The sequence below is a fragment of the Chenopodium quinoa genome, unplaced genomic scaffold (assembly GCF_001683475.1).
Source record: "Chenopodium quinoa cultivar QQ74 unplaced genomic scaffold, ASM168347v1, whole genome shotgun sequence".
NCBI classification, from domain to species: domain Eukaryota; kingdom Viridiplantae; phylum Streptophyta; class Magnoliopsida; order Caryophyllales; family Amaranthaceae; genus Chenopodium; species Chenopodium quinoa.
Window position 1 is genome coordinate 10,611,357 of NW_018743252.1, and position 144,179 is coordinate 10,755,535.

A 144,179-nucleotide genomic window follows, 5' to 3' on the forward strand; every position below is an offset into this window, starting at 1 on the left:
TAATTCTTTTATTTACAAAACTCATTATAATGTCTTTTTATTATTCAGGTCATTATAAATGAATAATATTACTGATTTCACATTTCGTCTTTTATGTCGCTTTTCGGTACTTATGAACTTTATATATATATATATATTTTGTATTGTGATTTAAGTTATTATTTTCATTATTATTATTGATATTATTATTGTGATATCGATGATATAATCTTTATTATCGTTTTCAAACGCGTTTCAAATCGCCTCATGTTACATTCGTTCCCTAGTCTAGTATTGGGCCAACTAGGATTAGCTCGGAATAGAATTTGGACTAGTAATGAACCGTTCAATAGGGCTTGTATAGTTTTATACCCTTCTTTATTTTCCCTTCTTAAGCCCATGTTACTCCTTAGTTAACCCTCTTAAACTAATCCAATTAACATTCTTAATATAGGGATTTGCTTTATAATCACATGTGTTGCTTGAGCCCAACTTCTCCTATTTCTCACGGCTATACAAGGGCCTGTTACTGTCCATTTTTCCACCATAGTAACCCCCCATTTACACCCACAATCAATCCCATTCAACCACCAATTAAATGCTGTCCAAAACCACTTGATATTCCCTACCATTCATATACAAAAACAACGCTTCTTGTGCGTGAGGTTGCTGCACCATCACAACACTTTTCTCCTCTCAATTTTCCTCAAATCTTCTGGTAATTATCAAGGGATAGTCGTGGGTCATTGATGCTGTATTTTACCCTCTTATTCAAGCACTCAAACACCATAGAACCTCATCGATCAAGGCTAGCAAGAGGCGTAACTTTGGAGGGGCTCGGGAGGATTCAAATTACGATCTTTTCCTCTATTCTAATCTGATTTTTCATGCTCTCCATTCAAGGTAACTAGCACTATTCCAAGATTTAGAAATCATGGCTAGGATAGGTTAAGGCTAGGTGCAAATTAGAGTTGGTTAGATTAGAAATTCGTTGTAATTCAAGGTGTTAGAGTTTTATGTTTGTTTGCTGTTTTGTGCGTGAGAAATGATGGTATCTCATTCATGTTTTATTGCTGGTTTTTATGCTATATAATCATCCCTAGATGTAGTATATATATTAAGGATTGGTTCCATAAATTGTTGTTATGTTTTGGTGGTTTTTAAACATGATATGTACACTATGGCTCACAATATTGCTGCTGTAATTACTGACCTTGTGCAGTACGTTTTCAGCCTTATTTCTCTTTGATTTAGTTTGTTTTTGTTCCTAATATGGTATAGCATCATGTTAGGTATATCCCTAAGTTAAATTATCATGTTTTGGGGTGAGTTTTGATGTGATTATAAGCCTAAAACAAAGCAAGGTGCTGCTGCCAGGTTAGTTTGTTAGGTGCGTGAATTGGGTGGTTTAAAGTGATGTATTGCAGAATATTTATGCTTAGTCTTATGAATATCCTGACCTATGTTGTTTTTAGAGTGTGTATGATAATGGGCTAAGGTTAATTGGGAGTTTAAGGTTGGTTTTGGGTGAAATTGTTGTGCATTGTACTGCTGTAATTCTAATTAGGGGCTGCTGCATTGTCATGTAATTTTTAGTATGTTAAAAGCATGAATTTAATCCTATCTTGTGTGTATATATATTGCCTAATATGTGGATTAATATGTCCTAGTTTTATTTTATCATTCTAGCATGATTTGGGTGTGTTCATGAAGCATTTAAGATGTCGTATATTGGCTGCCATTTTTGGGTGTTATGTGAGTTGTCGACGTCGTTGTGCTTTAAAGTAGAATAACACTGTTTTTAGCACCGCTTCGCCAAGGGTTGTGTACGGAGTGTATTGTGATATTTTGTTATAATTAGCTTCGTACCCAAATCCAGACAATAAGAGTGATACCTTGTTATGATTTATAAATGATTTTGTATATTTTGAAGAATTTTGAAGTTAAACTCTTTTGAAGGATTGATATTGAATTTTGGTCTTAGAAGTAAAGACTTGCAGTATTTTCAAATTAGGGTTGATGATCCCTAAAATGTGTTTTGATGATTTTGAAGAATTATTTTTACCGTTTTATATGTTTCGTGAGTGTAAGACAACCATTGGGCTGCGGAATTCAACGGTTGGAACATGCAAACATCTTGGGCTGCGGAATTCGAGATGTAATTTTCTAGGTTAATTGTTGTCGTCCGGAACTACTCGGGCTGCGGAATTCGAGTAGGAAAACTGGGAGTTTGGCCATTCTCAGACGCAGACGGCTGCGGAATCGTCTGTAGGTTCGCCCTGACAAACCTTTGATGGTGGGCTGCGGAATTCATCGGCGTTCATATTTTATATGCTTGCCTCACAATGGATCAGTTTTCAAAAAGTTAAAATTTTCTATTTTAATATTATTACGCTTTTGTGAGGGTTTTCTTAAGTCAAGTCAAGCATTTTCTAAATCTCTTTAAAGAACCTTTATAAGTGTTAATTATTGTTTTTATCAGTTTATTGCTTATGCTTTGGGTGCTATTTATTCTTACTTTATAATCATGTGGTAATATATTCACTTTTTTTAATATACATGTTTGTTTTGTATTGTATTGTAATCATGTTGCATGTTTTGACTTGTATTCCTATCTATGTATCTTATCATGTTTATCTTGTGTATATTGTGAAGTAGTTGTTTATCTTGTCTACTTGTTGTATTATTTTTATGTATGCTTCTATGCTTAGCTTTGTGTTTCTACAAGTTTTGGGAGAACTGCTAGTTACTCCCCACTGATTGTGGAACGTAAATGTTATTTGCAGGTGAAGGGTAGCGTTTGTTGAGTTTGGGCTGAGAGCAGAGTGTTTAGGTTGTCCCCAAGTACTGTTATCGTTTATTCTTTGATGTCTTTACCTCTCTTTATGAGATAGTCAAAATTGAGGTTGTTCTGCTTCGTTAAAAGTTTTCTTTGATCATTTGAGATTTCTTTCTCTTCATGATTTTTGTTTCTGTTATTTATTTATTTTGTTTAGTTTTTAGTAACCCTTAGAGTGACATTCCGTCTTGACGTTATTTCCGCTAATGTCTCGCCTTCTTTTTTTAGACGGGGTGTTACAGTATATGTAATACCCCTCATGATTGCTTTAAAACGATTTGATATACTACTCATATCAACAAGGTGCATCTTCCTTTTAGGGAGCTCATTTGCTAAGATACTGACAAGCTCACATTAGGGTGCGCTTTAAGGCATATAAATGGGTGATTTTGGATGTATTTAGGCCCGTTTTGGTCGTTTATTGCCTTGTTACACTCGTTTCCTTCATATTACGTGCTTCACGGGTTTCGGTCTGTTTTTGGTGTGTTAACAGGTATAGTTGACCAAGTTATGTCGAGTCCCGAACCATTGGTGCGTAATCAGTCTATTATCGATCCTAGTCCACCAAGCTAAGGCTTTGCTGCGGTTCTCAAGGCCTTGAAAGGCAAGTTAAGTAGCAGGCAAGACAGAACAGTTCACAAATATGACACCTGTTCACTATTTTGCTCACAACTTTTGGTATACAAATGATAATGGAGTTATTCTAATTGCATTGGAAAGTAGACTTGAAGAGCTTTCCAACGATATATTGCACGCCTCAAACGGAGCTCTGGATAAGAAGTTGTGACTGTTTTAAGAAGACCAAAGTGCCTGCAACCTTCCTGCCTATGCTGCACGGCCGTGCCACTTTTAGCACGGCCGTGCCACTTTTAGCACGGCCGTGCCAGGCATTAGCACGGCCGTGCCAAGCCAATTTCCATGCCCGTGCCAGTGCCAGATTCAGCACGGCCGTGCCAGGCATTAGCACGGTCGTGCCAGGCATTTGCACGGCCGTGCCAAATTCAGCACGGCCGTGCCATAATTGAAGATATTGCGGATCAGCTACTGCCATGCTTGCACGGCCGTGCCACTTCCAGCACGGCCGTGCCGATTCACGAAGGGCAGCCTGCAATTTACTTTCCGATTTAAAACATATATATATAGCCCGATTGTAAGGGTTAACAGACAGTCTTTTAGAGATAGTTTTTGAGAGCCTTTGTAGAGAGTTATTGGAGAACGTTCTTAGTTTTAGATATTCATTATTTTTCTTAGAGATTATTCTAGCGATTTTAGTTTTCTTGGATTGATTTGAAGCAAGATTTGTGAAGATTCTTTGTATTATTCATTGACGACGGATATCAAAGTTCTGAACTTTTCCATTGATTCGCATCAATACAATTGGTATTATTCATTCTTGTTAATTAATCAAGCTTTATTATTCCTTAATCAGAATTCATGTTTATATCTATTATGCTTTTGGAATTCATTATTGCTTTGATTATGAATATGTGTGAGTAGTCTCCTAGATAGGGTTTCGGGATGAAACCCGGCCTAGGTAATCTATGTAATTGAGGATTGATTTTGATAAACGGATTGTGATTAAATTGATTATATGCGATTGCATGTTAATTCATTATAATAGGAGTAGCTAACCTAGAATCTTGAATTTGATTGCATGATATCCTTGATTTGAACAAGAGATTGTGAATTGAGTATTTCATTATTGAATATGGTTTGATTATGTATCGAGTAATGTTAAGTGCATGAGAAATCCAAGCTTAGTATTGCTCGTTGTCTTCCTATCACATGATATTGATCAGACATATAGTCTTTGCATATCCCGTTTGTCTCTGTGATTCCTTGTTGCGTAGTTACCGATGGTTTGGTGAATTCCCGTTCTCCCTAGTGTCTTAGTTTATTGATTTATTCCATCTTATTAGTAGTATTTTAGAACACCATTTTCCATTGATTTCGAACTAGCTTAGGTTTAAGATTGATTTGCAATTACTCTCGTTCCTCGTGGACCGAACCTTTATTTGCCATTGTACTTGGTTATAGGGTGTTCGTATAAGTATTGTTTGATTGAGAGTTAGATTGTAGCGACCGATTTAACCCTCGTCAGATACTCCACAGTTAAGCGTGCTTGGTTGGGAGTAGTCTTGGGATAGGTGACCTCCTGGGAAGTTTTCTCGGGGTGCGCATGAGTGAGGGCAAAATGCGCCGAAAGGACTTGTGTTGGTTTGTGGGGACAATTGTTGGCCCTTGATGCGCATTTCGTGACAATAGGCCCCTCCCTAATTTGTTTGGGGTCGGGGTGTTACAAATGGTATCAGAGCAACCCTGGCGTTGTCGTTCTCAAGTGGGAGTGTATGTAATACCCCTCATGATTGCTTTAAAAGGATTTGATATACTACTCATATCAACAAGGTGCATCTTCCTTTTAGGGAGTTCATTTGCTAAGATACTCCACAGTTAAGCGTGCTTGGTTGGGAGTAGTCTTGGGATAGGTGACCACCTGGGAAGTTTTCTCGGGGTGCGCATGAATGAGGACAAAATGCGCCGAAAGGACTTGTGTTGGTTTGTGGGGACAGTTGTTGGTCCTCGATGCGCATTTCGTGATAATAGGCCCCTCCCTAATTTGTTTGGGGTCGGGGTGTTACACCGGGTCCTGACGGTATGCACGCAATATTTTATCAAAAATATTGGCATATTGTTGGTGACGATGTGTTTGGTTTTTGTGAGTAGTATTTTGCATGGCTTTTGCTCCCCTAGTTCTGTGAATCATACTAACATAGCTCTGATCCCGAAAGTGAATGATCCTACTCTTATGTTTGAATTTCGCCCTATTAGTCTATGCAATGTGTTGTATAAGCTAGTACCAAAGGCAATTGTGATACGGCTGAAGCAAATCCTCCCTGAAGTTGTTTCTGAGAATCAGAGTGCATTCGTTCCGGGAAGGCTAATTACAGATAATGCTCTCATAGCTCTGGAAAATTTTCATACTATGAAGCAGAGGAGTCGGAGTAGACGGGGCACCATTGCCTTAAAACTTGATATGAGTAAGGCATATGATCGAGTGGAGTGGGGTTTTCTGCGAAAGCTTCTTCTTACTATGGGTTTTGGCGGTAGATGGGTGAATTTGGTCATGAACTGTGTGACGACTGTCTCCTACTCTTTTATTGTTAACGGTAGTGTGTGTGGGTCGATTGTTCCGAGCCGGGGTTTGAGACAGGGGGATCCCCTTTCCCCGTATCTTTTTATTCTGGTTGCGGATGCTTTCTCTTATATGCTTAACAATACAGTACAGAGAAAGGAGATTCATGGTGCACGAGCTAGTAGGAGTGGGCCTGTTATTTCCCACCTTTTGTTCACTAATGAAAGTTTAGTTTTTGCTAGAGCCAACCGACGTGAGTGCAAAGTTATAGTTGATATTCTCAACAGATATGAAGTAGCATCAGGGCAAAAAATTAACTATGAAAAATCGGAGGTCTCTTTTAGCAAAGGTGTTAGCGTCGAGCAAAAGGGTTTTTTAATGAGTACTCTGAATATGAGACAGGTGGATAGGCATGAGAAGTACTTGGGGATTCCAACGGTTGCAGGAAGATCAAAAAAGGCCATTTTTGCAGCACTTTCTGATAGAATCTGGAAGAAATTGCAGGGGTGGAAGGAAAAACTGCTTTCTCGAGCTGGAAAAGAAGTTCTCCTAAAAGCGGTTATCCAAGCAATCCCGACTTATCTGATGGGGTGTATAAATTTCCTAGCTCTGTAATACAAAACATCCGATCGGTTATGGCTCGGTTTTATTGGGGACAAAAAGGAGCTCAACGAAAGGTGCATTGGAAATCTTGGGACTCAATGTGCACTCCTAAATGTTTAGGAGGAATGGGGTTTAAGGACCTCGAAATCTTTAATGATGCACTTCTCGGAAAGCAAGCATGGAGATTAGTTCACAGGGAGGATTCTCTTTTGAGCAAAGTTATGAAAGCCAAATACTATCCAAAAACGTCCTTTTTAGAAGCTTCTTTGGGTTTTGGTGGGAGTTTTTCCTGGAGGAGTGTGTGGATTAGCAAGGCTTTAGTTAACGAAGGAGTAATCTGGCGCGTGGGAAATGGTACGAATATCAATATATGGAAGGACCCATGGCTAGCGGATGAAGAAGGGCGCTTTATAACTAGTACTCCGGTGGAAGGGATTTCTCAAGTTAGTGAACTGATTGATATGCAGCGTATGGAATGGAGAATGGAGGTTCTTGCTGCTAATTTCAATGATCGTGACCAAAACTGCATTTTGTCAATTCCGCTAAGTGTAAGAGCACCTCGAGACGTTCTCACTTGGGCTTTCTCTAAAGATGTTTTGTATTCGACGAAGACAGCCTACATGTTGGGGAAGGGATGCAACTTTGACAATTTCCACCAAGCATGGGTGGAGATTTGGAGGATGGAGGCTTTCCTGAAGGTGACACATTTTTTCTGGAGGTTATGTAATCAAACTCTGCTAACTAAGGCTTTACTGAAGCAACGTCATTTGCTTGATGTGGCTGACTGTCCTTGGTGTGGGCAAGAGGACGAGACAAGTGCTCACGCGATCTTTGACTGCATTAGAGTACAGGAACTGTGGGAGGACAGTGGATGTGGAGCTCTTCTGCTTGACAGAAGTGGCACCTTTTGTGACCTGTTGGAACGGTGGAAGAGTAAAGAGGTTCGGTTAGTTCAGATAGCAGCATATTTGGCATGGATCATATGGTTAGAGAGAAACCGAAAGGTTTTTGATGGCCAGATTACACCAAACAGCATCCTACTTGATAGGATGAGAAGATTAGCAGACGAGTATGGTACTTACAGCAAAAAGATTTTTGGGACAGCAAGCCGTAAGGGTTGTCGCGGCCCAAACAGATGGTCAGCGCCAGCAGCTGGTGTAACAAAGCTTAATGCAGATGCTAGCTTAACAGAGGAAGGATGGGTAGGCCTAGGTGTGGTGGCTAGAGATAGCAAAGGTGACGTTTTGCTGTCTCCAGTGCGAAGGGTTCGTGCGAGGTAGCCCCCTGAGATCGCTGAAGCAAAGGCTTTAGCCATGGCAGTGAAACTGGCTAGAGCTTACGGGTATGCTGATGTGGTGCTAGAGTCGGATTGTCAAGTTCTTATAAATCGATTATCGAAGGCTGCAATCTACTATTCTGATCTTGATGGTGTGATCAAAGATATCCTATCTTTGAGTTGTGCTTTTAATTCTTTTACATGGTCACATGTCAAGCGCTCTGGTAATATTGTTGCTCATGAATTAGCTAAGCTTTTGCCCTTCGGGATGGAACAAGTTTGGATTAACCACTGTCCAAAAGAGGTCGCCCTTTATGTACTCTCGGACATGTTGTCCCTTGATTAATAAAATTGCTCGATGCATTTCCCTCAAAAAAATAAAAAATAAAAAATTGAAGGGTCCTATTATGTTGGAATCTCAGCCTTCACGTACGGGTGAACTCAATCTTAATTAAGAAGCTAGCTATATTACTGTGAGGTGAGGGAAGGGTTAGTAGCCTCCCTCTATCCCCTAGTTTGCATATTTTTTGTAAGGAATGAAATCATCATACATCTTGAAGGTTCAATGGGCACTCAAGAGGGGGGGTGAATTGAGTGTTAAGTAATCGTTGGCTAATTTTGCTTCTTTTCGGATTATGTGTGAGGAACCAGTTGTGCTGGTTCCCGTACGCAGCGGAATATAAATAAGCAATAAAGAAGACAACAAATTTAACGAGGTTCAGCCAACTCAGGCCTACGTCCTCCTATCCTAAGTTCTTTATTAATCTACTCCGAAAAACAAAGACAAAGAACACTCTGCTGTTTCCCTACTCCGGGAACCAGCAAACCCCACACTCTACTCCGAGTGTGCTCTCGACTTACACTCGTAAGCCCAATGTGTTTGAACTCACAAACACTCACCCAGCCTTTAACCCCTTTGTTAAAGACTCAATACAAGAATCAAGAACTCTCCTTTGATCTCACTTCTACGAAGCTAATTAAGAGAAAATATTTAAGTACTAGAATGCTCTTGTATATGACTTGATGAATGGGATTAGTGCTTAAGTATATGCTCTCAAATAATTGCTCTTTTAATTTCTGGAGAGGCACACGAAATATGTGAAATAAGATGAGTTTATATAAGCTTAGATTCCTAAAACCTAGTTTCCTTAAATCACACAATCTTAGAGAATAAGATATATTGTAATTTTAGGAAAGTATTTATCTTATTTGATTTAATCACAAAGATAGAATCAATTCAGATAAATACTCCTAGTTTTTAGGTAACCAAGAATATTTCATCTTATTTCCAGCTGCACAAAATATTTTCAAAATAATCTTTTCGAAAAAATCTTTTTGTAAAATCTTTTTCCAAAACGGCAGCTCGAATATTTCGTACAGTGAACCTGGTTCCCCGACCTGGTTCCCTGAATTGAAACATGTTATGAAACCTGTTCCAACTTTGTACCAGATTTCATATCATACTTCAATTTACTTTTAAGCACTTATATAACCCAAACATGCAAGCATACTACGGAGCATATTACATGAAAACCTAGATAACATATTAAAGCATAAATCGTCTTTTCTTCATGTAATCTTCAAGACTTGAATCTTCCTTGAATACTTCTATTATGAGCAAACAATCTTTCTTCGAAATATCTTCGAAAGGCTTCTATGCTCCAAGTCTTGGAATCAACTCAACTACTGCACATGTAACATGGTTAATGCACAATAAAGAGTATGTGACTGCTTTTCCGCATAGCAGTCAAGGAACCGGTTCATACTGGTTCCCCACCAGTACATAGCACATTTATCATCTAACTGTTTCCTGTATATAGATAAGTTAGTTCAATAGATAACTCATATCATCAATAACTTATCTAGGAAAACAGTGTTCTATTATAGCTGGTTCCAACCAACTGTTTTCAACACTTATTAAAACCTGTTTCCCATAGCTGTTTGTCATCATTCAAAACCATCATTCAAAACCTAAGGGACTCAACAAATTCCCCCTTTTTGATGATGACAAACTTTTGAAGTTCCTGAACCTGTGGACATGCTCAAAAAGAAAACCGTCAAAAACTTCAAGGACTCAAAACTCTTTGGAACAAGTCAGTTAGGCTAACTGGTTCCCTAAACAGAAAATAGAAAATACGAAATAAAAAGAAAAGACTCAAACTGACTCAATCTAAACTAGCTAAACCTTAGGCTTCAACTTCAGACTACTTCCCCCTTTTGGCATCATTAAAAAGTATCCACAAGTAAAAGCAATGTGCACAAGTTAATGTGCTTATCCATACAATGGCATCAACCACCATTCAAGCATTATGCTGCAAAAAGAGATTAGTCAAACAGTTCATACCATAGCAGAGTTAGTAGTTCATACAAGCCAACAAAGTTCAACCAAAGAAGCCCAAATCCATCCAAAAAGAAAGTTCATGGAATGGAGAGAAGTAGACAGACCAACAAAATCAGTTATTTTAGAATAAACATGAGGGTGAGGAAACAAGAACAGAAACAGCATCACTCCTCATCATCATTCTCGTTCCCTTCCTCCTCCTCGAACTTTGCAACATCTTCTGTATTATCATCTGATTCCTCTTCATCCTTGTCACCATGCTCTGCTTAAACCAAAATCATTATATTACTAAGCATATTCTTGTGATTCCCCAATCTGTTTCAAAACCACTTCCTGACCTGCTGGTTCCTCTATTTTTTTTTTTTTTTTTTTTTTTTTTTATAAATCATGAGAGATCCGCACTTATTCATAAAGTTCTCCTTGTTGCATAACGAGTACAAGACTAGCATCACATCAATCAAGCAAAGACCTCCACCCTTTTGTGGTGTGAAAGGTTCTTGCTGGTACCCTTTTTCTCTTGGTTTCCGGAAGAGAATTAATGGACTGTTCCTCCTACACCTTCTCAGTGAACTTCTTTAATGAAGATTGAGTTACTCTACTTCGTACCATGGTCTTAACAATGAGTGTCTCCTCATTGTAACCAACAATCTCTATTTCATCCTCTTCACTCTGACTTTTCCGAATTTCCTCCAACTTCGGGCTTAAGGACATTTGAGCTTCCTTCTGATGTTCCCCCTGAGACTGAGCTGGTTCCTTGAGTGAACAGTAACCAAATGAACAATGATGAATTTAAAGCATACGAGAGAGAGAAAGAGAATTTCGAGTGATGATGATTGATGATCTGCACAAAGGGTTAGTGTATATTTTTAACAATGAAGCACAAAGAGAGAAGAAGGAAAGAAAAGAGTTAGTTGAGCCAATAAAAAGCAACTGTAAAGGATATTTTTTTTATTATTTTTTTTTTAAATTGAAATCAAAAATTTGGTAATTATCTTTTACCATAATTATCTCAACCAACTATAAATAAGGCATATGATATGTTTGCCTTTTATATGGGATTAAATAACTGAAATAAGATAAATTCCTTCCAAAAAGAAATATCTTATAGTAATCTTCCGAAAATAAAAGATATTATCGGATGACATATCAGAGCTGGTCTGCTGTTTCCCTTTGCTGGTACCTGTATAGAACCATGTCACGCTGTTTCTGGCAATTCAGCCTGATTTCACCTGTTTCTTACAACAATGATTCTTAATCCTTTTGAGATTTTGAACCATCTACACAACACTTGAAAGATATCAACATAAGTATGTACACACACTATACAAGAGAATACCATTCTAACCAATCATTGAAGGAAGTAATTGAAGCCAATACCTAAAATCTAACTAGACCTAAAAGGACTCTTAACCTACAAAAAGACTCTCTACACAAAGGCTTTGTGAAGATATCAGCAATTTGATCTTCACTTTTACAAAACAACATCTCCACCAATCCTTTTTCCACATTGTCTCTTAAAAAATGGTGTCTTATTTCAATGTGTTTTGTCTTGGAGTGTTGCACAGGATTCTTTGAAATATTGATTGCACTAGTGTTATCACAAAAAATAGGAACACTTTTATAAATAACACCAAAATCTTTCAGCTGGTTCCTTATCCACAGTAGCTGGGAACAGCATGAAGCTGCAGCTATATATTCAGACTCTGCTGTGGATAGGGCCACTGAATTTTGCTTTTTAGAACCCCATGAAATTAGACAAGAGCCAAGAAAGTGTGCCATACCTGATGTGCTCTTTCTATCAACTAAGAAACCAGCATAATCTGCATCTGTGTATCCAATAAGATCAATGGTACTGCCTTTGGGGTACCACAATCCCAGATTTGTTGTTCCTACAAGATACCTAAGTATCCTTCTAACAGCCTTCAAGTGAGATTCCTTTGGATTGCTTTGAAACCTAGCACACAAACCAACAGAAAACACAATGTCAGGTCTACTAGCTGTTAGGTAAAGTAGAGAACCTATCATTCCTCTATAAAGCGTAGCTTCAACATTTTTTCCCTTAAGATCAGCATCCAACTTTGTGGATGTGGGAACAGGTGTATCATAAGCTTTGCTGTTCTCCATGCCAAACTTTTTCAGCAGCTCTTTTAAGTACTTTTGTTGATGAATCATTATGCCATCATTTGTTTGCTTAATCTACAGCCCTAGGAAGAATCCTAGTTCTCCCATCATGCTCATTTCAAATTCACTCTGCATAAGATTAGCAAATTCATCACATAAAACCTGATTAGTAGCACCAAATAAAATATCATCAACATAAATTTGTACTACAATCAAGTGTTTCCCCCTGGTTCTTATGAACAAGGTCTTGTCTACTGTTCCCCTCTTGTAATCATTTGCCATCAAGAAATTGGACAATCTTTCATACCAAGCCCTCGGAGCTTGTTTCAACCCATATAATGCTTTGTCCAACTTGTACACATGTTGGGGGAACAGTGCATCTTCAAAACCAGGTGGCTGCTCCACATATACTTCTTCCTTTAAATATCCATTGAGGAAGGCAGTCTTTACATCCATCTGAAACAGCTTAAAATTCATGTGAGCAGCATAAGCAATTAAAATCCTAATAGCCTCTAGCCTAGCTACTGGTGCAAACGTCTCATCATAGTCAATTCCTTCTTGTTGATTGTACCCTTGCACCACTAGCCTTGCTTTGTTTCTGACTATAGTACCAAGGTCATCTAACTTGTTTCTAAAGACCCATCTAGTGCCAATGACTGATCTTTCCTTGGGACGGGGAACCAGGTGCCAAACCTGGTTCCTCTGAAACTGATTTAACTCATCTTGCATAGCTAGTACCCAATCAGGATCAGTCAATGCCATTTTATAGTCAGTAGGCTCTACATTAGACAGGAAAGAATAGAAAGCACAAAAGTTTTGAAAAACATTTGTTCTCGCTTGAATCCCCTTATTTATATCACTAATTATTTGATCAGTGGGATGAGAAGATTGATATCTATAACTTTTAAAATTAAGACTGTTTTGTGCTTTCTCATTAAGTTGGGAACCAGCATGTTCATGGATCTCTCCTTCTTCTGAGGAGCCAGGAGGATTCACATTCATGTTGTTTCCTCTATCATTACTTACCTCAGGTTCAGGGGTGGTACCTTCTTCTGTTCCCCCTGAACTCATTACCTGTCTATTATTTGAGGAACCATCAGGACTTGGTTCCCCTTCAGAGTCCTCATTATCTTCATTTTCTTCTCTAGGCACTTCATCATTATCATCTGGTGGAGTATTTGGTAGGCCTAGATCTGCTTGCACTTCATCCGTGGGACCAGTATACTGGTTCCCCGTGAAATCCATCAATCCAATCACTTCATCAGGTTGTACATGCGCAATCTCAGAAGACATGTTAAATTCATCATAAATGACATGGACACTCTCCTCAACACAAAGAGTCCTTTTATTGAAGACTCTATATGCTTTGCTGTGAGAAGAGTATCCAAGAAAGATTCCCTCATCACTTCTAGGATCAAACTTATCAAGTTGATTCTTCCCATTATTATGCACATAACATTTACATCCAAAGACACGAAAGTATGTGATGTTGGGCTTTCGACCTTTAAGAAGTTCATAGGGAGTCTTATTTAACTTTGGTCTAATGAGACCTCTATTCAATATATAGCAAGCAGTGTCAACAGCTTCTCCCCAAAAACTCTTTGGGAGACCACTCTCAATGAGCATCGTCCTCGCCATCTCCTCAAGAGTTCTATTCTTCCTTTCTACAACACCATTTTGTTGAGGTGTTCTAGGGGCTGAGAAGTTGTGATTAACTCCATGTTCCCTACAATAATTAATAAAGTTAGCATTATCAAATTCAGTACCATGGTCTGATCTTACCGAGACCAGCTTGTGGGTGAGCTGGTTCTCCACTTGTTTCACCAATGTTACCCATTCTTCAAACGTTTCATCCTTTGTGTGTAACATCATTACCCAAGTGTACCTAGAATAATCATCAACCATAACACAGACATATCTATGACCTCTTCGACTTTGTACTCTCATGGGACCACACAAATCAATGTGTACAAGTTCGAAGGGTCTGCTGGTACTCAAAACAGTTTTAGACTTAAAAGAAATTTTGACATGTTTCCCCCTTACACATTCAGAACAAACTTTATCAGCTTCATACTTAATGTTAGGAAGGCCTACAACTAAGTCACGTGTTTTAAGTTTGTTTAGAAGTGTTAGGCTAGCATGTCCAAACCTCTTATGCCAAATCCATTGATTATTGTCAGAAACAGCTCTCAAACAGATGGACTTGTCTTGAGGGATTTTATCTAAGAAGGTGATGTAAACATCATGCTTCCTGGTTCCCTCACATACAAGTTCTCCTGTTTGTGAGTTAACTATGTGACATAGGTTGGCTTGAAACTCAACTATATTACCTTTGTCACATAATTGAGAAATACTCAAGAGATTATGTTGCAAGCCTTCAACATAATAAACATCATCTATTGCGTTAGAAAGTGTCTTACCAACCTTACCTAAACCAGTGATGGTTCCCTTGCTGTTATCCCCAAAGGTGACACTTCCTCCATCAAAGGCCACTAGTGAAAGGAATTGATCTTTATCCCCGGACATGTGTCTTGAGCAACCACTTTCCAAATACCAATAGGTGTCTCCCTTCACTCTAGCCTGCAAGAGCAAATCAAACATTAGTTTTAGGAACCCAAACATACTTGGGTCCCTTTTCAACAACATTAACATCTTGTTGATCCTTTCTTCTCCACACATATTTTACACCCTTGCTGTTCTTATTAGCACTAATTTTCTTAGCTGGACATTCATGTATCTTATGTCCATTTTTACCACAATGAAAACACACATGCATCTCTTTAGTCATGACATACTTGCCTCGTTGATATTCTTTGATCCAGGTGGTTTCTCTGGGAGACCAGTTAGTCCTGGTTCTCTGTCTAGTATAACCAAGACCAACTTTTCCTCTGTTTCCTCTTGATGAAGTCAGGTAATTTAAGGATTCTTGAGCATTCAATAATTTGTCCACATGTCTATGACTATCATTAAGTTCTTTTTCTCTGGTTTCAAGTGTTTTAGTTAACAATTCGTTTTTCTCTTTAAGAAAATCAAAGTTACTTTTTAAAGCTTCGAATTGTAGATTAAGCTTTGAAACCATAGAGTCAATAGACATGTCAACAACCACTGGTTGCTTGTCCTTTTTCAGTTGATTGATTTCCGCATGCAAATCACAAATATTACTTTCATACTTATCAATCGTATTACTGACATCTACACTGGTACCTGTAGGGAAAACAGTGAACTGTGCAGCTTTAAGTGAAGCAATTTCCTTGTGAGAGTTTTCCAGGTTGTAAGCCAATGTTTCAAAGGCCTTCAACAAGGAAGTTCTAGTACACGAATTTGCTTTACTTATAGCTACTGAAAAATCAAGAGTATCACTAGTGGTTGATAAGTCTCTAGGGAACCAGGAGGTCAGATCCTCTTCACCATCAATTGGTTCAAACGATCTTTCCTTTTCTAGTTCCACTTTACACTTGTCCAATTCAACCTCTAGTTCTGCTACTTGATTTTTTAGTTCATAACAGACTCCTTCTAGATGATCACAACTAGCAATAGCAATATTACATTCACCACGTTTTTCTTTTAATTCTCTTTTGCAAGTTATGTAAGTTTCACTTAGTTTATAGCATTCATCTAGTAAGGAATCAATACAAGCAAGCATATTTTCTCTATCATATTCATGCATATCTTCTCTAATTTGCTCTAAGCTTACCTTGCGTTCATGTAGTACATCCTTCTTTGCCATAAAGCATTTGTTGAATGTACTGGTTCCCCCTCTGGTTCCTGGACCAGTGCTGTTTTCCTTGATGTTTGTAAAGGCAGTTAGGCAAACATCTGAGTTGGGTGATCCTTCTTCTTCATCTGACCCTGAGTCAGAGTCTCCCCACATGGAAGCTATCATGGCATTCTTGTATGCTTGTTTATCTCCGGATTTAGACTGTTTGTCATTCCACTTAGGACAATCTCGAATAAGATGTCCTTTTTCTCCACACTTGAAACATCCTGTAGAAGAAGAATTAGAGTTAGATTTTTTATAGTTTTTAAAATGCTTACCTTTGAAATTCTTTCTTTGATCTCGAAGAGATCTCTCAAATCTTTTTGCAATCATGCTAATTTCATCTTCATCATCTTCTACTGTTCCCTTAAGCGCCATGCCTCTTGCTGGTTCCTTCTCAGACTTAGAGTCAATCAGCATCTCATGAGTCATAAGGGAACCAATCAGCTGTTCCAGAGACAAGGTAGACAGATCCTTTGCTTCATATACTGCTGTTACCTTGGCTGTCCATGCATCTGTTAAACTACGCAATAATTTTCTCACAAGATCCTCGTCAGATAAATTTTTACCAAGAGATCTAAGATCATTTACAATAGTCATAAACCTACGAAAGCAATCATTGATTTTTTCATTTTTATTCATGGCAAACAATTCATATTTAGACATGATTAAATCAATTTTAGACCGTTTTACCTCACTGGTTCCCTCAAACGCAAGTTCAAGGGTGTCCCATATCTCCTTAGCACTACTGCAGCCAGATATACGATTTGTTTCGGTCTCACCTATTGCTTGTTGTAGTATTGACATTGCCTTAGCATTCTTCTCCAGCAACTTGTAATCAGCAGTGACCAATTCGCTATCTTTCTTGGGAACCTGGTTCCCCTCAACATCTGTCTTGAGAATGATATTAGGACCATTTTTAACTACGAGCCAGCATTCATAATCAATACCCATGATAACATTCTGGATCCTGTTCTTCCACCAAGCATAATTATTTCCATTAAACTTGGGTGACTTGTTGTCATAACCGATTGCACTTAATTCTTGAGTACTCATTCTTAACTCCTCTAGATGTTACTCTTTCGAGAAGCTTAGGCTCTGATACCAATTGAAGGTTCAATGGGCACTCAAGAGGGGGGGGTGAATTGAGTGTTAAGTAATCGTTGGCTAATTTTGCTTCTTTTCGGATTATGTGTGAGGAACCAGTTGTGCTGGTTCCCGTACGCAGCGGAATATAAATAAGCAATAAAGAAGACAACAAATTTAACGAGGTTCAGCCAACTCAGGCCTACGTCCTCCTATCCTAAGTTCTTTATTAATCTACTCCGAAAAACAAAGACAAAGAACACTCTGCTGTTTCCCTACTCCGGGAACCAGCAAACCCCACACTCTACTCCGAGTGTGCTCTCGACTTACACTCGTAAGCCCAATGTGTTTGAACTCACAAACACTCACCCAGCCTTTAACCCCTTTGTTAAAGACTCAATAAAAGAATCAAGAACTCTCCTTTGATCTCACTTCTACGAAGCTAATTAAGAGAAAATATTTAAGTACTAGAATGCTCTTGTATATGACTTGATGAATGGGATTAGTGCTTAAGTATATGCTCTCAAATAATTGCTCTTTTAATTTCTGGAGAGGCACACGAAATATGTGAAATAAGATGAGTTTATATAAGCTTAGATTCCTAAAACCTAGTTTCCTTAAATCACACAATCTTAGAGAATAAGATATATTGTAATTTTAGGAAAGTATTTATCTTATTTGATTTAATCACAAAGATAGAATCAATTCAGATAAATACTCCTAGTTTTTAGGTAACCAAGAATATTTCATCTTATTTCCAGCTGCACAAAATATTTTCAAAATAATCTTTTCGAAAAAATCTTTTTGTAAAATCTTTTTCCAAAACGGCAGCTCGAATATTTCGTACAGTGAACCTGGTTCCCCGACCTGGTTCCCTGAATTGAAACATGTTATGAAACCTGTTCCAACTTTGTACCAGATTTCATATCATACTTCAATATACTTTTAAGCACTTATATAACCCAAACATGCAAGCATACTACGGAGCATATTACATGAAAACCTAGATAACATATTAAAGCATAAATCGTCTTTTCTTCATGTAATCTTCAAGACTTGAATCTTCCTTGAATACTTCTATTATGAGCAAACAATCTTTCTTCGAAATATCTTCGAAAGGCTTCTATGCTCCAAGTCTTGGAATCAACTCAACTACTGCACATGTAACATGGTTAATGCACAATAAAGAGTATGTGACTGCTTTTCCGCATAGCAGTCAAGGAACCGGTTCATACTGGTTCCCCACCAGTACATAGCACATTTATCATCTAACTGTTTCCTGTATATAGATAAGTTAGTTCAATAGATAACTCATATCATCAATAACTTATCTAGGAAAACAGTGTTCTATTATAGCTGGTTCCAACCAACTGTTTTCAACACTTATTAAAACCTGTTTCCCATAGCTGTTTGTCATCATTCAAAACCATCATTCAAAACCTAAGGGACTCAACACATCTAATATTAAATTAGTGTGTAGCTCGGACATTACTGCAAATTGCTAATAGCTAACCACTAGGCCTGTTCACGGATCGGATATCAAAAATTGATATCCAAATCTGATTTGAAAAATTCGGATATCCGATATTCGGATATCCAAAATTTTCGGATCGGATGCGTCGGATATCCATTATCCAATATAAAGTAAAATTGTTATGATTACTTTCTAAATTTCACTAATTTTACCGTTTTTTTATCGCTAAGTTGTACAAAATATTTTAACAAAAATAGTAGTCCTTTTGCAATTAATATTATCATCAAATATATTAAGAATATTACAATAAGTTAATAATACAGGATTAGTTTTATATGAACAATTTTAAAATTATATTATTTTAGGCTTTATATTTCGGATATCGGATATCCGAAATTCTGAAAATTAATATCCAAATCCGCATCTGATATCCGCTTTTTTGGATCGGATATCCAATCCGAAATGAAAACTTGAATCGAATATTCAAAAATTCGGATCGGTTGCAGATCGAATTATCGGATTTTCGGATTCTCAGATAGTTTTTTACCAGCCTACTAACCACACTTACACATACACACCCCTTTATCAACATTTTAAAATTTCTATAGCACATGCTAATATCTTGGTCATTGTAATGAAGCCACATGTAACGCACTTACCTTTTGATAATAATAACTCGTGATAGATTTCCGTGAGGAAGCACCAACGATACTTCGTTAGTTATTGCTTTATATTCGTTTTTCACACGTCGTTTGCATAAAGACAAATACTTAACACTAGTCAATTTAAGTCAATTATAAAAATATTAGTTTAACTATTTTTAATTTTTTTTGGACGTTTCGTTGTTGCTTCTTTACATGCCTGATTATGCCTTAAGCCCCAAGCTTTATAGTACAAATCCAAACATCCACTAAGGGTGACTTTATTGGTGAGTTTTGAGTGGAGTCTTAACTCAAGACTCACATACAAGACTATATAATTTTTGTAATAAAGTAGTGCAAGATTATGGGGAGTCTTGAGACGAGTTTTGGATTTTAAAACTCATCTTAAGACTCTATAAATTTACAAAAAGCAATCTGTTTTTTTTTGTTGGCCAATAAAGAGCTGCCAACTCATCAGCTCAAAAAAGTTGTTGATTTTTATAAAAGAAATAGATATATAAATAGTGAATCTGTAGTGAATCTTGGGATAATGTGTTAAAAGTGGAGAAAGTCTGATATGAGTCTTATAATTAAAAAACAATTTAACCTTAGTGGAAAACTGACATGGTAGAGTCTGAATTAAGAATCTCGGTCTGGGGATAAACTTACCCTAAGGGTCTGTTCATATTTATTGAACTGAGTTGAACTAAACTGAGTTGAGTTGAACTGATCTGAACTGAACTGAACTGAAATGAATATTATGAGAGAGGGAAATTAGGAGATGAACTGGACTGATTGGAGCTGAACTGAATTGAAATTAAGCTGAAATGAACAACCCCTAATTGGTGTCATAGATAGACTATATTCACACAACAACAGATTTTCGTGATTAAAAAAAAAAAAAAAATCTTTCAAAACAAAAATGTAAATATCCATCGGGGGATGCCCAGTTAATCTCTTTGATTGCTTTAGTGTGTCAATCTATTTTGCCAACTCAGCTTTTGGAGTTAGATTGTGATGACTCTGTGGCGCATATAGACACGTAGGCAAGCGATTTGTAAACGCCGCATATTTCCTCCATTGAAGCTACCACCGACACTTATTTCCTCCATTGAAGCTACCACCCGACACTTATTTCCTACATTGAAGCTACCGCCGACACTACTATCTTCCGCCGTTATACCATCCACCAACACCACCACAAGCCGCCGAATTAAACAAAAACCCTAGGAATAAAAGGTGAAATTAAGGGCATGGTTAACCCCAAATGGTACGGGTGACCAAAAATATGGTGTGGGTGAGTAGTGGGTGGAGAATGGTCGAGAGAGAAAGGTGGAGGTGGTGTTTCTAAGCAGATGCCATTGTTGAATGAAGGTAGCAAGCTTTGAGGAGAGGTAAAGTCGTTAACTTCGTGCCTTACGTGTTCAGCCAAGTCACCGTCAACTTGGGCGTATGAACATGTCACATAGGTAAATTTACCAACGAATTCCCAATTTTAATGATGGAAATACCTAGGTTATCCCTAGATTGACATTTTAAAGCCATCACAGAGATAAACAGGAAATTGTTGATATCCATCCAACCGTCATTGTTATATATATTTTTTTTATTTATTTATTTTTATTTTTTTTAATACTCATTGTTATATTTTCGTTTATCTTACTATATTCAAATAAATAAATTATCAAAATTATACTCATATTGTGTAATTTTGAATCATTGTACAATTGTACAAATATATAAATAACATCTTAGGGTCTGTTCTCATTGACTGAACTGAACTGAAGTGAAGTGAAATGAAATGAATATTTTATAAGATAAGGAAATTAGGAGTTGAACTGAACTAAAATGAATATTTTATATGAGAAGGAAATTAGGAGCTGAACTGAACTGAACTGAACTGAACTGAGTTGAATTAAACTAAACTAAACTAAACTGAACTGAACTGAATTTCAACGTATGAGTTAAGCCCTTAGTAACAAAATATATGATCGTGTAATACTGATTTGCCTTTTACTCATATCATTATGTGTAAATTAATGAGATTTATAATTAGAGGTTCTTAATTTTTTGTAGCTAAGTTTAACTTTTTGATTTAGGGCCTGTTCACATACGTTGAAATTCAGTTCAGTTCAGTTCAGCTCAGCTCAGTTCAGTTCAGTTCAGTTCAGCTCCTAATTTCTTTCTCTTATAAAATATTCATTTCAGTTTAGTTCAGTCAGTTCAGTTCAGTTCAACTGAATTCAGTCAATGAGAACAAGCCCTTAGTCACTGTAGTTGGTTAGAAATTCACCTTGTAACCTAGATGTCTCAAGGTCAAATCCTTCCAACTGTGATACTTTAAAGTAATAACAAATTATTAATCTTATCCTTCAATTTCAGGTATGTGATCCGTAAATACTAGACCAAAAAACTACGAAAATAAGTCTAATGAGGGTTAATGTATAATGATATAAAAGGGATAAACCCCTTAAAAAGTCCGCCCCACACGGTCTTTTTCTAAACATTCTCCTTCCAAATTAGAAAAATATGAACTTGACCCTTCCACATTCATACTCAACATATATATTTAGCTCCATCACACTAACGCCTCTATAAAAATCATTTTAGAATAGTGAGAACGTCTCATACAAGACTTACTCTCGACTCATAATCAAAGATGGAAATGTTTTCATCACAGTTTGGCTCCAACATAGCTGGTCTAATGTTCATTTGGACAATCTACCGGCACTACCTGGCTCCCAAAATACATGAAGCAATTGAGTATATCACTTCTCGTTATACTCAAAAATTGGCTAGTTTCTTCTCCCCTTACCTCGATATCACCTTCGATGAGTACTCGAATCGATTCAATCGAAACGAGGCCTACGACGCGATCCAAAGCTACCTCGGTGAGAAATCTTCAACAGAAGCTAAAAGCATGAACGCTAATTATGATGAAGGTGCCAAGAGTTTGTTGATAAAATTGGGAGATAATGAGTTGATCATGGATGAGTATGATGGTGTTCAAGTTTGGTGGTCTTTTGTTAAAAAACATGTTGAATAACCAGTCATCTCTTACTACCGAAACTCCAATCACTTCTTTCATTTCATTTTAAGTTCTAATTTAATTATTAGTCAAAATTTTATGATATACTGAGTATAAATTCTTAAGAATATACTCTTCTTATGCAATATTGCTCTGTTTCATTTTACTTTCTTTCTTTTTACTCTGTAACAAAAAAAGTTCTGACAAAAATTGGTTAAATCTGGTGTAAAATGAAACAGATCGAGTTGTGGTTTATTTTGTGGATTGCTATTGCAACTGATAATTTATACTGTTCTTTAGCATCCTGTTCTATCAATGGTTGACGAAAGTATAAAAAATTTATTGGTGTGTCAATTTGGCCAAAATTAGCAGGATAAATACTATAGAAAACAGGATAAGAATAAGGTTTTTTTTTTTTTTTTCCCACTTATCACAGTGATAAGAACTCTCATAATTATAGTATATCATTTTAGTGATTAAAACTTTCAAACAAAGTTTATGACTTGATAGATTGTTTTACTAACAATGTTGTGTTACTTGTTCATTCAAACAGACACTACACATTGGTGTTTCATGCCAAACACAGAAAATTTATTCTAGACAAGTATTTACCATATGTTTTCGATGAGGGTGAAGCAATTACAAATCGAAACAAGAAACGAAAACTATACACAAATGGAGATGATGGAGAAATGTGGGATAATTGAATTGATTTCAAACACCCTGCAAGATTTGGGATGTTGGCAATGGAGGAGGCTAAGAAACAGTTGATCCTTGAGGACTTACAATGGTTTAAGGGCGCGAAAGACTACTACGCACAAATTGGAAAGCCATGGAAACGGGGTTACCTTCTATATGGTCCCCCTGGGACAGGAAAATCAACCTTAGTGGCAGCCATGGCTAATCTCCTAGACTACGACATCTACGATCTTGAATTGACAACGGTTAAAAATAACAAGCAACTAAGAAGGCTACTAATCGAAACGACTTGTAAGTCCATCATTTTGATTGAAGACATAGATTGCTCATTGGACTTGACAGGACAAAGAACAGAGAAAAAAGAAGGGGATGATGAAAAGGCCGGCGAAAAAGACCCTTTGAAGGATAAAACTGTAGGAGAAAAAGAAGCAAAAGACAAAAAGAAGAAAGGAAGTGATGTAACTTTGTCCGGTTTATTGAACTTTATTGGTGGAATTTGGTCAGCTTGTGGGGAAGAGAGGATCATTGTGTTTACGACTAATCATGTGGACAAACTCGATCCTGCTCTAATTCGGCCAGGAAGAAGGGACTTGCATATCGAGTTGTCTTACTGTCGATATGAAGCATTCAAGATGTTGGCTAAGAACTATCTACGGCTTGAATCACATCCTTTGTTCGAAACCATTGGGACGTTGCTGGAGGAAATAGATGTTACACCAGCTGATGTAGCCGAAAATATTATGCCTAGATCAGTCAAAGCTACTACTGCCGAGGATTGTTTGAAGAAATTAGTTGTTTACCTTAAGAAGTCAAAGAAAGAAAAGAAGTTGAAAGCTGAGCAAGAACTTTTGTTAGAAGGTGGAGAGAAGTTAGCATTGGGGGAAATATCTGGTGGACCGGTGAAAAGAACATCTTAGAAATAAACAACCAATGAAACTCGTCATTTTCTAAATATTGTTAAGAATTTTAGTTACTTTTAAGAGAAGAAAGAGGAATATTTTTATGATATAATACACCGTAATGAGAAGCCATTAGCTACTTGTAAACACTAGTCAATTTAGTCAATTATAGAAATATTAGTTTATCTATTTTATTTTAATGTTTTATGGACACTGTTCATTATATTGTTGCTTCTTTACTTGTTTATGCTTTTAGCCTTTTAGGCTTCTTTAAGCCCAAGCTTCATAACTTTCCTGTTTATGCCTTAAGCCTCGTAACTTTCCAGTTTATTCCATAAGTCTCGTAACTTACATGTACCTGTTTATGCCTTAATCCCCAAGTTTCATAACTTAGTTGTAACATGCCTTATTGCCTTAAGCCCCAAGCTCAATAGTACAAATCCGAAAACCGACTAGTTAGTCATTCATTTATACTGATTTACAATATGTATGTGTCAAAATGGTTGAATATCCTATCGTCATAGTTAAATAATATGAAGTAATTTTTTTTCTTCTTCAAATAAAACAAACTACAATATTATTGTGTCAATATACTTCGTACAAAAAACACTATACAACAGTTACAAAAATTTAAATTTATGGTTTGTTTTGTACGGTCTTAATTGTTAGGGGTGTAAATGACCCAAGCCGATCAATAAACTACTCGTGTTTAGGCTCGGTTGAAGCTCATTTATGTACGTTTGTTTAATAAATGAGCCGAGCTATAACAAAATTTGAAGCTCGTTTAATAAATGAGCTTGACCACAAACATAGATATGCTCGTTCTGATAGATTCATGAACAACTCGTTTATTTATGTTCATGAACTACTCATTTATTTATGTTCATGAATTATTGATTTACTTACAATTGTTAATTTAGTTATTAAATTTATAATTAAGATTCAATTATTATGCTTATTTTGAAATTTTCAAATATCAAAAGTACAAAGCTCATTTATTAGAGAAGCTCGATTATTATTAACTTCGTTCATGAAAGACTCGTTAAATAAACGAGTAGTTCACGAACCCTTCGTGAACATATATTGTACTAAATGAGCCGAGCTTGAACAGAAATTTAAGCTCGCTTGAAAGCTCGGGATCGTGCTCGAACTCGCCTAAGTTGAATGAACTTAAACATGGTAATACTTGGCTCGGCTCGGCTCATTTACACCCCTATTAATTGTGTTAGGATTTAGAAACCTCAAGATATGATAAGATTTAACAAAATATATCCTAAGCATGAACAAAGAACTTTCTATGTTCGTTCTCTATCATTCAAATTAGGAAATAAGTTGTTTCTTTCAAAAACAAAGAAACAAAAGTTGCCCCTTCACAATCCTACTGCAATATAGAAACTCTGTATATGTTTAGCTCATCGCGCTAAAACCTCTATACATATGACTTAAGAATTCTGAGAACATCTCATACAAGACTTGCTTGACTCGTAATTAGAGATGGAGATGTTTTCATCACTGTTTGGCTCCGGCCTCGCAGGTTTAATGTTTTTATGGAAAATCTACCGGCATTACCTCCCTCCTAAGTTACATGAAGCCATTGAGTATTTCACTTCTCGTTACACTAATAAATTGGCTAATTATTTCTCCCCTTACATCGATATCACCTTCGATGAGTACTCGAATCAATACACTCGAAACGAGGCCTATGACGCTATCCAAAGCTACCTTGGCGATAAATCTTCAACAAAAGCTTTAAGCATGAACGCTAATTATGATGAAGCTTCCAAGAATTTGTTGATAAAATTGGGAGATAATGAAGAAATCATGGATGAATACAAAGGTGTTCAAGTCTGGTGGTTTTTCATCAAAACACGCCTTGAACAATCTTTTTACCGAAACTACAATGTATATATTAAGGTTCACATCCTTCCTTTCTTTTAGGTTCTAATTTAGTTAGTCAAACAATTTATGGTTTACTCCGTATTTATTAATTATTTCTGTTGTCCCTTATGAGGTTTTGATGATATGTTAAGAGTTGAGCAAACTTCCATCTAATAAGGATTTTCTAGTGTTGTGATGTTTGCAGGTTCAGTAAGCAGTGGCTGAAGTAGGAACTGAGACAAAGGAACTTTAGAAGATCCATGAGGACAAGTAAAGACAGATGAAGAGTTCCAGCAATGGAACTTCCCGAAGTTTCTTAACAGGAACTTCAAAACGGGTTGTAACGACCTGGTTCCGGCGTAATGCTGGGGCAAGCCTCAACAACCAAGGATCAGTGCAAAGAACGAGATATCAACCGAAAAAGATGAACTTCATAACTTATAGTTGTATAAAAGATAAGTTTGTTTTGTAGGTAGATGTAAACATGTTAATGGTTGTTATGCATGGAACTTATTAGAAATCAGATAAGGCTTGGCAAACTAATCGATTCGTAAAAGATAATTATAAGTTTTATAAAAAAGTATTTATTTGATTTTATCTTTTAAAATCTGTTTCAACTCGGTTTTATCTTTTTCATAAAATTCTATCTTTTAACAAAAACGAATTTGATAAAATCTGGTTTTCATAAAGAACGAAATTAAATTTGTTTGGTTTCGGTTTGAACAAGATAAGATTAGATTTCAGTTTAACTTATCTTATTTACGAAAACCTTACTTTGTGAGCTGAGGAACCTCTATAAATATAGAAGTAATTCAGCATAGCAAAGAGAGAGTTTTAAGCGTGAAAATCACTTACTGCTTAAGAGTAAGTTTGCCAAAGGTTAAAGCTTTATCATTTTGATTTCGGGTTTCATGTGTAGCTTTCCATTTATGTGTTAGAGTGTGTCTTTGTGTTGTAATTGGTTTTGGGGTGAGATTGTGAATTCTCTTAAATTCACGCTTGTGTATGAGTTTAAATTCTCTAAAATTCGAGTGGTAGCTGTGAGTGCACAGTGAGTGAAAGGAACCTGAGAGGTGTCTTGGGTCACCTAGGAAGTGTCCTGGGTAAAGGGAGAAAAGGGTCCTAGGAGGTGTCTTAGATCTAGTAGGAGGTGTCCTATCATATAGTCAAGTGTCCGTGGTGGAACATGCAAAGCAAAGGTCAGTGTAATAGGTTGTACTAGGAGAGTTGTCTATTATAGTGGAATTTGTTTATAAGTCCCAATAGGGCCGAGGTTTTACTTCCAGTTAGGCACTAGATGGTTTCCTCGTAAAACTTGTTGTGTGCTTTAAGTTCCTTTCCGTTTTAAAAGTTGGATGGAGTTTGAAAAGACCTTTCCAACGATATATTATAAGCCCAAGGAAATTTTTTGAAAAACTACCTATTATAATCATGAATTTGCGAGAAACTACCTATTAAAAAAAATGTTGTAATTGACTACCTAATTTTTAAAAATGTTGTAATTTACTACCTTTACGCCGAATTATGAAGGAGTTTGACCAAAATTTTCCGGCGTTGACTTGGTCACGTGACACTTAGTGAAAGAAAAGGGTATTTAAGTGTCACGTGATGGTCACGTGACCAAGTTAACACCGGAGAGCTTTGATCAAACTCCTTCATAATCCGGCTTAAGGTAGTAAATTACAACATTTTTCGAAAATTAGGTAGTCAATTACAACATTTTTTTTAATAGGTAGTTTCTCGCAAATTCCGGACTCTAATAGGTAGTTTTTCACAAAATTTCCTAAGCCCAATTCCGATGAATATCGAGGAAGTTATGGCCAAAATAATAAACTGGGACCGATTTGGTTTTTATATGCGGCTCAATGATCTAGAGGAGGGCCTATTATTAATTATCATTCCTAAAGCTATTAGGATTGATTATAGTCTTTTAGAATACTCTAGAAGGTTCTTTTAAATCCTAATGTAGTTAGGATTGATAATTATATTTTAAAGAGTTTGAAATTGAATAAAACTACTCCTTTTAAGAATCCTTGTTTTGTACGAAGTGGAATATATTCAGATTTTATTTTCGTGCCTCATAATATTTATCCAAATTTTATATGGTTGGATAGATCTTGAAATTATATTTCCAATGATATATTATAATATTAAATCCGAGTTATAACGAAAAAGATATGAATGAGACATGAAACTTTATCCAAAACTGACACCCTTCCACTATTTTGGCCATATCTTTTTATCTACAAAATATTTTAATCTGATTTTAATTGGGTTGGAAAGTAGACTTTAAGAGCTTTCCAACGATATATTATATTCCTTATTTGGACTTGCGGATCAAAATATATGATAAAAAAAACATGTGAATTTCTGAAATCAGCGCCTGAAACCAGGCTTGGCGCCTGGCGCCAATTAGCTGGTTCTGGCGCCAGCTCTGTTTTACGTGCGCCAATCTTGTTTTGCGTGCGCCAAGTGCTCTGTTTTGATATTGTATCTTTTTGGCTGATTTTCTCTATAAATAACGTATTAAAAACGTCGTTTTCATTCACCTACAATCAGTTTTCATTCGCAATCATTAATTCTCTAATTCTCTCTTAATCATTCACCAACTCTCATCAAGATTTTCTTGATTATTCTCTCTCTCTCTTTTTCTAAACTAGCCTTTTCTCAAATATAAAATTCCGCATTCGCAAGACTTAGATACACCTAGCCATATTCGAAGTTGTCTTTCGCCCTAGACGTGAAAGGTTTTAATTTCTGAGGGTTTGGTCCCAAATCTCTATTTCAATTATTTAATTTAATTGTTTTTATTATTATTTTCCTTGAAGTTACTAACGTGTGTATTTTGTTATTAGAAAGAGGTACGAGGCATCAAAGTAAGTGCTTTGATGGTTTTAATTGATATTATGATGTAGGAATCATGTTTATATTGTTATTATGATACTCCTAGTATCATGTTTAGGGAAAAGGTTATAATATCAAATATATTAAATATGATTGTTACGATGCTTCCTATTAATTCCTAATATTTATTTATGTTAGTATCATGTTAGGGTTAAAGATTTGATTTTTATTGTTTAGTGACATGCTAGGGTTTGTTATTAATCTTGTTAGTATCATGCCTAGGATCTTGCTATTTTTATTATGCTTTAATATTAACATGAACATGATTATGATTATAATTATAATTATTATGATTTATGATGATTATGAATATTATTATTTTGAGGATGGTTATTTTATTTATGATGATATTATTATTGTGATTATTATAATTATTATTATCGTTATTATTATTATTATGTTGCTTGATACATTATTTATTTTTTATTGCTTGATCACGCCTTGTATGCATGTTTAAAGGGAATTTGTACTTGTAATCACGCTTTATAAGATACTTAATAATCTTGTTTAGGGTTAATATGATTATAAATTCAAGTCATCGCCAATAATAGATTTGTTTGTGCATTAAATTCAACCAACATAGATTAAACAGGTTTAGGGTTAATCCTAATGATTGCATGTTAATTAAAAAGCGCACATGAATACGATCAGAATAAAGTAGAGGCCTATTATTAGGGAAGGTTTGAGCGCGTGGAAATTATGTCGTTGACTAACCTCCTCACGGCCAAACAAAATTTATTATAATCCTAAACTAACCCCTAAACAAGTCTAGTGGTAAGTTCGGAGTCGAACCACAAGGAACGGTAATGTTGGATTGTTCTCGATCTAATGCTTAAGCTACGCCGAAGTCGGTTTATGGATAGTGGACACTACAACTACACTAACACACATATAAAGATCAAGATATTACAAAGTCTACTAGGGGAAAAGATCCACTTTGAACAATTAACAAGTTAATGGGAATCGATTTGATAATCAATCATGCAAAGAAAGAATTAAAATGGGAATTAATTACCATCAAGAGAAATCTCTCAAATTCCTAGCCTAGATCCCTCATTGACTAGGTGCATAGAAGAAATTTATCCAAAATGCAATCAAATATATAAATTCTAATTCACAATCCCTTGTCAAACTAGAACTAACATGCAATTAAGTTTGCTATCTTGGGATATCAATCCAATCTAAAACAAACAACATGCCATCATCAATTCAATCAATTTAATCACACAATTATCATCAAATTTATCTCAAATAACTCAATTAACCATAACAAAGCTTCACTCAACACCTAGTAGAAGGAAATCTACTCAAACATGATTAACAAAGCAATTAATAAAGCATAAAGAGAGAAGAGAGTAAGAAATGCTCATTGATATAAAATGAAGATCTTCAAATCATCAAATTCCTCCTTTGTTTATCCAAAATCCATGAAAACCATTGTTTCTCTCACTTTCTCTCTCCAAAATTTGAGAGTTTCTCTCTCTAAAAACCTAAAACTAACCTAAAACTACTGAAAATATGAATTCCCCCCCTAAAATGAGCAAAAAAAAAATCTATTTATAGCCCTTACTAAATTTCCTAGGAAGCTCCGCAAAAAGTCGAGCAGCGCGTAGAGGAGCGGGCGTGCAGGAGCTGGAGCGCCCGCTCCAGGTCCAGGAGCGGGCGTGCAGAAGATCGGAGCGCCCGCTCCAAATCTGGAGGAAATAATCTGTTTTTTTTATTTGGATTTCCTGTGAGGAGCGGGCGTGCAGATTTTGGAGCGCCCGCTCCTGGTGGTGGAGCGCCAGCTCCAAGAACCGGGGCGCCCGCTCCTCTCGGACTGGGCAAACTACTCAGCTTCAAATGAGCATATCTCCCACGTTTTACATCGGAATTGAGCATATGACCTGTCGTTGGAAAGATCTCGAGATAAGCTTTCATATCCAATTGGAATCGCCCCAAAATGTTTTGTAGATCAAAAGATATAGGCGTTTGAAGTATGATCTTTGCAAATCAAGTGCACATTTCTTCATTACTTGTTCTTTTATGTTTTATATTTCTTCAATCTTGAGCAATGAACTTATCCAAGTGTTCCTAAACATAAGAGTAAACCAATAAAGTTTAATCTAATGTCATAAGCCACCAAAATATGCAAGAATACCAAAATTGAGCAATAATGACATTTCACACACAAACATGACAAATGTAGTAAAACGCTATTAAAACCAAGTAAAAAGATAGAAAAACTATGAAAAACTAACTACAAAACTCCTAAAAATAGCGACATAAATGACACTTATCAAGGTTCAATCTCTTTTAGGTTGGATTTGTACCTTCATCCCCGAACCCTTATTTGGTTCTAGACCTTATGGAGTTGACGATCTCTTGGATCGTTAAGGGGTGTAACCTTCATCCTATGAACGGTTTACAAGTTCCTAAAACTTGTTGGCGACTCTTTTGTTCTATCTTCTTCCCTTTTGGACGCCACCGTACTTTAGTGTATGATCACAGTGGGGTTCAAGCTAGAGGTTAAACGCTTGAAATTTATTCACCACAGGAACCTACTACTATTCACCCCCCTCCCCTCTTGTAGTAGTTCATCTAAACTAACAATTGGTATCAGAGCAGGTTCTCACGAATTTACAAGCAACCTTGTAGAGAAAAGTTCCTGAAGAGATGAATGCACACAAGAAACTTGAAGAAGGGTATTCTACCAAAACACCACCAATGTTCAATGGCAAGTTTTATTCATACTGGAAAAATAGAATGGAGATATTCATCAAAGCTGAAAATTATCAAGTATGGGGAGTCATTGAAAGTGGTGACTTCGAGGTAACAAAAACTAATGCAAACAAAGAGGTAATCCCCAAACCACTGAATGAATTTGATAAAGAAGATTATGAAAAATATGAGTTAAATGCTCAAGCAGTGAAAATCTTGCATTGTGGACTAGGACCTCATAAGCACAATAGAATCATGGGTTGTAAGTCTGCAAAGCAAATTTGGGATTTATTACAAGTAACACATGAAGGAACAAATGAAGTTAAACTTTCCAAAATTGATTTTCTAATGTCAAAATATGAAATATTCGAAATGCTACACAAAGAATCCATTCAGGATAGGTTCACTAGATTTACTAACATTGTCAATGAGTTAGAATCTTTAGGCAGGTCCATATCCATTGATGAACATGTAAGAAAAGTTCTTAGAAGTCTTCCTCAAGGTGAGAGGTGGAGATCCAAGGTTACTGCCCTACAGGAATCCAAAGATTTCACCAAGTTCAACCTCGAACAGCTCAATGGATCCCTGCTCACTCATGAACTTCATCTTGGAGCTAACACTGAAAGTTCCAAGAACAAGAGCCTTGCTCTAAAGGCTTATGAATCAAGTGACTCTGAAGATGATGACATGGAGACAGCCATGCTGGTAAGAAGATTCAGGAGGATGCTGGGAAAGAGAGGAGAAAAGAACAAAAGAGGACAACCAAGTTCCAGGGAAATCAAGTGCCTCGGTTGTGGTTCCAAGGACCATCTCATCAGAGATTGTCCTCAACTTAAGGAGGATGAGAAACCAAAGTATAAAGGGAAGGAGCCAAACAAATATAACAAATCATCTTTCTCCAAAGAGGACGTCAAGAAATCCATGATGGCTGCATGGGGAAACTCTGACTCAAAAGATGAAGGAGAAGGAGAATCCTTGGAAGAAACAGCCAACCTATGCTTAATGGCTAAAAATGATGATGAAGCACGGCTGAAGGAACTTGAATCTGAGGTATGGTATGACTATCGACAACTCAAACATTTAAACAAAGAAAATCTTATGGACATCATTCTGGAACTTCAGGATGACTGTAAATAACTAAACAGGTCGAAGTTCCAAACTGATCAAGCTTTAAAAATCCACAAAGAACATAGTGAATGGGTAGATAATATGAAAACTGATATACAAACTAGATTCTTTGACTTATATGATAAAAGTGTCCTTCTAAAAGAACAAGTTGAAAAACTGAAACATGATAATATATTGTTAAATGTAGAGCTAGCTCAACTGAAACTTGGAATAAACTTTCCTGACTCTGAAGTTCCTATTACCAGTCAACTTCCAAATTTTGAAAAATTGAAATCAGATTTGGAAGAAGTTAAAACAAAAAATCAAACCTTGGAGGAGGAACTTGCTAGAGCTAGGAAAAGCAAAGAAGTGATTAATAATGGAATTCCATCTTGGATAACTAACTCTCAAAACAAGGATAAAGAAGGACTATGATATAAGAAAAAGTCTAGGATAAATAAGAAGTATGTGGATCTACCCAATCAAAAACTATGTTACTATTGTGGTAGTACAGGAAATCTTCAAGCTGCATGTCTTAAAAGAAGTAAAGATATTCTTAAGAATACTGAGCATATTGAACAGATCTTGATGAAGAAATCTGACTCTTCTTCCGAAATAGTGGAACCCAAGGAAACCTGGGTTCCAGAAACTAACGCTTAGTTTTCATGCAGGTTCCAGTGAGGGGGAACAACACATGGTACCTCGACAGTGGTAATTTTAAGCATATGACTGGAGATAAATCTAAATTTCTCTCACTGAATGCCTACTATGGAGGAACTGTGACCTTTGGTGATAATAAGAAAGGTGAAATTATTGATATTGGTAAAGTAGGAAGGTCAAGTTCTCATGCTATAGAAAATGTCTTCTCAGTCGAGGGTCTTAAACACAACTTGTTAAGTATTTCTCAATTTTGTGATAAAGGTAACTCGGTTAGCTTTACTTTTAATCTTTGTAGAATCATTAACAATGACACTAATAATATTATTCTTGAAGGAACCAGAAAAGGGAACACATATATTGTGGATCTCAATGAAGTTCCAAGTAGTAGTTTGACATGTCTTAGTGTCATTGAGAATGATCCCCTATTATGGCACAAACGATTTGGCCATGCTAGTTTTTCTTTGCTTAATAAACTTATGTCAAAAGAACTTGTGGAAGGACTTCCATCCATCAAGTTCCTAAAAGATAAAGTCTGCAGTGCATGTGTTAATGGTAAGCAGATGCGAATATCTTTCAAATCTAAGAATATGGTAAGCAACACAAAACCATTGGAACTTATCCATATGGATTTGTGTGGTCCCATGAGGATACAAAGCAGAAGTGGCAAAAGGTATGTGATGGCTATTGTAGATATTTTTCCAGATATACCTAGGTTTTTTTCTTGTAAGCAAGGATGATACATTTGATCAGTTTGTTGCTTTTGTGAAGAAAGAACAGAGGAGAACAGGTCATCAGCTAGTCCACCTAAGGTCAGACCATGGAACTGAGTTTGAAAACTCAAAATTTGATGAGTTCTGTGATGAACATGGAATGGACCATAACTTCTCAGCCCCCAGAACTCCACAACAAAATGGTGTTGTTGAACGGAAAAATAGAAGCTTGGAAGACATGGCAAGAACAATGTTGATTTCCAGTGGACTACCTAGGAACTTCTGGGAAGAAGCAGTAAACACAGCTTGTTACATATTGAATAGAGTCTCTATTCAAGAAATAACCAACAAAACACCTTATGAGCTAATGAAAGGAAGAAAACCAAATATCTCTTACTTTAGATCTTTTGGTTGCAGGTGCTTTGTACACAATAATGGAAAGAGAAACTTGTGAAAATTTGATGAAAGGAGTGATGAGGTTGTATTCTTAGGATATGCCTCAAATAGTAAAGCTTATAGAGTTTACAATAAAAGAACAATGTGTGTTGAAGAGTCTGTACATATAATTTTTTGTGAAACTGACTATGTGATTGATGTACAGGATGATGATGATGATTTCGAAATAGGGTTGGTAAGAATACATGACCCTGATGAGGAATCAACTGTATCCATGAAGCAGTAAGACAAGAATCCTGTAGCTAAAAATCAAACAGCAATAGAAACAGAAGTTCCTCAAGAGGAACACCTAGAGCTTGAGAATCCAGAACCTGAGAATCCATAACTACTGAATCAAGAGACAGAAGACAATGGTACTAAACCAGAAAGATTATATCCAATCAAAGATTTTACCCCTAAACGTTGGAAACATCAAAAGTCTCACCCAGTGGACATGATTATGAGTGACATAACCAAAGGAACTCAGACTCGGTCCCAACTGAGGAACTTCTGTGCATTTTACTCATTCCTATCTACCATGGAGCCAAAGAACTTTGATGAAGCCTTACAAGATGCAGAATGGATAATAGCAATGCAAGCTGAATTAAGTGAGTTTGAAAGAAACAAAGTCTGGCACTTAGTTCCTAGACCGGAACACCAGAAAGTCATTGGACTAAAGTGGGTGTACAGAAACAAGCTTGATGAACATGGAATCATTGTGAGAAATAAGGCTAGGATGGTTGTCAAGAGGTACAATCAACAGGAAGGCATAGACTTTGATGAGACATTTGCACCAGTTGCCAGGTTAGAAGCTATACGCATTCTTATTGCTTTTGCAGTTTTTATGGATATTAAGTTGTTCCAGATGGATGTCAAATGTGCCTTCCTAAATGGCTTATTAAAAGAGGACGTCTATGTGGAACAACCCCCTGGATTTGAAGATCCAGAATTCTCAAATCATGTCTATAAACTTGATAAAGCTCTCTATAGGCTGAAACAAGCACCTAGAGCATGGTATGAGAGGTTGTCTAAGTTCCTATTAGATAATGATTTTAAAAGAGGAAAAATAGACAAAACATTGTTTCTGAAATCTAAAGGAACTGACATTTTAGTTGTACAAATATATGTAGATGATATTATTTTTGGTGCAACTAACGAATCTTTGGTGAAGTATTTTGCTGACCTTATGAGTAGTGAGTTCGAAATGAGCATGATGGGTGAGCTAAACTTCTTCCTTGGATTGCAAATTAAGCAAACTGAGAAAGGAATAATGATTCACCAGCAAAAGTATGTGAAGGAACTCATACAGAAATATAAGATGGAAAGTTCCAAAACTATAAGAACACCTATGGGAACTAACATCAGACTGTATGAAGCCACAGCTGGAACTTGTATAGATCAGAAGATGTATAGAGGTATGATAGGTTCCTTATTATATTTAACTGCTAGTAGACCTGACATATCGTTCAGTGTAGGCTTATGTGCGAGGTTCCAAGACAATCCAAAGGAATCTCATCTTAAGGCAGTCAAGAGGATACCTAGGTACCTCAAAGGAACTAATGATTTATGTCTCTACTATCCAAGAAATGAATCAATCGATTTAGTTGGATACACAGATGCTGACTATGCAGGTGATCTGGTGAATAGAAAAAGCACATCAAGTATGACTCAATTTCTTGGACCATGCTTAGTTTCTTGGGGTTCCAAGAAACAGACGACAGTTGCTTTGTCCACAGCGGAAGCTGAATATGTAGCTGCTGCAGCTTGTTGTTCACAAATGTTGTGGATAAAACAACAAGTATATGATTTTGGTTTAAAATTTGAATGTGTTCCAATTTATTGTGATAATACTAGTGCTATCTGTATATCAAAAGATCCAGTTCAACATTCCAAGGTTAAGCATATCCACATTAGACACCACTTTCTAAAAGATAATGTGGAAAAAGGCTATATTAAGTTAGAATTTTGTCCTACTAATAATCAAGTTGCTGACATTCTAACAAAGCCTTTGAGCAGAGAACGCTTTGAGAACATGAGACTGGAACTTGGGATGATCAAGCTGAATTGATTGCAACTGAAGTTCCTAAATATGACATTGTCAATTACAAGACCAATTAGAAGAAGAAAACATCTATCACTGATGGGCGTTAGAATGGTCGTACATTCCACACTCAATCAAACACATTTATTAACAAACACCTTACAAACCAAGCATAATGACAAGTAAGAGTTCGGTCCACAAGGAACGGGATATGATTGCCAAAGATCTTTACACTTAAGCTAACTCGAAGTCAATTGGTGAATTGGGGTTCGTCAAGAAGACAAACAAACTATGGTTCTAAATCAATGAATTAAAGATACTAGGGAATGAGATCCACTCAACCAAGGCAAATAGGCAAACGGGGAGTAAAATAGACAAGATATAGCAAGGACTATATGTAAAATCAACCTCATGCAATTAGAAAACAACTCACACTACTAAACTTAGATTCCTCATTAGTTTAGCAATAGATGATACATAATCAAATTACAATAAGTAATGACGTACTCAATTTACACTTCCATGTCAAATTAGGCATATCATACTATCAAGCTCCTTAGTCAAGGGTAGCTAAACCTATCATGAGGAACTAACAAGAAATCTCATATAATCAATTTAATTGCAATACAAACATCAATGCTTCTCCCACATTTGCATAGTTAACCCAAAAGGTCGAGCTTCACCCAACCCCTAGCAAGAAGACTACTCACAACTCATGTTTATCAACATGCAATCAAGAATTAGGGTTCTAAATACTTCAATAATTGGGGAAAAGTGGTTAACAATTGAAATAACTATCATCCAATAACAAATTACCAAGAACTAAGAAGATTTAAATAACATGCAAATACCAAATAAAATCTGAAATTAAAAGGAAGAAGGTTGGAGAAATTACTAATTGAAGCTTCAAATGTTGAATACAAATTTCCAAACTTCGAGAATAATTCTTGAATTTCACTAATACAATGATTTGATTTGATGAAAACTAAGCTAAATTAATCCTAAGGAATGTTTCAAACTAAGAGAGGTTTCTGAAAACTAGGCTACTGTACCCCTTTTCTAAATGAGCTAAAGGGGAAGTATTTATACTCCCCGAAACACATAGGGAAATCCGTCAAAAGAAAACGGATTCCCAGCGAGGAGCGCCCGCTCCACAATGAGGAGCGCCCGCTCCTTTCGGCTGCACGCCCTCTCCAGAATGCTTCAATGAAGGATCAGATTTGAAAGTGTCAGGGAGGAGCGCCCGCTCCTCACATGATGCACGCCCGCTCCCCTGTTCCAACAGCATGGGCAGATTCAATCTTCAAAGGGAGTAGCGCCCGCTCCTGGTGAGGAGCACGCCCGCTCCTAACAGCACCTGAACTTGGGCAGAATGTGGCTAGAGTCGAGGAGCGCCCGCTCCATGAGAGGTGCACGCCCGCTCCTAACAGCACCTGAACTTGGGCAGAATGTGGCTAGAGTCGAGGAGCGCCCGCTCCATGAGAGGTGCACGCCCGCTCCCCTGGAGCGCCCTCTCCAATCTTCAATCCTCTTGTCTTAAACACGATTCATGCACCAAAAGCCTGCCTAATTGAGTCCATAGACCTGCAAAACATGGACAAACACAAACCAAGAGGGGGGGAAAGCCGAGACAAAACATTTTCATTCAAAATTGGGTTAGAAAGAGGGGAAATGATCGCAAAATCGGGTTTAAATTTACACAATAAGTGGTCAAATAAACCACTTATCAATCACAAACTTGGTGTGATAAACATAACGGGAATGTCACCGTTGGTAAACTCTTGGAGGTTAGTGTAAGTAACACTTATTAGACTGTAAAAAAATTTCAAGTGTATGTAGACTTATATGTGACAAGTTCCTGAATAATTTTAAAATTATTTTTACGATTTTCAAAAATTTATCTTTGAAAAATGATAAGTTTTTTTAATTTATGAGAAAGATAAACTTTGAACATAAAAATCCATCCAGTTGGTTTTAATTGGATAAATGCAATGTTCCTAGAAGCGTATCTTTTCATCTCCCATACACCGCTTCACCAAATTACCCCCTATAAATACTTCAACCACCTAAGTTGCTCTCAGTCAAATCAACTAATTACTCAAACCCTCTCAACCACAAAAATTCTACAGCTTAACCAAGACGCACCCATGAAAGACGAAAACCAAAACCCTAACCCAAAGAAAATCAAAATTCACCCATCAAAGAGCTTGATCCAACCTTGATACCTCCAATTAACATTGAATTTCCAACATCCGTCACCTCATAGGCTAAAAGCACTAAAACGAAACCTTGAGAAGAAACCGCAACCTCCTCAACTGCAAGTCTTCTAATTGCACCATCTGTTATTGACAAAATAACAGCATGGAAGAAGAGAAAGGCTGAGAAAATAGAGAAGAATCTTGAAGAAGAGATGGAGGAAGCTGATGGACCTTCTAAGGGGGAAGACATTGTCAACAAAGGTGACTCCGAAGGGGAAGAAGATCAAAAGATGTTGGCAAAACAAGCTGAGAGGTATGTGGTAGGATATAGAATTGATTATGATTGGTGTAAGAAGGTGGAATTTTCTGAATTTCTGGAATTGATTGCTTTTCAAGGTTGGGATGTTTTATTTTCGACTAAGGCTAAGAATTACTTGTACCTTGTGGCCATGGATGAGTTTATAAAAGAATGTGAATTTGAAAATGGAGTATGCTTTAGTAGAATTAATGAAATTGAAGTAGAATTTGATGCTGCTAGATTAGGAACTCTGCTAAAAGTTCCATGTGAGGGATTTGAAACCTATATGAAAGGAGATGTGAATGTGAAGGTGGAAGGTCACACAAAAACTGAAATAGTAACCTTCTTAGGAGGAAAAAGAGGTGTAAGTGTTATGAACCATAATGACTTGTCTCCCCTGCATAAACTTTTATTTAATCTTGTCAAAAAATCCTTGTTCCCAAGAACTCAAAAGAAAAACGAACTCTGCTACCTAGACATGGCTTTGATCTTTTGCATTTCTAAGAAAATCAAAATCAACTTTCCTTCTTTAATGATGCAACACCTAGAACACTGTATTGAGAAAGAGATAAAAGTTGGATATGGAGCCATCTTGTCTACGGTGTTTGAGGAAAAAAGAGTGAAGTTAGTGGATTTCTATGGTAGGATGAGGGAGAAAGGAGAGAATGTAATCAATGGGGATACCTTGAGGGGACTGAGTCTTGAAGTTGTGAAGGGAAGGTGTGAAAAATATAATGCTAAGAAGTCTAAGGCAAATAAAGAAAGTCCTCAACCAACATAATCTTTTAGGAAGAGCAGAAGACTCACTGCAGGAACTCAGGCTAAGACTAGTTTAAGTGAACCGCTGGTACTCAGTGACAAGGAGGAGGGCACTGATGAATTGGTTTCTGAGTTGTCTAACAGGGTTATGCAGGTTGAAGGACAGCTGATGGAGATGACAGGAAAGGCGAGGTCCCTGGAGAGAGCTCTTCAAAATCAGGAGAAGGAGTTCCAGAAGAAGCTCTCCACCATGGAAGCAAAGCTGTTGAAGATGGAAGATGACAACAAGTCAACTCTTGAGCAGATTCTCAAGACCTTTGATGACTGATCAGCTTATGCTCTCTTCCCAACCTATCCCTATGCCTATTTTGCATCCCCTGCTTCTGTTTAAGGAACTTTGTTATGTTTTTTTAAGACAATTTATTTTTCAGTGTTTTGAACTTAGTTTTAAAGTGTTTTAAACTGGGTTTGTAATATTTTGAATAGCTCTGGATGGTTGGTTTTTTTTATGTTAAAACTGGAACTTTGTCTATATATATGCATGCATTGCTTGTTAAGAAAATACAGGTTAATTTGTGTGAAAGTACTAGCTTAACATAGCTAGCCAGCGCTGCTTCCAGCTTCCCACATTCGATGAATTGCCTGTGGGGCTGTGAGTAGATGAATAAAACTTTGAAAAGTCAGGTTTTTGATAATGCCAAAAGGGGGAAAAGCAGGAGCAAACTTGGAAGCTGAAGTTGTTCTAGTTCCAGTTAAGTAAGTAACAAAGGTTGTTCTCTTCTCATCTTTTAATGCTTTCTGTTTTGTTTTTCATTCTTTAAGTTCTGGTTTTATTATGTCATTTCTTCCTGTTTTTTTTTTTTTTTGCTTATATATACAATAAAAAAAATTTGAAAAATGAAAAATCAACCTTCTGTTTCTTTACTTGTTATCCTCAGGGGTTTGCTCAGTTTGTCATCATTAAAAAGGGGGAAATTGTTAACCCTTATGAGGTTTTGATGATGATGTTAAGAGTTGAGCAAACTTCCTTCTAATAAGGATTTTCTAGTGTTGTGATGTTTGCAGGTTCAGTAAGCAGTGGCTGAAGTAGGAACTGAGACAAAGGAACTTTAGAAGATTCATGAGGACAAGTAAAGACAGATGAAGAGTTCCAGCAATGGAACTTCCCGAAGTTTCTTAACAGGAACTTCAAAACGGGTTGTAACGACCTGGTTCCGGCGTAATGCTGGGGCAAGCCTCAACAACCAAGGATCAGTGCAAAGAACGAGATATCAACCGAAAAAGATGAACTTCATAACTTATAGTTGTATAAAAGATAAGTTTGTTTTGTAGGTAGATGTAAACATGTTAATGGTTGTTATGCATGGAACTTATTAGAAATCAGATAAGGCTTGGCAAACTAATCGATTCGTAAAAGATAATTATAAGTTTTATAAAAAAGTATTTATTTGATTTTATCTTTTAAAATCTGTTTCAACTCGGTTTTATCTTTTTCATAAAATTCTATCTTTTAACAAAAACGAATTTGATAAAATCTGGTTTTCATAAAGAACGAAATTAAATCTGTTTGGTTTCGGTTTGAACAAGATAAGATTAGATTTCAGTTTAACTTATCTTATTTACAAAAACCTTACTTTGTGAGCTGAGGAACCTCTATAAATATAGAAGTAATTCAGCATAGCAAAGAGAGAGTTTTAAGCGTGAAAACCACTTAGTGCTTAAGAATAAGTTTGCCAAAGGTTAAAGCTTTATCATTTTGATTTCGAGTTTCATGTGTAGCTTTCCATTTATGTGTTAGAGTGTGTCTTTGTGTTGTAATTGGTTTTAGGGTGAGATTGTGAATTCTCTTAAATTCACGCTTGTGTATGAGTTTGAATTCTCTAAAATTCGAGTGGTAGCTGTGAGTGCACAATGAGTGAAAGGAACCTGAGAGGTGTCTTGGGTCACCTAGGAAGTGTCCTGGGTAAAGGGAGAAAAGGGTCCTAGGAGGTGTCTTAGGTCTGGTAGGAGGTGTCCTATCATATAGTCAAGTGTCCGTGGTGGAACTTGCAAAGCAAAGGTTTGTGTAATAGGTTGTACTAGGAGAGTTGCCTATTATAGTGGAATTTGTTTATAAGTCCCAATAGGGCCAAGGTTTTACTTCGAGTTAGGCACTAGATGGTTTCCTCGTAAAACTTGTTGTGTGCTTTAAGTTCCTTTACGTTTTAATTGTTTGTTTATTTCCGCTTAAGTTCCGCGATTGGAACCTACTAATATTCACCCCCCCCCCCCTCTTGTAGTAGTTCATCTAAACTAACAATTTCACATTTCTTTTTTTGATCTTTAAGAATATGCAATAATCCTCTGTTTTTAGTCTAAGTTCTTATTAACCAAAAAGCTCTCACTGTTAAACGGATGAAGTTGTAATTAAATTTCCATTTTTTTTTAATTGCAAGCGATAGTTGTATATAAATATGAACATTAGATACATTAATATAGATCCGCCTTTTATTGTTCACACTAATATAAATGACTCAATTATTTTACTAACAATTTTGTGTCATTAAACATAAGCTATAGATTGGCATTTCATGCTAAACACAGAAAGTTTATAATGGAAGAATATTTACCCTATGTTTTCGAGGAAGGTGAAGCAATTACAAATCGAAACAAGAAGCGACAATTGTTCATGAATGGAGATGAAGGAGATATATGGCAACACTGCATCGATTTCAAACACCCTGCAAGATTCGAGATGTTGGCGATGGAGGTAGCAAAGAAACAGATGATCCTCGAGGACTTACAATGGTTTAAGAGCGCGAAAGACTATTACGCGCAAATTGGAAAGCCATGGAAGCGGGGTTACCTTCTTTATGGTCCCCCAGGAACAGGAAAATCAACACTAGTAGCGGCCATGGCTAATATCCTAGACTACGACATCTACTGATCTTGAATTGACAGCGGTTAGGAATAACAAGCAATTGAGAAGGCTACTAATCGATACGACATGTAAGTCCATCATTCTGATTGAAGATATAGATTGTTCATTGGAGTTATCAGTACAAAGAACAGAGAAAAAAGCAGATAAAGAAAAGAGCCAAAAGACCAACGAAAAAGACCCTTTGAAGAATAAACCTGCAGGAGAAAAGGAAGCGAAAGACAAAAAGAAGAGAGGAAGTGATGTAACTTTTTCCGGTTTATTGAACTTTATTGATGGAATTTGGTCAGCTTGTGGAGAAGAGAGGATCATCGTGTTTACGACTAATCATGTGGACAAACTCGATCCTGCTCTAATTCGACCTGGTAGAATGGACTTGCATATCGAGTTGTCTTACTGTCGATATGAAGCATTTAAGTATTGGCCAAGAATTATTTACAGCTTGAATCACATCCTTTGTTCGAAACCATTGGAAGGTTGCTGGAGGAAATAGATGTTACACCAGCTGATGTAGCCGAAAACATTATGGCTAGATCACTTAGGACTAGGGGTGTTCAGATCCGGGTACCTGGGTTTTCGGGTACCCGAAAAAGCGGGTACCCGGATCTTTGGGTAGTATAAAGCTCGGCCCATGTCCCGACCCGGGAAAACCGGGTACTCGGACATAGGGTACCCGAATTTCCCGGGTCGGGACAGAGGGTACCCGGTTATTTTTTTATTTTTTTTCTTTTTTTTTGGGTAAATCAAGCATAAATAAAATACTCATAAAGCAATTCAGTAGCTCCAATGCATACAAAACAATCCAAATTTCTAAGTTAAAGTTTTGTATAATTCAAATCCCATAGCAAGGTCACAAAAAAGACCTCAATAATTCATTTTACGAATTAAAACATAAAATCAGAAATCAATTATGAAAGTAAAATAAACTCCACTAGATGAAATAGCTACTTTCATTCCTCATTAAGCCACCACAAAATCAACCTCCAACTCAATCGAACACACTTCGATCCGTGAGAAGAAATTGCAATTAATGAATGGTGAGGTGCCGATTGTTGCGTTGTTGTCGTCGCTTGTTACTTGCATGCATTGGAGTAAAGATGTAGAGAAATTCATAGATCTAACTATGAGAAGAGAGTGGAGTGGTGGTATGGTGGATGGGTGAACTGAAATTCAGAAGAAGAAGGAGTATTGAAATTTAAGAAGAAGAAGAATTGAAATTCAGAAGAAGAAGGAGAATTGACATATAGTACTTGAAATAACAAAAGGGAGAGAGAAAGAGATGAGGATTTGACAATTGAGGATGAATGTCTTGTCGGCTACCATAGAGGAGAAAGAATATGGCGGGTGGGTGGTTGGTAATAAACCCTTAACTGTAACACCCCCAAATCTCCCCCTACGTAAATACTATATTTATACGTATAGAAATACCGTAGAGATAGACTTGGGTGTATTACCGCCACGTGAAAACGTAAGGCTTAATTAATTACTCAAATTGCAGCGGAAAAATAACTAACTTTTATTAATAATATGAATAACCATAATAACTGTTTCAAAATAAACCAATAAAAACTTGTCCATACATAAATAAAATTAATTCCTAACTATGTGATCCCAATCCCGACTCTAGTATGCGCACGAACAACTTCACACTTGAAATCAAGACTGCTTACCAAAATGGTAAACAGAGCGAACCAAAACAAAAAGGAAAACAGATTAGCAAAAACGCTAAGTACGTATAAGTGCAAGGCATGTAAATACTTTTATTAGGCAAACATGCTTTCAAAATAACCATTTAAATTTAAACCTGACACGAGTCATTTTCCAAATTTAAACTTTCCAAAAATAATTAAACCTTCTAAGGGTAGTAATATCCATCAATAAAAGCTTTCCAAACCAATTGATTTCCAATTTATAAACTTCTCAATTTTTGATATATTTCTAAACCAATTTTCCTCACCTAAGTGTGCACACCCCCCAAGCAAGCTATACTATACTCGAGGAAAGACCAGATCATACAAAGCTCATGGTCTTACTTAACCAGTCCCGGGTAGAGGGACAATTAAAATATCAAATACTCAGGCTCATAATGAGCTACAAATTAATTAAACCAAGTGATTTATAAATTAAACATCTTTTATTAAATCAAGCAACACCTTTTCAAGATCAAACCTTTAATCGTAAAATTATATATTTTAACTCATCTTGAAAATCGTTAACTTAAATATTCATACATTTATTCAAACAATCATTAAAACAAACATTATACCAAAACACGCATTCAAAAAAAATTATGTAAAGGACCTAGCCACCTATACGTACCTTGATCACGAGAACAAAAAGGTACGACTACTAAACTTGACCATGATCGAGAGACTCCTCCTACACAAATAAAATAACCTTAATTAATATAAGGTTAACAAAATAACACAAAACCAAAAACACCATTCTATTGTGCATGAACTACCTAAATATTAACCTTTATCAAAATAGTGCTATTAGTATAGTTGGGTGGTCGTTGGTGGCGGAAGAGGTAGTTGTTCGGTGGCAACAACTTGGTTATGGGTTGCAGAGTTTATTTAAGCTAGATAAAGTAAGAAGAAGGGGTGATGAGATAGAGAGTAGAGAAGAGAATTTCTGATTTGGTGTGAATAAGTGGGAAGAATTAAGGGTCTATTTATAGTGTTTAAGGGGTAGTAAGATAGAGTTAAAGGAGGATTGATATTAACGTGGGAACATGATAAATGTAAGTTTGTTAAATGAATATGAGTGAAATTTAGTCTAGGTTAATTCATGTAAAAAAAATCCAATGGAAAAGATTAGAGATGGAATTAAGATAGATGCTAATTTGGTTAAGGAAGGTAGAAGGTAAAGTAAGATAAATTAAAAGATTAAATGCTTAAAGTTAAATAGGATAAAGCTAAGCCATGATAAAAATAACTACGCCTCAACAACTCACGACCATTTTGTGTTTTTTTTTTTTAATAACTCGAATTAATACTCCAAGTTATCTTAAATTGGTTGAAATTTAGTAAGTTCATGCACAACCTTAAGACTCGACTCAAAAGACTCATATAAAGATATAAAAAGAAAAGTGCGAAACTCTATTGCATTTTACCCCCCTTAAAAGAGATTTACGTCCCCGTAACTTAACCACTCACCATGAAAAGGTTAGGGTAGTTTTTACGCATTTCTGCCTTAGCCTCCCAAGTTGCTTTCTCAACCTTATGGTTCGACCATGGAACCTTGACAATCTTCACATCCTTGTTTCTGGTGCTTCTAACTTTACTATCTAAAATTCTCACCGGTCTTTCTTCATAGGTCAAACTCTTATCTAGCTCAATTGTCTCTGGCTCTAGCACATGTGCAACATCAGGAATGTACTTGCGAATCTGACTTACATGAAAATCATTGTGCACCCTTTCCAACTCACGGCCATAGCTAGAGTTGCGGTTTGGGCTAACATAGGGGCTAGGGTTACGGTTTGTACTGTGTTTTGGACTAGATACTCGACCCCTTGGGACAAGGGGTTCAGGAGTAAGAAGTGGGGATTCAAAGTCATTTGGGTGAGGGATTTCTAAGTCGTCGGATAATGTATAGTCAAGATGCAAACGTGGAGGTGGTAAGGGTGGCATATCATAGTTTAGATTATTTAACTTTTGGACTTCTTGAGGTGTAAGCCCAAGAGGAATTTCAGCAACTATTGGTCTTGGGATTCGGCTCCAGTCAACTTCGGCGAAATGTAGGTCTGCTTTAAAATTGGTTAAGGTTCCTAGCCATTTTCCTTCATGCATATAGGCTTCAATATTCCACAACCCATTAGGTTTAATTACATTTCTATACTTTCGGATTAATGTATTATATTTAGGCGTGTTGGGTAAGTGAACTAAGGCCAGTAGGATGATCCATGGTTCCTCGATCATAAATTTCATATTCCTATGTATTTTTATATCAGTAGCATGCCAAACAATGTCTGTTATAAAGTCACGCACGGATATAGCATCCGATTTTACTAGCCTTTGATCAAAGAAATGTCTTCTAACAGTTTCCATCATCTGTGATAACACAAACTATTTAAATAAGCAATTCAAATTTCCTCAAGGATAAATACCAATGGAACCAAATTAAAATTCCATAACGACCCTAATTATACTTAGACTAATGCACATTAGGTGTTTACAAAATCAAATAGTTTCAATTCATTTTGTTTTCGAAAATAATAATGTACTCGATTCTTGATACCCAACGAGTTGGAAAGGGTGCACAATGTTTTTCATGTAAGTCAGATTCGCAAGTACATTCCTGATGTTGCACATGTGCTAGAACCAGAGACAATTGAGCTAGATGAGAGTTTAACCTATGAAGAAAGACCGGTGAGAATTTTAGATAGTAAAGTTAGAAGCACCAGAAACAAGGATGTGAAGATTGTCAAGGTTCTATAGTCGAACCATAAGGTTGAGGAAGCAACTTGGGAGGCTGAGGCAGAAATGCGTAAAAAGTACCCTAACCTTTTCATGGTGAGTGGTTAAGTTACGGGGACGTAACTCTCTTTTAAGGGGGGTAGAATGCAATAGAGTTTCGCACTTTTCTTTTTATATCTTTTTATGAGTCTTTTGAGTCGAGTCTTTAGGTTGTGCATGAACTTACTAAATTTTAACCAATTTAAGATAATTTGGAGTATTAATTCGAGTTATTGAATAATTTTAAGTTTTGGGATGAAACTTCTTTTAAGGGGGGGTAGACTGTAATACCCCTAAATTTTTCGAATGATTTTCTTAACTATTTTAGTAATTTCTCTAATTATTTGGAATAATTAAATAAATTATGATCTTGGTCGGTCCATAATTTGTTAGTTAACGTTGTACGCTATTTATTTTTTATTTTTTTAAAAATAAAATAATTATTTTTCCAGATTTTACCTTAACAATACTTAACAACCTTATATTAATTATTATCTCGTGAATTATAACTAATCTTAGTTTTGATATTATCTATATTTTATATAATAACTTGATTTAATCATCAAATTCAATTATTATTTATGATTTTCGTTTTTTTTTATTAAAAAAAACCACAAAATGGCCGTGAGTTGTTAAGGCCTAGTTATTTTTATCATGGCTTAGCTTTATCCTATTTAACTTTAAGCATTTAATCTTTTAATTTATCTTACTTTACCTTCTACCTTCCTTAACCAAATTAGCATCTATCTTAATTCCATCTCTAATCTTTTTCATTGGATTTTTTTTTACATGAATTAACCTAGACTAAATTTCACTCACATTCATTTAACAAACTTACATTTATCATGTTCCCATGTTAATCTCAATCCTCCTTTAACTCTATCTTACTACCCCTTAAACACTATAAATAGACCCTTAATTCTTCCCACTTATTCACACCAAATCAGAAATTCTCTTCTCTACTCTCTATCTCATCACCCCTTCTTCTTACTCTAACTTAAATAAACTCTGCAACCCATAACCAAGTTGTTGCCACCAAACAACTACCTCTTCCGCCACCAACGACCACCCAACTATACTAATAGCACTATTTTGATAAAGGTTAATATTTAGGTAGTTCATGCACAATAGAATGGCGTTTTTGGTTTTGTGCTATTTTGTTAACCTTATATTAATTAAGGTTATTTTATTTGTGTAGGAGGAGTCTCTCGATCGTGGTCAAGTTTAGTAGTCGTACCTTTTTGTTCTCGTGATCAAGGTACGTATAGGTAGCTAGGTCCTTTACATAATTATTTTTTAATGGGTGTTTTGGTATAATGTTTGTTTTAATGATTGTTTAAATAATTGTATTCAACCAATTGTTAAAACAAACATCATACAAAACACGCATTAAAAAATTGTATCAAGGACCTAGCCACCTATACGTACCTTGATCACGAGAACAAAAAGGTACGACTACTAAACTTGACCACGATCGAGAGACTCCTCCTACACAAATAAAATAACCTTAATTAATATAAGGTTAACAAAATAACACAAAACCAAAAACGCCATTCTATTGTGCATGAACTACCTAAATATCAACCTTTATCAAAATAATGCTATTAGTATAGTTGGGTGGTCGTTGGAGGCGGAAGAGGCAGTTGTTCGGTGGCAACAACTTGGTTATGGGTTAAAGAGTTTATTTAAGCTAGATAGAGTAAGAAGAAGGGGTGATGAGATAGAGAGTATAGAAGAGAATTTCTTATTTGGTGTGAATAAGTGGGAAGAATTAAGGGTCTATTTATAATGTTTAAGGGGTAGTAAGATAGAGTTAAAGGAGGATTGAGATTAACATGGGAACATGATAAATGTAAGTTTGTTAAATGAATATGAGTGAAATTTAGTCTAGGTTAATTCATGTAAAAAAATCCAATGCAAAAGATTAGAGATGGAATTAAGATAGATGCTAATTTGGTTAAGGAAGGTAGAAGGTAAAGTAAGATAAATTAAAAGATTAAATGCTTAAAGTTAAATAGGATGAAGCTAAGCCATGATAAAAACAACTAGGCCTCAACAAACTCACGGCCATTTTTTTTTTGTGTGTGTGTGTGTTTTTTTTTTTTTTTTTAATAAAAAAAAAACGAAAATCATAAATAATAAATATAATAATTGAATTTGATGATTCAGTCAAGTTATTATATAAAATATAGATAATATCAAAACTAAGATTAGTTATAATTCATGAGAAAACAATTAAGATAAAGTTGTTAATGTAAAATCCGGAAAAATAATTAATTTTTTTATTTATTTATTTTTTCAAACAAAATATTGACTCACGGGTCAACGGGTACCCACCACCCTCACAGGTCAGCCCATGACCCGACCCGAAAACATGCTATTTTATCGGGTCGGGTACTCGACCCGCGAATTTCAAGAAAAATATAAAAAATACCCGGATAAATCAGTCGGGTCATCGGGTCAACAGGTCAGGTCAATCGGGTCGGGTACTTAGTTGTTTACCTTGAGAAGAAAAAGCAAGAAAACAAGTTGAAATCCGAACAAGAGCTTGTGTTGGATGGTGTTGAGGAGTCATCATCTGAGGAATCAACATCAAGTGATGATGATTAAATCAATCGATTTTGGCTTATTTAAGTTACTTTTAACTAGTAGTTAACAACAAAGTCATGTAATCAATGTCAATTAGTAAATCTTTTATTATTGTATTAACAGTATTGTTTTCTCCAAATTCTTCAGGTTCATATAAAATCTAGGCTTCATTAATCCTACTTTTTACGAGTACTTTTTAATATCGTGCTGAAAGGTCTCTAAATTGTTCAGGTTCATGTAAAATCTAGTTTGAATCGCAAATAGAAATCAGAAAATTGGCTTGAATTCTTCTCTTCCCACAAGAGAATTAAAATAGAGCACAGTACACTTATTTCAACAAGAATCATCTGGGGAAAAAATCTTTACTTCCGTTCTCTATTGGGAGTACTCTGTAAGTCCAAGTCCATAGTACTTCCTCCGCTAACTATTGTTTGCAACAAAGTAAATGTTTGCGAACTAAAGCTTTTTTTTAGCTCTTAGAAACGGAGTACTCTGTAATAAATTGAGTGCGATCAGAATTGGTTAATTGGTATCAGTCACGGTAAATTCAGAAACACGGACCAATTAGTATTCATCATTTCTCACTAATCCCATACTAAAAATTTTGAATCAATCAGTAAAAAAAAACTAGACGTTTTCAAATTGATTAATGGAAGAAGGATCAGAAAATTGGCTTGAATTCTCAATAAAGAGAATAAAAATAGCTCAGTAATTTCAACTTCGATCATCTGGGGAAATAATCATCACTTCCAACTCCAATTTTTCAATTTACAATTAAAACCTAATCTAATTAACAATTAGCTCGGGTTCGGATAGAATCAGGTTTCGAGTAACAAAAAGAGACGGATCAGAAATCTGGCTTGAATTCTCAATAAAGAGAATTAAAATAGCTCAGTTATTTCAACGTCGATCATCTGGGGAAATAATCATCACTTCCAATCTCCTTGTAAATGAATTAATTTGAGTAAATTATAATTAATTATAGGAACGTCTGAATGCATAAACCATTATTATCAATGGAAAATGCCAGAATCTTTCATTCCCAAATTATTATTGGCAACGTACAGCGCTAAAAGCGCTATTGTAACTAAGCGCATCAGAGACTCTAATTTATTGCCGCATTTTTGTTTTATTTTCAATTCTTAATTAAAAAAGAATTAAGAAAATATATTTGATTAAAAGGCTTCAGCGTAATTAGTGATGTCATCAAATTAAGCTTTAAGCTTTCAGAGTTTGATGGTATTACATAAACATCACAGCCAATTATTTTAAAATAAATAAAAACAAAAATACATTTGATTTTTTGATTGGCCTCAGAAAATTTGTTAAAAATATCATCAATTTCAGATGGTACGGACAATTTGATAAATCCTTGGCCAAAAACTGGAAAAAATAAAATGAAATTTGAAAAATTTAATGAAGGAATTTAATTTACTCAGAATTAAGGATTTTTATCTCATAGGTTGCAAGCAACCTCCGAAGTCTGACATGTGAATAATTCCATAAATCATCATCGCAAAAAAGAAATTCAATTAATGAAATTACTAATTAAAAAAATTAATTTAATGTACAGCAACTCTCATAAAAGATTTATGAATGACAACATAAATGATTCAGAATAGCGTATATTGCCTAAAAGGCTGAAAAATCATTGAGCCGCAATAAAATTAAGAAAATTTATTTTTAAAAAAAAACAAATTGAGATCAGAGTTGGTTAATTGGTATCGGTCACGGTAAATTCAGAAACACGGACCAAAAGTTATTCATCATTTCTCATACATCTAAAAAAAACTTTGAAAAAATTAGGAATTTTAAAGATGAAAATGCAATTTATTTTGAGAAAAGAGCAATCATCAGAGACTTAAATACAAAAATCATGAAGATTGAAAATCAATGTCATATTGTTGCAGTATTTTTCTCATCAGATGATTGCAAAGAACTTGGAGATTCAACAACTATTAACAAGAATGAAGGAGAAATTGAGAGAAGAATTGTTTACCAGGAGACGGTGAAATGGGCGGCGATAGCAGCGATTGATGATGGAGAATGAGGGTTTGAGGAGTGTAGTTATATGAGTTTGGGGTGAGTGTAGAGCTGCTAAACCCTAGATCGAACGGCCGTTATGTGTGAAAATGGGGTTTAACGGCTATTAATTTTGGGGAAAGTTGGTGAATGAGTGGTGAGATGTGTGGGTTGGGTAAGGCCCATTTTGTTATGGTCCGGTTTTAATCATGGGTTAGCTTAGGCCTAGATTAACTTTGTCTTCCAAAAAAAATTAAAAAAAATTAACTTTGCAATGTTTTTATTTGATGAGGAAAATTCAATAGAGCTTGATAGAATTAGAGAAATTTTGACAAATGATTGTAATTGATTACACTAGAGTATGCACGGGATATATATCAGATAGTAAGATATTCAAATAAATACAATGTAGAGTTTTTTTTTTAAAAAAAGGAAAATAGTGGAACTTATGCTACGAGTAGCATGTTTTCTGTGCATTGCAACACCGTATGGTCACTGGTAGAAAAATGGAGTAACATGTATTATATTGAAACGGTAAACCCCTTATTATACTTTTTGTGTAACCCTGAAATAAGGACATGTTCACATTTACTAAATTGAGCTGAGCTGAACTAAACTGATTATAGTTGAACTGAACTGAAATGAACTGAGCTGAAATGAATATTTTATGAGAGAGGAAAATTAAGAGATGAACTGAACTGAAATTAAGTAAATGTGAACAGTCCCTAACAAAGTAACCCCTAAAACACTGAAGCATAACTCCTATATTATTGATTAAGTAAGCTCTATATCCGTAACAGAGTAACCCTTATAACACTAACCGAGTAATTTCATAAAGTGTCCAGCTATAAGTTAGTGAACTTATGGGGGGCTATATTATTTTCAAAAATAAATAAATAAATAAATAAAATGCCTATACTTTTAAGATTGAAGTTTTCAAGAGTTGGGATGATACAAAATTAAAAAAATGGAACGTGCAATTATAATATAAATTCCTTCCAATATTATGTTATAAAAAATTAGTGTGTATATTTGTAATATTAAGTAAAGAGGTAGTTCCCTCAAAAATTAAAAAGTAAAGTGGGTAGTTTATATATTAACTTTTTTATTATAAGATGAAAAAACATAATAAATATGCTTGTAGTTGAATGTTGTTATAAAATGTGCAATTATATATGGAGATATATATTGTATTGTAAAATAGTAAAAGTGAAAGGGATTTATTTATTTATTTTATCTAAAATTTAGAAAAGTGGAAGTTATTGACGACAAAAAAAAAAAAAAAAAAAAAAGATTGCACCAAATTGTAGGGTGGGATTTTGGAGTGACGTGGTGAAAAGTTAGGAAAACATCCTTTAAATCTATATCTATAACCCTTATAAACATGCAAAAGAAATTACTGTAGCTGGTGAATAGTACCTTATGGTGCTATTAGACCATTCTCAGCAGTGAGGAAAAAAAAAAACCTCTCAATCTCTCTCTACCCACTTTCTCACTCCTCCCATACAATTTCTCTCATCAAATGTTTTTTTCACCACAGCAATGAGGAGAAAAAAAACCTCTCATCACTTTCTCCTCCACTATTTTTTAATTTATTTTTTAATTACGTTTAAAAATAATTCAATAAAAATTTATAATTACGTTTAAAAATATTAATAATACTAACTAGAATTTTTTTTTATAAGAAATAATTATAATAATAATAATAACAAGAAGAAATTGGGAAAATATGTTAATTTCTCTAATTTATGGGTTTTTTTGAAAGTATATCAAAATGCATGTCTATTTATAGAGAAAAAAATTTTATGGTCGTTGGTGAATTTTTTTTTTTTTTTAAAAAATAATTACAACGATTATATTTCAAATACAAAATATAACCGTTGTAAAAAAACAACAAAAGCAGTGGGGGCCACATGTTACTGTTCATCACCAAAAGCCCTCAACTCTTGAGGGTTTTTATTTTCACTCATCAGTGAGTGTTTTTTCACTCATTGATGTAGTGTTCGGATTTTTTTTTTACACCCTTATTTTTACTCGTGAGGGCTTTTCTCCTCACTGCTGGGAGTGCTCTTCAGCCTTGCCTCCAACATTAATGCATTGCCCATTTTGCCCCTAATTCCTATTGTTTGTTGCATGCTGCTCTCCAACCGACTTACTCTCTCACCCTTACTTGGCCTTTACTCTGCTGCTGTTCCCATTTTCCCCCTCTGTATTTTCATCTTAGAAGGAAAAAGGGGAAGGAGAAAGAAACCTAGAGAGAGAAACCTCTGTATTATCATCCCTTTCGACGATTTTTCGAGTCTGAGGTTGTGGAAGATTTTCCGATCGTCACATTCATCAAGTTTGATCTCGTTTCTCTTTCTCGATTTCGTTTCAAATTTTTAGGCTTTACTTGTTTGATTGTCGTGGATTTTTTGCATATATGTTCTATGTTTTCGAATTTTTTGGGTTGAATCTTTGTGGGTGAATTTGTGCGAAATTGTTTCGTATTTAATGGGGTTTATTTGATCGATTTGTTTTCGATTTATTGGGTTTATTTGTTCGATTGTTTTTCGATTTTTTAAGGGTTTATTTGTTCTATTTATTTTCGTTTTTTGGGTTGAATTTTAGTGCCTTCTTTGATTGTGTGGTGGTTTTTTTGGGTTGAATTTGAGTGATTTATCGTTTGTTTTAGGTTGAATTTTTTTTTTAATATTATTGTTAGTAGTATTATTGTCTGATTTGTAACAGAATTGTTGATCTCCAGGTACAATTCTATCTCTCCTTTCTCTTTCTTGTTCAAATTGGTTCAATTTTCATCTAATCTTTAATATGAATGTTGACTGTTTTTTTTTTTTTTGGTTATTTCTCCTCTTTTTTCCTTTCTTTTCTATGTTTTTTTTGGTAATTCTTCTTAATTATAATCTATGTTTCTTTTCTATTTACCATCATGCATGCAAATATTTGATATGTATGTGTTTGGGTGTTTCAATTTATGCAGAATGGTGTTAGGGAAACTGGAGTCTCATTAGCTTTCACTGTTAGAGCACTGGATGCTGGACCTATCATTGCATCTCAAAAAGTTGGCGTGGATGAGGATATTAAGGTACTTATACTTATCATGAAATTCAATTATTGATTTGGAGTTGTATGTAGAATCTGAGTCTATATATAGATTATTAAGAAGGTGAAATTACTTAGGAATGGAGTATATTAATTTTTTATTTGCATCAAGAATTATATTGTAGCTCTGAAGTCTTATAAGACACAATGGTTTGTTGTAGATACCACAATGTTTTTCTGTTTGCTCTTACTTCAGTAATTATCTATGTGATGGTTAGGTATAGATACGTTCTATGGAACATGGTGTATCTAATTTTCAATATATGAGCACAATCGTCTAATATACTTTCACCAATTTGCATGCAGGCACCAGATTTACTGGATTTTCTCTTTGATCTTGGTGTGTCAGCTGTCAACTTCTTTATATATCAAATACTTGCTGCAAAATTTCTAAATTCTTGCTTAAATAGTCAATATGTTAGCCTTGACGTGAGCTGTTATTGATCTCAGCTGCCTCTGCTTTGCAACTTCTATATATTGTACATGTTATTATGCATAATGTGAAGTTTTATTGTGAAATAGGTGCTTCATTTCTGCACAAGTAACTTATATGGAAGTATGGAATTATAACCTGTATTCGAATTAATGGTGACTGGGATATTGTTGTTCCCAAATCCTCTTTCAAATTTAACTTTTCATCATCTAGCATACGATATAATTACATTGCTAAACCAATATTAATTTGATGCTTTTGACAGAGTGGATGGTATCTTAAATTATTGTACTCATGTAAATTTTATATGCTGCCTCTATCCTTTTCATACAAGACTGAGTAAACAAATCTTCCTCAACCCAATAGCAAGTACATTTCTGATGATGTTGTGTTATGCTTCATAGGCTCAAAACTTTTGTTGCACGAGCTTCCTTCAATAATTGATGGTACAACAACAACTAAAGCACAACCTGAAGATGATTCTAAAGCTACCTTAGCTCCAAAGGTATCTATACGGTTACTTTATGTTATGCCATGTTGGGATCTTTTCTCCATGCAAGCTAAGTTAAGAGGTGATAACTTTGTGCAGATTACTCTCGAAGAATCATGGCTATCGTTTGATCAAGACACTACTGTCCTGCATAATAAGGTAGTACTAATTTGTGCTTTTTTGTATGATTTGAGTCAATCATGACGTCATTTTTAGGTACGGGCATTTGCAGGTTGGCCTGGAACTCGAGCTAGACATGCAAAAGAAAATGGAGTCTTGAAAGCAGTCACTCTGTTAGTTGCGTAACTTTTATCTTCCCGACCCGATTTCATAATAGTGTAGCATGGTATCGATACTGCACGTTTATGTATGTTAAAGACTTCGTAGTTTTATTTGCAGTCTTTTACTTATGTAGTAAGTCCAAGCTCTAAAGTTATGAAAAAAAAGAGTATATGTTGAATATTAATGCGAATTTGGAGTACTATAAAGTAAGTATCTTCTTTTCTTTCTTTTGCAGTTTTATCATCAGTTTCAGGGCTTCAAGTTGCGAAAACGAAACTACATGAGGGTTAGTCGCTGTACTGACCTCTATTCTTTGTAAATGCTGAAATTTTTAGTTATGCAGCTCATGTTGGAGCATCCAAAAAAAACTATGCTTGATCTTTTTGTCTTATTTACAATTTTGTGGAGTATATTTCTCCCTAATCTCTTAACAGCTAGCATTAAGTTTGTAGATACGTGAATGTTGATGTCAATGCATCATTCTCCCAGAAGTAGGAATTTTTCCGCATTCTCTCTTAGAGAAGTTGGTTAATTTCTCGAACTTCGATGGAATTTTTGGTTGTTCTTCTTGGAAGTATACAGATACTATTTCATATACTTCCTCTGTTTTCTTTTATGTGCAACACAACCTTTGGACATGCTTTTTTAGGAGTTAATTATAGTAGGTAAACGAGCAAATTTATCAAAATTATTCCAACACCCAGAATAGAGAAGAGTTAACTACTACATTTATAGATTATTTTGCTTGATTTGTCCGTTATATCACCTAATTTTTCCCTCAAAGTGCGTGCCATGAAGGTGTGTTGCTAATAAAAGAAAATGGAGGAAGTATATGCTTGATCAATCTTAGAGACATTGAATTTTTTCCTTTGTGACAAGGTTATTGATATTTAGGAGTGATAACATTAGCCAAAAGAGATGTAGATTTTGGGGAGATTTTTGAGCTTTACATGTGTAAAATTTTTCCTTGCATTTCTCTAAAATAAACAAGGGTCTGAAAACCATTAATACTACTCCAAGGGGTAATAGCTTCCTATAGGACTATAGCTACACAATTAAATGGCCTTTCGTGGACAGAAGTACTATTGCCATATTTTGTTGGTGCTTTTTATGTACTTCAAATTTTGTTACGTTCTGTATTTTTGTTAGTTTGTAATTTTTTTTTCTTTTCCATGTATGAATTTAGGCTAATTTTCCTTCAATAAGAACCTGGAAACAAGTGGAAAATGGAGAAAAGAAAGGGACCCTAATGCAATTTGCTGTTTGTGTTTGATCTTTTGGGGTCCATTTTTTATGACAGCTATGCTATGGGTTGTTGCAGGTACAGAAGCTATGTTTGCAGATATTGGTCACTTTACAGCCTTCTCCGTTAAGGTATGTTATTGTAGGTCATGTAGTCTAGAAGTTGCATCTATAAGACTGTCCTTTTCGGTTTAAGCCTAGGTTTCAAGACCCAACATAATCGCCGAATCTAGATACCTAGGAACCAAAGCACGGTTGACACTTGACAGAAGAAGCGAATAAAATGGATGGAATTCTGTTAGCAAGGTGCTATAGAGCCAGTAAGAATTTAGTCAAAGCTCGTCTCTTGACTCAACTGAAATTAGCTGATCAAGCAGAGTTTGAAATGTGAAATGGTAGCATGCATTGTGCTGGTTCAAATGTCTTTATCAAATGAAAATTAAAAAGTGATTTGTGAGTAATGATGCGAAGTATATATTAAAGGTCAGATATATGATTACCACAGGTGTAATATTTCTAAGTTGTATGTTTGAATTGATTATAGGTCAGATGTATGAATATCATCGGTAGAAAATCTTTTGAGTTTGAAGTTTCTGAACTAAAAATGAATTTGACTTGATTTGAGTCGAGCAAGCTACCCTAAACTTTAGTTCAGTTTAAATCAGTATATCTCTTATGCAGGAATTGAACCGTGCAGTTTTGAGATGAAATCACATATTAGTATTTCTTGTTGTATTTAGTTGCATGTATTGCCAATAGTTATGACCTGGATACGGTATAAATTTGATGGGTGCAGAGGACAAGTTGTTGAAATATGTACGTGTTAAAGCCATTCTTGTGAATAGTTAAAGTTTTCTAATTTATATTGTGGCTACTAAAAGGTTATGCATATACATATAAAAGGTTGGGGGGACACTCTGCTTGATGAAGCTTAAATACATATACATATAATATTGTAAGGTATTTTCTCTCCTTCAATTTGATGTGGTTGAATAGAAAGATGTAATTACTCATTTCTGGAAATTTAGGCTTTAATTTTTTTTTTCCCCTGGGTTTTTGCTCAAATTCTTTAATTTAGATGTTTGTTTTTTAATAATCGAAAATCATTTCTCGATCTAGCATTTCATTGTTAATCTAATTAGAGTCTTATTGTACTTGGATTTGAAAATAATTATCAAGTTTGTTTGGAATTTTGAACAAAATTAGGGTGTATTCTTATTTCTTCTTGACTTTATACAACCCTCAAACCAAATTCAAGCTTCCCCCAGAAGTATCTTTATAGTTTTGTGATATTTGATGTTGAATATATTGTCATTGGTTAGGTTCTATTCAAGGTTTTGTTTATATTACAAATTATCTTCTGCTCTCAAATTATAAACCTATTCCTGCAGTTTGATATTAATGTGTTGTGGATACCATATCTGTCTCCTTTCTCTTTCCTGTTATAATTGGTTAAATTTTCATCTTTTCTATTTTTAACCTTTTATAGTTTTGTATGAATGTTGACTGTTTTTTTTTTAATACCAACGGTTGAAGAAGTGAGTTTGATGGTGGTCGTTCTTCTACTCAGAGTTTTACTGGTGGTGAGGATCGGATACCGAGGAAAGTGTTAGTGTTAGTCTCCCTTGATTATAGTTCTGTTGGTTGTTTTTTGGGACATATATAGAGTGTTTTTATCTTTGATTTGCATGATTTGGTGTTCTGATTTTGTGACTTTTATGATGTTTGTGTCATATGTTAAATGCTTGATTAAGATATGAGCTATTTTGGGTAGCCTGGTTTTGAGAAATGGGAGCTTTCGAGATGATTATCCACCTTTTGGGGCAAATTGAAGAGCAACTGAGCGATTTGCTTATCCTGAATTGACTATTAAATCGTTGGGTTGTGGGGTATTTCTGGTGCTGATCACATTGGACAAATGTTCTCATGCATCCTTTGTCTTCTTCTCGCTCATACCTTGCCAAAGTTGGGGCTTTCTGAATTATTGTATGCTTTTCCTTTTCCCCCCTTTTTTTGGGTAGGGTGTTTATGCTTTGGTACATGTATTAAAGTACTACCTCCGTTACACATTATTTGCAACGATTTGATATAAAGTAGAGAGGGAAAATGTCTAATCGTTGCAAATAATATGTAACGGAGGTAGTATTTTATTACATCATTTTTATGTTGGTTTGTATGTATTTGGGAGGGATGTCTATGTGTGTAGATTTTTCTATGTCCCAAGTATTAGCTTTTTAACTACGATGCATAATATTATTATTGGTCCAGAGCAAGTGTTAATTGTCTACAAGTTCTTGTTATTTTCTGAATTTTTAGTTATATGCTATTAAGAGTCACAACTTGCATTTAGATACTCTTGTACAGGCGACCTTGAGAGGGTAATTGTGCACCTGATCTGGAAAACCAGTATTAGGCTATCAAATACTGCATAGTTTGTTCACTTGTACTGGTTTTATTTCATATGATTGATTTGTCTCAGAAAGAACTATGTTTGTACTCAGCAGCTTCATTAGAATTTTAACTTTCATTCCAACAATTTTTAGGTATTATATATGCTCAAGCTTTATTATGGCATGCATTGCCATTTCTTCTAGAATTTGTCTATTTGCCAAACCAGTTAGGTAACTAATGAGGATAGAAATAGTTGCCTTAGTGACAATTATTACAACTTATTCTTTTATTAAATGTCGGGCAGCAGAATATAGAGGTAATAATAAAATACATCTTATTGGTAGATGGTGCCCTGATTAGCCGATTATTGAGTAATGACTGAAATGTATGGCATGTTTGTTTTATTTTTTTTTATTACCAAAATGCAATTTTTGGTGAAGTGTATGGTATGCTACATATTTACAGGTCAGGAAACATTGTTGCAGAGATGTCAAGAGCTGGAAAACATCCAAGATACAAGCAATAGATAGTGCTAATCTAGATCAGATTTGTAAGATGTGTTCTATTTAAGCTCCCTTGCCAGATTATCAAGAATATTGAGTCATTAAAGAACTCATAATTGTACCTCAAAATTTTTTGTTGATCTTAAATTAGTGTCACAGTTTCTAAATTTAAATGTTTTGCTAACTACTTGGGGGTGTTAAATATTGAGTAATCTAACCATGGAATACATCTCTATTTTAAATAAATAATGACCATGAGGGTTTTTAAAATTATTGTTTTTTTCTTTAACAAAAATGGATGATTTTTTTTAAAACTTATGAGAAATAATTAGGGGTTTTTAAAGATTTGGATCTAATGTGATGGTGTGTTCTATGTATTTCTCGATTTTAATTCTCTCTCAATTTATGTGTCCGAAAATCATTTTGATTACATGTCGAATAAGTTATTCGATAAAGATTTTGGAAATCATATTCGCCGTCAAGAGTTAACGTTTTAGTCAAAATCGACAAAAAATTAACAAAAAAAAACTTTAATTTGCGTGTAAAAGAATTTGCTCATACCATAAATTGTTCTATACATTAAAAGTTAGAGGGAAGGTAAGGGTGATAAATTCATAAATATTAGTTTAAAATTGGCTTTATAAAGTAGGAAATTTTTCTAAAAATGAGAAAAATATTAATTAGAGAAATCATAAAACTGAATAGAAGTAGGAATCCTAATGAGAGAAATCATAAAGCTGAAAGGAAGCAGAAACAAAGTAAGCAAGAAGCGGGAAGAAGATTTCAACAATTAGATCTCAACAAACTCCTTTCATAAAAAAATGTTGTGATTAATCCTACATGGATTTGTGACAATTATGAGGAACTCAACTAATCAAAAACACCTTTTATAATGAAAATTTCAACGTTATGGTAGAATCGTGCTAGATTAAAATATAAGTAAGTGTTTTTAATTATGTTTATACAACCATAATACTCCGTAATAAATACCTTTAGAAAAAGAGATGGTGGAATTGAAGCATGGGGGAGAGAGAGAGAGAGATAGAGAGAGAGAGAGAGAGAGCGAAGGGGATGAGAATAAGAATGATGCGTTGAGAGAGGGAGGGAAGGAGGGAGAGAGAAGTAGAGAGAGAATGAGGGGGAATGTGTGAAAGGAAGATGCTTTGAGAGTTGGAAGGTCAAGAGAGAGGGAAGAGAGAGCATGAGAGAAAAAAGGTCAGGGAGAGAGGAGCCGAGAGAAGAGAGAGAGAGAGAGAGAACGAAGAGCTGGAAAAGAACTTAAGAGATAGAGAAGGAGAGTGAGAGAAGGAGGGTCAGGAAAGAGAAATAAACGAGGATTAGAAGAGAGACAAATATATCGATAAAAATAGTAAGAGATAAAGAGAAACTGATAAAGAGCGAGTGGGGGGGCTGAAAGAATGAGCGGGATAAAGAGAAGTCGGATGAGATAGAAGGGCCAGGGGGAGAGTAAGGCTAGGGGAGAGGGAGCAAATACAACCTATTAATTTTCACAACCTTTTAGAGGATAGAACAAGGACAAGAAAGATTAGGAAACAAGAGTGAGAGAAAGAGTTTAGGTCAATAAAAGAAGGAATGAGTGAGAGAGGAGCAAGTCGACCAATAACTTTCAAATCCATAGAAAAAGAATAATTAAGACAAGGCAAGGGGAAAAGAAAAGGAAAAAGAGAGAATGACAATATAGGGCAACAAAGAAATGAAATGGTTGGACTTGTTCCTCTATCACTTGCTTCTTACCACCCTTTTCAAATTATCCTCTTTTTCCACTCATTTCCAATTTACTCTACTGTTCGAAACTAATAAGACACTTTGTAGAAAACGAGTGAGTAGTTATACTCTACTTAATACTTTCGAGATACATATTTAATTAACTACTAAATTCTAGATAACTTCACTTATTAAAATTGTTTTTCCATAGATATGTCTCCATAGCAACTTTATCACTACTCCTTGTTACTACTTGTATCCTTGCTATTACAAAACTCGAATATAGCCACGAATATCACAAAAACCAAACACAACTTAACCACGAATTTTATTTATCTTGCCGTCGGGGAGGGGGGGTGCGCGAGAGAGAGAGAGAGAGAGAGAGAGAGAGAGAGAGAGAGAGAGAGAGATGGTCACTCAATAAGTGCAAATTTGGCTAAAAGAGGAGAGCGCATCCTAGGAGAGGAGAGACTTTGCTAGGAGTGGAGAGAACGGCTGGAAGAGAGAGAGAGAGAGAGAGAGATGGTCACTCAATAAGTGCAAATTTGTGCTAAAAGAGGAGAGCGCATCCTAGGAGAGGAGAGACTTTTCTAGGAGTGGAGAGAACGGCTGGAAGAGAGAGAGAGAGAGAGAGAGAGAGAGAGAGAGAGGGGGTAGGTTAAGAGAGAAGAGAGCATGCTAGGAGAGGAAAGAGACATGGAAGAGAGAGAGAGACATTCAATAAGTGCAATTAAGTGCTAAGAGAGGAGAGAGCATCATAGGAGAGGAGAGACCTTGGTAGGAGTGGAGAGAACGACTGGAAGAGAGAGAGAGGGGGCAGACTTAGAGAGAAGAGCTAGAGCATGATAAGAGAGGAAAGGTTTCGGGAAAGAGAATAAAAGGAGAGGAAAAAGGGTCAGGAGAAGTGAGAGAGAACAAGGGGCAGGAAGAGAAAGAAAGAGAGAAAGACAAGGCTCGAAAGAGAAACAAGGGTCGGAAGAGAAAGAGAGAGAAATAGATAGAGTGATAGAAATAGAGAGAGGGAAAGAAAGAGAGAAGACAAGAAAGATAAAAGGGTCGGGGGATCGATTATAAACTTTTGTACTAGCTACAGTTTTCAATAGAAAAACAACATTATACACAAAGTCACTCGAAATTTTTTTTATCTTAAATAGTCTCACGAACAACAATACAATTCTTTCATATCTTTTACGTTTAATCCATTTTACACAACCTTAACCTTTAATATTGCATTTTTTTATTACTACTCATTATTATTGCAATCATTTTAATACAAAGCTATTCGAAAATTATCTAAGTAATAAGAAATTGTATTGCGTTTTAAAATATATAATGGCGTTCTAGATTACCTCACTTTTAATAATTTTTTATTCATAGATATATGTCCATAGCAACTTTTTCATTACTTATTACTACTTACAAATTCATGTATCCTTGCTATTACAAAACCCGAACACAACCGCAAATATCACAAAAAAAGAATACAACCACGAATTGTACTTATCTTGCCGTCGGGGGGGGGGGGGGGGGGGGCACGCGCAACGCGCGTGCTCCAACGACTAGTTATATAAAAGATGATTAACAAAATTAGGTAAAGCAATTTTTTTTAAAGAAAAATAAATAAAAATAGAACAGTGTCAAACCCTGAATGTCTTGGAAGATGGTCAAACCAAAGGATTTATATATATGTTAATATATACCTTATTAACTTTTTTTTATGGCGGATTTATTACAACTTATTAAACACTCTTTTAATTAATTATCTAATTATGTCCCTTTTTCTGTATCTAATTGTTCAGTATGACAATTCATGATGGCTTATCCAAATCATTTTGAGAGTAAGGCTTTATTATTGGTATTAATGTTGTGTTTGTATAAATTATGTACAACAATAATTTTTGGAGTAAATTTCATTTTGTGACCAGGTTTAAAAAAAGCCATTTAATTCAAATATTAGTGTTTGGTTATTGGCTATTAGTCAAATAGTCATGTTTGGCAATTAGCCATTGGCGTTCAGTTCTTAGTTGTTTCACTTGGCTGGTTTGATATACTTTTTTTATTAGATTTCAAGCAGTTAAATATTCTACCAAATGAAATGTATTTTGTAAAATCAACCGGCAGTTTATAACTATGCATAATTACACATAATAATTGCACAAAAAAATATTCACAATGATATTTTTTTTAAACCGGTTAGAGCAATTTATTTAAATAGTAAGAGTATCAACAAGTACATACGGGGAAATATCACTAGGGACATGATTTTCCCAACTTTACTCTACACCAACCTGCACTAATCTTGCAAGATGGTGAGCTACACAATTACCATCTCGCTTAACATGAGACCAAATAATAGACGAGAAACTAGAGCTAGAAGCAATGATGTCTTCTAGAATGCTGTCCACTGGAGACATATTGAAGGTGTTCTTTCCAAGCTTCTACACCATAAGTTGTGAATCTGATTCAAAAATCAAATCAATGAAGCCATGTTCTCTTGCCTTCCTTAGCCAAAAGACAGCAGCTTTACACTCAGCTACAAATGGATCCCATCTGGCTTTGATTTTTCTGACAGCAGCAAACAAGACCTGCCCTGAGTTGTTTCGTGCCACTACCCCCAAGCTAATCCACCCATCATCCTTAGTTAAGGCATCAACATTGATTTTAATCACCCCCAAGGGAGGAGGAATCTAAATAGCTCTGCTGGGAGTACGAACCTAGTTTAAGCCGCCATAAATCTTCTCATTATAAAGATTAAAATCATCAACCAGTCTGCAATGACGGTGAAGGATAACCTCCTTAGGTTCACAGGTGCTCTTAAATAACCATTTATTGCGCCTATGCCAAAGCTGCCAGACCAATAACAATTAACAAAGCTTTCTGGAAAGTGTCTTCGTCTAACTTGTCCTGCCATAACAAAATAATTTCACCAGATGTAGTAACCTCCCCAATGTTTAGCGCAACACTACACTCAGATTTTTCCTACAAAGCACGAATAGAGGGGCAGGAGATAAGGGCATGGGCAGCAGACTCGCAGCTCAATCCACAGCAAGGACATCTTGGGTCATCAATGAGATGTCTGTAGTTCAGCAAAGCACGAGTGGGGAGAGTATTAGTACAACACCTCCAGAGAAAATGCCTCACCTTGGGCGTGACTTTGGCCTTCCAAATTTCAACCCAAAACTTCTTGAAGTTATCAAGCAAGCATGACTTGCCTAAAAGATAGGCTGTCTTCACCTCATAATCACCATGCTTGGACCATGCCCAGGTGGGAATGTCTGCAGGCAACCTGTCACTGATGGGGATGGCATAAATCAGTTGCTTATCTCGTTCATTGAAAGTTCTCTCCACCTTCTCATAATCCCACCCACTCTCATGAGCAGAAAATAAATCTGCTACCATAACACACTCGGGGTCTTGAAATTCAGACATAGCAAATCGCCCCTCATCATCAATGAGCCAAGGGTATTCCCAAATTTTTATCTTCTATCCATTACCAACTCTCCAAAGAAGACCTTCAAGAACCAGAGACTTCGAGCCCCATATACTGCGCCATGAGAAACTTGAGCAAGAGCCCAAAGCCGCTTCAAAGACAGAGGAGTGAGGATAGTACTTAGCCTTGAAAACACGGCTAATAAGAGAGTTTTCATTGCACGCAAGTCGCCAAATATGCTTCCCCAGAAGAGCATCATTAAAAACCCCCAAGTCACGGTAGCCTAAACCCCCAAGCCACTTAGGTTGACATAAAAAATCCCAACTCTTCCAATGCATCTTTCTCTCCTTGTAATTCAATCCCCACCAAAACCGAGCCATCATTGAGTGAATTTCAGAAATCAGAGAAGAAGGAAACTTATAGACCCCCATGAGGTAAGTTGGAATCGCTTGGATAACCGATTTTAGAAGAACTTCTTTACCGGCTCTAGAAAGTAATCTCTCCTTCCAACCTTGTATCTTTTTCCAAATTCGATCTTTCACAAAAGAGAACACGACTTACATTTCTGCTATTTCTGCTAGCCCGAACACCATGGATAAGCTTTCTTTTCAAAGCCAACTGCAACATTCTAGACAAAACATCGGTAACCAAAATAAAAAGATAAGGCAAGATAGGGTCGCCTTGCCGAAGTCCCCTCGACGGAGTTAAGGGTCTCGAAGGAACTCCATTTATTATGAAAGAGTACTCTATTGTAGATACAAAAATCATGATGGTTTCCACCCAAGCTCCAGCAAAACCAAGTTTTGTGAGAAGTCTCCGTAAGAACTCCCATTCCACTCGGTCATAAGCTTTACTCATATCAAGCTTCATAACCGCATAACCTTTCTTCCCCTTTTCCCTATATTTCATAGTATGAAATAATTCTAGAGCAATTAAAGCATTATCAGTATTCAACCTTTTTGGGACAAAGGCACTCTGGTTCTCAGTAACAATATTTTGGAGAAGGGGTTTGAGTCTATTTGCCACAGATTTCGAAGCCAATTTATATAATACATTACAAAGAACAATAGGCCGAAATTGAGCAATGGTGGACGGGTCCTTCACTTTCGGAATAAGAGCCACATTAGTCATATTAATCTCTCTAGCAGAGATTCCACTAGAAATAATATTGTTCACAAAAATAGTAACATCATCACCAACAATATGCCAAAATTTCTGGTAAAAAATAGCATGTAAACCATCGGGGCCCGGGGCTTTACAAGGTGCCATTTGGGAGAGAGCAATAAAAATCTCATCTTTTGAAAAAGTACGACACAAAGAGAAATTCATACCTTCCGTGACCATGTGAGGCACACTTTGAAGGACTTCATCCAAAAGTTGAGAGTCAACTTCCCCTGCCGAAAACAAGGAGCCATAAAATCCCATGATAATCTTTTCAATCTCACTTTCCCCGGTCTGCCACACTCCATTGTCATCAGTCCCTTGATATAATTTTTACTCTTCCGTTGCGACGCTTTATGGTGGAAGTACTTGGTATTCTTGTCCCCATCTTTGATTTCGGAAACCCGAGAGCGAAGATACCAATAAGCCTCATTCTTTTCGAGCAAATCATCAAGTAACTTTACAAGCCGAGAACACTAAGCGAATTTAGGATAGAAGCCTCGATTATTTTGTGCAGTTTTAAGAGCTTCCTTCGCTTCAGCTATTTTGACCCCCAAATTATCGAACGCATCACCACTCCATTTTGTCAGATTCTTTGAAACTGATTCAAGTCTATGCGCCATATGAAGGTGGTCAGAGGACCCCCAAGCGTGCTTATTAACATCTTCAATCCCATATTTAAGTAACCAGCAAGTTTCAAATTTAAAGCGCCTTTCCCTCGGTTTTTTTTGGAGTCTTCCTTCTAGCCTCAGTGTCAAGCAAAATCGCCACATGATCCGATTTGTATTTTGTCATATGTTGCACATGAGCCTCTTTAAACCATGAACACCAGCCCGTACAATTTATGAACCAGTCAAGATGTTCTCGAACCAACTTTTCAGGAGTATTCCCTCTCTCCCAAGTAACCCACGAACCTTCATAGCCAAGGTCCACTAGTAGAAAAAATGCTATTTGTAATGCCCTATTAGTAACTGGCGTATATTATGCTAGTTACAGAAGCATCAGTAGTAACCGACTAAGATAATGCCAGTTACAAATTCCATGACATTAGTAACCAACGTAGTAAATGTCAGTTACTAATATGTGGTGTATCTTTATTTGAAGTTTTATTAGTAACTGACTAAATAAATGTCAGTTACAAATGTTCAGTCACAAAAAAATTAACTAAAAAACTTGTAACTAGCTTACAAACGCCAGTTACAAATACTTAGTCAAAGAAAGTTTGACCAAAGCGTTTGTAATTGTAACTAGCTTATAAACGCCAGCTACAAATATTAAGTCAAAAAAGTTGACCAAAACATTTTTAACTAGCTTAGAAACGCCAGTTACAAATAACAAGTCAAAGAAAAGTTGACCAAAACATTTGTAACTAGCTTACAAACGCCAGTTACAAATAATAAGTCAAGGTAAAAATTTTGTAACTAGCTTACAAACGCTGGTTATAAATAATAAGTCTAACAATAATTTTTGTTTTTTTTAAACCAACAAATATTAAGTTTCTAGTTTATTTTTTTTTTTTTTTTTTTGAAGGAAAGTTTCTAGTTTTATACTTTCTCTTAATTTTATTTATTTTTCATTAAATTTTTTTTTTTGAAAAGTAATTTTCATTTAAATTTTGATTAAAGGTAAAAAAAAAATAAAAAAATAAAGGTAGCTATTACATACTCAGAATTCGCAAAAATAAAAAAAACTAACACTACTGTAGTTTCGCTCCCCCTTCACGTACTGCTCCTCCTTCACCCCTTCACTGCTCCTCATTCTCCTTCACCTCTCTTCCTTCTCTGTCGCTGCATCTCACTCCATTAATTGTTGTTTTGGTTTGTTCGAATTTGGGATCAGCTTTAGGGGATTTTTATCAAAGTTTTGAGGTATGTGTTCCTTTTGAATTAGGGTTATTTTACTTTCGAATTAGTGTTTTTACATGTAAATTCGAATTGATTGTTGTTGTTTTCAATTACTTGATTAATTTTTAATGGAATTAGATTATTAAAAAACGAAGGAAATTAGGTTTTGATGAATAATTCCGAACAAAAAAAATTAAGAAACGATTATTGTTTGTGAACTGCTTTGTGTAATTGGGGTACATGCATGTCTAATTGGGGTACACTAGCCGAGTATGTCAGGCTGCTGTTTAATAGATAAAGGTTCTCATTGGTGTACACTAGCCGAGTATGTCAGGCTTCTGTTTTTCTCTTTGAAGCGTGTGTAAATTTGTGTGTGCAAGTTAATTGAGATTACCGTTACATTGAGAATGCTGTTGTTTTTATTATTATTGCATCTATGTTGAACGCTGCTGTGGTTGTTGTTGTGTTGAACGCTATTATTGTCAAGAAATAAAGGATTAGGATGGGAAATTTGATTCTTATTTGAAGTCATATATGCATGTGGTGGTACACTTAAATTAAGTTTTAAGCGATTTTAGTTATAGAACTCTTAAGAAGTTTATATGGATTCCATGAAAATTATGCATTATGCTTCGTTTAGATTATGATCTTAGGCTTTTTGGTTGGTTTGTTTGATTTAATTGTTTGTATGAATCTTACAATCAGGTTGAGCCGTTGAGTTATGTGAGAATCCTCAGTTTTATCAATGAGCTGAAGAGTAGTAGGGGTAAGTATGATTTTACAATGGTTAAAATCACAACGGTATAGCAAAATTGAGGTATCAAGTTTACATGTAGAAGTTCTAGAGGGGTTGAGTTTTAGTTCATTCATATCAAACAAAAAGGCTAGTATCATAGTCTAAATCGTTTAGTAATGGTCTATTAAAAATTGTCTTTTGAAAGCACATTTTTATACTAGCATGGTATTTAGTTGCTGCCAAGCTTTAAAATTGGCTGCTGCCAGTAGCCCAGTATAAACTATTCTACTACAACAAGTAACAACAACTTTACCCCTTTTCTATGTCGGTTATAAGTAATAGAGAAAGAGGCCAGCCTAATATGAATTATATTTCAAGTCCCTTTAAGCCGATTAGTTTAAGATGCATAGACCAGTTTAAGATGCATAGGTTGTTGTGGTTGTTGGTGTGTTGTAATTGTAGTTTCTTGTTACTTATCTTGGTCTAATAGTCATGCTAATGTGTGTATCAAGTGGATGAATTTCATCCTTTTGCTTTGTTGTTCGTTCTTGACAGAATATAAAGGCCAAGATTGTGGAGATTCTTTCTTATGTTTGTTGGTCTAATAGATGTGGAGATTCTTTTTTATGTTTGTTGATGCTGCCCCATCTATTTTAGATGGGTAATATATTTTGATTTCCAATTTTATGAAGTCCAGATACAATAAATTTCTTGCTGCTTGTCTGCCTCTGGCTAGACTACTTCACAGTTTATGGAAAGTTTCAAAGTGAACTTTTAAGTTAGCTGAGCTTTGCAAGGGAGGATAGGCCTTGATGATGCAATTTTAGTTATCGATTCCTGGCTTTGTAATTGGGCATATACCCTGATGCCTGCCCTTGTATATTGCCTTAAGATATCAAAGTTGATATGGTTTAATGAGACGTTCACTATTTGGAAATTAAAAGATGAGATAGAAATGTTTTAGATATCATTTTGTGTTATTGCAATCTATAGTTGCTCTAGGGAAATGTGGAGGGTTGCTCAGGAACCATGTAGAAGGGTTGCTCTCAAATATGTAGTTGTTTGTTTGGACTTTGGAGTTCATATAATGCTTTGCTGATTACCATTCTTGCCATTTTTTTTAAAATACCGCCTCTGACAAATTATTCCTGAAAAAGTTGTGCTAGGGGTGGGGATGTGCTTATTGCTCATTACAGACCATAATCAGAACTGAAAATCAGAACTGAATTCAAAACTGAAAAATCAGAATTGAATTCAGAACTGACTTTCCGAACTGAATTCAGAGCTAAAAATCAGAGCTGGCTTTCAGAACTGACTTTCAAAACTGAATTTGCAACCACTGGTTGGTCGCACCTGCATTCATGACTTAGGAACCCAAGAGAAACCAAAGCTCTATGCTGTAGACTCGAAGCTCAAGATACTCAATGTAATAGTAACTCACAAAGTAGAGAGAAAAGCTTGGACTTTCTTTTGATTAATATTGTAATGGAGGCTACAAGTTAAGCTAGATAAAGATTGCTAATTTAAAGATTGAATCTTGCACTACTCTACTACTACAACTACTACTTAATACTCTATGATAACATCAAAATCGGCATAACATTCTCATACCCTACTCTCTCCTTTTATACCAAGCATTCCTCTTACCAAATACCCTAATACAATCACTAGTTTTGTCATCTACTGCCTATGTAGCTTCACTGAATTTCAGACTTCCTCCCACAATTCTTAGTGGTCATTTTTTGTCTTGTTGCTGCTGTCATGTGGCTGTTCTGCTTGTGCTCTGTTTGTGCCCTGTACTACTGATTGTTCCAGAATTTGTTCATGACCATGTGATGTTAAGACTGCTAATATATGCTGATTTTGGTGTAATTTGTTATGCTTGACTATAAAAGCCTACAACCCTATAGACTTAGGAAGAATTCAGCGCTTTCATTATGTAAGAAAATAGTGTGAATTCTCAATTTTTGATATGTTTTAAGATTATTTTGACCTAATTGAAGAATTAGGCTGCTCATTTGATTGATGTTAGGGTTGTAATTTGATCAATTTCTGGTGTTTTCAGACTGGATTGATGACATCTTTTTCATCGTTATTACGAATTAATGATCATTTCGAACTTTTGATGATTGATCATCATCTGATTTAATCTTACTACTTGAACTTACTGACCTGATTCATTGGTTTGTAATCTATTTATTAAACAGTAGCCAATCAATTTGAAAATGTGTTAATTAAGTTGTTAGAGTACGTCCATTGTCCTTCAATTTAATTAAACGTCCATAGGTTTGGATTTGGCATTTCTGAGTGAAATTTCTGTAGGGTTTAGATCGAAATTTGTTGTTTGTCGTGTTGGATGTTATATCCTTATGGTTGTACTCCTGCACTTTAGTGCCTAATAATGATTCTGAGAAGAAATATATGCTCTTAACTTGTGTGTGTTTATTAATGTCTGTTTTTCCTGTCTAAAACCATAAGGAGAGGGAGCAAGGTTGGAGATTTCCGGCTTGACAGGTCAACATTGTAGAATTAGGTTGATAATATTAAGATTTCGTTGAGGCTAAAACCATGATGATTTGTAATTAAGAAACAACTTATAATTACCAAGCTTCATAATCAAAGTACATAGGATCTAGGACACAACTGAGACTATTTCATGGGTTTTCTTGGATGACTTTGCATCAGTTTTTGTCAGTTGTGCTGTACTTATGCATTAGACTAAGTTGCTACTAGATGCCTGCACTACCTGAAATGTAAACGAATTACGTGTGCCTTTATTGTGGTGAATGGATATTTGGACATATTATGGAATATACCCTGCCGGCATGCACTGTTTTCCATTCTTAGCATCTGTTATATACCTCATTCATCTTAAGGAATTGAAATTCAGAACTGATATCAGAGCTGAAATTCAGAACTGATTTCAGAGTTGAAATTCAGAACTGGTTTCAGAGCTGAAATTCTGAACTGATTTCAGAGCTAAAATTCTGAACTGAGAATCAGAACTAAAATGATCAGAGTTGAAATTCAGAGCTGAAAATGAGTAAACACACCAATTTTATTCGGTTATTCCAATTGGTTGTATTTATTTAACCGAACTATAATTCTAGAGAGAAAATGAATTAGTGGTAGCCTGGTAGGCATATATGAAGTGTGCTTGCATTTTGTTCATACTTGTGAGTTTGACTATTTTTTGAGGTATTTTATCTTGTGGGAGTTGATTGATAATCTCTGGTTGTTGTTCTATTGTAATTGTCTTTGTTTGTTTCTAATGTACTTGTTCTAATAGTTATATGCTTTCTTTTTCTATAATTTGTAGTAAGAAATGAATCGTGATTGGATGTATGTTGAAAATCGAACTCAACCCGAGTTCTTGAACGGGATTGAGGAATTTTGTAGAACTGCTATTGAACACCAGAGGACTACTAAAGGGGAAACAATCTTTTGCCCTTATCGTGATTGCAACAATGTGAAGAAGTGGAAGGAAATTAGTGTGGTTGAAAACCATTTATTTCGCCGTGGGTTCATGGCAAATTATACCATTTGGTATTGGCACGGTGAGAAAATAATTCCTACAACTAGTAGGTCATCAATCAATGATGCTGATATGGAGAATAGAGAACAACATGATGATAATGAAAAGGATACCGATGAAAATTTTGAGGAGGATCGCATTCCTGAGATAATGGATGGTTTTGGTGATCATGTGAACGAAAAATCTCGTATGTTTGAAAATGTGTCAAAGGCCGCCGAGACACCTTTATATCCTGGATGTGCAAAGTACTCTAAGCTTTCAGGGGTTTTAACATTATTTAACTTGAAAGCAAAGAACGGTTGGACTGATAAAAGTTTCAATTCGTTGTTAGAAGCTTTATCAGACATGCTTCCTGAAGGGAATGACATTCCTAAGTCTACCTACTATGCAAAGAAGCTATTGTGTCCCTTAGGTCTCGAGTACACGAAGATCGATGCATTTCCTAATGATTGTGTACTTTTCAAAATGAGTATGAAAACCTTGATGCTTGTCCAAAGTGCGGTATTGATCGCTACAAGCGCAAGGGTTCAAACCCCAATCGCAAGAAGTGGCCACCAGCTAAGGTGTTATGGTATCTGCCTATAATACCGAGGTTTAAACGACTTTTTTCTATCAAGAAGGATGCAAAAAACTTGGTGTGGCATGCACAAGAGAGGAAGAAAGATGGGTACATTAGGCATCCCGCTGATTCGAAGCAATGGAAACATATTGATGATACATTTCCAGAGTTTGGTAAAGAGGTTAGGAACCTGAGATTTGCATTAAGTACCGACGGGATGAATCCTTACGGTACCCTTATGGCCGGTGCTTTTGTCGATTTATAACTTGCCTCCTTGGCTATGCATGAAACGTAAGTACATCATGTTGTCGCTTCTAATATCGGGTCCCAAACAACCCGGTAATGACATAGATGTCTACTTGGAGCCTCTCTTGGAGGATTTGAGACTATTATGGGATAAAGGTGTTCCAATGTTTGATGCCCATACAAGTACAAATTTTACTTTACGGGCCATGATTTTTTGCACTGTAAGTGATTTCTCGGCTTATGAGAACTTGAGGGAAAAAACCATGCCCCATTTGTGAGGGCAAAATGGAACCAACACGCCTCAAGAATTTTGGAAAGGATGTTTATATGCGTACTAGACGACTGCTTCGTTGAGATCACCCTTATCGTAAGAAAAAAGCTGAATTCAATGGGTTCCCAGAGAAACAGTGGTTGCGTGAGCCACTTAGTGATATAGAGTTGTGGGAGAGAATCAAAGATGTTGAGACAATTTTCGGGAAAGTTAGGTAAACCTACCTCTATTACGGGTCTTTGGAAAAAGGTATCTACATTTTGGACTCTTCCTTATTGGAAACACTTGTCTGTTAGACATTGTCTTGATGTTATGCATATTGAAAAAAATGTATGCGATTCAATCATCGGGACATTATTAAATATACCTAACAAGACAAAGGATACTAAAGATGTCCGGAAAGACATGAAGCTTGCAAATATTCGACCAAAGTTATGTCCCGTGGAAAATGACGAAACAAAAAAGACATTTTTGCCTCGAGCTTGCTGCACATTGTCTAGAGAGGAGAAAACAAATATTTTGTGAGTGTTTGTACGGCATCAAAGTACCTACAGGGTATTCGTCAAACATTAAGCGTCTAGTTTCAATGGCCGATAAGAGATTAATTGGTATGAAATCCCATGATTGCCATGTCATGATGCAAGTGATGTTGCCTATTGCACTTCGAGGTCTTTTGCCAAAACATCTTAGGAACACTATTATTAAAATTTGCCTATTTTTTAATGCCATATGTAACAAGGTGATTGACCCAGATAAACTTGATGAAATGCAAACTGATGTTATAGAAACATTATGCAAATTTGAGATGTATTTTCCTCCTTCATTTTTTGACATAATGGTTCATTTGGTTGTCCATCTAGTACGAGAAATCAAGGAATGTGGCCCGGTTTTTTTGAGATGGATGTACCCTTATGAGAGACACATGGGAACTTTGAAAGAAAAGGCGACCAACAAAGCACATCCAGAAGGTATTATTGTTGGAGGTATTATTGCAGAGGAGGCTAGTAAATTTTGTTCTGTGTTCTTAACTAAGGCTAAAGAAATTGGAGTTCCAACATCTCGACACGAAGGCATACTTCAAGGGCAAGGGATGATCGATCGTCAGTTTGTGAAGCCTCCATCAGATAGAATCCAGAAAGCTCATCGTTATGTTCTTCAAAACCTTTTAGAAGTCCATCCTTATATAGAAACTCATCTCAATTATTTAAAAAGAATGAATCCAAGAATAAGTAAATATGCTTTGATGCAAAAACATAATCATTCTTTTGTTGAATGGTTTCAAAACCAAGTGAAGTGTGAGTTAGGGCAACCGAATAATAATGTATCTGATACGATCAGATGGCTTGATTTCACGGGGTCCTCAATTGTTTGTGAACACTTATGAAGGCTATGACATCAATGGGTATTGTTTCTACACTAGTCGCCAAGATGATAAGAGTGTACATCAAAATAGTGGTGTCATGGTTGTCGCATCTTCTACGGAATACTCAAGCTCTAAGGATGCTAGGCCTATTAATGCAACACAGTCATATTATGGGGTCATTCAAGAGATATGGGAGCTGAATTATGTTTATTTTATAGTTCCAGTTTCCCGATGCAGGTGGGCTGACAACCGGCGAGGCAAAAAGATAGATGAACTATTTGGTTTTACTTTAGTGGATTCAAGTCGATTTGTTGATGGGGAGGAGCCCTTTGTTTTAGCTTCACAAGCAAAACAAATTTTCTATATAAGGGATAACATTGATCATAACTGGCAGGTTATTGTTCAAGGCAAGAGAAGAATTGTTGGTGTCGAAAATGTTGTCGATGAGGAAGAGTATGACCTATTTGATGATACATCGCCTCTATCTATTGGGGTTCAACCCCTAAGAGAGGGGGAAGACATTGTCGCTGATGAAGAGTATGCCCATGAGGAGGGAGAATATGTTGATACCTAGGCTTCATTTTTTATCAATCTGTAGTTCTTTTTAATTCTTCGATTAATTTGTAACTATAATGCTAGACAATAATGTTAGATGACTATAAAACCTCCAGTTTCACTTGGATTTTAGTCTTTTGAGCTTTGACAGATTAAATGGAATTTTACATAGTTCTTATATATGCGGCACAAGCTTGACTGTTTTTATTGGTATTATAACTTCAGGAATTGAAAAATAATGTCTCTGCAGGTTGCTTTTATTATTTATATTTGCTTGCTTTGTTACTTACTTGTAGATAGAAACCTTTTATAATCTGTAAAAATATAGCTCTGTTCATGTGATATTTAATTCTATCAGTTTCTGTCTTTTGTTTTATGCAGGCACTTCTAGATCAAGGAGCATATATGGCCATTCAACAAAGTCAAGAGCAAACTTCCTCAAGCCAAGATGTTGCTTTGCAAGCCACATCATCTAAGAAGAGGAGTAGGGGGCCATCAAAGGCAATACAATCAAGTAAGCCTATGGTGCTTGAATTTAATGATTTTGACTTGCCTACTGGTGAATGGGAACCCGCTTATGGAAAACAAATTGGTGCATGTGCTAAGAGATTAGACATCACTGTGAATGAGTATGCAAAAATAGATAAAGTGGATCGGGAAAATATATGGGAGGAGACAAAGGTATAAACTATTCACTTACTAGTTAGTCATGTTGCTATTCAAAATATTAGTTAACTTTTTTTTTTAATCCACAGCGAATGTTCCACATTGAGGATCCAAGTGGAGAAAGGAAAAAAAGGTTTCATAGTGTTGTGGCTTCGCGATTCAGCTGTCACAAGTCGAATTTAAGGGCACGATTCATCACTTTTAAAAACCCATACCCGGCCACTTCTCCTAAAGCAAATATGAAGCCATGGGAAGTGTATGAAGGTTACTTTACAGAGGAGAAATGGAAGAGATTCGAAATATATAGTAAATCAGCAGAATTCAAGGTAAATACATATTCACATGCACTGTTAATTAATCAAACAAAAACTGATTGTGAAGAATATGATAATGTTTAACTCTCTTTTCTTTTCTTTTTAAAAAAAAAAAAAAAAAAAAAAAAAAAAAAAAAAAAAACAGGAAAAGAGTGAAAAGGGGAAAGAAAATGCAAAGCTAAACAAATGTCGCCATCACTTGGGTTGAAACAGTTTTCAAAGAGCTCGGATAATTTGGAATAAGAAAAAGAGACTTGAAAATAGATTTCCTGCTCTGGCAGAATCTTCAACTACTGGCAACACTTCCCAGAGCAGTACATCAACTGGTTCTATTTTTTATCGTCGAGCTCTTGAGTGGGTTTTAGCTCATGAAAAGCGGTTGCCAGATGGAACATGGGGCATCGACCCAAAAGATACGGAGACTATTCGAACAGCCATTATAGTTGTATGTCATAGTTTATCAAAACAAAGAAATCTACTAATGTAGACACCTAAAAATATCTCCCCAAAACCAAACCCGATGATGAACAACCTTTCACCGCCATTATTGGTCGGGTTGAGTATTTAATTTTTGGAGTGCTTAAATCTATGTTTCCATTTCATAAACCAACCCAATTCCTAGCCCATTTCCCCAAACCATAACTTATTTTCCTCTTTTCGTGCCTTTAAACCCAAAATAATTCATTTCGTGTCCTTTTTATAAAAACGTTTGATCCAGTTTATTTTGGTCCATAATATGGGTCCAATGATTAAATATTTGGATGGGGCTTTAAAAGAGCTTTCCAAAGATATATTATAAGCCCAAATCCGAGTTATAACGAATAAGTTATGGCCAAAATATTAAACTGAGCCCAAACCGAACCTAAGCCCACCTTACCTACGACCCAATGATCATGTGGAGGGTCCAAATGATTTAAAACCATTCCTAAACCAATTACGATTAATTGGAAGCTTATAAAAGTTTCTAAAAGATCTTAATCATCCTTTTTGAAAAGATAAGATTAAAGAGTTTGAAATTGAATAAAACTCCTTTTTTTGAAAATCCTAATTTTATTCGAATTGAAAGATGTTCAAAGATAGACAGATATTATTTTCGTGCTTCATAATTTTTATCCAATTTTTATATGGTTGTATAGCCCTTGAAATTATCTTTCCAATGATATATTATAATATCAATTCCGAGCTATAACGGAAAAGATATGAATAAAATGTCAAACTCTATACAAAACTGACACCGTCTCACTATTTCGGCCATATATTTTATTTTATAAAATATTTTAATCTGATTCAAATTGTGTTAGAAATTAGAATTTAAGAGCTTTCCAACGATATCTTATTCATCTTATTCCGATTTCTGGATCAAAAGATATGATAAAAACAAAAACCGCAAAAACTGTTGTCTATTGCAAGGATTTTATCCGATTCGAATTCTTATCTTTTCTTGATTCGACCCCTCTTTTTTCCCTATAAATAGAGGTCATATCTCCCTTTTTTCAATCATCAACAAGCTTCATGATCAAATCATTATCTTCCTCTCTTTTACACCAAAAATTATTCTACTCTTTCTCCTATATTCTAAGCCTTAAACCTATATTCCTAATTACATCATTCTTCCCTTAAGCACTCCAAGGAGTTCATAATTAACCCAAAGTTCTATACTTAAACCAAGGCGTGAAAGGTAGAATTAACTGAGGGTTTGGACCAAATCAACTCTACTTTTTATTTAATTTAATTGTTTCCATTTACTTTATATTTTTATTGAAGTTACTAACAATTTATTCATGATGTAGCAATTTAAAGGAACGCGTGGAATGTGAGTAATTATTAATTAATTTAATTACTCTTATTTTATTTTCTTATTGCTAGTATCATGATTAGGTTATTTTATATTTGATTTGACTAACGCTATAATGGTTAAATTGCTTCCAATGTTAATTCTATTATTTTTATGATCACTATATTGCATGTTTAAAGGGAATATGTAATTGAAAATCACGCCTAATAAGATAATTTGGACAACCGGTTTAGGTTCCTTTTTAATCTTGTTATTTAATTCAAGTGATCACAAATATTTTAGAATTATATGTTGCATTAATATTAAACCAATTTAGCATAATAATAGTTTGGAGCAAATTGAATCTTTGTTTGCATGCCTTTGAGATCGCAGGAATCACTTTTCACTATAAGAATCGAGTAGAGGCCAATATGGGCGAATGTGACTCCATGACTCACTTCGTACCATCATCCCCGATCCTCCTTTCGTGGTTCCGAACTATATGGAGTTAGTAATCTCATGGATTATGAATGGGGTGTAACCTTCACGGGTCAATCGTTGTTGCCTATCGTTGTCCCTTATTCGTGGTTGCCTTTTATGATCCACGAACGGTTTATAAGTTCCTTAAAAACTTGTTGGCGACTCCCTACTTTATTTGTCCCTAATCGTTGTCCCTAGTCGTAATGTCAATTCCCACTTCCTATGAGTGTCAAGCATATTCACCACATGCTTTAACATAGGCGCACTTCAAATGACGCCTACAACTGACATTACACATTTTTGGTCATCTAATTAAATTTTTCTATGTTTTGTCTAACAGGAAGAGAACTTGCAAAAACAAGCAAAGGAATCTGAGGAAGGAGAGTGTAAACAATCAGAGCGAGGCGTTGATGCCCTTACTTTGGCATTTGGGAAAAAGGACCATCGTGGATTTCTGAAAGGACTTGGTGGATGTGGGATTGGTGTCGGCTATAGAAAAGAATTTGGCCCGGTAAAAGGTAAAAACATGACTAAAAGTGGTTGCTCATTACAAGAACTAGATGAATTTAAAGAGAACTTAACTCGGGAATTTGAAGAAAAATTAAAGGAAGGCATTGCAGCAGCTGTAAATTCTTATCTTTCTGCTTTCATACCACACATGACTGTTAATGATTTGCAAGTAAATGATGCTCAACCTTCCCCATCTTACTCAACCAATCCAACGGAGCTAAGTCCTTGCTTGTTAGAGGTAAACCTTCATTTGACTGAGATTGAACTCTTAATTATTATCACATGAGATGAATGCAAAATTGATAATCAGAATGAATTCAAAGTCTAAATTCATAACTGAATGCAGAATTGATAATCAGAACGGAATTCAAAGCCGAATTTCAGAACTGAATTCAGAACTAAATATCAGAATTGAATTCAGAGCCAACTTTCAGAACTGAAAATCAGACCTGAATCCAGAGCTGAAAATCAGACCTGAATTCAGAGCTGAAAATCAGAATTGAATTCAGAGCTGAAAATCAGACCTGAATTCAGAGCTGAAAATCAGACCTGAATTCAGAATTGAATTCAGAACTGAAAATCATATTTGAATTCAAAACTGAAAATCAGAACGTAATTCAGAGCTGGCTTTCAGAACTAAATTCAGAACTGAAAATCAGAACAGAATTCAGAACTGAGTTAGGATGGATAGTTTGTTCAGCGTTGTTTAGTCTTCTTAATTTTAGGTTTGTGGAGTTGGTTGGTATTGCTTGTAGAATTTGCTGTTGGAGTGGTATTGTTTAGTCTTCTTAATTTTAGGTCTGTGGAGTTATATGCTGTGAATCCTGGTATAGACTCACCCCTCAACTCAAGCAATGAAACAATAACACTCATTTTTGTCTTGTTGTTGCTGTCATATAGCTGCTCTGTCCTGTATTGCTGATTTGTGCCTTCGCGTTTCAAAAACATGGTGTTTTTGTCTAGGGTTTATGAAAGGGGCTCAGGTGCAGCCCCTTTAGAAGGCCATGATATTTATCAATTGTTGTTTCTGATATGAGTGTATAGACTTCCTTTGAGAACCGTAGCTACTCCTTACTATATTTCTTTGTTTGAAAGTTTGAACTCCTACCATATAATTTTTTTCTCCCTTTTACAGTTTTACCCTGTGGGTACAGCTAATACATTATAGACGAGCCGCGTTATCATTATTGATGTCTTTCTCGTATCTGTTGTAATGCTGAGACCTCATTTGGGTTAACTTTATCATGATCATATGCTCCATGAAGTTCTGTGAAGTTGTTCTTAGTCAATGCACTTTAAATCAAGGGTCTAACCTAATGATGGTATTGCTATTTTCCAGGGGAAATGTATGTACCATAATCCTACATGCCCACTGGCCCTTATGCAAAACGCTTCAATTGAGGCACTGCATTACTTTTGATTCTCATTATATATTTATATGTATATCACCCAAACCTATCATCCCTTTTTTCCTGGAAACAAAAATATTGCATTGCTCATTCTATCCTCAAACAGTCAATTTTTGTCTCCAAAATTATTAAGAAAGATAGATTGTAGTTCTCATATTGTTTGGAGCATATTTCCTCATTTTAATCAAATATTGGTGCTGGGTGCTTGATGTTTGACATCCTTACTATACTTCATTTGGACATGACACATAGATGTTTAAATAAAATATTAGTTTTAGTGTTTGACACTTGGACTTGTACCTTTATCTAACAAGAGTACTTGAGCCAGAATAACTGTGATAAGCTACTTCAAAATATACCATGATCAGTGAACATTTTTTTTCATAGAGGTTCCATATTCATTGCTTCTGATGTTATAATCTGTATTTTGTACAATTAATGGCTGAATCCTTATAATTTAGCTGGTTCTTAGTTAGATCTCGAGTTTTTTTGACAGGAGTATGTAATTCAAATAATTTGGAACAGGATTCCTGATGGCTTTTTTTTTTTTTTTTTTTTTTAACTCTTGGAGTTCAAAATAAGAAAACTAAAAGAGCCAAAGAATGGTTGCTTCAACATAAATTTTTTTTGTATTTCTCCATGTCTGTAATAGCAAAAATGCTCAGCCTTCACGTACTAATTTAGTCATAAAATTATTTGCCCGCTCTTTAGGATTTTGACATATTAGGAAAATATGTTAGGGAGAAGGCTGAATCAATGTTTCAAAGTGAAAAATCTCAAACAGTGGGCAACAGAATGGAATATTAGGATTCGTTGAGGCTTGATGCTAATGGGATGTGTCTTTACTTTCATGTATTCATTAGTTCTGGTTCTTATATTCCTTGGAATCTCAGGGTCTTAGATAGTTATAGTGTACGTGACATTTAGTCTATTGACATAATTATAATCTGGAAGCCTTATTATGTCCCTTGACACACATATTTATGAAACATGTAGACATATAGTACTAATCGGTCCTATTGCCATGCTTCTAATTTATGAAAAGGAAAATATCATTCATAAATTTTATTAATCTTATTTTTTTACATCAGTGCTTTAAAATATAAACACTGTATTCAGCACTTGAATATTAGTTGTTAACTGTAGATTATGCTTTCATGTTTCTTACGACATGATCAATTATGTAGGTCCAACTAAATGTCGTCTTGCTTTAGTTGATGAGTTCAGTGGGAACTCACTGATTGTGGCCGATGGAACGACATAACCTTGTCCTAGTGGAGTGATTCATAATAAGAAAATGAACCGTGACATCTATAGAGCTAGTGTTGACCATGTTTACAGTGATTATTCTCACCTAAATCTCCCAGAAGAGACTGAAGAGACTGATGACGGTATCACCAAATTGGGTGAGGCAAAAGGTTATTTTTTGGGGTGGCCGGCAGATTTAGTCTTCTTTACTGATGAGGTAATCCATTGATATGCTATGTAATGATCTAAGATATTTGTAACTAAATTATATTAATATTTATCTTTTCTTGAAGGTTATGACTTTGGCAAAAAAGACGGATAATGAATTGGTGCAAACCAAAGAGAAAGTTGATAGTTGCGGACCTATCAACTCAGAGCATTCAACTATTAAAGGCAAAGGCATAACTATTCCGGAAAATATTGTTGAGAGTCTTGGTGAACAGTGTTCTATGTTGTATTATTGCATGACTTTAGGAAGTGGAGATTATGATACTACAACAATTCCATTGAAGGCTCCATTGTTTTATCAAAAGGAAGACACACAAATTTATGTTACTAGTGATGATATCTCTGAATTACTACGAGGAGCATGGGCTAATATTTCATTAATCCATGTCTACATATTGTAAATACTAACATTCATTTAAGTTATTTGAATTTGTTTTACTATGAAATATATTTTATTAGATCCATTTATTATACTAATTATTTATTTTTTCTGTAAAATGCAGGTACTTAATTGAAGAGCATATCTCATTATTTCAGAAGACTAAAATCAAATTCTTGTGCCCACAAAAAATTTCTGTAGCTGAAATCAAGAAAGATTTCCTTGAAGTCCATATGTATTTGAAAAATGCTTTTCTTACTGAATTAAGGAAAAAGGATGCACAATGCAAATTCATTTTGGCTCCATATATGGAAGCGTATGTACTACTGATCCTTGAAATCTTTACTTTTTCATAATTTTATTATTTTAATTATGTGAATAATACAAACAAGTTTATAAAAATGTAGGAGTCATTGGGTACTCTATGTGATTGATTTGCGTATGAGTCTTGTGTATGAGTTTGATTCTGTTATTCAATCACTTTCGAACGCTCGAAACTCAGAGTTGTCCAAAGTAATGAAGATGTTAGTACACAACATTCCTAGTACTACGTATTCATATGCATGTGATTAAAATTTAATTTTCTTTCGTTTAATCTAATGATTTTTACGATTTTTTTACTTTACAATGTATACAGGTCACACCTTAAAGAAAATTCTTTCAAAAAGAGTAAGCCACAATTACTACACATAAGAATGGAGGTAAGCGTATAATTTTTGCTATTTCGTTCTATTAGTAATGAAAGTATTATTTAATATATTAAATAATTGTACTATGTTCATTGGAATTAGTGTGCTCAACAATGTGGTGGTACCCAATGTGCTTATTATGTGATGAGATATATGTATGAGATAGTATCTTTCCATAGTGATTGCAAGGGTAATTTGAAAGAGGTTAGTGATGAAATGTATTACGACTTTTGGTTGATGTTTTATTTTTATAAAGTATAATTATATACACGTTTTTTTTTTCAGGAGTATTTGGCAAGACTTGCAGCCTACAACGATGTAGAATTGGATGAGATTCGAGAACAATGGGCTAAGTTTTTTAGGCTTAATTTTTTGTTGAAAGACTAGTTATCTTATTAATCGATGTTATGATTTATCGCATTTAGCTTAATAAAATGATATAACACATTTTTATATATCTACTTTAATTTTATTTAGCCTATTGGTTATTGTTATTACATTTTTAAATTATAAATCAATGCTGTTTTAATTCAAGTTTAATTGTTTTTTGGAAATTAAAGTATAATTAATTTTTTTGTATTGTACGGTTATGGATGAATTATTCGAGTTGTGCGGAATTATTTAGAGTGTTTGTATTGTATGGAAGTATGGAAATATTCGCAGTACGTGTTTTTAGGTTGAATTGTAACAGGTTATAACCCATTTTACGATGGGTCATTTGGTAGGATATACTACCATTTTTGTATTCGAATCAAATATTTAAAAATATATATATATTTATTAGTAACTGGCGTAATCTAGTGCTAGTTACTAATAGTATTTTTTTTTTTAAAAATAAAAAATATATTCGTAACCGGCGTTATGATTTGCCAGTTATTAATAATACCCTTATTGTAACCGACGTAACTTAATGCCAGTTACAAATAGTGTACTGTTTTACTTGGAAAATAGACTTTTTGTAATTGGCGTTGGGTTATGCTAGTTACGAATGTACCCTTATTGTAACCGACGTAACTTAATGCCAGTTACAAATAGTGTGATTTCTTACCTAGAAAATAGACTTTTTGTAACTGGCGTTGGGTTATGCCAGTTACGAATAATACATTATTTGTAACTAACATGAGCCGGTTACGAATAATTTTCACTAGTTGTAACGGTGGCATTCGCAACCAACAATGCCAGTTATAAAAGGTCAATTTCGCCAGTTACAAATAACACTTTTTCTACTAGTGTCTTCTCCTTAACAAGCACTGCACAGAATTTGTTAAATCATGCTCCATGTCAGTACTCTCATCATTAATCAGATTATCCACCTGATCCTCCATGTTATCATCCTCGACCCTTTCCTCTATGATATCTTTATTCTCCAAGCTCCCTCCCTGACTCCCACCATCAAGATCACTCTTAATGCGGAACACTGTCTTTGAGTTTGCTTCGCAAAAGACTTTGACTAGAGCTGCCTCTCTTGGTCTAGAGGACAAAGAATTTGAGGGAGTTAGGGTTGAGAAAAGAAGCTTGCGGGCAGCACCTGGAGGGCCTAACTTGATTGCATCGGAGTCATAGTAACTCGTCTTTCGAGGCTTTCTTGAGGTCAGCAAATTTTGCTTCAGTCTCTTCTCTTCTTCAAGCTGAGCCGAAGATTGACGGGAGCACTTTCGAGGGGATGCGCGAAGCCATGGCCCATATTGGTAGATAACTCCCTGATCAACATTACTTCATCTTTTCCAGGGCAAGAGCTTTCTGTGTGATCAATGCGACCACAGAAAAAACAGAAATCGGCTAGCCATTCATATTTAAGAGTGATCCACTTTGAAGAAGAGCTGCTCGTAGCCAGAAAAAGACCCCTCCGGAGTGGTTTTTCGTTACCAATTTCGATCGATACGCATAAATTCCCCCCAACCTAAGGGATCAGAGTCGTCGAATTCAATGAATCCACCAAGATAGTCTCCAATCTCCTTCATAATCTTCTCGTTGCGCTTGTTGAAAGGCACATCTATCAATCGTACCCACATAGAAGAAAACCTAAACGCAATCTCTGATGGTTGTTCATCTCCACCGATCTCCTTTAGCACTAAAAGTTTGTCAAAAAAAAACCAAGGACATCCATTCACGACCTTCTCCTTATCCTCCTCACAGAAGAATTGGAAAGCAAAAAGGTTCATCTCCACCATCTTAATGACTACCTGGCCTTCAAGTCTCCATACATTCGTCAAGGTTCGTTTCATTGCTTCGACATTGAAAGGTTTCACGTAGTGCATAATTTCCCTACCAAAGATAAGGAAATATGATTACCAGAATCAGGTCGGGTTAAATCTTCTGCCAAATCGCCTCCTATAACCTTGGTTTCGTCCTCAGTAAGTCTAAATTTCTCGAACTCAGAAAGTAACTCTTCCTCTGCCATTGCAACAGAGTAAAATCCAGGGGAAAAAAAAAAACTGATAATCAAGTCAAGAGTGAAAATTCAAGCAGAAAGCAATTGAAATCGAGGCAAATCGAGGAGATTCGAGCACAAAACCACAAACCCTACGCTAGGGACAACCAAACCCTACGCTAGGGACTGACTTTGCACATGTTCCTAATATTCACAATGATTTAATATGAGTAAAAATTGAGATATATATTTTTGTTATGTTTTTATTATATTTTTTATTATTTTTTTTTGAAGAGTGTTATGTTTTTATTATTACTACAAATTGATTATTTATTTCAGCATAAAAGTAAACTTTTTAGGACATGCCTGGATTCCATGTAATAATTAAGAGGATAATATTTAAGGGGAGTAAATTTACTGAGGGAATAATACAGGGGTGAAATTTCATTTTTCATAGTATGGCAACAATACTGATATAATAATTAGGAAAATTTTCAAAAAACCACCCAAAAATGTGATCAATTTCTAACTAACCACCTAAAAAAAATTTATTTTAAAATACCACCCACTAAATTAATTTTTTGCTCAGATTCCCACCCAATTTGAAAATCCGGTGGCTTTTTAACATGTGGGGCCCACATAACGGCTATTAACGGCTAGTTTATGCTTTTATTTGTTTTCTTCCCCCGATTTTTTCCTATAAAAATCTATTCCTTATTCAATTTTTGATCCTAAACAAAATTTATCCCCAAATTACACAAAATTAAGCTTGCTTCTAATTGCATTTGCATCTACAACAACGACATAACTTGAATTCGCACAAGGTAATCTCAATTATCTGGAAAAATTAGGGTTCTTGCAAAATGTTAATTGGGGGAATTTGTGGGATTCATTAATTAGGGTTTTTGCATGTACACGATTTAATTGTGATATTTTGGCAATTAGGGTATTTGGTAGTACTAAATTGTGGTTTTCCTTTCGATTTCAGTTAAGTTTGCTTTATTTGTAACCTTGTTGTTTGTGTTTGTTTGTTGTTGTAATTGTTGTGGTAGCAATTAAACAACCCCACTTCAAGCAATTACTCTAGATTAATTCCTGCTGCAATTACAATTAGGGTTTTAATGACGAATTTAGGGTTCTGAATTGAACAATGCACAACAATTTTTGAAGAAAGGGGGAATTCGCTGAAAAAAGGATTGAAAATTGATTGTAGAATAGGGTTAGTTGGGAGAGTTGAATGAGAAAGAGAGTGAAACACAATGAAGTCGAGAGAAAAGGAAAAAAAAAAGAGGGAAATAACTAAACTGGGCCCCACATGTTAAAAAGCCACCGGATTTTCAAATTGGGTGGGAATCTGAGCAAAAAATTAATTTAGTGGGTGATATTTTAAAATAAATTTTTTTTTGGGTGGTTAGTTAGAAATTGATCACATTTTTGGGTGGTTTTTTGAAAATTTTCCTAATAATTATGGAAGAAGAAATCAAGAATAAACAATAACTAAAAATAGAGGAGAGAGAATCTAGAGATGAGTATAGAAGAAGGTATAAGCAAAAATGGAGATGAAAAAGATAAATAGGAGAGAATACCAAAGGAGGGAGATGGGAAGGCAGAGGAGGCACGTGAGAGTAGTAGGTTGGGAAATTTTTTGGGGAGGAGAAAGTTACTTTAGGGGGGCTAGGTAACAGTTACCCCCATTTTGAGGGGAATTATTTACCCTCTTTATTTGTTTTCCCAATGCCAAACCCAATTTTATTTCCAGAATTATTGCTCTTGTATTTTTTTCCTCCCCCATTCCTCCCAAACCAGGCAACCCCTTAGTTTGTAGAAAAAGTAATTTATAAAGTATTTTTTAAGCTATTTGATCAAATAAAAATAAACCAAAAGTAGTGTGGGTTGTAAACAAATCAAGACATGTTGTTTGACATCGTTTTTTTTTTTCATTTTTTTAAAAAATCAAAAATCATAAACTGGAAACAAGAAAAAGGTGTATTCACTTCTCAGTCGTTGTCAGTTTTAAAAATTGTCAGGATTTAATAAGTTAAACTAATTTTTAATTCATTATATGTCATATTTCATATGGTTTTGAACTACAAAAAACCAAACCACAGCAATACCAAACGAATACATATCTACTTGTTTGAGTTCGGTTTGTTAAGCAATATTGTTATTCAAGCATGTTCAAGATCAAATGCGCATTTAATTTTTATTTTTAATTTTCTATTCGAGCTATTTGAGATTGACAATGAGTTGTTCACAAACACATTGCCTTATTCACACCATTAGGGGCATTAGCGAAATCTGCCCAATAAACCATTTGTTAAACAACCCTAAATTAAATAAAAAAAAATATACAATAAACATCATCCAAACACAAACAAATTTAATTTCATTAATCTCTATTTATTGTTCCAAGCTTCACATAGAGATAAGGTCAGTCAACAAGTATAAAATCATAAACGAATTGAAGTAGCAATTTACCTAATAAGAAGCATATTGTTCTAGATGACTACCATGTCTATCACCCCATCCTGCAGGACAGAATGTAACAAAAAGCTCCTTCACCAAACAACTCACCAAAGGCGAAGGCGAATCAAACGCATAGCTAACATAAGAAGGACAAGCACCCTTAAACAAACTCGAATACAAGCTTGGTTTACACTTCTCAGGGCTCCCATACTCATTCCTGCAACAAAACCTGTCCATATCGAACTCGAGACAAGCACTCTTACAAGCCACTACATCCCCTCTTCCATCCTTAACTTGCAACTCCAATGGACAAAAATCTTTCAAGTCTCTTACGCACCCTCGAATGGCGCAGTCAAGGGATGATCGTCCTGCTATGACTGATATTGGGAGGTTGTACCCGTCCACGAGGCTAACGTCGTAGAAGCTAGGGTGGTTTTTGTCTGAGTGAAGGGTGAGCTCTACTAATGTTGCTGGCGGTTTGCCTGTGAGGCCATTGCACTCGAGCCGGCCATCGCAGTCCCCTGTTTGGCATGCTGGTTTTAAGGTTAGGGGATTTGTGGTGGTGTTGGTACTCTCTGCTTTGAAGTTGCAGCCGGTTCGAGCCCATATGCGGCCGCTCCAGTCCCATGGAGTGTGGATGGTTGATGACTGCTCGGCTTTAAGGGTGAAACCGCCATTGGCCGTGACTTGGTGGCCTGTGTTAGGGGCTGTTGCTGGCCATATTGTGAAGGGGCATTTGTTTGTGACCACTATAGGTACAATGTGTCCTGTTACTCCTGCATTTTGATCAACAACATTTTGCAATAAACAATGTGACGGATGAAATGATCATATAATCATGTTACACGTATATATACACCTGAATGTGTCAAGAGGCTATCCTTAAAGTACAAAATGAGCAACAGTAACACATTATTGGTGATTGTTCATATATGGAATTTAAAAAAAAAAAAACGAAAATAACACGAGTAAAATATATTTTGTAATCTACATACATGTGTATAGACAAACAATACATTTTATGTTTAGGTAACATACTTACATATATGTTACCTATATATGTTACCTAAACTTAAAATCAACAAAGAATTTGCTACTGTATAACAACGAGGTAAATTTTAAGCTTCTAAAAGAAGAAGAATAGATACCTAACAGAAGTAAATGCCAAACCATGGTACAGATAATTAGCTGAGGCATTTTCATTATGGCTAACATGAGTATGTAGATCAGAAGTTTAATAATGTATTATGAAATCTAAGCTAGTCTTGACAAATGAATTATATAAAGTGGCAAGTGTAACAAGTGTTAATTTAATATTATTAATTCCAGAAGCTAGTTTAACAAGTGCTACTAAATTGTTAGGTCCTTGATTTTACTTAAAGAATTGTGATCTTGACTTGTTTTGATCTTTAAAAACAAGATAGAAACGTGGCTGTATGCCTGTATATACACTTTATAGATACATTGCCTTACAAGACAAATCAAGAGAAAGCAAGACATTTGTTCATTTGGTTATAGCTAAGGAGGCATTGCAAAATTAAGAAAGACGTAAATTAGTTGAAGTCCGTAAATCTCTATGATTTTCATTCCCTAATAACACATGTGAGTATCTCACGTTGATTAAAAATAAATAATAAAGCTAATCACTTTACTATGTATAAGAAAAAGGGGTATCTTAAAATATTACCAGAAGGTTTGAGTAGAGCTTTTTTTTGTGATTATATGATATGAATTCTCTATAAATGATGAATGCGGCTAATGTCCGATAAATATATAAGTCAACATAAAAGATTTCATATGGAGGCATTTATTAATTCACGTAGATTCCACCTAAGCACCACCTTCTAATTTTTAAATTAAAGCTCTAAGGGCTTGTTCACATTTACTTAATTTCAGTTCAGTTCAGCTCCAATCAGTTCAGTTCAGTTCAATTTATTTGAGCTCCTAATTTCTCTCTCTCATAAAATATTCATTTCAGCTCAGCTCAGCTCAGTTCAGTTCAGCTCAGTAAATGTGAACTGAACACTTACAAATTACAAGGATGCAGTTCAAGGGTAATTCATCAAGCAGCATGCCATTTGTACTTTTATACTTATGTGAAGATCCTTAAAAAAAATTATAACTACTTCGTAGTTAACTGATGAGTTTGATGACTACACAATTATTTAGCAAATCTTAATTAAGGCCCATACCATTACGCATGGACCCAAAATATGGGACCATCACACCACAGTTGTAAACTTTTCGAGTCTCTTAAGCATGCGCTATATGTAGCCTTTTGGCCCTTTTTATGTTTGGAAATTACTCTATAGTCTCATTCAAAGTCAACTTATAGAGATAGAGACTGCCTTTTAGGGAGCCAAAACAGCCTAATCCATTACTAATAACTCTTATCAAGTGTATTATACCTTTTTTTTTTTATAAAGAAAAATGTATTATTCTTTGTAGTTTGTACTTTTCCTATTCTGATTTATTAATTTAAATCGAATTATTTTTAAAATTGGATTGGATTGATGTTTTTTTTAAAAAAAAAAAACGGTTTTCTATTTGCTTAGTACTGAGATGGTTTGGATTGTAAATATCTGAAATTTCTAAAATCCTCATATTCTATTAATTTATTTTTATAAAACCTAAGCTAGTAATTTGTAATTTTGAATTATCTATATATTAATCATATAAAACTATGTTTTCAAGGCATGTGTTTAGACTATGAGCAAATATTGGACCATTTGTACATTTTTAATAACATTTTATTTACAAGTAACAATAAATATTGGTTCATTGGGCCAAAGGTAAAAATAACCTTTTTTATATTAAAGGCAGGTAAAAAGAATCTAATTAATCCTGTTACAATTCGGATTTTCAAATTGGATCCAAACTACTAAATTCTATTATCTTCGTTTCATAATTATCGCAACAGTTTGACTTTTACACTATTTATGTACTTACTTTATATATATATATATATATATATATATATATATATATATATATATATACGAAGTATATTTTTGTCTTTATGTATATTTTCATTGTATCAACCTTTTATACTTCTTAGTAATATACACATATAAATGTTGGCCAAAGTTATGCATTAGCATGTGTGCTAGTCAAACTATTGGGAATTTTATGAAAAGGAGAGAGTGCTACAAATCATATTGGATTTTGTAAGTAATTCATATCATACTGAAGAACATTTGAGAACCAAATTTTTTTCAGATCAAATTATATTTGGCTTAAAACTAAACCGAAATTCGAATAGACATCCCTAAGTGGTAGGGCAAGAATGGGGATAGAAAATTAGAAATCATGTCCTCCATAAGTGGTGGGGCGAGGGTGGAACTTAAGTTGTACTCGCCCCAAATCTGCTCCATCCCGCCCCGCTTCCCCACCATTACTCACACCATATACCTAAGGGTTCGTTTGGCATTGTTGTGGTTTTCTGTTTTGAAGTTTTTTTATTGTATAAAAGTATATGATATATGTCACATAATGAATCAAAAATTATTTAAACTTATAAAAATCATAATAATTTTGAAAACTGACAACAAAAAAGTGAAAACACCTTTTTCTTGTTTTACGTTTTTGGTTTTTAATTTTCAAAAAAACAGAAAACTAAAAACCAAAATTGATGCCAAATAAACCTTAAATAAAAAATTTACCAAACCGTCTTTCACTGCCTTAATTAAAATATGAAAAATAAAATTTAACAATTTGCAATTTATCTTTATATTGAACTACAAGGAACGTGTCCAACATTCAAGGATATATTTGGTTTTAAGATCTATTGAACAATTAAGTTTTATTAGTAACAAAGGAAAACATTTATTATGAAAGTACAACACAAGTACTATAAGGCAGGTTTGAAATGATACATGGGTCTAAGGGTCTGTTCTCATTGACTGAACTCAGCTGAACTGAACTGAACTGAGCTGAACTGAAATGAATATTTTATAAGAGAAGGAAATTAGGAGCTGAACTGAACTGAACTGAACTGAACTGAATTGAGCTAAACTGAACTGAACTGAATTACAACGTAAGAGAACATGCCCTAAGATAGGGATTACACAACTGTTGGACATTTAGATGGATGATGAAGTGGGGAATGGTTTATAAAATTATACCTGGCGGGGAGAGGATGGGGATAGGAAAACCTGAATTTGCCTTGCTCCGCCCTATTTACATCTCTAGTCTTGTAGTGATATAGGAAATTTTTAACCAAAGGTTAAGGATTATTCATTATATCACTAAAATACAAAGTATTTTAAAGACTTTTGACATTGTACATGCATTAAAACTACCCAGTATAAATCTTGTAGTATATCATTAAGGTATACTTTGTACTTAATTCGCACTTCTTTTTTGTATAAACATTGCAATATCATACAAGATTTCAAGATCATCCCATATCTCTGCATTAGGTGGAAAAAAGCAAATGATACGATTGAAAATGGTATTCTATTACCTTTTCTAAGTTATCTACTCAACTACTAAATGTAGATAGAGATAGTACTCATGCAATAGAGTGTGCTTTATTGAATTTTTTAAAATGGTATATTTTATTACCTATTGTAAAATATTTACTTACTTAGTAAATGTAAATAGAGATTGTAGACTTGTGTAGTCATGGATAAAATTGAGTGTGTTGTATTACTAGATGATCCAATAAAGAATAATTGTAATGTTTCAAGAATAGAGGGAATATATAATTTACAACACTGAGTTATTTCACTCATTCTTTCAAAGAACAAATTCATTCAAATTTAGTTTTTTTTCCTTTACACGTCTATACATAAGAAGCAAGAAATATGTCATTACCTAAAGTATCACTAGCCAAAGCAATTGGAGCAATGCCATCACATACTTAGCCAATGATGCTACTAATTAAATTAACATTTGTAAAAGATTGCGTATCAACATTACAATATCAAACAAGATTGCAAGATATATAACCTAAAATCTTAGTTGATCATTATAGATTCTTACCGTATGTTGGATCGGTGAGAGGAGTAGGATCAAATCGGTAAAATCGGATCGTAGAATCGTACAATCCTACAAAATTGATAAAAGGAGTAATAAAAAGGTTGCGGCATAACTAGATAACATTTTTTAAGCCATAAAAATGCTAAAATTTATAACTTTAGTAGTTGGATAGTAATTTCTTAGTTTAGAGAAAAATTTGATATCTTTAGGCTCATTTTAATAAGTAAAGAGTAGGATTGTATGATCCTGACCGTACCGATTATATCCGATCCTGATCGATTCTACACGATTCTGTCCGATCTTGACCGATCCTATACAATCCAACAATATTTTAAGTGAAAATCAAGATCGTCCGATCCCACCCAATTATGTACGATCCTACACGATCCTACCCGATCATGTACGATCCTACAGCGATCCTGCTTGCTCAGCGATTCTGCTTCTGATCCGAATCATTTGGCTAAAATGGGATCATAGGATCGCACGATCCAACATTCCGGATCGCAATTTTGACAACTATGCCCTCAAAAACCTGTGTATCTCTTAACCTGGTTTTATAGACAAATTCACATTGTAATAAACTACTTCGTACTTCGTATGTTTTAATATGACAATATCATACAAGATTGTAAGTTATCCAGAATCATCTTTGATTTATGGTTATTGTAATAAACTACTTCGTACTTCGTATGTTTTATTATGACAATATCATACAAGATTGTAAGTTATCTAGAATCATCTTTGATTTATGGTTCTTTTTCCTTGAATTGAGTCTTGAGAGGCCTTTTTATATACATCTCTTAATCTTATTCACCCTATGCTCTCTTCCTTGAAATCAACAAGTCACATACTCAAGGCAAAACAAGGTTAGCAATAGTTACATACAAAGTATATTTATTAGTAGTAGCATCTTGAAGTTTTTTTTTTTTTTTTTTTTTTTAATTTGATCAACTTTCTTTTCAAGAAGAGGATAACAAATAGATGTACAAGTAACTTATTTACGTGTATACTCCATCAATCACCTTCGTCACTTACTAACATCTCAAAATTTCAACACTAGTTTTTAAAATCGCTCGATAACTTTACATGTCACTTTTTTACATCTGAAATTTTTTAACATTAATTTTTAAATCCGTGCAATATCTTTACATGTCAATTTTTCATATATCTCAAAATTTCAACATCTATCCATATACCTTATGTCGATTCTTCAACACTAGTTATTGAACATTAGCAGTATTAGCACAAACTCACAAACACCAGTTTTGGCACTTTACCCTCAAGAAATCAGAGATTAGCCTCTTTACATAGGATGCTAAAAACTGCTAATTAGTTAACGGTATTGGCTGTTATGCCTGTTATAGTAGCCAAAAAAAAAAAAAATTTAACCAAAAATTTCAATAATTTATTTTTCATCCTTTTTGGAAAATCTGAATCACTTTTGTCTCCCTCGAAATTCCAAAGGCATCACTTTTTCCCTCTTCATTCTCTCTCTCTGTTTCTCTCTCCTCTGTATATTTTTTTGTCTGTAAGCTGTAACTCATCTGGGTTACTGAGTTTACTCGAACCCCAACTCACCCCTTCATTGGGTCTCTCAACTCACCTCACTTAACCCACCCACCAACCCAAAAAAACAATTACCCCATTTCAAATTTGAATGCCGTTTTCTTCTTCTTCTTCTTCCCTCTTTCTCTCTCCTCCATTTTCTCCCGCTTTGACCGCCTCGACGACGGCGTCATCTTCCATTGACCCAAATCTTCAATACCCACTTCTTCAAACCCCAGAAAAAACCATTTCTTCATTCAGGCATTTCGTCGAACACCTTTCCTACATCCATGAATAAACCCAGTAAGAAACAGAGGTCTGATCTTAACTCTGAATCTATCAATACCATTCTTCAAGATCTAACCATTAAAGACGACAATGTCAGTGTTAGTGTAAGTCCTTGTAGTAGTACTACTCTTTCTGGGTCTGAAATTAGTGGGTTTATCAAGCCTAATAATATTGGGTGCTTGCTTAAAATGGCGGAAAATGGAGAGAGTGAAAAGAGCGTGAGTTCGAGTATGAGCGAGATGAGTAATTCTAGCAATAATCCCAATAGCAATGTCGATGCGAGTAGCAGCTTTCGAAGTAGCAACCCCAATAAACCTCATAAAGGCAACGATATTAGAATGGAGGCGATTCAATGTGTTAAAGGGAAAGATGGTGAGTTGGGTTTAGCACATTTTAGGCTGTTAAAGAAATTAGGATTTGGTGATATTGGAAGTGTCTATTTAGCTGAACTTCGAGGAATGGGGTGTTTGTTCGCAATGAAAGTTATGGATAAAGGGATGTTAGCAGGAAGAAAGAAGTTATTGAGAGCTCAAACTGAGAGAGATATTCTTGGTTTGTTAGATCACCCATTTCTTCCAACACTTTATTCACATTTCGAAACCGATAAGTTTTCTTGCTTGCTTATGGAGTTTTGTAATGGTGGTGATCTTCATATTCTTCGGCAGCGGCAGCCTAGCAAGCATTTCTCCGAGCAGGCGTCGAGGTTGGTTTTATTTTACTTTATTTTTGTCGATCTGTTGTTGATTTTTCGACGATTGGTTTATACACCCGGGTGTACAGTTGCTCCGAGAGAGCAATAGTTAGGATCAATAAAAGTGTAAAGATGATGAGGGGGATTAATTGGTCTTATATTTAATGATAATGTTTTGGTAGTGTGGGTATGTGGGATCTAAAGTTGTTAATTTAAGGTACTTATGGCTGTAAATTGGGGGACATCCTTCTCTAAGAAAATCACTTGAAAAATGTCACTTCAACAAAAGATTTAGTTTGTTTTGTGGGGACTCTATTGAATTGATTTTTCCGATCTTCACATGTTTTTTTTTTTTTTAAATGATGGAATTGATTGACATAATACGGTCAAATTTATGACATGCTTCAAATTTTGACCATTTTTGCATGTATGCTTACATTTTAATTGATGTGAGAAAACCCTTGAATTATTTTGAATCTTTCGTTTGTCCTTTCAATCATAGGATAAGTGAATTTCAGGTGAAGAGAACGGAATCTAAATTGATTGGTTTTCAATTATTGCAGGTTTTATGCATCTGAGGTGCTTCTTGCCTTGGAATATCTACACATGATGGGTGTAGTGTATAGGGACTTAAAACCCGAAAATGTATTGGTGAGGGAAGATGGGCATATTATGCTCTCGGACTTTGACCTCTCGTTAAGGTGTTGTGTAAATCCGACTCTTGTTAAGGGAAGCTATCAGCCCAACTGTACAAACACATCTTACTGCATTGAACCTCGGTGCATTGAACCGTCTTGCAAACTACCTGTTTGCGTTGAGCCCTCTTGCTTGCAGCCTTCCTGTTTCAGGCCACGCTTTTTCAGCTCCAAGTCTAGTAAGGTTAAGAGCGAAAAGTTTAATTTTACAAACACATCCTCACTTCCAATTCTTATTGCAGAACCTACCAATGCCCGCTCTATGTCATTTGTTGGAACACATGAGTACTTAGCTCCTGAAATAATTAGAGGAGATGGTCATGGCAGTGCTGTCGATTGGTGGACGTTTGGTATTTTCTTGTATGAACTACTCCATGGTAAGACACCATTTAAAGGCAATGGAAACCGCGAGACATTGTTCAATGTAGTTGGGCAGCCCCTCAAATTTCCTGAGGGTTCACCAGCAAGTTTTGCTGCTAAAGATCTGATCAGAGGTCTGCTTGTAAAAGATCCCCAAAAAAGATTGGGATTCAAGAGAGGTGCAACTGAGATCAAACAACACCCCTTCTTCGAAACTGTAAATTGGGCTCTCATTCGCGGTAGTACCCCTCCAGAAATTCCGAAACCTATAGACCTCACAATCTATAATCACACATCCAAAACATCATCCGAACCTCCTAATGACAAACAAGGTGCTTCAGACTCAGATAGGTCTTCGGGTCCTTATTTAGACTTTGAATTTTTCTGAAATTTCCCTCATTTATTTAGGATAATCTTTGATTAGTTAGGATAATATAAATGCCATTTGTGTATCCATTTTTTCATCAATGAAGTTAGGCCTTTTTTCCTGCAGTATTATGCTTGGCTTATTTGTGCTTCAAAAAAATCAAAATCATATGCTTTTGTGGGGAAAAAAAAACAGTACTACCTTACCCATTTCTCTCAAATCACAACGTATTCTCTTTTGGGACTATGACTCTACGGAGTATTAGACTATATTCTTTTAAACTTGTTTTCAGTTCAATTCACCTCAACTCAGTTCATTATTTTACTTCAATTCGATTCGTTTTGGCTCTATACAACTCAAAAGGACACGACCAAATTACTATACGGTAGGATTCATGCTCACATATCCGAGTATGATTCTCTTTTTCCAGCTAGTTAAAAAAGGAACAGGGAAAGATGCCTAGCTTTATTATGATTTGTCTTTCATTACACTGCTGTCATAAGTCATACTAAGCACAAAAGAAATTCTTTTTCATGTGGGTTCTTGTTCAATGTCACGATTTGCCTCGAACTAGGGAGGGAGAAAGAGATTGTGGCCCCAATTTCCCTTTTATTTGGCCAGCGTGAATCTTCACTTTTAGAGGAAACTATTGAAAATGGACTACTCATTATGAAAATTCCATGCAAAAGTCAGTTGAATTTCTTTTTTTTTTTTTTTTTTTTTGGGGGGGGGGGGGGGAGAGTTAAATTGACAGTTAATTTTCTATGTTGCATTTTGCTTTTCTTTTGTTGGAGGTTATGCTCCCATGTTCTTTGTTAGGGTTGGGTTCATCTTGCTTTGCTCCATAATATATTTTGACCAAAAAAATTAAATAATTTAATTAAATTATGTTCAAGTGTTTTAAGAAAACGGTTAATTTAAGAAAGAAATGCACTTAAAAAAAAGTGAGGGAGAATGTATTTATAACATGAAAAAATGATTATGTAAAATCGAGTTAGGCATAAGATTGGGGTCTATGTTTTTCATTTTTTCCACCTTTGGGAACTCCTAGTTTTTTTTTCCCACCTTTTAGAACTCTAGTTAAAAATGTGATTAAGTAATCCATGTTTAACTTACCAGACTAAAAACCCAATCCCTTCAATAAATTTCTGCCAAAACAATCTAAGGGTCTGTTCTCTTACGTTGAAATTCAATTCAGTTCAGTTCAGCTCCTAATTTCCTTCTCTTATAAAATTTTCATTTCATTTCAGTTCAGTTTAATTCAGCTCAATTCAGTTCAGTTGAGTTCAGTCAATGGGAACAGGCCTTAAGTCCCTTCATTAACTTGCTGTCAAATCCAAAAAAACATAGGTCCTTAAAAAGTGAAGTCTTAGGCTTGATTGCTTTTCAAAATTCTAGGTAATTCCATATCAACTATATTTATTCGATTCAATAGTACTTCCTCTGTGTTTTTTGGTGCATCAGTTTGACCATTATTAAGTCTTACCAAAATGAGTTGAATAGAATAAAATGGTGTAGTGGGATTTGTTGGAAAATAAAAAATCGTAGAAAATATATAATAGTGTAATAGTTTGTTAAAGAGCTAAGTAAGGGTTTTGTGAGTAGAGAAATAATAATTCTAAAAGGGTATGAATGGGGACCATGTGATGAAAGTAAAATAATAAAACCAGGATGTCTAAATAAACGAATGATTTAAAAAATAGTTAATTTAAGAAAGAAATGCACTAAAAAAAGTGATGAGAATGTATTTGTGGCAAAATAAATAAATAAATAAATAAAATTACATTATACAATTAATTAGTATAGCATAAAATCTTATATGTGGCTTACTATATAGGGTTACCACTTCACACATATGGTAATTAATGGAATAATAAGGCTTAATGTGATAAGAAAATGGGACAACGTACCTCGACAGATGTGGAGTTACTCCAATGAAAAAATAACACAAACTATTATGTAGTTTTGGTGGTGTGACACTACTACATCTCTTCCCTTCTCTTTCTCTCACCTTTTTCTCTTCCCTTCTCTTTCTTTCTCTTGCGATTTGGTGGTACATTTTGCTGGTGCAGTTTAGAGGTTATTTGGTGGCGATTTGATGGTGTGATTTGTTAATGGCGATTTTGGTGTGATTTGGTGGTGGCGATAGGGGTGCGATTTGGTGGCTACTTGGTGCGATTTGGTATGGCGATTCGGTGGTGACTCTTAGTGGTCTAGCTATTTGGTGTTGCATATTGGTGGTTTGCTGCTAATGGTGGTGGCTAGGTATTTGCAATGAAAAGTTGCGAGAGTGTTTTGCGGTGGAGGTGGTGGCGATGTGGGTTGATTTGGTGGTGTTTGTTGTTGCGGGGTGACGCGATGAATTATGCGGTTGTTGTTATTGTAGTTTGTTATATTGGGTTGGTGTTGGTGAATTGGGTAGAGAAGGTGGCGTGAGTGGTGGTGGTTGAGTTTGGAGTTTGAGCATTTTTGGGTTGTTGGCTAATATATTATTCATTTGAAATAGAAATAAAGAAAAAAGAGGAAGAGGGGGAAAGATGAGAGAGAAGGACGCACAAATATTGTATGTTGTTAATCATATTAGCTTACAAATGACGTATATCAACCATTAAAATGAACATATCAGCCAATTGATGTCTAATATTAGTCAGTATTAGACACAAATTGGACATTAATAAAAACGTATCATTCAACACAAGGAACATATTAGCTAACAAATGAAACATAGCAGCTAACAATTTAAAAAGAACATATTATCCAACAAAAGATACATAAAGGAACATATCAACCAACAAAAGGATCAAATCAGCAACACAAAAGCAATAGTTAAGCTAAAAAAATAAACACATCAGCCAACACAATGGGACATATAAGCCAACAATTAAAATATACATATTACTCAACAAAATGAAAATATCAACCAACCAAAGGAATATATTAGCTAACTAATGTCAGATAGCAGCCAACAAAAGGAACATATCAAAAAAAAAAAACAACATATCAGCCAATAAAAGGAATATATTAGACAACACAAAAGCCATATCAACCAACAAATGACATATATCAGCCAACACTTGAAACATATCATCCAACCAGTAAAATATATCAGCCAACCTATGTGCGACAGTCTGTATCGAATACATTCTCAATGAAAAAATGTGGTTACTTTCGTAAATAAGTTAATTTATTCTTTTTGTCAGTTAAAAAGACCAATAACAAAAGTTAATGAATTACACAAATGAAAAAATGACATTACTATTTTCTAAGAGAAGATATTCGGTGAGGCTTGTAACACCCCAATAATTCTCTCTTTAAACCTGTGAGGACCCTGAACAATATTCAAGAGAATTACTGGCGTGCTACCGCCCATTCTCAATGAAAAAATGTGGCTACTTTCGTAAATAAGTTAATTTATTCTTTTTGTTAGTTAAAGAGACCAATAACAAAAGTATAATGAATTACACAAATGAAAAAATGACATTACTATTTTTCTAAGAGAAGATATTCGGTGAGGCTTGTAACACCCCAATAATTCTCTCTTTAAACCTGTGAGGACCCTGAACAATATTCAAGAGAATTACTGGCGTGCTACCGCCCATTCTCAATGAAAAAATGTGGCTAATTTCGTAAATAAGTTAATTTATTCTTTTGTTAGTTAAAGAGACCAATAACAAAAGTATAATGAATTACACAAATGAAAAAAATGACATTACTATTTTTCTAAGAGAAGATATTCGGTGAGGCTTGTAACACCCCAATAATTATCTCTTTAAACCTGTGAGGACCCTGAACAATATTCAAGAGAATCATTGGCGTGCTACCGCCACGTGTTCAAACGTTAAGGCTTTATCAGAAAATAGCAGCGGAAAAACTAACTCAATTATAAATAAGTTTCAAAACCAATAACCAAAACCAAATTAAATCATACAACTTGGAACCATTAAGGCCCTTATTCAAAACCCCACAAAATTAGTAAATAAATAAAACCAGAGTTTAAATAAATTCAAACTTGCAAAAGAAATAAATTGCGAACAATAACCAACTCTCCACTCAAAATCCCACAACCCTTATATGAATGCTGCATGTGTAAGAACCTGTGGTTAATCTGCTCCCCAATATTACAAGTGTAAAAATTGGATCATCACAGGGTCATTGAAAAGCAAAGTCCATGACCAAAGAAAGACACACAAAGCACGCAATCAGCAAAGCTGAGTACATACAAACTGCAAAACATTAAAGAAATCCCCAACATGCTACTAATAATCAATCATTGAGGACAAGTCTAAAAGCAAAAAGTGTTTTTTTTTTAAGAAATATAAACAAGAATAGGAGGAAAGGAGTTACCATTGACCTTGATGTAGTATCTTTCATGTATACAAGATGATAAAAGAATAGTGATTAGTAGCAAAACAAATAAAGATATAATATCATGTGTGGATCATGCACATAAGAGTTGAACAATCATTCCACAATTCATAAATAAACCGTCATTTGCAAAACTAAGTCAATTATATCACAAGCTTACTTGAATTCGTTTTACCATCAACGACACTAATCAAATCATCAAGCCAAATGACTACAAGCAAAGACAATATATACAACGCCTAATCTAATTAAAGAACAATTTTTTTTTTGAATTAAGAGGGGGGGGGGGGGGAAGAGGTACTAGCTAAAGAATTTGGATTTATGGGAAGAAGAACTAGCTAAAGAAGATTGGAAAGGAGAGGAGAAAAGGAGGAGAGGAGAAACTAACTAAAGAATTTGGATTTAGGGCTTTGGATATTTTGGGTTTTGGATTTTTGGGAAGGAGAAAAAGCTCATCAACAAATATCATCACCAATGGGGAAGCACATAAACCAAACCAAGCTCATTAAAATGCGGACATTTAACCAATAATTAACCAACCAAGATAGGCGGAGCATAATCATATTAAGCACAAAACTAGCAACATCAAATCCCAACTCAACACAAGGCCTAAATACTCCCCCAAGCTAGACATTTAGTTACCGCTTTAATGAAATAAAATAGGCAATGAAGTAACCTCCCCCAAGCTTGGGATTGGCACCGTCCTCGGTGTCCCAAGAAGTGAAAGGGGCATTGAAACGGTAACTAGAATGTCTAGATCATCTATGGCGCCCCGGCGAATAGTGATAATTGTAGTTGAAATCTACATCACTAGAACTGGTCGGGTCGTCTACATAGGGAGGTAGATCATAGTTGGGGCAAGAGCGGTAGTGACCATAATCCGGCATACCTTGTTCACCCCAACCACCATCATACCCGGGTGGGAACCCGTAATTTTTCTTTAGGGGGGGATCAAGCACCTCAAAGATGAACTAGCACCACCAACCTCGGGGACGTAGTAATAGCTAGGGTCGCCCCTATAATCACATCCCCCGGGTTGTGAGTAGTCATAAGGGGGATAGGAGCGAAGCTCATCAATTGAATAGCGCGGGCCTTGCCAATAAGGGTAGGTGGGTTGACCATTGTGCCAACCCGGAACCGGCCCTTGTTGAACGGGTCGGTTGGGATAGTTGAGGTAAGGGGGAAAGTCTCCCCTCTCAACTTGATGTTGGTAGCTTCTTTCTGCTACAAAACTTTGATATTCATTTTTCTCAAGGAGTCTTTGGTTGGTTAAATTCAGTTGGTTGAAAGCATATTCTACATCAAATAAAGAAGGAAGAGGAAAAACCACCTACCCTAGATCGGGGGATGGAGGATGTACTCGCACGATGGGGTATAGGTACATCCTCGTCATTACCGGCCATACCACGTGGGGGCTGCTCACGTGGCACTTGCCACGTAGTCCCCACCGAGCTATTAACTGCCGGGTTTGGGAGAGTGCAATAATGCTTCCCATTGACTTTCCAACTATAACGAATATTACGACCCTCAATTTCAGTAAGGAACTTCATATCAGTAAGTGCCTTAATGTCAAGCAAAGTGGAGCCATGAATCGGGGTCATTTGGTCTAGCTTAGACCCAAACCCTAGTTTCCTCGCTATAATTAAAATCATCCCCCCACATCTAATCTCACCACTCATCTCTCCGCTCTCCCTTATTTCCTTGCATCTTTTAATGAACATGTATCCCATGTTCACATACCCTTCCCCATTTCCTTCAAATCTTGAAGCTAGGAAGAGGCATTTGATCTCCTCTTTAGTTAGCTTTCCTAAGTCTTGTTTAGAGAAACAAGCATAGCTCATGATTCTCATGAAGATTCGAAGGACGGGGTGGATGATGTGGCTAGCATGGCTAGACCGAGTTGTGAAATTGGGATACCCCGCAATGGTATTCCACCAAATTTGCTCCTCATAGCTTGAGAAGTAAGTACCAATGGGTCCATAGACTTGGTTAAAGACGGGTCATTCAAAAATTTCGTTCAATCTCGTTAAGGTTAGGGTCTTCTCGACATTGAACATTTGAAATTTAATCTCACACTCTAATGGCTCCCCCTCTAGGTTTATGTGCTTCATAGAGACCGTTGATAGGAATTCAAGAGTTAGGGACTTGTAAGTCTCCTCCCTATTGTTTAAGAAGTTTAGCCAAACGAAGTTTTCGGCTACCCTCCTAATCCCATCATCAAACCCTAGAAGCCGCATTGAATCTTGATGATAAAAGCGGATTGGGGTGATTTTTCTCTTTGAGAGTTCATTGAAAGCCTTTTTGTACTTTTCCTTGAGTTTAGGAGGTTGAATTGGCTTAGGATTTTCTTGTTGTGAAGGGGAAGAGGATGTTTGAGGTTCACTAGTATTTCTTTTCTTAATCCCTCCAATGAATTTCTTCATTTTAAGATTAGAAAAGGCTATTTAGGAATATCACTCAACAACAAACAACTACACACCACCCTTAACTTCAAACCCCCTTAAAATCCAAGAGTACATGTTTTACAATACAACCAAAATATATACCAACACACAATTTTTCAAGAACAATGCACTTCACAATTTCACAAAAATCAAAATCACAAATTCACAAAGTCTAAGAAATTTTCAATTATAAATTCAACTATTCTAAAAATTATTCACAAAATTATTCTAACAATTCTCCATTGACAATAATACTTACGTAAATTCACCTAATCATGCAACTAGTCACACAACTAAATGAAATTAGCAAGAATTAAGAAATTTTAAAGAAGGAAGTTGAGTAGAGTAATGGATTATACCAAATAGAGTATGAAAATACTCTAAAATCCTCCAAAACCACTCAAATTTTGCTCCTCCTTCCTCAAGATTTCACCTTTTGCTCTCGTTCTTCAATGGAGAACTTGGGGGTATTTGAAATTTTGCTCAATTTTGTGAAATTTTGTGATTTTTAGAAAGAGAATTGGAAGGAGAGTAAGGATTTGTGATTTTTTAGTGAAAAAAGTGAAGGATTGATGATGATTTTGATGAGAGAAGGTATAGAAAATGTGGTTGTTAGAGTGAGAAAGAGGTGGGTAAAGATGAGAGAGAGTATGAGTGAGATGAAATGAGAGGTGAGAAGTGAAAGAGGGTAAAAAGGGATAAAGGGGAAACCCCCTTTTTTTTTACCCGGATTGATGAGGAGCGGGCATGCAGGGGTTGAGGAGCGCCCACTCCTCTCTTTGAAATTTACTTCTGATCTCTCTTCGTCAGTAGGAGCGGGCGTGCAAGGGTATCGGAGCGCCCGCTCCTACAGTTTGTTATGTTACTGATCAGTTTTCAACATTAAGAGCGGGCGTGCTGTTATTTTGGAGCGCCCGCTCCTAGCAGCATTTCCGGTTTCTGATTCCTTTTCAAAACATTATTATTTTTTTGAACTGATGAGAGGAGCGGGCGTGAAGGGGTCGAGGAGCGCTCGCTCCTATGCTTGCTGGAAGTTCCTGCCTCAATTGAAGGGCTTAGGAGCGGGCGTGCTGTTGACTTGGAGCGCTCGCTCCTAACTTGGTTTGAAGTTCCTGCTTCTCTTGACGCACATTGGAGCGGACGCGCTAGCTTCATGGAGCGCCCGCTCCTATGCTTGATGGCTGAAGCTGCCTTCTTTTATCTCCCTTAGCAAATTACCTACAACAAAAGCAAATCACCAAACAAACACTCAAATTTGTTAAAGTGTTAGTTCGAGCTCTCTCATCTCTCATTTTTTTTAGAGTAAAAGAAAAAATACCCGGGTTGCCTCCCGGGAGCGCTTCTTTAACGTCACTAGCTTGACGCAAATTCGAAAAATATCCTCAAGGTGGGATAAAGTTTGAAATCAAATTGTCACCATTGTTTTTATTGTTACAACTTGCCATCTTGGGCAAAATCAAATTGTCTTCTTGACTAACACCTACAACAAATTCATTTTCATCAATTTTCTTTGAATCCTTCTTCTTCCTTTTTCTCTTTGATTTTCCCTTCCTCTTCTTCTTAGAAGCCTTGATGCCATCCTCTTCACCCTTGTGAGCATCGGACTCACCTTATTTAAGCATTGTCTTAAGGCAAGAAAGCATGGCAATCACCTCATCAAACCTATTCAAACATTGCTTTGACTCATGGACATTGAAAAGAGGATTAGTAGCAAAAAACATTCTCAACATATGCAAATCGTCATTATCACTAATAGCATCTAAGGTCATGCAATCTTTTATGGGGGAAGGACATCCTCTCTTGGGGTCAATAGTAAGACAAAATTCATCATCACCCACATTTAATGTGAGTTTTCCTTCCCTTACATCAATTATTGCACCACCCGTTGCTAAGAAAGGCCGACCTAGGATAATAGGGGTGAGAGCATCTTCTGTCATTCCTAGCACAATAAAATCAACCGGAATGGTGAAATTACCTACCTTGAGAGGGACATCTTCTACCTTACCCTTAGGGAATTTGGTGGATCCCTCGGCAAGTTGAAGAGTGACATTAGTGGGTACCAAACCACCTATACCAAGCTTCTCATAAACCGAGAAAGGCATCAAACTCACACTAGCTCCTAAATCACATATGGCATTTTCAAAGGAAATGTTCTTAATAGAGCAAGGAATGGAGAAACTTCTGGGATCTTTTAGTTTACTGGGAGAGTGGTTTTTTATAATTGCACTACAATTTCGGTTAAGCTCAACGTGGTGGACTCACTCATGCCAACCATCTTATCCTCACTTGACTTAGACACCTCACATTGTTTTTCTTCTCTAACCTCCTCATTCTCACTCTCTTTTTGCAAGCTCATTGATGGAGTTTCATCTATGATAGTCCCACATCTAGTCATGATTGCCTTACAATGTTCTTCTTGACTAGGCAAAGAGGTTCTAGAATTGTTGCTTTTAAGTGCATTAATTAGTTGAGTTAATTAAGTTTCTAGCATCTTATTGTGGACTTGCACTTGCTTGATAGTCTCCTCTAAGTCATTGTTTTCTTAGTTTGAGCATTAACAAATTTTTCCATTGTTATTTCTAGGCTTGACTTAGGAGGGGGAGCTTGAAGTTGGAGAGGAGGTTGAGGGATAGGAGCAAGGGTAGGTTTATTTCCTCCATTAAAACCGGGTGGGTTGTTGTTGGACGAATATTGACCTCTTTGGTGATACCTATTGTCATTTTGTTGATTTACTTGGTTGTTTGACACATAGTTACCACTACCTTAGTTCCTATAATTTCCTTGATTATTGTTTTGAACAGTCCTTTGGCCACTATATTGACCTTGACCATTTCCTTGAGTTTGGCCCTCCTTTCCAACCAAAGTTTGGGCAATGTTTCCATCCCTCATTATAGGTGTTGGAATAAGGGTCATACCTAGGGTTGGTTTGACCATTGTTAATTGCATTTACTTGTTCCATGGAAGGGGAAGGGGAGCATGAATCATTATACAAATAGCACTCCGAAGTAACATGATCATCACTTCCACAAGAATCACAAGACATCATTTGTATTGACATGTTTTCATTTAATGAACTAGATGCATGCGAATTTTGATGTGGGGAAGAAGATAGAGAAGAGGATTGCAATTGATCAAACTTAGAAGATAAAGAATCTAATTTTGAATTAATCATGTTGATAGCATTTACCTCATACTTTCCTCCTTTCTTGGAAGTGCTTCTCTCAATCGGTATAGTTTTGAACTACATCCTCTATGATCTTTAGTGCCTCCGTTGGTGGCTTGTTTATGATAGGTCCTCCCGATGCTCCATCTAAGAGTATTCGGTCCGCTCTCAAAAGACCTCTAAAAAACCCATGGAGAAAGAGCCAATTCTCCATGTCATGTTGAGGGCATTGTTGTTGGTAGCTCTTGAATCTCTTCCAAGCATCATAGAGAGACTCATCGGGCTCTTGTTGAAAGTTCAAAATCTTGGACCTTAACTCCGCCGTTTTCCCAAGAGGAATGAACCTCCCAAGGAATGCCAAAGTCACCTCATTCCATGTGTTCAATGAGTTCGGAGACAACCTATCAAGCCAATCACTTGCACTCCCCGTGAGAGAAAATTTGAACATACTTAGAAGGATGTACTCTGGAGTCACCCAATTAGCCTTCATGGTGATACAATACCGTGTAAATTGCTTAAGATGTGCAATGGGTTCCTCATGCTTGGCCCCGGAGAATTGATGACCCTCAATCAAGGTGATAAGGGCGGGCCTTATCTTAAAGTTATTTACTTCGATAGCGGGAGTAGCAGTCCCACTTGCTTCTTGATAAGGAGGAGGGACACCAAATTCTCTCAAAGTCTTGTTCGGTTGAGCCATGTCGAATTGGCGGATAGGTGGAGAAGTTGAAGAATTTGTCCTTGGTGATTCTAATGGAATGGTGCCTCCACTAGATTCATAGAACTAGAATGATCGGACTCAACCTCAACTTGCGGTTCACTTGAAGTAGCACCGCTAGCTATCTCCCTCTGTTCTCTTCCATTTTCCCTAACAACCTTTTCAAGCTCGAGGTTCAACGGCACAAGAGGAAATGTCCTATTGCTGCATTTGGGCATAAACAAAGAAGACTAGATGGGATATTAGTAGGTTAGTCAAAGAAAACAAAGAAAAAAAAATAAAGCTATACAAATGACCTAGGCTCACATATCTCATAAGTAACTCAATGCTTAACGCCATTCCCCGGTAACGGCGCCATTTTGGTAGAGGGAATAATCGGTCGTTGGACAATCACCCTAAAACCAAACAATATTTCTACCTAAACCAACCTAAGACAAGTCTAGGGTAAGCAAAGGATCGTATCCACAGGGAATGGGTAAGGACACCAAGAGTATGAAACGGTTGCAATCTAGTTCGGTCACAAATTGGGGGTTTTGATTAGACAACTACTATGGAGACAAACACTAGGGGGAAATAGGGATCGACTCCAACCAAACCAATGGATCAAATGAATAGGCAAGCATGAACACAAATTGGGTGATAGAGAGGGCACTCAACATTGCCTTCTTTCGAAGCCACAACACTAAGCATTCCTAAACAAAACTCAACTAACAAGATAGGACAACCAAGTCTTAATAACGGGAAGTAGACTACTAACTCAGGTTTGTCTTTCGATCATTCCAAGAAAGCATTAAGGCACAAACAATTGGGATTTCTCACCTAATTTTCGCAACTAAGATTACTACATCATTCAAACAAGGAACCATAATATAATCAAGAGGAATTTAGCATAATCATATAAGAGTGGGCTCACAACTAGACTCCATCTTTCAATCCTAACATAGAAGTGAATACATGAGCAATAAGTGGCCAATCAACTACACATGCAATTAACTAATCCCTTAACAATCAATCATCATCCCAAAATGAATATGCAAGCACAAACATCAATCAACCTATGGCTTTGTTGGGTCTTCACCCAACCCCTAGCTAATTAACTACTCACTAAACATGATGAAGGACATCCTAACAACAAGTTCTAATTCTAGAATTAAATTAACAAGTTGAGAGAAGTAGTGGGAATAAAGTAGATTGAACATGCAATAACAATTAAACAAGATCAAGAGAGAAATTAACAATTCAAAGTAAATAAAAAACTGAAATTAGAGAGTAAGAGATAGAGGAAAGAGATTACTTAAAATGCTTCAAGGTTGAGAAATTGTTGAATTCAAGAGAACAATCTTCAATTAATCTACTACAATGATTGAGTTTGAGAAGATCTAAACTATAAATGAGAGTTTAGAGAAACTAAGGGCCTAAGAAAACTAAAGGGAAAGACGATCCCAAAAACTGAAGTCAAGCGTCATATTTATACGCCCAAAAACTACATTATAAAATCCGTCAAAATCGGGCTTCTGAACAGGAGGAGCGCCCGCTCCTATCTCTTTGCGCGCCCTCTCCTTACTACAGGTGGATGGAAGAATGTAGGAGTTCAGGGAGGAGCGCCCACTCCTTATAGTGCATGGGGTAGGCAGATTGTGATGCTGGGATGAGGAGCGGCCGCTCCTCTAAAGGTGCACGCCCGCTCCTACCTGGTAAATGCTCTCTCGAGAAAGTCTTCAAGCTCATGCTACTTAACCACATTCTCATTGCACCTACAAACACGAGCACACACATAAAAAGAAACGGGGAAGCCAAAAGATGCAAATCGCCATAAAAGGAGTTAGGAAAAAGGGATTATAGTAGGGGAAAGAGTACAAAATTGTGTTTAAAATTCCATGATAAGTGGACAAATAAAACACTTATCAGTGAGATAAACCACATACTTAAAATTAAAGTTGGAAATATTTCCAACACACTTCTCCCGCGAGGTTATCAACTTCACTTCTTTGGTGCCATGATTATAATAGAAAGACAAAAATAAGGAGGGGGTTTAATAATCTTTGTTAGCAAGTTGCTCTAAATTTTGTTTCGCCACTTTTTCCTCCCGTAAATGAGTACCATACACATCTACCCATTTTGAAACATGTTCATTGATATGGTCCCAACGATTTTGCATAGATTTGATCGTTCTTGGACGAATATTAGAATTATCTTCTCTAGCAGGCTCGTAGAGCTTCATAATTTCTGCAAATAACTCGCTTTTTTTGGTGTTCGTGTTCCGAAGAACATCACCTCCGGCGTTGATGTAGGCTGATACAAGCGCTTTATCTTCATCTACATTATATTGTGCTGCATTATTCTTCTGCTTAGCATTGGTGAAAATTTCTTGGGGAACAACTTCAACATCAATCTCTTCAATATCTTCTAGATGTTGTGCTCCTCGTAATTCTACTATTGGAGTTGAATTGCTACTACCAACCCCTCCGGGAGATTTCTCATTAAATTGACTGAAATGTTGAGACATGGGAAATGATTGGGTCTCTTGAGAAACAGGTTGTTGAAATTGGGGTGCGTAATTTGGATTCATTGGTCTTGGTTGATTAGCAATCCATTGAAAAGCAGCTTAAAATTGAGGGTTATGGAGGATATTTGGATCAAATTGGACATTGTTTGGATTATATTGGGAGTTTTGATTAAACGGAATATTTAAGTTGTGCACGTGGTTTGGATTATTTCTATCCATATTGAAAAAAAATAAAAGAAGGATTATATGATAATTAGAAAAGAGAGGTAAAAAAGGATAAAATGTATGAAATATGGTTAAATTTGGGTTCGTTATATAGAGGCAAAAAATTATTTTTATTATTTATTACCTTTAGAAATTTTAAATTACTGTTAATATAGTCACCAAAATGTTGGATTTCAAATACAAATATAGCCGTTGGTTTTGGTTAAAATATAGCTGTTGAGTTTTACTGCATGCATGCAATGGGCCCCTTGCATCAAGTTTCTAGCTTTGTTTTTGTCCTTTCTACAAAATTTCATTGATCAGTGACACACAAAGGCAAAAAATATTAAAAAAAATGAGTTTGGGTCCACTAACATATCCTCTTCCAAACATTTAATATCCTCTCTCCATAGAGGATATATTGCATTCCTCTTGAAAGTAGTATCCTCTCTTACATTTTTACATCAAAGAGGATACTACTTTGGAGGAGAAAGAGTGGAGGGAGGATGATATATCCTTCCCAGTGTGTGTGCTCTAAGAGCAAGATTATTGGAGAGGATACTTAGGGCTTGTTCTCATAGACTGAACTCGGCTGAACTGAACTGAACTGAAGTGAACTGAGCTGAGCTGAACTGAACTGAACTGAACTGAATATTATATAAGAGAAGGAAATTAGGAGCTGAAGTGAACTGAACTGAAATGGGTTGAACTGAACTGAAAATAAATGTATGAGAACAAGCTCTTATATCCTCTCTTCTACTCTCTCTCCTTTTCTCCTTTTAACATATCATATTCTCTTTCTTCCACATCATTTCCTACTATCTCCATCCTCTTCCTCTTTTTATTTCTTTATTTTTCCACACATCAAAGAGGATCCTCTCTTCCTTCCTCACTCCTACTTTATATATCCCACCATATATCATCTTTTTTTTTAACTACACATTTAATTTTGAAACAACGATAATTTATGATTAAAAAAAATTAGCCTAATTAATTATTTTTTTAGTTACTATTGATAAAATAAATCGAGTTGTAATCTTAAATTACTTATTTTATAAAGTTAAAATTTGTAGTAATTAACCGATCAACACAAACACGTGCACATTTTAATAACACGGTTCGACATTAATTACGTACTAAAATAACGAAATACCTTAAATACATTATGCAACTAATTAAAATAAAATAGTACACTAAAAATTTAATCCGCAGACGATCTCCTGGATCTCCCCCATAAATGTTCAACCAAGTCGTTTTTCAATGAGAAATGAGTTGTTCTATCATGAACCTCTTGTCTTGTATCTATCAATCTATGAAAATTATGTGGATCATAATGCCCGGGGTGTAACAGTGAATGTCGTAGCGTTTCCCATTGATGTTCCTACCATATTTTCCTGTTGTTCTTGGGAAAACTCACGAGGGTCTTTATAATTCAAATAAGTATCACACTCGTCTTCAACAATCATGTTGTGCTTTATAATATATGTCGTCATGATTTTCCATAGCATATCAACGTTCCATGCCAAAGCCGATTTCCCAATTATTGCAAATCGAGCTTGTAGCACACCAAAGGCACGCTCAACATCTTTTCTATAGCACTATCTTGGCGTTCAGTAAACAACCTTTGCTCAGCGGTTTGTGGGGCAGTAATGGCATCCACAAACGTGGACCGTTTTAAATAAATTTCATCGGTGAGATAATACCCTTTATTGTAAGTAATTCCATTCACAGTGAACATGACTTGTGGAGCTCGATTGTTCATAATATCATAAAAAACTGGGGAACGTTGAAGTACGTTTATGTCGTTGCACAACCCAGGTGTCCCGAAGAAAGCATGCCAAATCCAAAACTCCCTTGAAGCAATAACTTCTAAGATCACAATTACTGTTTTAGATCTACCTTGGTACATACCTTTCCACCCCGCTGGACAATTTTTCCACACCCAATGCATGCAATCAATACTCCCCAACATGCTAGGAAAACCTATTTCCTCCCCTTCTCTCAAAAGACGTTGGACATCTTCGGGTGTTGGTTTACGAAGGTAGTCAGTGGAAAAATGAGTAATCACTCCATCAACAAATTGTGTAAGACATTCTCTAGATGTTGTTGCACCAAGTTTAAGATACTCGTCAACTTGATCAGTTACACAACCATAGGCTAACATCCTTATTGTTGCTGTGCAGTTTTGAATAGCTGAAGCACCCATTCACATCGTTGCATCTGGATGTTGTTGAAAATAGCGAAAATCTGCACTTAATGTGTTCACAATGCGAAGAAAAAGAGGTATTTGCATGCGAAACCTACGTCGGAAATTATTTTCACTGTATATTGGTTGATCACTGAAGTAGTCTGCAACCAAACGATCATGAGCTGCTTCACGATCCCTTGAAACAGATTCCCTCTTCTTTCTTGGATGGTGATGTTCATTTTGTTGAACAACGCGTCTTAATGCGTCTTCCACTACTTTCCTCAATAAAATCCATCATCATGTAATCATATAGATCATCACTTGAACTTGATGAATTTGAATCAATGTTCATATTGCAATTATGATAATTGGTTAAAAAAATTTGAATAAAGGTTGTTGTGGGTTTGAGATGTTACGTATATGAATGAATACAATTTATAGACAATGTGTTGGTAGATCAAATTTGAAGATAAGGCTAGTAGTAAAAAGATAAGGTTGGAGATAGATATGTCAGAATGTAAGATTATTGTAGAAGATAGGATAGAATATCATTGCATATGATGTTATTTAAAAATTTACTATATTGTTGGACAATTAATTATATTGAATAAAAGTGTTTATAAATGAATGACACATAATTAAAAACATTACACTTTTGTTAAATATAATATTAGTTATAACTAAATAGCTTACAATATACTGACAATAATTAACTAACAATTACACTAACAACTTCTAACATTGATAATACATAATAAAAACGAATTTTTATCTACTATTGATAGTTAGAGCAATAAACTAACAATAACTAAAAAACTATGACATTAAATGAATAAAAATGACAATACTAACCTTAACATTGACATTGGTAATTATAATTGCAATTACTACTTATTATTCAAAGCAAAAACTTAGTACTAAACTCGTCTCTTAGCTTCAAGTACATTTGTGCTTCAATTTCATTATTATCTTGTTTTTGCATCAACATTTCCAACATACGAAACTTTGTGGCCTCCTCCCTTTGTTTTTTCTTTCTTCACCTCGTTCCTTCAATGCCTCAAGCATCCGTTCTCCCAATTCATTCCTCTTTTCACTGATAGATTCAAGAGTTGTGTTTAAAGAGTTAAGACTTGCACTTGTAGAGGAAGAAGGGGATTGTTTAGCCTTCATTTTTGTTTGCTTAATGCCGCTTGGTCGTTTACTTCTTCCCTCAACCTCAACTGGTGAATCTGGTTCTGACCTTTTATTACTTCCCCAACTTTCCATGGGTAGTTTATGCGAGGTTACCATAGGGTCTCATTTCGGAAATTCCCTCGTAATATAAAAACAGTGCAACAAAGGGAACATCTTACTATTGGTTTCGTTATAGACTCTCACCACAAAAAAAAAAAAAAAATAAAAAAAAAAAAAAAAAAAAAAAATCCCTCCTCACTGTTTTTAGTAAGAATATTAATAATAATAAAAAAAAATGATATTAAAAATATCATCAATCCTATACAATTAATGATATATATCATCTGTAAACAAATGATATCTTATAGACAATTAATTACATCATCTTATGAATAATGGATTGTAGCACCCCAAGTCTTACTATCTAGTAGATATTGTCCTTTCTGTTCCTACTCCGTAAGAATTTGCTTTGGTGCAGGACAAAGACTTACGCCAAAGACTTCAGGTGTCATCTCCTCAAGTTAAACCATTTTACCTAAAAAACATTACAGAGGAATAGAAAGTACAGTTTATAAACTGTGTCAAAATTAAAAATGTGTAAAAGAAAATGAAAGAATTACTAGCTCCCTCCGTATTTTATTACTTGCCCCACTTCCCTTTTATAGCCGTATTTTATTACTTAGTTTGCTCCTTTTTTGGAAACTTTTAATGTGCAGTAAAATTTTACTATTTTCCTCCTTATCAACGGTCCCCTCATATCATATTTTCTTTCCTACCACTTATGCTCACTTTTGCCGCTTTTTTTTTCATTTTATATTTTTTTATTTTTCAACCAACCCCACTTTCATCATATTTTATTACTTTATATTATTTCTACTAAATCTCTTCGGATGAAGAAATGAAATAAATAACAAAATATGGAGTATAAAAGTAAGAATTAATTTGAAAACTATAATCACTCATATAGTCTCTATAAGGCCCCGTCCACTTCACCTTATTTTTGTTGAACTGAAAATATTTTTACTGAAACAAAATTATATTTGTTGAACTTAAATTATTACTGAACTTCAATTAATTTTACTGAATTGAAATTAATTTTGCTAAAATGAAATTATTTTTTACTGATTTTATATTATAATTCTTCTTTAAGAAAACTGAATTTTACTGAACTGAACTTGATTAGGGGATTTTTATCCACCAATCACCGTCTGACAAGTGGACCAACCAGGTTCCGCCACGTGTCCTTCACGAAGGCCAATAGGAGCCTGCCACGTGTCAGTCACAGATACGTCCTCTACGGATCAATCGAGGCACGCCACGTGTCCACCCATGCCAAATGGGAAAACCGGCCATCAAGGCCCAATCCAGTCTAGAGGCCCGATCAGCCCTAGGTTTACCTTAAACCTAGAGAGTGGCACGCTTCTCAAGGCTATAAATACTTTATTAATCCTCATTAGTTGGGGAATCGAGACATCAAGAAATCCAGCAGAGAAGAACAGAGATATTACGGAACACCAACAACCGGCTAATCTCGCTAACGACGCAGATTACCAACACTAAGCACTCTCACCTAGAGAGATCTTATTACTTTAATTTCCGTATTAATTACTCCTTAATCAGGTACTAACTTGACCGTTGGAGGCGGAGCTCTCAGGAGTCTCCGTTATTTTGCAGGTACAGGCGTCCGGTTCCAGTCTCGGAATTGTAACTCTCCCGCAGGACATCAGAAAACCCCGAAACATTTGGCGCCGTCTGTGGGGAGAGTACTTCAGAGATGGCATCCAAGTCTGTACCGACTCTTGAAGAGAGGCGTCCCCTAGACGATCCTCAAGTTCAGTCGGACCATGATACCGAAAGTGCATTTGAAGTTGAAACTCATACAGCTCTAGACGGGACCCTAAGGGCCCGACGTACCCGTCATACCGAAAGGAGGGAACGGGAGCATCTTCAAACAGGAAGCGAGCCAGCAGGCGCACCGCCTGCTCGGCAACAGCCGACTGATGGGTCTGCTCCCATCACAAGGAACGAACTCATGACCTTCATGAGGGACTTCAAGGGAGAGATTCAAGAGTTGATCAACAAAAAACCGCCTGCTTCAGTCAAAGAGCAGTCGGCCAAGAAACCTTCCACTTCACTGAAGAGGAAGCCAGTTCAAGGGCGAGAGGCGACTCCTCATCCTAAATCTAAGAAGCGAGAGCCACCTGCTCTTGATTTCACAAAACTCCGTTATCCTACGGGAAATAGGAAACCGGTTCGTCATATTCAGGCGGATGGGTCAAAGAAAACGTTCACAGATGCTCGGCTCCTGCTAGAGCAGAAGAAGAGTGACCGATTATCAGAGTCGGCTTCTACTTCAAATTTTCAAGACAGTTTGCGAAATGCCTCGATGAGGCATACTCAGTCGTACCATGAGAGTCAGTCAGGCGGCACCTCCCGTCAGTCCGGCTTTCATAGTGCCCAGGCGGTACCAAACTTACCATTTGTGCCGCAACAACAGTATTTTATGCAGCCACCTCCATTTGGTGGACCTGCAGCAAAAAACGTCCAACCTATGGACTGGCAGCTACGGCTGCTTAGACTTGGTGAACAGCCATCGGCTTTCTCCAAGGAAATTACTGAAGCCGCTCAGCCGGCCAAAGTAAAAAATGTTCTAGTAGGCGCCTATGACGGCACTACTAACCCAGAAGACCACCTGATGGCATTCACCAACCTGATGTACCTTCAAGGGTTGGATGATCCCACTTGGTGCAAGTGTTTCCCAGCGACTCTCAAGGGAATTGCACAGCAATGGTTCGGCAACCTGCCGACTGGTTGTGTAAACAGCTTCAGGACGCTTGCTTACTTATTTGCCTCCAACTTCGCTATGAACATCCCTGCGAAGAAAACGACCCTTGATTTGGGAACAATTCAGCAGGGCGAGAAGGAGGGGCTTCGTTCTTACATCAGGCGGTTCAATCTGATGAGAATACAGATTCAAGGGTTACCGGATGAGGTAGCTTATACTGACTTTTTTAGAGGTCTCAAAGACGGGTCTACCTTCAAATTTGATTTAGTTCGAAAAAGGGTGGCGACTCTTCAAGAGGCCTTGATTGAAGCAGAAGCCTATATACAGGCGACTGATCTGTGTACAATAAAACAGTCGGACGGGAAAAGGTTCGACAAAAGAGAGGGACGACAGAAACAGTCGTCCAACAAAGATGAGAAAAGAAAAGAGGTCTGGGCGGCTGATTCCTCTAAACAGCCGGCCCAGAAAAAGAAAAAAGAATTCAAACCATACTCCCCAAAGTATGTGTTTAACAAGGATAACCAGTTTATCCTAAAAGAAATAAAGGGACGGTTCTCAATTGAGAAGCCGCTCCCCATGAAGGGTTCTGCAAACAACCGGAACCAAGATAATATCTGTGCTTATCATGATGACGTTGGTCATCACACCAATGACTGCATCAGTCTCATGCGGTACCTAGACCGCTTGGCTGAGCAAGGTGATCTTGACACTTATGTCAAGAAACCTACGGGGAACATTTCCTCAAAAAAGCAGTCGTCCAAAAAGAATCAACAGGCTGAAAGTTCTGATACAGATGATGCAGTCGTCTACACCATTGCAGGCGGCTTCTCAGGAGGCGGCCCCACTATTAGGGGCAACAAAGATAATATAAGGCGGCTAGATGTAAATTCCGTTCACCAAGAACGGCCGTCCAAATATACATTTTCTGAGATTGTCATCACTGAAGAGGATCTAGGAGGGGTAAGGGGGCCGCATGACGACCCTCTCGTTATTGAATGTAAAGTGGCCAACCAGAGAGTTGGCCGAATTCTCATAGATACCGGGAGCTCCTCAGATCTCATCAGCAGCAAATGTCTGTCAAAACTGAAATATCAGACGGACTGCATACATCTGGCCTCCCACCCTTTAATAGGGTTTGGAGGAGGAGTCGTCCACCCACTGGGACGAGTAGATTTACCCATTCGCCTGGGCGAAAAAGGGGAAGGACGACACATGGTAGTCCGGTTCCTAGTAGTAGAGGAACTCTCGGCCTACAACATGATTCTGGGTCGACCAACCCTGAATAATTCCAAGGCTGTTATAATCCCGTCTCTTATGCTGCTTAAGTTTGAGAGGGATAATGGAACAGTCGGCTCCCTAAGGGGAGATCAGAGGATGGCCCGAGAGTGCTATCTCTCGGATGTCAAGCCCACTGTTATGGCCACTGGGTCAAGTGGAGAAAAAACAGACCTTGACAATGTCAAGGAGAGTGCGCCTGTTCAAGAAACAGGCGACAAAAAGAGAAAGGCGTCCCAGACAGAGTCCGCAAGAAAAGCAAGAAAATAGCAATCATTGGCAGAGGAGCGGCCAGATGAGTTCCGCCCTCAGCCGGCTGGTGAGCATGCGGACCTGATATTAGACGACTCACGTCCTGACCGAACAGTCAAAGTTGGGACGACTGCTCTGAGAAACCTTGGTGACGACTTTCACAACCTGTTGAAAGAATACAAGGACATCTTTGCATTTGAAGTCCATGAAATGCCAGGCATTAGTCCTGATCTGGCAGTACATAAACTCGCTGTGGATCCGAAAAAGAAGCCGGTACGGCAAAAGAAGCGGAACCATGGTGAAGAAAGAGGTCAGGCGGCAGCCGCCGAAGTCAAAAAATTACTTGATGCAGGGTTCATTCGACAATGTTACTTCCCAGATTGGGTTGCAAATGTGGTGCTTGTTAAAAAGCCGAATGGCACCTGGCGAATGTGTGTAGACTACACAGACTTGAACAAGGCGTGCCCCAAAGACAGTTACCCTCTGCCTAAAATTGATAACCTGGTCGACTCAACAGCCGGCCATGCCTTGTTGAGTTTTATGGACGCCTATTCTGGTTTCCATCAAATTCCTTTATGGAAGAAAGATCAGGAGAAGACGGCCTTCGTCACTGATCAGGGGTTATACTGTTACACGGTCATGCCGTTTGGTCTAAAGAATGCCCCGGCTACCTTCCAACGAATGATAAACACAGTGTTCTTTGAACAGATTGGGAGAAACGTCGAGGCATATATTGATGATATGATTGTCAAGACTAAACTTCAGAAAGATCATCTGACGGACCTCCGAGAAACTTTCGCCACACTCAGGCGGCACCATGTCATGCTCAATCCCAAGAAATGTGTATTTGGAGTTGAGTCTGGGAAATTTCTCGGATTCCTTATCAATCAGAGAGGAATAGAGGCGAACCCTGAGAAGGTACAAGCGGTCATTGACATGCAGTCGCCTCGTACCGTCCGAGAGGTTCAGAAGTTAACAGGTTGTCTGGCGGCCTTGGGGAGATTCATAAGTCGATCAGGCGACAAATGCCTATACTTTTTCCAGGCAATTAAGAAAAAGGCAAGGTTTGAATGGGGGCCGGATGCTGAGGCCGCCTTCCAAAAATTAAAGGTTCACTTGCATTCCTTGCCGAGGCTGGTCAGCTCTTTGCCCAAAGAAGATCTCTACATGTACCTGGCCGTCTCTGATCATGCGTTAAGCGCTGTGCTCCTTGCTGAAAGGGACGGCTGTCAGCTCCCGGTCTACTTTGTCAGTCACGTACTGAAAAATGCCGAGTTGAGGTATCCCCTAGTGGAGAAATTTGGTCTTGCACTCTTCATGGCTGTTAAAAAATTGAAGCCCTATTTTTTGGCACATGCAGTCGTCGTGTATACCGACCAACCAATCAAGCGGCCCCTTACCATCATGGAGTCGTCAGGACGAATGATCAAATGGGCCATAGAAATACAGAGCCTCGAAGTTACTTTCGAGCCTAGGAAAGCAGTAAAGGGGCAAGCCTTTGCTGACTTTATTGTAGAGATGACTCGTCCTCCTGACTCTCAAGTTCCAGACCAAGTCTGGAAGGTATATGTGGACGGAAGCTCTACTTCAAATGGTTGTGGAGCAGGCGTCGTATGTCAATCTCCAGAGGGCGACAGGTTCGAGTATGCTCTACGCTTCAGTTTTCAGGCTTCAAACAATGAGGCAGAATATGAAGCTTTACTAGCCGGGATCCGCATGTGCAAGGCGGCAGGGGCAAGAAAAATAGACGCCTGTTCTGATTCACAATTGATAGTGAGTCAGTACAATGGCGAATACGAAGCAACCCATCCGGCCATGATCAAGTATTTACAGGCGGTCCGACAAGCAGTCGGCTCCCTTGAGGATTTCCATCTGATCCAAGTGCCGAGATCAGAAAACAACCAGGCAGATGCACTGTCAAAATTAGCATCATCCGCCTCCTCCGATACTCCTCGAACTGTTTTTTGGGAAGTAATGGAGAAGAGAAGCATCGAGGAAAACCCTATTGGAATCCTAGACAGAAGCTCAACCTGGATGGATTCAATCAGGGCATATCTGACAAACGGTACACTGCCGGATGATCCTCAACAAGCGGCAACACTGAAAAAACGAGCCTCCTGTTTTGAAATGATACAGGGAGAACTTCACAAGAGGGGGTACCTTCAACCCTTCTTAAAGTGTGTTACTCCTGAAAAGGGACGAGAGATACTAGATGATCTTCACTCTGGTTACTGTGCTTCTCATATAGGTGGTAGGATGCTTGCTCAAAGGGCAAGGCGGCAGGGCTACTTTTGGCCTACTTTGGAAGCAGATGCAATGGAGATGGTGAAAAAATGTGACAAGTGCCAAAGGTTTGGCAAATTAATTCACCGTCCGGCTACTGACCTCACTACCATTCACAGCCCACTACCGTTTGCTAAGTGGGGCATGGACATTCTGGGTCCATATACGCCTGCTACAGGCGGCAGAAGGTATATACTTGTTGCCGTTGACTACTTCACTAAATGGGTAGAAGCGGAGGCTGTAAAGGGAATCAAGACGAAAGATGTAATTTCATTCATTTGGAAAAACGTCATCACTCGGTTCGGGGTTCCCATGTCTATGGTTTTTGATAATGGTCCCCAATTTGAGACGCCTGTTCTCAAAAGCTGGTTGGGAGACCAAGGAATTGCACATTACTTTGCATCTGTCGGTCGTCCACAAGCAAACGGCCAGGTAGAAGCCTTTAATAAAATCATCTCAGACGGTCTCAAGAAAAAGATTGAACGAGCAGGCGGCCTATGGGCGGATGAACTACCACATGTTCTCTGGGCCATTAGGACGACTGAAAAAGGGGCGACTGGAGAAACTCCATTCCTCCTAACTTATGGTGCGGAAGCTGTTCTTCCAATAGAACACTACGAGCCGACTCTTCGAGTAATGCTATATGACGAAGAGGCAAACTGGGAAGCCATGCGCCTGGCATTAGACTCACTTCCTGAAAAGAGGGGCAATGCTGTTTTGCGCCATGAGATCTATCGCCTGAGAATGACTAGATCATACAACAAAAAAGTATACAGGCGTCCACTCAAAGTAGGGGACTTTGTACTTAGAAAAATGGAAGCAGTTGGTAGGGCTAATGAGTCTGGCAAACTAACTCCCAACTGGGAAGGACCCTACCGAATCTATGAGGAAGTCAGGGACGGTACCTACCGTCTGGAAACACCAGACGGACAACCGTTGCCTCGAACTTGGAATGTAGATAACCTTAAAAAATATTTCTTCTGAGAGATGTAAAGTAAAGAGCTACTTAATAAAGTTTGCACTTACTATTAAATTTTGTATTATGAGGGGCATGCCGTCTGTACCTTTACAGTCGGCTACTCTCCATGGAGTTTCACTCTTATCTTCAGAGGGGCATGCCGTCTGTACCTTTACAGTCGGCTACTCTCCATTGAGTTTTTCACTCTTTATCTTCAGAGGGGCATGCCGTCCGTTCCTTTACAGTCGGCTACTCTCCATTGAGTATTTTACTCAAAATACTTAGCTAAAAAGATTAGGGCCTGGCCGACCCTGTGCCTAACAGGCGGCTACCCTTCTTTTACTTAGCACCTACGTTCACCAAGAACTTACCAAGGCCACCGGCCGAATGATCAGACCAGGCGCCAAGCCAACTGATCAAATCTACAAAACTAATACGACCTGTCCCAACATCATAGCAGGCGTCCGACGGCATCCCTCCGGATGAAATTCGTCGCAGAGAGCAGCTCCCTTTTGGGTGGAACATTGTTCTATAAACTAATTACACGGCACCTATACGACTGTCCCCAAGGGCAACCACGTAGCCGTTTTTGAGACAAGGATAACTCTATCACTAACCAAACCAGTGGTAGCAGTTGACATCTGAGTCAGATGACCGCCTGTATTACTTGGGATAAATGCAGGGGGTACCTATTGAGTTAATAGCCAACAAACATTGGCGAATCAAGGGGTCTAGCCGGCCTACGCCGCCTGGCACCTCTACTTCTCAAACAAAAGTGACGGCGACTGAGTAACTCCAACGTTAACTCATAGTCACTCCTTCAAATTTGGTATAAAACCTAAAAAGTTTGAGTCGTCCGCCTGTTTCAAACAAACAAGGGCACTCAAACCCCTATTCCTACTAGGTAACCTATTGAGTTAATAGCCAACAAACATTGGCGAATCAAGGGGTCTAGCCGGCCTACGCCGCCTGGTACCTCTACTACTCAATCTAGATTGTGACGAAGACTAAGTAACTCCTAGGTTAATAGTCACTCAAACTTAGTATGGAGCCTAAAAGGTATGAGTCGTCCACCTGTTTTTAATAAACAAGGGCTCTCAACCAATACTCTTGCTAGGTTAACAAATTACGAGTTAAAAGCCAACATTGGCAATAAAGGGAAACAATTGGCACCCGCCGCTTGTTATCCTACTTAATTCCTTGGCAACTAGGTAATACTATTTACTTGGTCAGACCAATTGAATAAATAGTTCGAATACCGATTGAATAAATGGCCGACTGATCATCTACCCTGGACACAGACCACCAGTCGTCCAGGGGCATAGGCGGCATACTTACTATTTGTACCTGTCTTAACGTTCGGCCATACACAACAGTCGGTCTAGTGAACAAAGGGATATTAGATATGGAATACTTAGACAAATTTGAACCAAAACAAAAATTTGATTAAAAATAAGCCGGTCATTAAAGACCAGCAGAATATTCAAAACCCCGGCCCCCTGGCCGGGTAATTACAAAGCAAACGGCACGCAGGCCGTGGAAAAAATACTTAAAGCTTAAGAAGGGGGCAGTTCAGTATCAGCAGCTGCCGCCTGGTCAGCACTCTTCTTGCTGGACTCGGCTTTAGCGGCACCCTCTTTTGATGCCTTACCCCCAAGTGGCACAAGCGCCACAACCGGCTCTTCCTCCTCCAACGCACCTTCTAACGCCTCTTCTTCAGCAGCCGCCAGGATCTGTTGATTATATGTTTCCGAACACTGGCGGTACGTTCTTTCCCATGAGGCAAAGTCGGCACTGGGGAACAGTCGTTCCCAGGTCATGCGCTGGATTTGAGCGGAGTCTTCCACCATCTCCCGGACGAGCTCTTTCTTCTCTTGCTCGGCCTTTTCCGAGAGCTCTTGGGTAAGACTCTTCTCTTGGCTTACCAGGCGTTCTTTTACGTTGGCCAAAGACTTCTCCATGGCTTCGTAAGAGTGCATTTTTTGGCGAAGAGGTTTCAGCTCGGCCTTAAGGTTTGTGACGGTCGCCTCCAGCTCGTCAACCTTCTTTTGGGCCGCCTCTAACTGAGCCCGAACAGCGGCGGTAGCCTGCGCCTGATAATAAAGAAGATCAATTGTCAGTACTTCATTTTGGGCAATTTGAAACATTGCCTTATCACAGCTGGAGGCGGCCATAGCTTTTGCGGCCTTTACCTCTTTGTTTTTCCGATCAATCGGCTTGCGAAGGCTGTTGACTCGGAGCAGGGCCTAAGTACAAAGAAAAACAGGCGTCAGCTTCCAAACAAAAAAGATAACAGGCGTCCTGGAACTCAAAAACTCAAAAATATGCTAAGTATACCTCAGCAAGGACCCCTGAAATCCCATCAAGGTCAAGGGTGCCGGCACCCCTGACCGCCTCCCTTTCAGATGGAGGAACTACTTTAACCATGGACTTGGCTACCTCAACCAAGTCAAGCCCCTGAGGGCCGGCTGCATTAAGCGAAAAGAAAAAAACAAGTTAGACCTAGTCAAGAAGGAAGCAAGTGTGAAAGTTTTTACAAGTGATTGTCCATACTTCTAGGCGGCCCCACCGGGGTTTTAGAAGACGTGGCCGGCTGCTTCTCAGCCGCCACTGTTTTCCTGGAAGACCCAGGAGAGCTTGCAACAGTCGTCCTCCGGGCCTTGGGGTCCGGCTGTTGCGAGGAAGAAGCCCTTGGAGTGCCAGACTGAAAACAAAAAGAGTTAGTATATGCATAAGACAACTAAAAGAGGAAGAGTTTTCGAAGCTTACCAAGGGTGCCCCCTTGTTGGGGGAGTCGGCATAAGACTGTTTCATGAGCGAGGCCCGCAACATGGCCGCCGCAGTCTTGGATGCTGTTATTTTACTCATGGCGTCAGCTGCAAGAAATAAACAGCAAAGTTAGTAAAAATCCTAAGTAAACAAGGCGTGAAAAAACAGAGTATTTGTCAGGCCGGCTACCTCTAGAGCACCGACTGCTGAGGCCACAGGCGGCCAAAAAGTACTCGTCATAGAGCCACTTGAAGCTCGGGATGCAGTTTAGGGGTACTTGCTCTCGTACCCCTGACGTAGGGTTCACCCTAGTCTCTACTTTGAAGAGTCCTTTGTCTAGGATCTCTCTTTTAGCCTTTGGGGGAACAGGCGGCATGCTTCGGCCGCCTGCCAGAAGAGGCGGATCCCTATTCCACTTGTTAAAACGTTGGTTCAGCTCCGTGTCTGAACCCTCAATGATAAGGAAGGTGTTCCGCCAATCCTTCCATTTGTTCGCCTTACCTCTCGTCATGAGGTAACCCCTATGGCTTGTTAATTGATACCAGCCGGTACCTCCCGACTTAGGGGTCCGGCTGAGATAGTTCATGTGGGCGAAAGCCTCAAAGCTTGGCTCCACCCCGTACATTTCGCACCCGGCCACATAGCCGAGTACGTTTACCCAAGAGTTGGGGGCTAACTGCCATAACCCCAAATCATACCCATCTAAAATCCGCTGAACAGCCGGATGTAATGGGAAGCGCAGTCCAGCTTTGATGGCCGCCACATAGCAGCCAAAGCAGCCGTCATCATAGTTGGTACCATCCGGCCAGACGACAGTGTCTTCTGGATCCGGCACGAACAGTAAAAATTCCGGGCCCATTCTGTGGTTAGCAATAAAGCTCGCCACTTTGTCTTGCATGGTTGCGATCCGGCCCCGGGGTACCATGCAGTAGTAGGGGGCGTTCTCCTCTCTGTAAGAGGCGGACGGCTCCGCCCAATTGTCCCCCTTCTCAACTGCATGAGAAAGTCTCGCCTCTTGTAGGCGGCTATGTCTTTCTTCTGAGCCTGGAGAACTGTGGCCAGAAGAGCTGGACTCGGACTCGTCCTCTGACGAGTCCGAAGAGGACGACTCCTCCCCTCTCCCAGAGGGGCCCGCCTCCTCCCCCTTAGAAGGAGCAGGAGGAAAATTAGACATGTCAACGGTAAGATGGGAAGGGACCACCTTGGCCCCTCTCTCAGAACTGTCGGCTTGGCAGCCGTCTCATTTCAATTCTACATCTGGCGCCTGGTCAGATGTTTCACTAAGGAGCACCCTTTGGGAGGAGCCGTCTGAGTTTGATATCATAGCAGTCTGTTTCGTTCTGGCCATCACGTTCTGCATAGACACATATACTGTCGGACTTTGTATAAAGGGCAAAGATGGGTCCAGAAAAGGGCAGGCGGCACTCCTAGTCCTAGATTCAGCCGTCCCCGGTGACCGGCTGATCACTAACTTAGGTCGTGTCGTGTGCTTCCGTGGTGCCATTCAAAAAATAAAAAGAAAATTAAGAGTAAGAGAACTGAGTTACCTGAACGGGTGACGGTTGATGAAGTTCTGGAAGTCCGGTGCAATCGGCTTGTCAGAACAGGCGGTAGGCAGAAAAGGTCCGAAATGTCAGAGCAAGTTCAGGGGTCCGAATGTTCTCGCAAAATTCTCAAATGTGAAAATGACCGAAGTCAGCACTTCCTTTTATAGGCAAAGTGAGAAGGCGAAGGGTCGCTTCCAAATTCAAAATTTGGGCGGGAAAATCTCTCGGCCGTTTGCAAGGTGACACCTGTAGCAGGCCGTCGCCTGTCACCGTGCGACACCTGTCACAGGCGACACGTGACCAGTCACGTGCCACCTGTGAGGGGCAAATGATTAGGGGATTTTTATCCACCAATCACCGTCTGACAAGTGGACCAACCAGGTTCCGCCACGTGTCCTTCACGAAGGCCAATAGGAGCCTGCCACGTGTCAGTCACAGATACGTCCTCTACGGATCAATCGAGGCACGCCACGTGTCCACCCATGCCAAATGGGAAAACCGGCCATCAAGGCCCAATCCAGTCTAGAGGCCCGATCAGCCCTAGGTTTACCTTAAACCTAGAGAGTGGCACGCTTCTCAAGGCTATAAATACTTAATTAATCCTCATTAGTTGGGGAATCGAGACATCAAGAAATCCAGCAGAGAAGAACAGAGATATTACGGAACACCAACAACCGCCTAATCTCGCTAACGACGCAGATTACCAACACTAAGCACTCTCACCTAGAGAGATCTTATTACTTTAATTTCCGTATTAATTACTCCTTAATCAGGTACTAACTTGACCGTTGGAGGCGGAGCTCTCAGGAGTCTCCGTTATTTTGCAGGTACAGGCGTCCGGTTCCAGTCTCGGAATTGTAACTCTCCCGCAGGACATCAGAAAACCCCGAAACAGAACTTATTTTTACTGAACTGAAATTATTTTTACTGAATTGAAATCAATTTTATTGAACTGAACTTATTTTTACTAAACTAAAATTACTTTTACTTAATATAATTTTTTAAGGAATTGAACAGGGTCTAACTCTATAAGACCTTGTTAACTTCACCTCATTTTTGCTGAACTTAAATTATTTTTAATTAACTGAAACTATTTATGTTGAATTTATTAAATTATTTTTTTACTAAACTGAAATTATTTTTTATGAATTGATAATATTTTTGCTAATTTCCTGTTAGGCCTCGTTCACTTCACCTTATTTTTGCTGAACTGAAATTATTTTACTTGAACTGAAATTATTTTTGTTGAATTTAAATTACTTTTTACTGAACTGGAATTAATTTTACTAAACTTAAATTATTTTTGCTAAGCTAAAATTATTTTTACTGATTCTCTGTTATATTTTCTTCTTAAAGGTACTGAATTTTATTCAACTGATTTTTTTTTTACTTAACTGAACTTAATTTTACTGAACTGAAATTATTTTTACTGAACTGAAATTATATTTACTGAACTGAAATTATTTTTACTGAATATTATTTTTTTAAGGTGAAGTAAACAGGGCCTTATATATATATATATATTCTTTAAAGTTACTAATTTTTACTTAATTGAACTTAATTCGTAATGTAATAGTGGTTACTTGATCAGTGTTAAAGGAATTATTTTGTCAGTGTTATAAGGTTACTTGGTTAGTGTTATAGAGGTTACTTATTCAATGTTATATGAGTTACTTTGTCCTTTTATGAATGACCATACAATGTGGTTAAAGATGGGCATTGTGCCGTACCTTCGTGAGCCGTGCCGGGGTGGTTGTCGTGTCGTGCCGTGCCGTGCCAAAATTTGGCACACCCCCAGCCCACGGCATGGCACGGCCCATGTGCCTGGCGGGCCGGGCCGCGTGCCAAACCGTTTTTTAAAAATAAATTTAAATAAAAATACGATATATATATTTTTTCGTACAACTTAATTTTATATAAATAATGTTATTAATTTATGTTTATGTTAATGTTAATATATGTTTTTTTTTGAAAAAATTTAATTTAATTAATTTTATATAATTAATTTATGTTTAAGTTTATATAAATTTAATTAAATAAGTTAATATAAATAAACTTAATTAAATAAGTTTATATAAATAAACTTATTTATTTATTAATTAAATAAGTTTATTTATTAATTAAATAAGTTTATTTAATTAAATAAGTTTATTTAATTAAATAAGTTTATTTAATTAATTAAATAAGTTTATTTAATTAATTAAATAAGTTTATTTAATTAATTAAATAAGTTTATTTAATTAATTAAATAAGTTTATTTAATTAATTAAATAAGTTTATTTAATTAATTAAATAAGTTTATTTATTAATTAAATAAGTTTATTTAATTAAATAAGTTTATTTAATTAATTAAATAAGTTTATTTAATTAATTAAATAAGTTTATTTAATTAATTAAATAAGTTTATTTAATTAATTCAATAAGTTTATTTAATTAATTAAATAAGTTTATTTAATTAATTAAATAAGTTTATATAAGTAAACTTAATTAAATAAGGGGCTGTTCTCATTGACTGAACTCAGCTGAACTGAACTAAACTGAGCTGAACTGAACTGAACTGAAATTGAACTGAATTTCAACGTAAGAGAACATGCCCTAAGTTTATACAATCGGACATGGGCCGTTCCGACGGCCGACGATTGTGCTGATCGGCGTGCTCGTGCCGGATTTTAATTTATTTTTTGTTCATGCATGACCCACGACCCACAAGTGGGCCATTGTGCCGTGCCGGGCTGTGCTGGAGTCGTGCCGCCCATGTGCCGACACGGCCCGTGCCCATCTTATAGCAACACACAGTTCGTATATATTCGTGTATAGAGCCTAAATCTATAATGAATGTAATGATAAGTTAACGAACGAGTCAAAGTGTAACATTAATGTGACCGAAGAAACGAAACTTCCAGACAAGACAACTTTTTAAAAATTTCTGACACTTGGAATCCCAATTCTGTGGGTGGTGCTCTTCGTTTCAATTCGACTATTCAACCCAACATAAACACTCCACATTTCCACATTCTACATTTACGTCTTCAATATTCCCCATAATTTTCTCTTCTTCATCTTCAACAATTATCAACACTAATCAAAATTAAAATCACCCACATTGCTCAAATTTCTTTGAATTCTGGGTGCAATTTGATTTGATCATGGAAATTCGAAAATTCCCATTAATTTTTCTATCTTTTCTCGTGATTTTCCCTCAGCTTTCTCTTGCCGGATGGTTCAGCAACAACAAGTATTCTTCTATTTTCAATCTTCATTTTCTGGGAATCAAAATTTTAAAAATGCGTTTTAAATTTTGATATATAATCATTATTAATTTTTCAGGCGTCAAGAATCTGTGCTTAAATTGAAGAGTGCGACTGTTTATAATACTTTATATGGGTTTGATCCTACTCGCGTCACTCAGCTATCATGGCATCCCAGGTTTTTCTTATCTTTCATTTTTCTTATCTTCAAATCTTCAATGATGTATTTAATGATTGTAATAATTGTTGAATTTTCAGGGCATTTCTGTACAAGGGTTTTTTAACCCATGAAGAATGTGATCATCTTATCCAATTGGTTAGGTTTTATATAATCAAAAATTAATTATTTATTATTTATGATTATTGTTTGTTTGTGTAAATTTTTAATAAATGGTGGGATTTTTTTTATTTTTTTTTTATTATTTTTTTATTGAATTAGGCAAAGGATAAATTGGAGAAATCAATGGTGGCTGATAACGAGTCTGGAAAGAGTATACCAAGTGAAGTGAGGACTAGTTCTGGCATGTTTCTTCAAAAGGGTCAGGTTTGTGTTTTTTTGCCAAATCTTGTAACTACTTTGTTTGATTATTTTATAATTGCTTAATGTGGTTGAGTAATAGTCTCTTTATGTCATGATACTACTATGTAAATTATGTTATCCTTGAGAAACTTCGAATTGGCGAATTTTGTGTATTATGTGATATGGATTTTAAGGGCATGCTCTTATCACCTTATTAGTTCTGATAAGTTTGGCCAAGGAAAAAGTTAGTTTAGATAAGGGTTACCACCGAGGTTTAATTTACAATTAAATAAGTTCAAGTAAGTTAGGTTAGTTTAGATAAGTGAAAATTTTTAATTAAAACAAAATGCACACTAAATATATGGCTGTTGTAAACATGGCAAGTTTTATCAATTTTAGTGGTTACATAGTGATTCTTATTGTTGGCTATGAGAGTTTTGAATTCAGTCTAGCGCATATCTTAATGTTGTTTCACTAGCTAGCTGGTTTGTTCTTTGCATTTCATTCCTAGCGGAAACATGATTGTTTTTATTATGTTGTTTTAGGTGATTTATTTGAAATTTTAAACATTTGCTATTATTTGCTGTAGAGTTGATCAAAATACTAAATGGTTGTTTGCTTGTTTCTGTTGCTAGAATAACTGAATAAAGCACAACTTTCTAAACTTGCTCAATATGCATCTAGATAGTAGATATCCATCTCAACATTTCAAGAATGCCTCATGTTCTGCGCTTGATACCGTACAAGTATCTCTTTGCTACAAAACACCTTTGAATGTATACGCTCAAAGAACTGATGCTGATGGGATTTATTAGCCACCCCTGCACATATAGGACTACTTTGATCAACACAAATTCTCATCTTTGCAAAGCCTGTCGTTGTTGTTTAATCTCTTCAGAACAGCAACCCAGCCGCAAAATCTATGCTTTGGAACAACAAGCCTCACTAGATCCCCTTTACCCACACAAGCTTTTTAATGGCAGCAACATTCCATGTATTAATTTTTATCAAACCCAATCCTTGCAGTAGCTTTGGACTTGCAAACATTTTCACACAATACATATCAGGGCCTTGCTTATCTTAAGAGCAATGCCGAATGCAACCCCTGCAGATATTATTTATTCTCTCAAATCTTGCTTAAGGTAATGTCCAGTAAATGTGAATGCTCAGTAATACATAATCGACTATCTGTAACCTTTGAGCATTCGAAAGATTTCTTGAGCTCCAAACTTATGTTCTAGTCACCTTTGTCTTAGCAATCGTTTGATTGGTTTCACCTTACTTTACCTAGAGCCTTTTCGCACAAATAGGGATTCCCGAATAATTTACAAGGGATTGAACTTCTGGTGGTAAGACCAGAAATTCTTTGCAGAGTCAATCTGCTCTTGAGACATACCAGAGTAATAAGAAGCAGTTTTGTCCTCATTAACTTGGAGGACTGAAGTTTCAGAGAACTAATTCAGACCCTCATCTTCAGCGTAGTTGATTTAATATTTCTTCAAAATAGAATTGTATCATCAGTAAAGCAAAAACAAGTAATTCCCATTGCCATGTATCTTGGTAATCACCTTTATAGACCACATTACAGCATGAGATTGATCTTACCACTCTCATTACTTTTAGGAATCAGAATAGTAGAAGTCACATTTAATCACTTTTAGAGCCTACCAGTAATAAGATAGGGAAGAATAATATTAGTAAGATCAGTACCTATTATATTTTATGCATCTTTGAAAAATAGCTGCTATAACAGCTGGCCCAAGTGCCTTAGTTCCAGGAATAGATAGTAAAGCATCTTTAGTTTCTCTAGCTGAGTATGGGGCAAGCAAAGAAATATCTGACAATGATCCTGAGATACCACATGCCTAGCTCCATTAACTGTTTTGTTTACCTTCCCTTCTGTCATAGCAGTGCCTAACAAAAGATTTATTATATGGGAAAGTATCATCCCCATATTTTGGATTATTCACCCATGCACCATTCTCATTCTCGATTGCATGAATAGAATTCCAACTTCCAAGCTCTTCTCTGCTTTAATTACCTGTCAAACATTGCAGAATATAATCCCCAGCCTTAAGCCAATCCATTTTAGACTTTGTTTCATATAGTTTATAGTGGCTTTATGAGTGTCATAATATTCAACCTTTCTCTTACCTCTTCATCAGCTCAGGGAAAGGATCCAATTACAAAGTTAGCCACTAAAGCATTTATAAGTGATCTTTAGTTAAAATCCTTGACTAATGTCTTTCAATGCGATTTTCAAGTGTTTTAGCTTCTATACTAGCTTCCTACCAGTGTGAATGTCAAAATACATAAGAGAGCTGAGGAGGAGAATTGTCAAACTTTCCCTCCGGAAAGAAATATACTTCAAAGCTATAGTTTGTAAGAAAAGCAACCGTCCATCGGTCCATACCCTGTCTGACTTTTTAAAAAGCTTTCTTTGCCATTCTCCTTAATATTCCATTTGAACATATAGCCTCAGGATATATTAACAAGTATATTATCAGTGTGCAAGGTAACAGGGATCAAATAATGGTATTAGGGTAGTAGACTATTAGTGCAGGCACGTTTCTAAGACTTTTGTGGCCTAAGGGAGAATCTCAAAAATGGATCCCTAATTGACTAAAACTTAAATTTATTATCAAAAAAAAATTATTCACGGATGTAAAAAAAAAATAAAAAAAAAAAAAATTTAAGGAAAAATTGCCCCCATTAATCCAAACTTTGTCTCGTCCACCAATAATAGTCCATACTTTCGATTATTCACCATCACTCCCAACTTTGTCCCCCATTAGTTCCTATTGCACCCAACTTACCTGCAACCGGTTAATCCGGTCAACATTTGTGTTTTAGATTTTTTTTTGCACGTGTCACTACGTGAATGGTCAAATAAAAAAACAAAAAAAAACAGCCAACCAAACGGCAGCCACCGTTAATGGCATACGGATTCGGGGAGGATAAAGGAAAGGAGGCCGAATTTCGAGGCGGAAAAGAAGGGGGAAGGGAGCGGAAACGACGAGGGGGAAACAACGGAAACGGAAACAGGGGGGAGGGGTTTTCGGGGGTGGGAGAGGTGGGGGAAGGGAATGGGTGAGTTTCGAGGGAGGGGGAGGGCTGGGCGGTAGTTTCCGGGAGCGGGGGAGGGGTTTTCGGGGGTGGGGGAAGGGAAGGGGTGGGTTTCGAGGGAAGGGGAGGGCTGGGCGGTTTCCGGCAGCGGGGGAGGGGTTTTCAGGGATGGGGCTGATTTTCCGGTTGGGGTGGGGGTATGGTGTTTTCCGGCGGGGTGGGGGTGGGGGTCCGAAGGCAGCTGCTGGGCATGGGTGGGTTTGTGGTTTTTTTTTTTTTAAAAGTTTTTAAGCCAATCATACGCTGACATCACATGTCTAGGTAACCTGCTACATCGAGTTAAATGACCGGTTGGGTGCAATAGAAATTAATACCCCCTAAAGTTGGGACTTGGGAGTGATGGTGAATAATCCAAACTAGGGATTATTATTGGCGGACGAGACAAAATTGGGATTAATGGGGGCAATTTTTCCTATAATTTACTTAAAACAATATTTCTCATACAAAACATTTCCTTTGAGCTATTCTAGATTAATAGTAATAATTTCTACATCTAAATACATAAAATGGCTAGCCATTCAACTTTTCTTGATCCCAAGTAGTTTTTCAATAACTCAACTTTGAAAAACTTCTTTTAGATGCACTAGTTATGAAAATAGATAATTGGATTCGATAAGCAATTGAAACATTTGGAAAACAAATGGCACCTTTGACAAACTCTAGAATTTCAGATGTGACATCAACACAATTAACAGTCATTTGCAATACTTTTAGTTCTAAAATACGAAAATTCGGCTGCATCAATATCCATTAAATTATTATGAGAAAAAGTTGTGTTGAAATTCATACAAAATTTTCTTAATTCATTATCATCCTATGATTATAACTTGTTTGAGTCAAATAACAATTCAACTTTTTTTTTTTATTTATTTATTTATTTACAAGTGCCTCTAATTGCTCAAATCTATTTTTCAAAAAAGTAATTGTCATATCCACAACCACCAACTAGCTTACCTTGTGGACTAGTGGTAAGAGAATGAAACCTCTGAAGTCTAGGTCCAGGGTTCAAGCATTGGTACCACCTCTCTTTCTCTCTTCTCCCTATATCCACAACCACCATAAAATAATTGTCTCCAAAAGATTCCTTGGGTTGATCGTATTTTATCTGCATACCCATTAGTCTATCAAATTGTTAATTTTCTAAAAATTGACTTTTTTTGTTGAAAGTGTAGGCGCTATATTTATGTCAAATGAAGGCTTTTGAATATATTTATGCTACATTTAACGCCTTTTTTTTTTTCTATGCTCTTCAAAATATAAGATATTACCTTTCACTTATTTCATTGCAACTCCAATTTTTATAATAAAACTATTTGATGAATCAATGATGAAAGAATACAATCAACCGATAAATTTTTAAGAGTCAATTATATATTTTGGTAGTTGTGGATATGTCAATTAGTTCTTTGAAGAATATATTTGGGCAATTATAAGTATATGAAATTTTTTGGAAATTTTATTTGACTCAAAAACAAGTTGAAATCACTAAATAATGATGAATTAAGAAAATCTTACATAAATTTTAACATTACTTTTTCATGTAATAATTTGACCGATGTTGATGCGGATGATTTTTATTTTTCGGAATTTTAAGTATTGTAAATGACTTTGCCAAATGTGTTGATTTCGGCATATGAATTCTTGACTTTGTCAAAGGTACCAATTATATTACAAGTGTTTCAAATTTTCAATTGCATACCGGATCTTATTAACTATGTCGTTTTGTTGCATTTGTTGAAAGAAGTTTTGTCAAAGCTGAAATAATTGGAAACATGCTTGTGAGAGTCAATCTCTTGAGAAAGGTTGAATGGTTTAGCCCTTTTATAAATTTAAAGAAATATGTTAGAGCATATTGATGTAGGTGGCATTGCATATAGAGATGCTCAAAGAAACATTTTATAAGAGAATTACTGTATTATTAATAAATAAAAAAAATTGTATAAAAAAGTATTGTGTATCAATGTAATGTTTTGCATACTCGAATCCTTTTTTGTGTGATTATAAATTCAAGTATTTTTTCATTAGGGCCACAAAAAATTCATTAATGGGCCTTAGAGATGGAAGAGGCAGCACTAAGTAGCTTTTCTTATTTTTGTGTTTCTTATTATCCGAGGTTTTGTTTGGATGTCTCTTTTCTGTTGCGTTTTGTTAATGAACTTCTGTTGCTACTTTTAGTGGATCCTTGTTCTTGTCATGCCAAAATTTAACCTAACCTTTCTTTGAGGGATATTTTCATATCTTTTCTAGAGTCTTTGTGAAAATGTAGAAAATACTTCAAATTAGTATGTTGTGTATAATACTTCATGTGGTACAATTGTACAAAGCTAATTTTGCTGATTTATGTCAATTCTATATCTATGCATATATTTCAAATCAAAATCTGAAATACTTACATTCACCCTTTGTGTTGCCTCTGAAGGATGATGTAGTCACTAGAATCGAGGCAAGAATTGCTGCCTGGACTTTCCTTCCTCCAGGTGAATATTGCTGTACATCAGGCCTTATTGTGCTGCTTAAGTTGGATCTTATTGAATAAATAACTTATATATTGTCATCACTGTTCAGAAAATGGGGAGGCCATGCAAGTCCTTCGCTATGAGCTTGGTCAAAAGTATGAGCCCCATTTTGATTACTTTCATGATAAGGTCAATCAGCAGCTAGGTGGCCACCGGATTGCTACTGTGCTGATGTACTTGTCTTATGTTGAAAAGGGTGGAGAAACTGTCTTTCCCAACGCAGAGGTAAATTTTTATTTTTTTTCTTGACTTTCATTCTTTCTCCAGAAGTTTGTCTAATTCAATGTTTTGTCCAGGGAAAACTGAACCAACCGAAAAATGAAAGCTGGTCTGATTGTGCTAAAGGTGGCTATGCAGGTATACCTCAGTACAGTTTTTGCCGGAGTTATCCAAAAAAAAAGACTTCTAAATTCCTTGTATGGTTTTCTAAGAAGTTTCGGTATTTACTGCTTTGCATATCTTACATCGCTTCTGTGCTATTAAGTGATCCAAATATAACCCTTTCCAAAAAACAGATAAAGAAAAAAAGTGATCTAAATATTAAATGCTCTCTTAGAGTTTTAGAATAATATATATTGTAGAACATCCTTTTATTTTGGATCTGATTCTCGTTCACAAACTTTCACTTTCATGGTGTTTGTAGCATTGCTGCTTTTATATTGTGTGTTATATACTTTTAGGTTTTTTGCACAGAAAAATCCTCCCTCCCCCCTTCCCCCCTCACCCAAAGATGTTACAATGTCATAAACTCTCAGGGATATGTCATGGTTTTACAAAAGACCCTTTGTAGCAGTTGTGTTATTTCCATTCTCTCCCCATCAATTAAACTAGTAAGACATTAGGAAATTTAGGCTATGTTCAGTTCATCTGATTTGATCTTATGTGACGTGATTTGGTCTAATCTTATCTGAGATTTTACCGAACTTTGACCTTATTTGTACACTAATCCATACAATAAATTTACTTATTTGTACACTAATCCATGCGATAAATCAAGTGTGTGGCTATAGAGACCTTTAAGTTTATGAATTCAGACCTTCGCCCTCTGTGGCTGTTACAGCCTGTAGAGTTTTTAGCAGCATCAACATTTTCACATTTCAACTAGAAACTCTTTCACATTCTCATCATCTTGCCCAAGTAATTTCCTTACAGTTTTTGATATGTCCTTGCATGCAGTGAAACCCAGTAAGGGTGATGCATTGATGTTTTTCAGTCTTCATCCCGATGCAACTACTGATCCAATGAGCTTGCATGGTAGCTGCCCTGTCATTGAGGGTGAGAAGTGGTCTGCAACTAAGTGGATTCACGTTCGGTCTTTTGACAGATCTTTAGAAGATAAGTCTTCTGGAGAATGTACAGATAAAAATGTGCACTGTACTCAGTGGGCACAAGCAGGGGAGTGTGAAAAGAACCCTGTGTACATGGTAGGCAGCGAAAAATCAAAGGGACATTGCAGAAAGAGCTGCAATGTTTGCTGAGCATATACATCAGTCATTCCATTTGTGGATGAGTTATCTTCTTTTCTTTTTTTAGGGATGAGTTTTGTTTAACTATGGATCACCAGTCACATCTGATGCTGAGATAGTTGTAGATAAATGTTGCTTCTATTAGAAACAGAGAGCCACAACCTTGGATTGAATTTCGTCTCCCCTTTTTGTATTAAACTTTCTGTACTGTAAGCTTGTAGTTATTCAGCATGAAATTGATGGAGATAGAGTATTCTATATTTTTATCTGTATTATTCCATAGCAGCCGCTGGCCGCCGCGAATGCAGGTTTTCTTCCTTCATTAAGCACTGTTCCTTCCAAAACATAGATATTTGTCTTTTTGTTTATGACATTGAATACTTGTTGGTGTTTATAAAGTAATGACTACCTAACAATGTATAAAGCAGTTAGCGTTAAAGATAAATAATGACAAAGTTATATACTATGTACTACTGTTATTTTTTAGTTGCATCATTGCTACTCACACTTGTTAATGTGGACTTTAATTATATACAAGTGAAAATTATTAAAATTTGTTATTGTAAATATAATATTTTAAGACGAATCTAGTAACATCCTATTACATACATGATTGTTTTCTTGATTTTATTGTTGATTTTTTCTTGAATTTGTAGAAGTAAATTACGTGAATGGTGCAAATAAAAATGGAAGAAGCAATTAAATAACCAGCTATTACCTATGAATTGAAGTACGAAGAATTAATTAGTGAACAACCTCCCTTCGAATGCATTTTGTAGTAGATGATAGTGGTTACCATGAAGAGCACTTATTATATGTGCACAGTTCTCTTATCAAATCAGTATTGCAAGATTGCATATGACATTTGGATACCACTGTTAGTAATCAGTACTGATATGTGATATGAGATAATCTGCAGATCTTATTTATCTGATAACTGTATCTATTCGCGCCAGTCACCGTACAATACTTTTACATTGCTGATTTGGATTGCAGAAAGTAAAAAAATGAACAAATTTAATGAATTACTGGAAAGAAACATTTATTCCATGTCAGCAGGTTGTACTAAAGCTTCAAGTTTGTGACAGTTTTTGCTCGTGATACTAGTATAAAGGTTTGTACAATTTACAGTTATATATGTTGCCATATGCATGCAGATTTAATTAGAGCTGATTTCAATTCAAAAAAATGGGCTTTAATTACAAGGAAAAAAAGATGTCATGCGAATGTCGTTAATTGGGATCCCCATTTGCATGCAATGCTTGCCTTGAGAGTTGTTAATTGTTTCTTCTTTGATTCTATAAGAGTTAAAAACGGTGTGAACATTGCATCACATCATTACATCAACTTCATCATTCCTTTTCTCTTTCTCTCATTTTCCTTGCTGCTGCTGCTTGTGCTTGTGCGCGCTGATCTGAAGATGGGGAGGCCTCCTTGCTGCGATAAAGCAAACGTCAAGAAAGGCCTCTGGACTCCAGAAGAAGATGCTAAGATACTTGCATATGTATCTAACCATGGAGTCGGTAATTGGACTCAGGTTCCTAAGAAAGCAGGTAAATCTTCGGTGACTTTGCCTTTCCTGCACCCCCCCCCCCCTCACTCACTCACTCACTCACTCAAGGAATGCTTCTTATCAGCCTTTGCGTTTATTAACATTTGCTCATACCCTGATATGTGTACAGACACCTGAATGACATTGGCCTGTAACTTAGGTTTAAATATCGGAAATATATTATTTTTATTATAACACGTTATCATAGAGTTTTGCCTATTTTCTAATTGTGAGAATGTGCTTTGTACATCAGGGTATCTTGGGGGGACAAATGGGGAGTTTTTTCAGGGATATAGAGGAATAATATGGAGGACATTTTAATGTTTACTGGAGCTTTTTGCCACAGATCATGTTATCAAAAGTTATTTAATTAACATTAATTTATTGTAATTCCAACAGTTCCCCTTAGGAGCTGTGAGAGGGGTACATGACAGTGACGAGTAAAAATCTTATTATCGAGTAACAACTCCCTGTGTTATGCAGAAAATGTCTAATGTCGCGTTATATGTCATTATCAGCCCATGCTGTGTTTTGAAGATCTTAATAATGTGCTTTGTTTTGCTTAGGTTTTTGCTGTTCTCTCTTACTAATTATTTAGGGTTTGTGCATATTAATGAATTAGTTGTTTTTATAGGACTTAATAGATGCGGTAAGAGTTGCAGGCTTAGGTGGACTAACTACCTAAGGCCTGACCTTAAGCATGAAGAATTCACGGAACAAGAAGAGCAGCTCATCATTCAGTACCATGCAGCTATAGGCAGCAGGTGCTTCTTATGGATCTTTTCTTTGATTTCAGCATACATTAAATGCACAGCATTCTATCTTTCACTGATTCTTGTCGATAAATGTCAGAAAATTCATCCTTAATTTCCAGTCTGTTGGTCTGTTATTAAATTAGCGCAGGTGGTCCTTAATTGCGAAACATCTGCCAGGAAGAACAGATAACGATGTGAAGAACTACTGGAACACCAAGCTGAAAAAGAAGCTTGCTAAAATGGGAATTGACCCTGTTACTCATAAACCCATCTCAAAAATACTATCTGATTATGAAAGCATCAGCTGCCTATCAAACAACCACCAAATCAGATCTCTTGACCAAAACATAACCAATTCTTTCTCCTCTCAATGTAAGATATCACCATCTGATAATCCAGGAACTCAGTTCCAAGATGTTACCTCTTTTAACCATTATATTTTAGAAGAAGTATCACCTTCATCCTCATCGTCCTCTACATCATCAATCTCAAATGGAAAATCGAGCTCACACCTGCTGATGCCAACTGCAGCTTACAGCTGGGGACAGAAAAACTCTGTTGACCCTCTTCTAGTTACTGACATTACAGAGGAAGAGCACAGCTACCAGGGCTTTCTAGCAGCAGATTCACCTCCCCAAATCCAGGAGAAATCATCGCAATTCCAGCTCATTGGTGCTAACCATTCAAACAGCAAGGTTACAGATGACAAGTTTGGGATGCCAGAGAGTAAAAGTGCAGCTAAGAATACTGTAACAAGCAGCTACTATGACTATGAGCCTTCGTCAGTGAACTCCTTTGTTAAGACTCTATTGGATCGTGACAACGAGATACAGTTAGATTTTCCTGCTTTTGATGACATCTTAGACTACTAATTTTGAACAAATTGGCCCTTTCTTTTCTTTCATTTTTTTTTTTGGATTAGGCTACTGATTCAAAATTGTTGGAATTTCCCAGATTTGATGCTGTTTTTTCTTTCTAACTGGAATAAACATGGAATAAGCTAATGGCTTGTTCTGTTATGTTATTCATTTGGTTTAAAAACAGCAGGATATTTTCATTGAGAATTGTGCTTTTTGCAATCTTTGAGAGGTGATAGAATATACGCCGGAGTTTACATACATTTTTTTTTATAATTACATTGGAATACAAGGTTAAATGAAGAGGAACAAAAATGAGAAACATAGGTATTTCACACCTCCTTCCTTTTAGGGGCGGAATCAGGAAATGAGAGGAGAAACACAGAAACAGGTGAATATAGGCCTTTTCTTTTACTTGTTCTTTTGGGATGAAAAGAGCATGACTTAGAGATTCTCCCCTCTTTTGAACATCTCAACTCAAACTGCCAAGTGACGGTAGTTGGTGTAATCGATTTCATTCAACCTTACACAACATAACAGATGCTCCGGCAAATCCTCAGGTTTGTGTCCCTGATTATTATATCATAAATATGTCAAAATAATTTCATCAGAAAATACTAATCTGTACTTGACTACCTAAAGAAACAAGTACCTGAATGGTGAGGCCGAAATCCAAAACAGAATGACTTAATCTGTTTTGGATCGAATCAAGACCTTTCCTACAAATATAGCTAAATCTGTGCACGTCCAAATCTATCTCAAAGTAGTTTTCTCCCTGTATAAGTTGTAGTAATTAGAAAACCATAATTTTCATAGCATATGATACAATGTTCAGATTATAGGTATGAATAGTAACTTGAAAGCTAAAATATGAAAATTTCTTACTGAATAAAACTCATGCTGAGGGCGTGACAGGACAGGTTTCTCATTGTATGCGTTAAGTAGCCTCTTCTCTGCAGCATTCAGACTGAGCTCCTCTACATTCGCTAGACGTCCCAAGATCTTAAGTCTTTCTCTAAAGGGTGCTGTTGTCTCTGCTGAAAAACCCTTGACTTTCTCTGTCTCATCCAGTATCAATCTCTGATTAAGAAAGTGAAAACACACATATTAATATGAATCAACTGCCTTGAAGTATTTTGATACAAGAATTAAAAAAAAAATTATTGCAGTTGAGGATTAACAAATCAAATTAAATTAAGTGAAACTTTTGGCATATATATTTTGACAATCGATCAGCATGAATAGGATCATATTGAAGATGTACAATTATCGAGTTCATACTGGTAAAGTTAAGCCACAAATAAGAAAAGTTTGCAGTGATTGCTTCTTACCCTGACATTGTCTTGGAACTGACGAGGTAAATCCTTGGAGAAGCTTTCAGAAAGCCTAAAATAGAGAACAATGTTCATTCCTTCTCCATCATGCTCACGGTTGAAGACTGAAGCCGGATACAGTGGCATCTGAACATAAACAAAGAAAAAAAAACCGAAGAAACAACTTAAGTTAACCCCATAAAAACTACTGTCAAAATGTCAGATAGCTCTTAGGTGGAAGTTTATCAAAAGGTGAGCACCTGTATGTTCACAACAAGGATAGGAGGAATTTTTCCTGAAGAACTTATGGGTGGGAGCTCCACAAAACGAGCAATGTGATTAATTTTGCGATGAGATCGAAAGACATCAACACCAAATGGATAAAAAGCAGCATGGTTTGGAGCCAAATCCTTCCTTTTATCCCTGACACAAGAGAATTTTGGATGATTCAAGGCATAGCATATACACCCAAGTTACAATTACATTTCATGTAAAAAATACTTATCAGTTGTGGATTATTTCGTCACCTGAGAAAATTATGACCTCGTACTTTGAAAGTGTTAGGATCAATAGGTGACCAGCAATCTGACATCTTCTTCCCTGGTGGACAGTAAGGTATCTGAGATCCTGCTATTGGTCTTTTCACAGGGGCCCTTGGCGAAACTGAACAACCCAAATTTGAGATGTTAACAAAATTAAAGATAAACATTTCAAGCTTTGAGATGAAACTCATCTTAATGACACAGAATAACACGAATCAAAGATAAGACGAAAAATCTTCACCTAAAGTAGGAGTAGCATATTCATCCCTCCATCGAAAAGAGAGTGCCTTCAGAGGCTTTAACCCTGCTTTCTTCCTGGTACCAGGAGGGCTAGGACTGACTGATCTCCTTCTATCGGCTCCTGATACATTTGACATCTTGAGGCACGGCAAACAAGAGTTTGTGACTGCCGGGTAGTTTCCTACTCCAGATGAATCATCAGCTTTTACAGCCTCATGTTCATCCCTATGCCTGCATACTTTGACCACTAGCAGAGATGTCTTAACATCAAAGAGGTTATTCTGTGGCTTCAATTGGGGTTTATCCAAGTCATTCAACTGCAAATCAAGTGAATTTTCACTACTTCCTGTGCTTTGATCAGAAAAATCTAGGTTGCAATCGAAGGAGAACTCAGTTGGTGCACAGTCATCTTGCAGCTGCTGATCACCCGAAAAAACATGAGAATGATCAGCTTCTTGATCTTGGAAATCTTTCTGTAACAAATGGTCCTTATAGAAGCTAAAAGAAGTTCCCTCTTTCAATGATTCTTCCTCGGCTTGTTCTTTACGTAGTCTAAAGGAGGACACAGCCGAAAAACAACCATAACCAGGACTTTGGCATTTTGGAGATGAAAAAGTTGATGGAGAGGTGATATGATCAAAACTTCTTATAGATAGGGAATCTGCATACAAATATATGACATGTTACCATAAAATTAATATATCTTTTACAATTTAGACATGTAATGTGATTTGTTTAATACCTTCCTGAATGCTGTAAAAATCGTCATCCCAATCAGCCTCAAACACAGGGTGGGAATCAAACCATGACTCGTCCAAGCTAACTGTTGACACCGAAAATATCAGGATCAGGTAAAAGAAGCATATATTTGCTGAAGAATCTCACTAAAAAGCCACATTTACATGTAAAGCAAATATCTTATTCTTAGTCTCCTGTAATGAAAATGAACATCATCTTCACAATTTATTTTTCTTGGGACCGTGAGATTCGTATCATTTTAGGAGATTTTCTTTAGCAAGAAAAAAGACCATAACATCCATATATCAAGAATACCCTCTAAGATTATAGCACCTAAATATCATTCACATATGTAATAAACTTTCATATACTTTTAGAATCATATACACAATAATGTTAGAGAAAAATCATGATCATATCAACTTAGAGTAAATATTAATGGACCTTAAACCGATAAATAGATATACTTATGGAATCATATATGCAAGATATCACATCATCTCCATGTATTTAACATTATTCATCCTTAATCCTAGTATAATCAAACTAACTCCCTTTACCTAAAACTCGAAATCAAATCCTGGCCACATTATTGCATTACATGACTCCTTATACACCCAAAAAAAAAAAAAAAAAAAATCACCCCCTCCCCATTACCAAAAAAAAGTTTATAGTACAAAATTTGATCATGGTACCTCGAAAAGTTGGATTAATGTAAGAGGGAAGATCATTGAAACCCGTCGTTTCATCAATAGGAACAAGCTTATTACTGGTACAAGACAAGCTTTTCTTAAGCCTTGACCTCCTTGTTTTTCTATATCTTTTTGAGAACTTCAATTTTCCTCCTACACAACTTTCTGGCTTTGATGCACAAGCCCCCATTTTTGTTCCTTCCCTTCAACTTTTTCTCTCTAAAAAAATAATGCAACTTCAAAACTCAAAAACCCAAGTTGAAGAGACCTCTTCTAGGCCTCTTTCTTTCTAAGCAAAGCAAAATATGAAATAAACAAACATCAAAAATAACAAACTAAATTAAAATAAATAACAAGAAAATTCCATATTCTTGTTACTTAGAGTTTAAAAAAAATTGTTGACAGTTTAGATTCTGTAAAACTGAGAAAAATTCAATCCAAAGATTGAAAAATTCCCTCTTTATTAATTTGTGAAATGCTATTTGACAAATAAGGCGAGACATGAAGTCAATGATATGATGAAACAAATGTAATAAAAAAAAAATAATGAGTAAAACCGGGTCCGACTAGAGTAGCGTTGCCCCCACGATGTTTAATTGACACACACGAGCGTCCTTATAATGTGCCTTATGCACGTATACTAATAGTATGGATGAAATTTTTTTGGCTTACTTGTTAGGCCTAGAGGTAGGGTTTCATTGTTCGAGTCAGGTCATTTCGGATTTGGTGTTATCTGAGTGATCATTGGTTCTTTGATGACGATTTTTTGTTTTAATTTTGGATTAGATCATATTCGAGGTGTTATTAGTTTATGATAAATCAATATCAAAATATTTAGGTTGGAAATAACTTGGGTAATGATAAAATTTTGGTAAAGTTTGGATTTAAGGTAAGTGATTCAGGTTAAATTATAAGGAGACAAGTGAGTTTTACCAATTTTTATACTTGTGATCAAATTGAACAATTAGACATCATAAAGCGACGCTAAAGTGCTAAACATAACGATTTTTGAGGGGGAAAAACACCATCTTTTATCATCAACATCGTGGCCATGTTTGGTAAAAGCTCAAACTGATCGTGTTTGTTGATTTTGACTATCGGATTA

The 144,179-nt window shown here is 36.4% G+C and overlaps 9 protein-coding genes and 2 pseudogenes across 11 annotated transcripts; 8 read left to right on the top strand and 3 right to left on the bottom strand.

Annotated features, from left to right (window-relative positions):
• The first annotated feature begins 21,773 nt into the window (after positions 1-21,773).
• On the top strand, positions 21,774-24,022 carry LOC110735231 (annotated as a pseudogene).
• Positions 24,023-25,370: 1,348 nt separating this feature from the next.
• Positions 25,371-51,805, top strand: LOC110734951 (annotated as a pseudogene).
• LOC110734952 (methionyl-tRNA formyltransferase-like) lies at positions 49,616-60,221 on the top strand. Its single transcript, XM_021915071.1, has 11 exons — positions 49,616-49,676; positions 53,858-53,892; positions 54,532-54,636; positions 54,960-54,993; positions 55,491-55,591; positions 55,676-55,735; positions 55,793-55,873; positions 56,094-56,144; positions 57,180-57,232; positions 58,637-58,708; positions 59,957-60,221. The coding sequence occupies exons 1-11, from the start codon at positions 49,616-49,618 to the stop codon at positions 60,015-60,017; spliced, it is 714 nt and encodes a 237-aa protein (XP_021770763.1). The 3' UTR covers positions 60,018-60,221.
• Positions 60,222-67,887: 7,666 nt separating this feature from the next.
• On the top strand, positions 67,888-83,592 carry LOC110735232. 3 transcript variants are annotated; one of them, XM_021915417.1, is made up of 12 exons: positions 67,888-68,178; positions 75,801-76,100; positions 76,175-76,411; positions 76,545-76,844; positions 78,190-78,212; positions 78,994-79,401; positions 81,760-82,037; positions 82,114-82,445; positions 82,552-82,743; positions 83,065-83,128; positions 83,219-83,320; positions 83,402-83,592. In XM_021915417.1, exons 7-12 carry the CDS (start codon positions 81,870-81,872, stop codon positions 83,501-83,503), a joined length of 960 nt encoding a protein of 319 aa, XP_021771109.1. In that variant the 5' UTR covers positions 67,888-68,178; positions 75,801-76,100; positions 76,175-76,411; positions 76,545-76,844; positions 78,190-78,212; positions 78,994-79,401; positions 81,760-81,869; the 3' UTR covers positions 83,504-83,592. The 3 variants fall into 3 exon arrangements, with proteins under 3 accessions (XP_021771109.1, XP_021771111.1, XP_021771110.1); XM_021915418.1 differs by lacking the exon at positions 67,888-68,178 and adding an exon at positions 71,345-71,404; XM_021915419.1 differs by lacking the exons at positions 75,801-76,100; positions 76,175-76,411; positions 76,545-76,844; ... (1 more) ...; positions 78,994-79,401; positions 81,760-82,037.
• Positions 72,216-73,249, top strand: LOC110734953. The gene is made up of 2 exons (XM_021915072.1): positions 72,216-72,878; positions 72,923-73,249. The coding sequence occupies exons 1-2, from the start codon at positions 72,216-72,218 to the stop codon at positions 73,247-73,249; spliced, it is 990 nt and encodes a 329-aa protein (XP_021770764.1).
• Positions 83,593-87,850: 4,258 nt separating the features above from the next.
• Positions 87,851-89,228, bottom strand: LOC110735233 (thaumatin-like protein). The gene is made up of 2 exons (XM_021915420.1): positions 89,102-89,228; positions 87,851-88,729 (listed from the first exon to the last, which is right to left on the bottom strand). The coding sequence occupies exons 1-2, from the start codon at positions 89,166-89,168 to the stop codon at positions 87,966-87,968; spliced, it is 831 nt and encodes a 276-aa protein (XP_021771112.1). The 5' UTR covers positions 89,169-89,228; the 3' UTR covers positions 87,851-87,965.
• A 4,694-nt stretch (positions 89,229-93,922) lies between these two features.
• On the top strand, positions 93,923-97,222 carry LOC110735234 (serine/threonine-protein kinase D6PK-like). The gene is made up of 2 exons (XM_021915421.1): positions 93,923-95,472; positions 96,024-97,222. The coding sequence occupies exons 1-2, from the start codon at positions 94,772-94,774 to the stop codon at positions 96,901-96,903; spliced, it is 1,581 nt and encodes a 526-aa protein (XP_021771113.1). The 5' UTR covers positions 93,923-94,771; the 3' UTR covers positions 96,904-97,222.
• A 14,597-nt stretch (positions 97,223-111,819) lies between these two features.
• Positions 111,820-112,485, bottom strand: LOC110734954. The gene has a single exon (XM_021915073.1). The coding sequence runs from the start codon at positions 112,483-112,485 to the stop codon at positions 111,820-111,822; it is 666 nt and encodes a 221-aa protein (XP_021770765.1).
• Positions 112,486-128,404: 15,919 nt separating this feature from the next.
• On the top strand, positions 128,405-136,729 carry LOC110735235 (probable prolyl 4-hydroxylase 7). The gene is made up of 8 exons (XM_021915422.1): positions 128,405-128,744; positions 128,837-128,935; positions 129,016-129,073; positions 129,197-129,301; positions 134,823-134,880; positions 134,969-135,144; positions 135,216-135,276; positions 136,096-136,729. The coding sequence occupies exons 1-8, from the start codon at positions 128,656-128,658 to the stop codon at positions 136,395-136,397; spliced, it is 948 nt and encodes a 315-aa protein (XP_021771114.1). The 5' UTR covers positions 128,405-128,655; the 3' UTR covers positions 136,398-136,729.
• A 995-nt stretch (positions 136,730-137,724) lies between these two features.
• LOC110735238 (transcription factor MYB35-like) lies at positions 137,725-139,634 on the top strand. Its single transcript, XM_021915424.1, has 3 exons — positions 137,725-137,938; positions 138,572-138,701; positions 138,841-139,634. The coding sequence occupies exons 1-3, from the start codon at positions 137,806-137,808 to the stop codon at positions 139,562-139,564; spliced, it is 987 nt and encodes a 328-aa protein (XP_021771116.1). The 5' UTR covers positions 137,725-137,805; the 3' UTR covers positions 139,565-139,634.
• A 128-nt stretch (positions 139,635-139,762) lies between these two features.
• LOC110735236 lies at positions 139,763-143,660 on the bottom strand. The gene is made up of 9 exons (XM_021915423.1): positions 143,078-143,660; positions 142,387-142,467; positions 141,646-142,305; positions 141,390-141,525; positions 141,123-141,285; positions 140,881-141,009; positions 140,435-140,629; positions 140,202-140,324; positions 139,763-140,119 (listed from the first exon to the last, which is right to left on the bottom strand). Exons 1-9 carry the CDS (start codon positions 143,262-143,264, stop codon positions 140,027-140,029), a joined length of 1,767 nt encoding a protein of 588 aa, XP_021771115.1. The 5' UTR covers positions 143,265-143,660; the 3' UTR covers positions 139,763-140,026.
• Between the last annotated feature and the right edge of the window lie 519 nt (positions 143,661-144,179).

Excerpts from the sequence above, each read along its gene's own strand:
- LOC110735238 (XM_021915424.1), top strand. The coding sequence starts at position 137,806 with ATGGGGAGGCCTCCTTGCTGCGATAAAGCAAACGTCAAGAAAGGCCTC. Across the intron at positions 137,939-138,571 it reads TCAGGTTCCTAAGAAAGCAG|GACTTAATAGATGCGGTAAG; the intron begins GTAAATCTTCGG and ends TTGTTTTTATAG. Across the intron at positions 138,702-138,840 it reads CATGCAGCTATAGGCAGCAG|GTGGTCCTTAATTGCGAAAC; the intron begins GTGCTTCTTATG and ends AAATTAGCGCAG.
- LOC110735234 (XM_021915421.1), top strand. The coding sequence starts at position 94,772 with ATGAATAAACCCAGTAAGAAACAGAGGTCTGATCTTAACTCTGAATCT. Across the intron at positions 95,473-96,023 it reads TTCTCCGAGCAGGCGTCGAG|GTTTTATGCATCTGAGGTGC; the intron begins GTTGGTTTTATT and ends CAATTATTGCAG.
- LOC110734953 (XM_021915072.1), top strand. The coding sequence starts at position 72,216 with ATGAATCGTGATTGGATGTATGTTGAAAATCGAACTCAACCCGAGTTC. Across the intron at positions 72,879-72,922 it reads ATGCATTTCCTAATGATTGT|TGCGGTATTGATCGCTACAA; the intron begins GTACTTTTCAAA and ends GCTTGTCCAAAG.
- LOC110735232 (XM_021915417.1), top strand. The coding sequence starts at position 81,870 with ATGAACCGTGACATCTATAGAGCTAGTGTTGACCATGTTTACAGTGAT. Across the intron at positions 82,038-82,113 it reads TAGTCTTCTTTACTGATGAG|GTTATGACTTTGGCAAAAAA; the intron begins GTAATCCATTGA and ends CTTTTCTTGAAG. Across the intron at positions 83,129-83,218 it reads TACTACACATAAGAATGGAG|TGTGCTCAACAATGTGGTGG; the intron begins GTAAGCGTATAA and ends CATTGGAATTAG.
- LOC110735236 (XM_021915423.1), bottom strand. The coding sequence starts at position 143,264 with ATGGGGGCTTGTGCATCAAAGCCAGAAAGTTGTGTAGGAGGAAAATTG. Across the intron at positions 141,010-141,122 it reads TCCTTGTTGTGAACATACAG|ATGCCACTGTATCCGGCTTC; the intron begins GTGCTCACCTTT and ends GTTTATGTTCAG. Across the intron at positions 140,120-140,201 it reads ATTTCGGCCTCACCATTCAG|GGACACAAACCTGAGGATTT; the intron begins GTACTTGTTTCT and ends TATAATAATCAG.
- LOC110734954 (XM_021915073.1), bottom strand. The coding sequence starts at position 112,485 with ATGGGTGCTTCAGCTATTCAAAACTGCACAGCAACAATAAGGATGTTA.
- LOC110734952 (XM_021915071.1), top strand. The coding sequence starts at position 49,616 with ATGTCAATTAGTAAATCTTTTATTATTGTATTAACAGTATTGTTTTCT. Across the intron at positions 54,994-55,490 it reads GGATTTTCTCTTTGATCTTG|GCTCAAAACTTTTGTTGCAC; the intron begins GTGTGTCAGCTG and ends TATGCTTCATAG. Across the intron at positions 57,233-58,636 it reads TTACAGCCTTCTCCGTTAAG|AAGTGAGTTTGATGGTGGTC; the intron begins GTATGTTATTGT and ends CAACGGTTGAAG.
- LOC110735235 (XM_021915422.1), top strand. The coding sequence starts at position 128,656 with ATGGAAATTCGAAAATTCCCATTAATTTTTCTATCTTTTCTCGTGATT. Across the intron at positions 129,074-129,196 it reads GTGATCATCTTATCCAATTG|GCAAAGGATAAATTGGAGAA; the intron begins GTTAGGTTTTAT and ends TTATTGAATTAG. Across the intron at positions 135,277-136,095 it reads TGCTAAAGGTGGCTATGCAG|TGAAACCCAGTAAGGGTGAT; the intron begins GTATACCTCAGT and ends CCTTGCATGCAG.
- LOC110735233 (XM_021915420.1), bottom strand. The coding sequence starts at position 89,168 with ATGTTAGCCATAATGAAAATGCCTCAGCTAATTATCTGTACCATGGTT. Across the intron at positions 88,730-89,101 it reads TTGGCATTTACTTCTGTTAG|GAGTAACAGGACACATTGTA; the intron begins GTATCTATTCTT and ends ATCAAAATGCAG.